The sequence below is a fragment of the Ursus maritimus genome, unplaced genomic scaffold, assembly GCF_017311325.1.
Source record: "Ursus maritimus isolate PB19 unplaced genomic scaffold, ASM1731132v1 scaffold_9, whole genome shotgun sequence".
NCBI classification, from domain to species: Eukaryota; Metazoa; Chordata; class Mammalia; order Carnivora; family Ursidae; genus Ursus; species Ursus maritimus.
The window spans coordinates 9,404,603-9,548,781 of NW_024427107.1; the positions used below are offsets into that span (position 1 = coordinate 9,404,603).

Here is a 144,179-nt window from a genome sequence, read left to right on the forward strand (position 1 = left end):
AGACGTAACAGCCTCAGACATGGACCTAGGGCTGTATGTTAGAAGGCCTCCATTCTAGACATTTCTGTGTCACAGCTGCTTCAGAGTCGGGAGGTGACCAGAAAGTTGGGAGTTTAAGAGCTGATCTTCTCATCTGCTGTTTCCAGTAAGGCGCAAGTACTTCTATGTTGGAAAATCATCAGGTTTGCTTTGCCACCCACTGCCTATGGGAGGGTCTGCAAGGGGTTAGTCCACGGCAGTGAGCCAGGGGCTGGGCTCATCTGTGTATTAGAGAAAACCTTGCATCTTCCATTCAGGTAGGTGAAAAAAACAAATTTTCAAAAATCTTGCATAAACCTCAGATGCGTACTTGAATGTGAGTTTCCTGAAGCATTATCTCCAATGGAAGGATTAGGAAATCAGGTGGAAAAGTCCCTTTTATATCTCCCAACCCCTGGATCTTTCTACCCACCAGATAAACTGTTGGCCCATGCATGCTCCTGGTACCGGAGTCCCCTCAGGGACTGTGGTTTCTGAGGTCTAGGCTAAAGAAGTAAAGTGAGAGTCCTGTTTGAACAGAAGAACCTAATCAGAACTTTTTTTTCTAATCAGGATTTTTTGACATCGTGATGCCTGCCAGCATGCATTTGGGGGGATGAAAGTCCTCAAATCCAGCTCACAAGCAAGCTTTTTCAAAATTTTATGTAATCCAAGTGTCTCTCCACAATTCAACAGATTTAAATTCCCTCTCCTACTTTGTGCCTCTCTACTAATAATCCACTTCATACAATCACAATAGAGACTATTAATAGGAAAACAGTAGGAAAGGACATTTTTGGCATATACCTTGCTGTTTAATCTGGTGAGTGTATCTTCCTCTGGGGACACTGAATATACGATGATATGTATATGCATATAATGATTATTTTATTTCTCAATATCAAGGATTCTGTGAAACCCCTATGGCCTGTAAATCAAACATTTCCTGCCCAGAAGGTCCATATCATTCATCAGATTTTTAAAAGGGTCTTTTCACCAACGTCCAAGAATCACTATTATAAGGCACATCTATACTAGTAATTTGTTTATCTCTATGTAATATTTGTGACACACGCACACACACATATACAAATCTGTGTATAACTCATTAGCACATATACACCTTCAATTTAATTATTAAGGAAAACTGTATGAGTTCAATTCTCTAATGCTGAATTAGTTCCCAGTAATTCTCTTTTTTCCTTCTGAATTTTAGATTTAAAGATCTATTTCAGGTATGTTTCTCTCTCTTTTTTTTAAGATTTTATTTATTTATTTGAGAGAGAGAGAAAGAAAGAGAGAGAGAGCAAGCACACAAGTGGGGGGAGGGGCAGAGGGAGAAGCAGTCTCACCGCTGAGCAGGGGACCAGATGCAGGGCTCAATCCCAGGACTGTGAGATCATGATCTAAGCTGAAGGCAGACGCTGACCCAACTGAGCCACCCAGGAGCCTTTCAGGTATGTTTTGGGAGCAACATGTATACCCATCCCTTCAGGAGACAATGAAGGTTAAAGCAGATGAAAACGACTGCACGTGTTTGCAATCACCTAGTTCACTGTGAAGTACCAGGCACAGAGCCTGCATTAGGGAGTTATGGAGATAACAGCAGATAGATACCCCATGCCAGGCTGAGACATAGTCAGCATTCTTATCTGGGGAAAGAGCAGAAGTGGAGGATGTCCACAGTTACTGAAGACGGAGGAGTGGGTTTGCTCAGGAAGTACAGTCCTGCTTCCTTCTCTGGCCCTCTGCAAATGTCACAGCCTTGCCTGTCCTGTTTAAAGGTACTGCCTTTCAATGAATCCACATGAACCAAATCAGACCCTAGCCTAGTGTCCTGACAAAGTAAGTTCTTTGTGGCACAGAGAGCAAGCATTCTTATACCACCTCCAAAACATGTGCTGCAGTAAAACTCATGGATGGGGTATTTTCAAAAAAAACACAAAGTATAAACTAAAGAAAAAGTATTAATTATTTTACAAATATTAATGACTTGGCACAATAATTTTTCAGTCTACAATTCCTAGTCTTAGTTGCATGTATGGGAATGAGCATTTTCTACAAAGAATTGAAGAGAAACTAAGTACATAAATATAAAATGGAATAACAGTAAAATTAACATGTAAATAAAAAATTTAAGTCCAGGTTGCGAAAGCACATGAAAATATAGAACAAGTTTGTGATGAATTTATAAAATTTTCAAAACTATGCTTAATGACTTTGGATAATCATGGTTGAAGCCAGCTCTAAATAGCGTGTATAGATATAATTAATGACATTTCAAAGAAAATACTTCAAATTTCTAGACTCCAACGGAGCAGCTATCCTTTCTAAGACATCATTTAATCTTATCTTTTAACTTGGTGAAAACGTCCTTAATTTATATATGAATTATTCATAAGTTATATTCAGAAGCATTGATCCTAAGCCCACCCTAGAAGGAGGCCTTAATGAGGAATTAATAATGTAAATGGTTTTGAGTACATCAGACATAACTTTGATGTCAATTAGTTTTACGCAGAAAGGCATTCTAGTCAAAATACCTTTGAGGAAAAAATGTTCTTGGCACAATACTAAACACGTAAGAGCTACTCTAATTATGTTTAATATTTTTGGCACAGTGTCAAATTCCTGTGGTATTGAAAATTACAGTGGAAAGGTTTTTTCCAAAGTGGTTTCTAAAGCAAATAAAGCCTATACACAACAGACAAGCACGTACTGCTCTAACTTGATGTGGAACATAAGGGCCCTCGGTCCAGGGAGGAAGACAATGAACGCTGCCCAAACTCAACTCCCCAGGACAGATTAGAGAAGAGTCAAGGAATACAACCACAGGATACCCATACCCAAAGGGTGCTGTGAAATCAGGAGTGATTTGGGTAACTGTTGGCCTGTGGAAATGAAAAATGGCACCAGTGGCAGAAAATCTTGCTCGTGGTAGCACGCAAGAATCACTTATTATTTCATTGATTGAGTCATTCAATCATTCAGCAAATGTCATTTGGAAACCTGCTGTTTGCCAGCCATCATGCTGAGTGCTGGGGAAACCACTCTGCCTTATGAAGATTTCAGTCTCGTGGGAGAGAAAAGAAGCCATTATAATACAGGGTAATAAATAGGAAGTTGGTTCAAATTTTGGCATGGAGACCAAGATAGAAGTCTTCTCATAGGCCTGGGGGAGCACAGACTGGGCACTTGACCATGAAAAGTGACCATGTGGTTACCTAGTAGTACTCAGACTCATGTCTGATTGGCAGCCAGACCATTAATAACCAGACAACTGCAAGCAGCATAGTAGCCTTGTGATCTTAACTCTTAACTCTGGGCCCTACAAGGTCATGGTCTAAAGTTAAAGAAGAATAGTGATAACCACTAGTTATGGAATGCCAACCACAATAATTTCTATTTATTAAGCACCAGTCTTGTATCAGGAATTAGGCTATATGGTCTAAAAGCATTATTAGTTTATAGCATTATATGACCAGTACTAAATTTATTTTGTACTATTTCTAAAACTTGGAACAATCATAAAATAGTTATCATTGGCCTAATTTTCCAAATGAGAAAACAAAGGATAAATATGGTTTAATAACTTGCTGTAGCTTCTACATGAGAGATCCAGGATTCACCCTGGTCTATAAATCCTAAATTAGTGCTAAATCCACTCATTAGACTGTATTGTGCTTCAAATACTTCTGTCTCAAGTATATATGGGTCAGAACTTGGGGTTAATAAAGCCAGCTGCAGGCAAATCCTGGAGAATTCAGGAGAAACAAGATGAAAGTGGACACATATATCAAGGATGTGTGATTCAGCTGATAGTAATGTTAATGACAGAACAATAATAACAACTCAAATTTGATGGACATGTATTAGGTACCAGCCATAAGTGATAGCAAACATTTAGTGTTTTCACCTGACTGGCATCTAGTCTCCTTTTTTCTGATAACAGAAACTCAGAACCCCTCCCTTACCCTGATTCTATTACTCCAGGTAGGACATTCACCCATTTGAACTCCTATCCAAAACTCTTGGGCATGAGCTCATGAGCCAGACCTAGCCACATAACACCATTCATGATGTTTTCAGGGTTGCCACATAACCCAGTTCAGGCCAACCAGGAGTTATTCCCAGAGCTTTTTTTGGCTGTTATCTACAAAAATACCTGTGCTGGCCAGATAAAATATCTAACCTGCAATTGTACTTCATCACCTTTGAGAACAGTCTGGTTGAGAAAGACATACAGAACGAAATGGAACTCAGGGATAGAAAGAGAAATTCCTGATATCAGAACCACACTTAAAGCCATCCCACTCCTAGATTTTTCAGCTGAGTCAATTATTTCTCATTTAAGTGAACCCAGCTCAGATTTTGTTTCTGACCTTTGCCACTGAAAGTTCCCTATAATACTCCATTCTAACCATGTGCATGCCTTAGTTTATTTAATTACATCTAGTTGTTGTAACAGTCCTCTACGGTTGAGTATACCTTGTATGGAGTGGAGGTAGGGTACACTCAGGCCTAGGTCAAAGTCAATGATCTGAACAAATGTCTACTACCTCCATCTCTTTTTTCTCCTTCTTACTCTAGTGTCAAAATATCGTGTAATAACTATAGTCGGCATTGCTATACTAATTGGCATATCTAATTTTTACTACTTCGGGTGTTATGCAACTTAAAAACACCAATGCTGTTGCCTGACAAATTAGCTCAAAGTCTGGTATTTCCCTGGAGCCCCAGTCCCATGATGTTAGCTCCTTGTTGCAGAACATGACTTCTTTTCTAATTTTCTCCTGCCTACCAATCCTGTTCACTGGGATTCCTGTCTGCAGCATGAGGTCTGTTGCAGTAAGACCTGAGAAGTCCTCAGAGCAATCAGAAATAAATAGAAGCATTACCAGTTGGAGTGTCCAAACTAGCAAGAAATAGAAGGGAAAAAACTATGTAGACCTGGGCCCCTTAAAAATGCATCCAGATGAGCAGATTCTTGTCCTAGACCATGAGTAAAACACTGTCAAGAAAAACCAATGGAAAAACTGATTTGAACTCAAGAGCCCTATAGGATCTTGGTAAAGATAATCATGAAAGCATAACTGTAGGCCCATTGTAGGGCAAAATTATAGGGCACCCTCCAGACTGCAGGGCAATTGCAAGACTGCCATGAAACATAACTCCTGCTGAAGATAAAGTCACAACTTCATACTACAACACATATGGAAAGAAAATCCAGAGACTTGTAACTGGGATATTTGACATTCATAGAAATAGAAATAATTAAGCAAACAGAAAAAGACTTAAAGTATGCACAAAGTATTTAAAGAGAAAACATGATTTATATATAATAGAAATAGGAGGTTATAAAATAATAATGGACCAAGTAAGGAAGCAAGGGAAAACGTATGGTAATTGAAATAGAAAGTTAATAAAAAATAGACGTGTAAATCAATAAAGGTGACAAAGTGGAAAGGGACTCAGTTAAGTGGAATAGAGATTGCAGGAATCTCCCAGACCATAACCCTAAATGAAAGTAAAATTAATGGAAATTAAAAAAGAAGTTTGGAGGGAGAGTAGAATGAGACATTTTAACTTACATCAAATAGCAGTATCCAAGAAACAATAAGTGGAAAGGTAATATTCCAAGAAATTAAGAAGAGTTAAATCTTTTCATTAATTAATCCATTAATTAACCCTTTAATTTCCCAGAAATTAGGAAAGACACCAATTTCAGATGGAAAAGACTTGTCCATTAAATATCTTTTAACATTCTACACTTAACATAGTGGAAATTTCAGATTACCAAGGACAAAGAGAACATATGGAAATTCTCCACAGAGAAAAATCAAGTTAGGAATAATTGATTAATTCAAAATTATTGAATAATTCAAATTAATAGCATAATTCTCATCTGCAAGGATAGCTTCCAGAAGGCAACCAAATAATAGCTTCAAAGTGCTAAAGGAAAATGATTGTAAGCCCTGATAAAATATTTTTTAACTTGTGAAGGCAAAATAAAGACAATTTAAAAATATAGAGGGCTTTAAAAGTTTACTGCCTATAGATACTTCCTGATAAAACTACTAATTCTGTACCTCTGTGAAAACAAAACAAAACAAAAACCAGAAGGACAATGTGAGATAAAAGAAAAACAATAAAAAATCATATATATTTTTTATTTTTATTTTTTTAAAGAAGAAGGGATGGGGCACCTTTGTGGCTCCATCTTTTGAGCATCTGACTTGATTTCGGGTCAGGTCATGATCTCTGGATCATGAGATTTAGCCCCGTGTCAGGCTCAGTGTTGAGGGTGGAGCCTATGGTAAGATTCTCTCTCTCCCTCTGCCCCTCCCCTGCTCTCTTGGTCTCTAAAAAAAAAAAAGAAAGAAAGAAAAGAAAAGAAAAGAAAGAAAGAAAGAAAGAAAGAAAGAAAGAAAGAGAGAAAGAAAGAAAGAGAAAGAAGAAAGATGAAGAAGGGAGAAAGGGAGAAAACAGGTTAGGAATCAAGATGTGGACTGTGTGTCTTTGGGCAGTTTCTTTTTGTATCTAAACCTGTTTGGTTCTCACAGCTATAAAATGCCATGATTGCCTATGAACTTCACAACTTACTTGGCAAACAAATGGCAGTATTCTGATACTGATTTTTAGTTTACTTAAATGTCATTGATATTTCATATCCTCTTTCTCCTACTCTATTTGATTGTATATTCTCTGCTTAAGATTCTTCTTGTTCCCCACAGCCTCACCAAGCAAGCATTCATCATCAGTAGACTGTTGCTTGATTGACATGACATAGTGATACACACATACTCCAAACCATACACATGCACACTGACAAGTTTGACTGTCTGTGTCCTTAACCACGTATCCAACTTTCTAGAATGTATCAATCATGGTTTGTTAGATTATGCTGGGGTAGTAATCAGCCTCCAAATCTCAGGAGCTTAAAACAAGCGATATTTATCTCTCACTTAACCCTTATGTCCTTCGCAGGCCAGCTGAGGGCTCTGCTCTGCACAGTCTCTTCTCTAGGATGTAAGTTCCTTCAGAAAGACATCTTGAAATGTATTGGTCAGAATCAAAGAAGGAAGAGTAAAGCAGATCCCACACTGGCACTTAAAGCTTGCACTTCCATTCATATTTCCTTTGTCAGACAAGTCATACGACCACACCTTACTTCACAGGGTCAGGGTCGCCCTACTATATGACTGGATGGGGAACCAGAAATGTTTGGTGACTAACTATAATAACTACCATATAGCAGTAGGGTCATTTCCCTCATCAAGTTTTGAAGAACAGTCTGGGGCAGTCTAGCTTAATTTCTTCCTGGACCTATGTTTTCTACAACAAAGGCTGTCATTCTCCACTTTTTCAGAGAGTCAACTCTGCCTAGAAACCTCTTTTTCACCCTGACACATACCAAAAGATGTCAACTCTCCTTGGCAATAAGCAAACAGATCATCTCTTCCACCAGGAGAGAGGGCGTTGTCAGGGAGAAGGATTTCATTCTTTCATGACTAACCTGTGAATTAGAAAACACAAATAGGGTCTCAGTGGAATATTCCGCCATATGAGATTCTCAATAACCTTCTACACATTGCTACAAAAAATCCATAAAATGCTTTTTGAAGGTTTACCAGTTGTTATAGTATCAGAGCATACAACTAAGTTTTGATCAAAAAATGATTATTATCTCATTAGTGAAAAAAACTGGAATTTATATCTGGATTTCATTAATTTGTCATACTTTAACTTTTTTCAATTATTAGTTACAGTGTCTATAAATATGTATTGTTTATTTGTGGTTTTGTTGCTTATGGATTTAGGGTCATATAAATCTGATTTTAAACGTTGGCACTGCCCATTGCTAGCTCAGTTATCTTTGTAAATTACTAGGTCAAGCTGACACTCATTTTCTTCAGTTAAACAACTGGGATGGTAATATTCTTCTAGGAGGTTTTGGGAGGATTAAATGAAGCAATGTTTGTAAAATGACTGGCACGGTGCCTGGCCCAATGCACAGTAAATATTAGAATTTCTCTTGCCTTCCATTTTGCTTAGGCAAGACTATGCTATCCTGTTCAGACTGCAACCTGAAATAGGATGCCTACAATGTGCATTTTTTCTTTCAACTAATCACAGAGAATAATGAGTAATTAGGGAATGTAAAAGCAGAATAAATAAAATTCTTGATGACAGTTGGTTGGCAGAATGGCAGTAATTCAATGCAAAACAGAATTCTGTAGCTTATAAATTCCCCATGATGATTGTCTCTAGAATTCTTGAATCGCATCCCCTGGAAATCCATATAAATGCAACAGGAACACCCAGGCTCAGGAATCAGGGATGCATAATCTCCTATTCAGATTTCCACTGCCCTTTATGTAGGAGAGGTAACCAAGCACCTGGGACAAGCACCTGATGTTTTCCTCCATGGGTCTATTGACTTTTCTTATGCTGAATTCCAGGTGAATTTCACACACTTTATTCACTGTTCACTTATTCTTCCTCTCTCTCTGTCAACTCTTTGTCTTTCCATCACACTCCTTCCGGCCTCCCTCCTCTTTTTACCCTGCTTCTCATTAGATATATTTCCCCAATTTTCTCTCTTGCCATTTATGATTCAGGAATTTATTCATCATTCATTCCACATCCCCACCTAATTGCCATTCTTACCTCAATTCTATTCTTTACTTATTGAGAATAGTAAGACTTGCCTTAACTTTTAGATCAATATAATCATCCCAGGATCAGAGGTCGGTCACCCTTTGTCCTCTGCATGACCTTCTTTATAGAAATCTTTGTAGATGACCGTCTCTGCCAGAGCCCACCAATGGAGAGAACACTCTTTCTTCAGAATACATTTCATGGCATTGTCAGGGAGCTCTAATATTTGGAAAGACCTTCCCTCTATTTGCACTAAATTTACCTCTGCATTATTTCTGCTAACTTGTGTCAGTGGGATATACTGGAGACCTCTTCCTCACGAGCCTTCTAAGTATTTGAAAATACCAGTTATACCTGTGTCTTCTGCTGCTGCACATTCTCAATTTTTTGCTTATTAATTTGCACATGATCAGAACCTGTGTGTATAAATTTGGTGCTCTTCTTGGGCCCTGGATCTTGGCCTATACTTCCTCCTCTGCCTCCCCAAACCATATGCTGAAAGGATGTTTAATGGGCATCTGTCACAGAGAACTCCAAATGAGTTCAGAACACAGATAACCCAAAGGATAACTTATTTCTGGCTAGTTCCCCAAATATGCAACATCCACCTACAGTTATGAGAGACTGAATACACAAATGGACAATGGCCAGACCATATACAAAAATAGAGCTCTAACCACAAATCTTTAGCAACAAGCTCAGGAAGCCAAGTCATCAACTACACTAGCAGGCCAGGAAGCCAGTTGGTTATCCACAAGTCACACATGTAGGAAGTCTGACCACACTCTCTAGTAACAACTGAGGGAGCCAAACAATAACCCCTATAACAATTGGCCCCAAATGGCCAAGACTTGATTAATAATTGATAGCTTCTTTAATTGTTGTCTCCACTTTTAACTTAAGATCAACCAGAAAAAGCCAAATATGTACCATAAACCAATCATATAGGATGCCCCACCTCTAGTTAGCTGTCTACAGCTTCCACAGGCTGACATCCTCCAACTGGGGCATACATAAAGCATTCTTCTTGTTCCTCTACGACACTTTCCCTCTCCTCCACCTACCTTTGAGTCTCTGTAAAACAAACAAGATGGTGGTTGACTCCCTTGTCGTAGAAAGCTCTGAATACATAAGCTTTGCTTGTTTCTCAGTTGGTTAGTCTTCATTTATTTCCAGAGGTAGGAGCTTAATGGAATAAAGTGGTGATTTTCCTCTGTTGGAGATCTAGTTTTTACATGGGGAAAGTGCACCAGAGAGACAGAAATCATTTCTAATTAACACTGAGGAACATATAAGGGTTCATATGGACGGGACCCTTGACTCTACAGCTCCAAGTCTAGAGGACCACACTGCTGTGATGCTAATTCCTTCTTATAGTCTTTGTGTCCAGTTTCCCTTTTCTCTCAGAGTCCTCGTCTCAATTTAAGCCACAATAAAGAGGCATACAGAGAGAATCAAACACGGGAGATATTCTTCTCTATCTTAGAAATGCATTTTGAAAATGATTCCCTCGCCCCATCTTATCCCAGAATATTACTGTTATTACATGCCAAAAAGAATCTACAACAGTTTAATTTCCAGTTAAAAGAGAAAGGACATGGTGAACTATCTGTTTAATCAGCTTTCTTCAACTTTTGGAAAGTCAGTAAAAGATCTTTTTCTTCCTGCTATTTTTTCTATATAAATGTATCATCACAATGATGACTTAACATGACAAATGAAATTTAATTTTATGCTATTGATCTAGACTTCCAGCAGGTCAAGAGAAACAGGGCAGGGGAGGTGAAGCAGGGGAATGAAGACATTGAAGAGAGAATAATTTTTAATCATTTTCAAGCCGAAAACCTTGATGCTGAGCATGTGGGAAAATAAGAGGGAGTGATGGTGGGAAGAAGTCCAGGAGAGGTTTTTTCAAAGGGTGCCGAAATACACAAGGTGGACAAGAAGACGTTTGCCTTCATTGTCACCCCCAACCCTGTGCCCCCAGGGAACTTTACTGTATACACGGTAATGGATACATGGTAATGGCCCACCCAGTGTTGGGGGCCAATAGCCCTGGAGGAGTTTGTCGTTTAAGGCAATGGTGGAAATAAATGGGAAAGGGTTTCCATCTTTCCACATTTATACTTAGCAGTTATTTAATGTCTGCCTTATGCTAAACACCGTATTATCTGCTTTTTGCACATACTCTCATTTGATTCTTATTAACACCAATTCCATGAGGTTGGTACTGTTAATGACCCCCATTTGGTGGATGGAGAAACAACAGCTCAAAGAGACTATTGAGCTTGTTCAAAGTCATGGGATTGGTTAATTAGGAGCAGAGCTGATATCTGAACCGAGGTCTGCTTGGGTCAAGCATGGAACATACCCTGGCTTCCCTGAGTTCACAGGCTGAGATCACTCTCAAGTGCAGCATTGCTTTGGGGAGGCAGGTAGCCTTGGGACCCTGCACTGGTGGAGTGGAACCCTGGCTGGCTGCAGGGACTAACAGAAAACTGGAAGGGAAAAAGCTTCACTGACACCTGTCTGAAAAACAATAAAATAAACAATAACGTGGATCCCAATGTTAACAGTATTTTAAATATCATTTACATCATTTTTCTAAAGACACGACTTACAGACAATGTACTTACATCGAGGATATCATCAACTGCTGAGTCGTTCTCTGTCTTTTGATCTTTGCCTCCCCCGCTGAGGGAAGCGTGTTCTGATGCACAGTAGATAAAGAGCATGCTATGTTTGTTGACAATAGTTATCCAACTTATTTTTCGGATGCGGAGGCAGAAAGTGGTGAAGTGACTTACCAGTTTTCATAAAATAAGTCAAAGGCAGAATAACGAAGAGAGCTCAGACACTTTCTATTGTCGGCAGGCTTCAAGTTCCCTAGGCGACAGGATCTACGTGTCAGCAGATAACAGAATCAGTCAGAAGAGAAATATTAAATGGCATCATTGGAAGTATCTTTTAAATTTAAAAAGGAATGATCACAAATGAATCTTTGTGGCAGAAACAAATTAAAATTATTAAAATAGAATACCTTTTATCCTTCCACAGAATAAAACTTTAGCTGACAGCTATGTTTTGAGAGACTTTTCTATTTGATTTTTGGTGACTTAATGGAATAAAGTCATGATTTCAGTCATAACATTATATAGAAAAGATAATTAGAGGAGATAAATACACAGCCAATTGCAAGAGTGAGAAAGTGTGGCAGAGTAAAATTTCCATGTGATGGAACAGAGAATTAGAAATACAATGAGGCCAGGGCGCCTGAGTGGCTCTGTTGGTTAAGCATCTGCCTTCAGCTCAGGCCCTGATCCCAGGGTCCTGGGATCGAGTCCTGCATTAGGCTCCCTGCTCAGTGGGGAGTCTGCTTCTCCCTCTCCCTCTGCCTGCAGCTTCCCTTGCTCCTGCTCTCTCTCTGTCAAATAGATAAATAAAATCTTAAAAACAAAATATAAAAAACCTAGTATCTTTAAAAAAAAAGAAAGAAAGAAATACAATGAGGCCATTTTTTGTTACTACCAATTGAATGTGCGCATCACATCCTACATTGGAATAAGGCAAGTCAGAAAGGGTTCAGGTTCCAGCCTCAGAGAATGCCGACAGGGAAGTCTCCTGATTTATTCCTTGACCAGCTGCATGTCCACTGATCTCTCCAAGTAACAAATGATTTATATATATAAGGAAATACACCACTGATATAAAGGTAATAATAAGTTAGGTGGACACCTGGATGGCTCAGTCGGTTAAGTGTCTGCCTTCTGCTAAGTGTCTGCCTTCGGCTCAGGTCATGATCCCAGGGTCCTGGGATCAAGCCCCGAGTGGGGCTCCCTGCTCAGCAGGGAGCCTGCTTCTCCCTCTGTCTGCTGTTCCCCCTGCTTATGCTCTCTCTCTCTGTCTGTCAAATAAAGAAATAAAAACTTTTTTAAAAAAATATAGTTAATGACAGGAAGGGACACTGGGCTCCTGTTCAGTTTTCCTCTCAGTGTCTGTACATGTGAGAAGTCCAAAGAACTCAGGAACTAGGTTGGCCTTTGACCTTTGAACTGTAAATTTCCACATAAAACAAATGTCATTAAAGACTTGTGTTTGTAAGTGCATTTCTGACAAGTTCAGGAACATCTCAGACCTCGGTGGATCCTGGATTTAACTTCTGGGAGGCAGAACTGAGATGTAATTACTAAGAAAGACACTTAATTAATCACACTGCAACCTTTCTGCAGAGATTATACAGATGGAAGGAAACTAGTTGGATGGATAGAAACTAGCCCAAAGATTCCATTCAAGCACCCCACAGGGAGAAGATGCTCTAACTTGATCATCTCCAAGAGCACTGTAGGCTGTGGAACCAGAGGCCATTCCACCTTGGAACCAGGCAACCACCAAGAAAAGGACTTGCAGTTTGCCTTCTCCTGTACTCATCAGATCAGAGCAAACATCCATTTCTCTTGATAACAATATTTCTTATTGCACATCAATGCATTACATTCTGAAGGGTTTTATTAGTATGAATTAGCACCTCTGAGTCAATTCATTGCTGAAATATTGACAGTACCAAGTTTTTCAGCCTATAGTGCTAGGGGCCAAACTTTTGATCTCACTCACTTAGAAGCTGTCTTAGTGGTCCTGATGGAGCTGGAGGCAACCTAGGGGCCCCCTCTACAATGAACATGCCACTAAGCTCTGTCAGATTCCAGCAGCAGCTGCTCTTATGTTTAGATGGAGAATTGGGAGTAAAGGCATAAAAAGGAAAGGTTGGCCCTGTTTAGGGAACATCATGAAGAAATTCATAAATAAGATATAGGGCTATTTGAAAAATTCAAATTTTCAAAGATCTCAAGCTCATTTGCATAGCAGGTCGTTTCAACTCCAAGGCATACTTTTGCCTCGCCACTACAGAATCAGAGTGATAAACAAGTGTTATTTTTCAAATAGTCATTTGCTATGCAAATATTAGTTGTCATCATTAGATTTTTTTTTAGAGAATTTCCTTACTGTTCTGCATGTTATTTTGAACTTCATACAGTTGTTAGAATATGGTTTTGTAAACTGAGGGCTTCAGATGGGATGGCGGTGGGGGACTGGGATAGGCCAGTGATGGGTATTAAGGAGGGCACGTATTTCACGGTGCACTGGGTGTTATACGCAAATAACGAATCATGGAACACTACATCAAAAGCTAAGGATATACTGTATGGTGACTAACATAACATAATAAAAAATTATTATTAAAAAAAGAATGTGGTTTTGTACTAGCATGTATCACATTAATAATTTGTTGGTTCTGTCTTTGATTGCTTTCTAAATTTTGGTTTTACAATTTTCATTATTATAACCTACAAATTATTATAGATTAATATATTTTGGCATAATACTCTTTTCCCGTCATCTAAAATGTTTATGTATTACTTTTTTACCTACTGGGTGAAAAGCATCCAGAGTATAGCTTTTAGTCTTAGGACAATAGACTGCATGTCTGTAAGAATGTCCTCATCTGGGGTACCCAGGTGGCTCAGTCATTTAAGCGTATGTCATGACCTCAGGATCCTGGGATCGAGTCCCACATTGGGCTTCCTGCTTAGTGGGGACTCTGCTTCTCCCTCTCCTGCTCCCCCTGCTTGTGCTCTCTCTCTCTCTGTCAAATAAATAAATAAAATCTTTTTTAAAAAAATTTTTAAGTCCTTATCTGTGTGGTAAATTAATTCTTACTGAGTAGTATTTTGTTTAGTGTCAACTCCAACTTTGTGAATTCTACTTCCTTATAGGTTAATCAGCTTCCTCTAGATAGTTCTTCCTTGAAAGGACAGATGAGAGGTACTTATGCCTTCTAATATGTCCTAAATAAATAAATTACTGACGTCTCTTGCTAACGTTGTGCTCAGAGCTTTATCAATCTGATAAAGATGAAAAGCCTGCAGAATTAAGGAGCAAAGTTCAAAACTGTGTTCAGCAGATTCCAGAAACTGTCAATGATGAGGTCAAAGCCAAGGTGGAGACAGATTTATGAAGAGTCAGAAAAGGATGGAAATATTTTAGTGCCTCTCCTTTGTTGAGTTCCGTTTTTGGACCAATGCCTATAATTTTTTTCTCTTCATAACTGTAGCTTGAACCAGTACCTGAAGGATGTGGATGATGAATGTAATTTCCACATTAAGATACATACCAACTCCCAAATATTTCCTGTATTTGCACCGCCTCTTCCTGTGGTCTGGGCTCAGGGACAGAATTCACCACCCACTGTTCCACTAGGTCTATGGAAAAGGTATAATGAGGGCCCTGCCTAAAAAGGCACAAGATAGAAAAAATGGGTTCATAAACAATTAGCTGTTTCAGTCAGTCAACTTTTTAGTCGATTGGTCTTTTGATTAATAAATTAAAAAAAAATTCTTTGGAAGGTACCATATCATAGCATACATCAGTGGACAAGTATTGGGTTTGGAGTAAATTACCTCTAAAAAGCCTCTAATTCACAACTGTTTTAAAAAAGTAAGTCAAATTTTATATGTAAATCATGGAACACAATGCCTGACACCAATTAGTCCTTTAATCAATGCTAGCTCTTATTATCATCCGCAGGATACGTAAATTCCCCTCATAATTAATTCCATCCATCATCACTGCCACCTTAGTTTCAATAACAAAGAATGTTCCTTTGTGACTAAGAATCTTGCCCCTGGACTGTTCCTCTTTTTTCACACTAGAGATTTACTCCCTCCATCTCTATTCTCAGACCTTACTTCACATGGGCTTCTGCAAGAGGCATCATTTTTCATTCAGTCAATTCACTGTTATTCATTCATTACTCAGCATGCACCTACTATGCACCAGGCTCTGTGCAGGGCTCTATGGCTGGTTCAAGGTTCACCAAGGGAAACCTATTCTTCAGATTGTGTTAACCAAAGTCATTATCATCATTGCCATCATCATCATAGCTTAAATACAACAGCAAAATTCCTGGATGGTATGACATATCAAATCTATTGGCAGAATTTTTTTCCAAAATATTTTCTGTGATTACAGTTGTGGCAAATGATGTTTTACCGGGGCCCCTGGGTGGCTCAGTCGTTAGGCGTCTGCCTTTGGCTCAGGGCATGATCCTGGAGTTCTGGGATCGAGCCCCACGTCAGGCTCTTCCACTGGGAGCCTGCTTCTTTCTCTCCCGCTCCTCCTGCTTGTGTTCCCTCTCTCACTGGCTGTCTCTCTCTCTGTCAAATGAATAAATAAAATCTTAAAAAAAAATGATGTTTTACCAATTGATGGATAATCCCAAAAAAACCACAATGGGAAAAGCAAGTGCTATTTTATACTGAAGCTACAGTCAGTATTGGCTAAAATTTTCTTCTTCAGACTCTCATCAAAATAGACTTCCACCATTAAGTTTATACAAAATATCAGGAAATATTAGTACTAGAGGCAAAGAACAACTAGTAGAAGCTAATTCAGAATTTGGATTTTTAAATTTAACTATGTCAGAAATTGGTTATTATGACTGCAGAAACCACAAAGAGATATTTCAATATTCAGTAAACAAATTGGTGGATGAAAATATTGAGAGGTAGGATGGGAATACTTAATGCTCTGTCATTATCAGGTTCATTCTTTCTATTGTCATTCCTTAGAATTCTCCCTTCCTTTCTCAGAGAAGATAAGAAGTTCCCCATTAGTTATGACAATCGAGGGCTCAGCTCTGCAAGTTATAGAATAAAGCAATGTGTAGAAGCATCACTATCCGTAGCCCCTTATCCTGTTTCAGAACTGTGTCCCTCGGCATGCACCATTGTGAGAATGGCATGGCCAAGGGAGGGATGCAAAGAAATTCAAATAAGTAAAACCGTATATTCTGAGTATTCAGTTGCTTCAAAACATTTCATAATAATCCAAAGCTAGGCCTACATAGCACTGCTGCTTAGGGGCAGACTGTCACAGTAGGGAATCTGAGAGGTCCTGATGGAATTCTAGGTTGATGATGTTACAAACCCTTCTTGTTCTCCTTCTAAACACAATTCTTCACTAATGATGCTCTTAAAACTTGGTGGCCAGAACTGATCACAATACTGCAGATGTGTTCTCTCCACTGTGTGGATAGCATAGGCTTTGAAGTCAGACAGAATCTAGGTTCTAAGCCAGGCTCCACTGTTAATAGTGGAGTGACTTTGGTCCAGTGTGGTGTCTGAAGCTTAGTTTCCTTATCTGTTAAAAAAAAAGGCAATAAATGCTGTAAAATATTACTGTAAAAATAAGTAGTGTGTTGATACATTAAGTGTATATACTAGCTTTTTAAGAATAACTATAGATCTTATTCTGTTGTCTACATTTTTACTTAAATTACTCACTTACCTACTGAATGATGCAGGACCAAATAGAATGCCTGTTTCAGGTTAACACTGAACATCCAATAGGCATTTTAAGTTGTTCATTTACTAGTATTCCAACCTCACTTTATTTTCAGCCACCTTACCTGTATAGATAATATGGTAAACGAAGAAATAATGTTTAAGAACTTAAGCTCTTGAGTCAGACACTCCAGGTTCAAATCCCAGGTCTCACCAGCTGCAAGATGCTGGCCACGGTGCTTAATGGCTTGAACCTTAGCTTGCTCATGTCTGAGACAGGCATACCAGTAGTATCAACTTGGGACCTACTAAATATTCAGTATGTATCAGCTATTATTCATAAGTATCTTTCAATATTAAAATATCCTTAGTCTATACCATATTGCATGTCTATAGTTAATTTGGCATGAATGCTGGCTCTTAGACTTTGTATTCTTCTAAAAATGGTCATGAGTCATTTACATGTCTGAGCAACTTCATTACCAGCCTAGCCTACCCTTCAGTAATACAACAGTATAAATCAGTTTATTAATCTCCTCCTAGGCTCTGTTGTCCTCTTGTTATAATCCTACCCTTACTGAAGCCTAGCTCACAATCTTCCCCGATGACATTCCTCCCAGTCTGTGTCTCCAGATCATTTCACAGCATCTACATGTTCCCCAACACCTATCACTGCCATGCCTTATCCTTATTTGGGTAAGACACTCTTTGCAACCTCTGAATTAGAACATAGGGTCATGGAAATCGAAATTGCCATTTGTTTTACTACCTCAGTCGTGCCCTGTTTATCATTGGGTAAACTTGAGCAAACTTGGGGAGCAACCAAAGAAATGAATGAGTCCATGTTCTAGAATTTTGTTTAATTATCTTAATCAAAATAACTGATCTAGAATTTTGGATTTCTTATCTTTCTTAGCATTTTCCAAAAGTTTCAACTCATTCTGGATTACCTACTTGTGTCTATTTTTTAAGTCTATTTATGCCACATTTTAGTTTTCATTTTTTCTTTTCACTTTTGATAATGTGATTTTTCTCCCTACGTTTGTATATGTGTTTTAAACCTAAGGTCATCTGAGAGCTTCCTATGCAACTAAATGTGAATTTCTTCGGCTGCCTATTCCTTTTTTTCACAACTGGGAACATTTATGATTGTATAGTTTCTTTTCAGAACTTTACATCCCTTTTAGATGATATTTTCTGTTGAGTCTATGCCTGAGAAGGACCTGGAACCTGTTATTATCTGTTCTTTTTAAGAGAAACCAGTTAGGTTAGACTCAAGTTAGACATCACTACATTATACTCCTGAGCAGAGAAGTCTTCCTTCCTGAGAAGGCCTCTGGACATAATGTGAGTCTTGAGAGTCTAAGAACTGAGGGTCATTTGTGAGGGTATGTTTTACTTGCTCTGGACTCCCCAGGATTTCTGCCCAGGAGAAGATTCCACACCATAAGAAGCTGGAAAGCAGGAACCACCCTCCCAGAATCTTGTGATGGACCTTTTCTCATTGTCTACTTCTCTAGCCCATCCACCCCACACGTCATTCTCTTTGTAAGTCTCTTTTGTTAGATCTCTCTTATCTCTTCATTTCTGTGTCAATCTCTGTCTGTCTCTCCTCTATTTGCCTTCCTCTCTCCATCTCTGTCTTTGCTTCTGTCCCTTTCTCTCTCAACTCTTTAATATCCATATTTTATGTCCACATTCCTTTAAATAATATTTTTCCTACCTCTTTTTGCTCTTGTATTTCCTTTCAAAGTCTCTAGCCATGGAATCATGCCAGGCTTTTTATGAACTTCTGAAAAATCTGTTTTCCTAAAGTCTAGAATGCACGTCTGACTATGCCCACTGTTTCCTTTCTTCGCTGTTATGAATTCCAAGATGACTTGATTTCTCCCAAGGTTCATATAACTTTTACTCCAACAGTAAGCTCTTTCTTGTTAGTTAGAATTAAATACAGAATAACAATTTTCTTTACTACTTCCTCTACCCACTATAAGATGAAATTGTCAATAAAGAATATCAGATATTCTGCTTTCCACATAATGTTTCCAGAGTTGAATCCCCTTCTCACTGGTACTTCTTGCCTCTGAGCTGGTCTATATTTTCAAACAAGATCCATCCCCTATATCTTCCACCTGGCCAGGAAATCTGTCCTACACATCACAATTTTATCACCTGTTTCTCTCCCTTTTGTTTTCACCTGAATGTTTTCTACCATTCCTTAAACTGACTCATGGTATTTTGTAAATTATGTGTATTTTTGGAGAAACATGATTAGCATTCTATTGGAGCTATCTCTTTTGAACAAAATTTACTCTTTAGTAGTATTTTGGTCATGAATTTCATGCCATCCATAGTTGGAGATACTTAATTTCTGGATTGTAAACTACTTGAGGTCAGAAACCATGTGATATTCATCTTTGGATTTTCAGAGGCTAGAATGGTCCTGAAACATACCCAACATGAATTCACTAAACTGACCTGATGCTTGTTTTAAAATTACAAGTTTAACCGACTCTCCCCCACACACTGTGCACAGACATAAATACTTGAGACCTTAAGTCACTTCCACATCTTCCATTTTTTCCTGAAGATAACCTAATATTTCTTTCACAAGTTCTTTCTATCTGTTGTTTTTCATGGCACATAACATGAGAATTTTGTTGGCATTTTTCTCCCTAGCTTCAAACTTTAACTTGAAGAAGAGCTTTTGATCAGCCACTTATAGGAAATTATTATTGAGAAGTGTCAATGCACCCAGAACTACATTAAGTGTTTTGTGAATATCTTTCTCAATCTTTACAACAACTTTCCCAAACAGCTATTAGTAAATTTATCTTATATATTAGAATATATATGTGTATATATATATATATATATATATATGAACATTGAGACTGGTTAAATGGCATACTCCAGCCAACATAGCTACCAAGTAAAAGAACATACCAGAATTAGATCTGAGTGGTACCAAAGCTGTATTTCTTCTTCTATTACCACACATTCAACCTGGCCGATTGGTCAGATGCTCAGCATTATTTTAGGGCACTTTCAGGTGTCATAATCAGCTTAGCTTGACTATGCAGGTGAAGCAAACTAGAATGAACACCAACTCTTGGTTCTGCAAGGGGATATTTCCATTGTGATTAAAGGTATGGTGACTCTTAAAATACTACACTATTTTAGGAAAACCATGGCTGACAGCAGTGACACCATAGTGGCTTCAAGGACAGAATGCATAGTTATACCCTTTATTTTTGCCATGGCAGACAGAGGGATAAGATAAAAGAGGGTAGGAGAGAATTATTCATCCCTCTCTTTGCTATTCTGATCTTGCCTGGACTATAGTTCCAGGGATGTTGGCATCAAGAATAGTCTCAGACCACTGCTCAAGCATGCAAGAAAGACATATTTTATTTGATATAATTCGACCTAATTATTATTTTGAACTCCTAATCTGCTGACGTGGCAAAAAATGAATTATAGTTATTTTAAGAACTCTGATCTCACTTCCACCCTTCTCTTGGGGTTGTGTCTAAGTTTCTGGGACATCAATTGTACTGAGGTTGTGTTTGGACCGCATTGTGGTCTATCTCTTCCTCCTTGTCTTTTGACCTCATCAGCCTCTGCTGACATGTCTGTCACTCATTTGGTCCTTCGTCATCAGTCCACACCAGTGATGGCACAAATACATCTTTTCAACCACTTTTACCCAACTAACATTCATTGAGTGCTTATTGCATACAAGGCATAATATGGACTCAGTCCTTCACATATGGATGTAAATGAGAGATGGGGCAGAGGAAAGCTGCCTTCTCTCCACAGCATGCCAGGCCCGCAAGTGGGGAGGAGCACTGGGGACAAAGGCCAGTGTTGCTATAAGAATGCAGAGTGAGGAAGAATGGGTCGCAGGCTGAGTCTGACATGTGTAGGGTCAGAGCAGGTAGACCATGAGAAAGTTTACCATCTTTACCCTAAAGATAATAGAAGCCACTGAATGGTTTTAACTTTAGACTAGTATGTTCTGATTTTGATTGCTAAAAATCTCACCCTGGCTGCATGCATAGCCATTGTTCAGGAAAAGATGAAGATCAGATGGGGGTCATTACAATAATCTATGCAGGAAGTGATGGTCTGTTAAAGAGAATGCAAAGAGTCACAGATACTTCCGGATGAAATATGCGGGATGGTATTGATGGATATAGAGTAAGTGGTTGAGGGAGGTGGAGGAGTCTCCTTGGGAATCACTCTTTTGTTATGTGCTTTTGTCTTCTGTAAGTCATACGCAGGGCTGCATATAACAAAACAAACAAGTACAGGAAGTTAGTGGCTTATAGTCTAGGAAGAAATATGACATATGTTAAAATAATAGCCAACATTTATTGACATTTAATAAGTTCTAAGAGCTTTGCATATATTAAGTCATTTGATTCTTAAATGATCCAAAAATGATACTAGGATAATAATACTCATTTTATAAGTAAGGAAGAGACAAAAGGAAGCGGGGTAATCTAGGCAGGTCTCACTTCAGAATTCAGACACTTCAACCATCATGAGGGAAGTATGTTCCGATTGGGGTAGCGTATAAAAGGAAAGAGTTAATTCCAGCCTGAACAAGGGACGGAGAAGCAGTGAGAAAAGCCTTCACAGGGCAAGAAACCTTGGAGTCTGCTTTTGAAAGATGAGGAGTGGGTATTCCACAGGCAAGAACAATGACATCTGAGCTAAATAAATTACCATATTAGTTCACAAAACTATTGGTCTAAGCAACATTTTTGAACAATACAACTGCAACAAATGAAGGGCAAAGTGGTCGGAGACAGAAGCTCACAATTCAATTTACCTCTGATTCCTGTGTATGTTTGGGTGAGTCACAGAGTTCTCAGTAAGTGAAAAGTTCTTGAGGATTAGTGAGGCTGACTACAGTAACAATGAACCAGGAGCTAGACGTCTAAATCATCTTCTTCATTATATTTAAATAATATCAGAGGAAAGATGAGACAAGGGAAAATATTTAAATAAATGTCACTTTTGAGATAATACCTGTCACATTGGTTTATATTAACTTACAATTCTAAGGACTGGAAAAGTCCAGAAGAGTAGGGAATAGTTTTCAAATTCCGGCATTAGACCATATTCGTTTACTATCTCCTGAACATTAGCAGACATTAGCTTTGGCTCTATAGAGCTCAATGAACACTGTAGTACCATTTGGACTGAATTCAATTATTTATTAAGTTCCAAAATTTCTCCCCTGACAATGTGAACAGCATGTAATGATGTGGAATCAACGTGCACGTAAGAAGTTAATTTGAAGGAATGAAAGACTGATTCAATCTGCCTTCCTCCCCCACTGATGATCCCATCATCCTTTTCCCAACGCTGTGGTTTTAAGGAAGACTTTTCTAGTCTTTCCTCCCATTCCCTCCAAATCCACTGCAGTCTAGTTCTGAACACACTCCTGTTATCTGTTATTGAAGGATACCAGGGACTTGCAAACCACCAGGTAGAAGGACTTCTCTCAGACAGGGCTCATTAGGTTTGACACTTGACTTCTACACATTATTCCCTAGCTTCCTGTCTCCTCAAACTCAACTCAGCTCCTCAGGGCATTGTCCTTGACCTTCCCTCTAAAGCAATCCCTAGGCTCTGTCTCTATGGCTTTATATCATGGCTTTCATGGGCCCTGGGCATGTTGGCCTTTGTGGCCTCTTCCTCCATAAAAACATATTTAAAAATTATATTTTACAACTGCATTGGTATAAAGACAAATAGTAAATATTGTCTTTGACCTCAAAGTTTATGTTTTTCTTCTGACTTTAAAATAAATGAAAGCACTAGGTGGTCAGTGCTATGATGTCAGGGAATTGGTTACCTTAGTCACTGTTCTAGTCCCTGCCCTTAGAAGAATGCCTGGTAGATTTAGTCTTTTTTCAAAATTCTTAGAATTTTTTCAAATTTTAAATTGTAGTCTTAATAAACACTTATTGGATGAATCAATGAATGAATGACTTTCTCTTTCTTTTTGAGTTTCTTCTGTTGGCTTCTGGGACTATCCTTATTCAATCTTTTCTTTTTCTTCCTGTTCATCTCTTCTTCCTCCAAGGTTTCTTTAAATATAGTCTTGATTTCTCTCCAGAGTTCCAGGCTCACACTTTTGCTGGCTATTTTCACATGGGTCTCTCCACAGTACCATCCTCTCAATACATAAAACAAACTCAGCAGCTTCTCTGGCTCTCCTTAATGTTATTACTACTATTATTATCGTTATCATTCTTCTTATTCCTGGCATCTCCATAACGGTCATACCGTCATTTTCTTTCGAGTTTTTCATGCCTCGGAGGTAGAAGTCATCTTTAGATTCCCCCCCCCCCATTATAGGAGGTCCAATCTGTACCCAGATTTTGCTAATCCTGTCCTTATCATTTCAAGCACATCCACTTCACCTTCACATTGACACTGTCTTCATTCTAGACCTTTAGTAAGCCTTACTGCTACAAGCACACTGGCCTCCCAACCAGTCTCTGCATCTCTTGTCTTTCCCTTCCCTGTTCTAGTAGTCACACTTCTTTCTAGAAAATCCTCTTGCATAAAATATTTGGTGATGCCCATTGCATACAAACTGAATTCTAAACCCCTTAATTCAATATTCAATGTCTTGGCTCCAATTTAAATGTTTAGCTTTATTTCCACCACTCAAACAGACCTTATGGTCCTGCCATACCGAGCTACTTGATTGCTCCTAAAAATGGATACTATAATTTTCTGCACTCTTTTTTCAAACTATTCATTCTGCCCAAAAGGCTAATCCCCTCCCTCAATATATGTGTATCTATCCGAATGCTCCTTGAAAGCACAGAACACTAGCAGGTAGCAATTAGATCTTATTTCTGTGCCCCTCCCTCATACTAACAAAGCACTTTATACAGAGGAAGAAATTAGTAGATGTTTATTCAGTTAAACTTAAAATGAATGAAAGGAAAGTAAAAATAAAGAGCATTAGTTTCTACCATGGTATCATATTTTATGTCAAAAGATGACAATTTTAACTTTTTAAGAAAGAGTAAAGCAAAAACTAAACAGCAATAGTCAATGCAGGTAAATCTACTTACATTAGTATCATTCTGTATCAGTATAATCTAAACTGTACAACCATTTAGCATGACAAACTCAGGCAAAGCTAATTTCAACATGGATGAATATTTCCATTTCAGAGTTTTAATCTAATCAACCTGAGTAAATTAATCAGAAACATCTGCCTTGTCTCAAGAAATGCCTCGATCACTAAACCAGCTTTAATGAGACAAGCAACTAATTATATTATACCTCTAATAAAAGACGAGGAAAGGTTAGGGTACAGGAGGAATAATGGGCTTTCGTGTAAGAAACACATATAATGTGAAATGATAATCCAACTATCTAAGGATTTGGAGATGAACTTTATAATAAAAGGTATGACGCATTCCTCTTCTTGTTAAACCTGAAGTTTTCTTATTTTATAAAAAACAAAACAAGTTTTTTTGTGAAAATTTTGGATAGCACAGGCAGGTAAAATGAAGAAAATGAGAATAATAATAGTAATCCCACTACCCAGAGAAAATCATTGTTCCTAGTTTTGTTTTGCCCTTTGTATGCATGTGTGTGCATGTGTGTTTGCATGTGTATGTGTGTGCTGTGTGTGTTGTGCATGTGTTGTGTAAGGTCATACATTCTTCTGTGTGTATAATGGAATTTAAATCATAATGTACATAATATTTTTAACTTCCTTATTTTTTGACAAGTTGCCATGCCATTAAATATTCTTCTAACATTATTTTTAACAGCTGAATAATAATCCATTTCATTATTGTGCTATTCTCAGAATGTTTTCAATCTTTCACTATTATAAACAGTGCTTTGTGAAGAATCTTATACTTTATTCTATATATACACTATTTTTTTTTATCACTTTAAGATGAATTCCCTACGCATGGTATAGCATGATAGGAGATCTAAAACATTAAGTCTTTCAAATAAAATCACTCTTCACAGATCTCATATCAAATCACAATAACATTAGCATTCTCACAATCTTTTTTTTTTTTTAAGATCTTATTTATTTTTATTTGAGAGAGACAGACAGAGAGAGCATGAGCAGGGGGAGGGGCCGTGGGAGAAGGAGAAGTAGGCTCTCCGGTGAGCAGGGAGCCAGACACAGGGCTTGATCCCAGGACCTGGGGATCATGATCTGAGGCACCCAGGCACCCCCTTTCCAAAATCCTATCAATAATGATAGTAACATGTTCTACAGACAAGACTGAGTTATTTAATATGCTTATTCATCATTTGCGTTTCTTTGTGAGCTTATTTGCCTATCATTTGAACATTTTTATTTTCCTTTTTATTTTGAACCAGTCTTCAGATACTTTTTATTATGAAATATTTCAAATAAAGTATAAAGACTAATACAAAACACATTTGAACCTACCTCTAGCTTTGTTAAGTCTCAAGAATTTTCCATACTTATTCCAGTCGTTTTTTTTAAGCTGTAACAAATTACATATAAAGTGCAAGGTCTTGTTACCCTCCATTCTGAGATAATCACCTTCTTCCCACCTGAAAGGAGTCCCATTACTTTCTTTGTTCTTGTGTACTTTTGATATTATTGCAGTTAAGTATTTATATGCTTATAAATTACAAAGTTTAAACTGATAATATATATGATCTCTGATAGATCGGACTCATTGGTATGGAGTTAAGGTTTTGCATCCATATTTGTAAAGGAAATTGATTTATACCAAGTTTGTCTTATCCTTTCTTTTTCTGGTTTTGGTATTAATCTTCTATTAATTTCATTTGGCTGTTTCCTCCCCTTTTTGTTATAAAATATTTTGTTTTAAGAATTGGATTATTTGTTCTTTGAAGTTTTGACAAAAATTTACCTACAATATTAAGTATCTATAGTTATATTTGAAATAGTATTTATTCATTCCTTTTCTCTCTTTTCCTTGATAATATTTGCTAGAAGTTCTTGCAGTTTGTTTGGGATATTACCTTTTTATCTGTCCTGTATAGTACAAATATATTTGCTAGAAGTTCTTGCAGTTTGTTTGGGATATTACCTTTTTATCTGTCCTGTATAGTACAAATATATTTTTTTTATTTGTCTCTCAAGGATCAATTTTGTTTATGGTGCATTTTCATGTAAAGGAATTTTTAAATTTATGTCTTTGTTTATATTTATTCATTTAAAAATACTTATATATCCCTTTGTAGTATTTTTTTTTAATTTAAACACTTAGCGTGGAGATTTTTAAATTTTTAGCTAACATCAGAAACTGGAGCTCTCAACTAATCTTTTTTTCTAAATACGTTGTCAGTATTCCAACATTAATTATTGAATTTTTACTTCACTAATCTGAAAAGCCAGTTTATTTTTTCCTAAATTTTATTTATGTTTGACTCTATATCATTGAATTCATAGATATGTCCTATTGCTTTGTTATTTTATATTTTATAAAATGTTTTTAAATGAACGGAAAATGATTTCCTGCCCCATTTTCTTCTTTCTTTAAAATTACATGGTCTTTTCTTTTCTTTCAGACTCACTTTAAAATCATTTTTAGGGGCGCCTGGCTGGCACAGCAGTTAAGCCTCTGCCTTCGGCTCAGGGCGTGATCCCGGCGTTATGGGATCGGGCCCCACATCTGGCTCCTCCGCTATGAGCCTGCTTCTTCCTCTCCCACTCCCCCTGCTTGTGTTCCCTCTTTCTCTGGCTGTCTCTATCTCTGTCGAATAAATAAATAAAATCTTTTAAAAAAATAAAAAATACAAAAATAAAATCATTTTTATATTTTAACCCAATTTTGTTGAGAATGTAATACAATCTGCATTAAGTATACTGATTAAGATGGACTCCAATCACATTTTTCTGGCATTAAGTTTTCACATTCAAGAAAGCAGTATGTCTCTCTTATTCATTCAAATTTCCTCCTTCGTGTTCATTAGTAAAGCTTTGTTGTTTTTTCATAAATATCATTTAAGTTCTTTGTTAATTTCATCCATATGTATTTGATATTTTTCCAACTACCGGGAATGGAACTGTTTCATTTATTTGTTTGTTTGTTTGTTTGTTTTCACCAATTTTCATTGTTCCAGTTCCATTTCAATGTTCCATTTCAGTGTTCCAGGTACTTGCTTTCTTTCTGGAAAATTTTAAACCGGTTGCAAAGAATTATTGACATACATTCTCCAGCCTGACTAAGTTACTTGAAATCGACCGTTTAGCACTCATTGCTGAAATTCAGCCATGGCAACTTTTTCATTTTCAGGTGGTTTGTGATTTTACTAAAGATCCCACTCAACTGGGTCTGGGGTCCTGAAGAGCTTGCCCCTTGCTCTGGGGAGGTTCCTATCCTTTCCCAGCCACTCATTTCAAACAGCTCCATATTCAATTTTACTTTGTTCCCAGGACAGTGCCAAAAGATTCCACTTGCCTTACCTCACCTTCTCCCACCAACAGTCCTGCTGTTGCAGGATCGCGGGGTTCTTGTCTCACAGAGTGAAGGAATGAATCTCACGGACACAAAAGGGTGAAGTGAAATGAAAGTTCATTAAGTGAAGGTGTGAACAGAAAGGAAAGGAAAGCTCTCTAGAGGGAGAGGGGTCCCAAATGGGTTGCCACTGAGGGTTCTTAGGGCTGGTCTTCTATTAAAAACATGACCAGGGAGCCTGCGGCCTTGAGATTCTTTGCCTTCTTGGTTTGAGCAAGAACTATTAATAACACCCTTAATGACTGACTGCTTTGAGGTTTGGTCATTTTCTGATTACATCGTAGCCATCAAAGAAAAATACTCCCAAACAGCCCAGGCCAGGTGGTCTGTTCTAGTCCCTTATCTCTGGTTCACTCTGGCTTAGTGCTTCAGCCTTCCAGGAAGAGTCTCAGAGCCTAGTCAGGGGCCCCCTATCTCTCCCTGCCTATACCTTAACCCTGTCCTTACTCACTGTGAGGCCAGAAACATTTTTATCACTCTGAGGAGATCAATCTGTGGTTCAGCATGCGTATCAGGGTCAGGTTGATCTTCTTGTCACATAAGATGTTTTGGCAATTTCATCCATTGCTTCAAAGAATCGGGAGGAAGTAAAAAGGATATTTTGAGTTCTTCCATGGGGTTAAGCCTAGCTTTATGAAGCTAATTTACTACCACAAGAAACTTGGGAATTAGAGAATCTAACCTTAGCGTGTGTGCTCACAGAAAATATGCAGCATAAATATTGCCACTACACATGGCATGTTGCTCCATCCAGCCCATATGAGGAGGTCTCTTAGTCCATTCTGAACAACTGGTATTCTGTTCCCAATTATACTATTTGCTTATTGAATAAATAAGCGTTAAAGTCTGTTATCTTCAATTAAGAACTATTCTTATTTTCCTAATTGGCCAAGTATACTAGTATATTCTCTTTTTTTTTTCTCCAAAGCTAATTGCTGAGTGAATGTGATTTGAATGTGATTTTTTTAAAGAACTCTGTTTTATGTGCATCATATTTTAATGAGAATCACCAGGGCCTGACCTTTAAGGACTTGAAGAAGTAATTATTAGTTGAGAAATAGAAAAGATTAAAATGACATAAATCCATGAATATATAACAGAAGAAATTGAGGAAGGGTTGGTTTGGGTTTTTTTTTAAGCAATATTTTCATCTGAAGATATTATTAATGAAAATTTGAAATTCTTTTAAAAAAACTGGACAACCTAGAAGAATAGGGTGAGCCTATATGATTTATTTTCAGTGGGAGGGAGATAACTTTTCAGTTTTAAAAAGAAAATGTTACTACTCAACTGTTAATACCTGTCATTTCTGTCACTATGATGAAGTAAAATAATATAACTGAACATCTCTGTGTACCAGATGTTTCCAACATTAATTTCCTCACCAAAACTTCAGGATCTAAGCCTCACATATTCTGCTTTTGGGAGCGGAGAGGAAGAAAGGAAGGGATTCCTCTCTGGCCTTGACAACAAATCAGTCTCAAATAGAAAATGGTACAGTACATGGGGAGAAATTATACTCTCTGTCCAGGAGTCAGGTCCCTCTCCCAGACCCCTTTGGAACTGTGTAACCCTTTTGTTTGAACCCTAGAAATGTTGGAAACGACACAGAGAAACCAAGCCCTGAAAGATAAATTTTGAAATTTAAGAGAGGGTCAGGCTGTGCTCACATCGGGAGCTTAAGAGCCTGCCCCTCAGAAAGCTCTAAGTCAAGGTATGGGGACTCGTATGCTCACCCGAGGCCAGAAACTCCCAAGGCCTGGGCCTTTCCTGGCAGGTCATTCTCTAACCACTCTGAAGAAGTCTTTTTGAAGGAGAGAAGGTGAAAGGGGAAGGATTGGGAGTAAGGGGAGGTAGAGCCTGAGAGAACGATTCATACCTCCCTGGGTTTTCCTGGGCTCCCCTGGGATGAGGGGATGTTCTAAATGTCACGCACAAGCCTAGGTCAACAGGGAAGATGGCTAAGAAGTGAAAGCTAGAGAACTCACCAAAAGAAAATTTAAATATAAGCCAAAGATCCCTGAAGCAGAAGCTACAGAGTTGGGAGTTCCAGTCAGGGTCCAGAGAGAGGACAAGGCTGAGCCTTAGAAAATCAACACACATTGCATGCTGAGATAACACCAAGTCCTGAGAGAGATCAGCAAGCTCCCTGGAGAGGTCCCCACAGTTGCCTACATGGAGAGAATGCAAGGGTTTACTTTCCCTTCAGGAGCTAGACTAACCCAGAAGCCAGGGATCCCTCCCTCAACCCTGGGGCCACACACAAAGGGGTGGGGGAGAGAGGTGAGAGAGAGCCTGTGGATTTAACTGAGAATTTACCCCAAAGAGACCTTTAAACCAGAAGTGATTGTTATCTCAAGGTGGCAAGATTACAAGTTTTGCCATGAAAGAAAATGGAAGCTTCTAAGCTAAATTAAGTTCAGTGACAAAGAAATAACAAATGTTAGACATTTGTCCTGACAAGTCCATGAAATCATACAGAATGTACCAGATAAGATAGCTCTTTCTTTAGTAAAAAGTTTTATGGTCTTTCTAGCTCATCAAAACCACATGGCAAGCCTCAAATATTTCTTCCATTTCCTTTTTTAAAAAATATTTATTGAGCAGCTAATACAGATGATAGTTTGTGTCCTCAAGAAGATTAGTGAAATGAGATTGGCAGAGAAATAAATAGTGGATTGTGATAGGTCCTTTAGAAGAGAGCGCTATTTGAGCACAAAAGAAAGGGTAAACTCTAAGGGAAGAGGTCTTATGCAGGGAAGCCATCCAAAAAGGTGTGACATCACTTAAGCTGGGAAAAAGAAAAAGAAGGAGAAGAAGGGGAAGAGGAAGAAGAAGCAGAAGTAGCAGAAGAAGCAAAAGAACAAGAAGAACAAGAACAAGAAGAAGAAGAGGAAGAAGCAGGAGGAGAAGGAGGAGGAGGAGGGGGAAAAGGAGGGAGAGGGGGAAGTGAGGGGTGGGGCGGAAGAAGAGAAGAAAGGAAGAAGAAGGGGAAGAAAAGAAGAAGAAGAAGAAGAAGAAGAAGAAGAAGAAGAAGAAGAAGAAGACGACTGCATGGGAGGGGGGAAAAGGAGAAGAGGAGGAAGAGGAAGAGGGTTAGTGGTTAGCGAGCCAAGTTGAAGAGCAGTGGGGACTCATTCCAAAAAGAAGAAATAGCACATACAAGCAATGGGAGGCAGGCAAAGGAGAAGCAGAGGCTGAGCTGGAGGTGGGAGGTGGGTGATGGAGACTAGGGACAGAGCCAACAATCAAAGGCTGAGTGTGGTGCCCACAGAGAAGACACGGCTGTGGACTGTGAGAGGGGCAGGGAGAAAGCTGTAAGAAGATGGAAAGGTAAGCACAGCCCAGATCATACGTATAAGCCAGACTTGGGAGACTGGGACTTAAATGGGGGAATGATGAGAACAAGAGCAAATATCAGGCATTGCAGAGTGGGTCGTGGCAGGTACGCTATGCTCCATCTGGTATTCTTTCTTTTTTTTCTCTAAAGATTTTATTCATTTATTTGAGAGAGAGAGCAAGCACAAGTGGGCAGAGGGGGCAAAGCTAGAAGCAGGCTCTCCACTGAGCAGGGAGCCCTACGTGGGGTCGATCCCAGGACCTATGATGACCGAAGGCAGATGCTTAACCAACTGAGCCACCCAGTTGTCCCTCCATATGGTATTCTTGCTACTGGGCCAAAGGCATCACCATTGCAACAAATGCACGTCTCTCTCAATATGCTTTCACAGTTCACTTGGCCCTTCACTGATTTTGACATGAGTCTTCCGCAGACAGACCTTACGTTTTTCTGAAAATGGTCTTTTTAGGGAATGTGTAGCTAATTACAATTTAAATTGAACAGGGTTTTGTGTATGTGTTTTATTTTGTTTTTGTATTTTTTTTCCCTAGTGTTCAACTTTAAGAGATTTCAACCTACTTCTTAGCCTTTGAGTGGTTTTTGAGACTCTTAAGTTTTGGCTTCCTATTTTCTACAGAGTAAGGAAAAGATCCCCCAAATTAAGAACACAGTGGATAGAAAGGTCTAGTTTCTAAAAGAGAGACCATTTGGAAAATTATCAAAAATGCTAGTGGAAAGTTTGTTCTGTTCTCATATCTCAGAAACAAACATTTACTAACTGCAGTATGTGTGTTACAAGGTGCTTAGAGACTCTTAGAATGTTTGGAGTTTTCTTCTTCACATCTCGTTTCCTTGAGAAATGCATAATCTTAGCTAAAGGGAAGGCAGACTAGAACAGATGAAGGTTAAATAGAAAAACAAATGTTCTCAATGCCTCCAAAGGAGGGAGGGAGTGGTTGAGAGTGACAAAGACGTGGTCTTTCTTGTCTGGTGTGGTACAAATCCAAATAAAAGTGCAACTTGGTTTCTCTTAAGTACGGCAGAAAACTTCATTTGTTTTTGAGACTTCTAAATCAGAATTTGAAAGAGCTCTGGCTAACAGGCCTAACATGTACCTTTGTACTTTCTGTGGAATAAGAGCTTACAAAGCAATCTAAAACTGTAAGCAAAGGAAATGTTAAAAGCTTAAAAGTATTTTAGGGCAATTTAGAAAACCACTTTATATGTAAATTTTGTTACGAAACACTGAATATACTCATAAATTATCCATTTTTCTAAGTATTTACTTACATTGGGGGTTCTCTTTCCTACCCATCAGAATTTGCATTGTACTTAATGTATTTCAAAGAAATTAAATAAAATGTCTTACTGTTTTAAAGTCAAAACTTTTACCTTGTCATATTGATGGTTACCAAACTTTGCTCTGCAAAGAATTTGCAGACTAGGCAGTAGAAAGATAAGCGAAATCCGGTATGTGAAAAGCCCACCAAAGGATTCCCCAGCATGTATGGGTCACAGACATACCAACCACAGTAAAGCATGTGATAGTCTGGAGAAAAGTTAATGCAACCCCTATATAAGCTATTCTTGTTGAAAATACATTCTCCTTTAGTCTGTCAATTATTTTGAACTTGTGCTAAATAATAGTAGAGTTTCCTACGTTATCAGTCTATTTGTGAATCATTAAATTTCAGCACATTTGACCTGAGTGTCTACCGGTTTTTTGGTCATGAGTTGAAAGGCAGTCCCCCAAAAAGATATGCCCTCGTCCTCAGAAACTGTGAATATGGTTTTTAAAAAGGTGAATATTAACTCATGTGTTCCAAAAATGTGCTTTAACCTGGATTTTCAGGGTGGTCCTTAAATCCAATGACCAGTCCTCATTGGAGTGAGGTAGAGGAATATTACACAGACAGAAGAAAAGAAGGCAGTGGGACCCCATGGCAGGGATTGGAGTGATGCAGACACAAGCCAAGGAATGCCAGCAGCTGCCAGAAGCTGGAAGAGGCAAAAACAGATTCTCCTCTAGAGCTTCCGGAAGGTGGAAGCCCAGGCAGCACCTTCATCTTGGACTTCTGGCCTCTAGAACTGGGAAAGAGTAAATCCGCGTTGCTTTAAGCCACAGTTTGTGGTAATTTGTTATAGTAACCCTAGGAAACAAATGCAGGGTCTCACTTTACAGGTGAGAAAACCAAGACCCATGGAGGTCTCTGCCTCCAGTCACGCAACTACTTGTGATGGAGGCAGAGCTGCAAAGCCGGCCACCTCTTCCCGTAGCGCTCAGGTCAGCACCGGAAGCCGCCCCGCACTACCCGACCTTTCTACCACATTGAACACGGTTGGTCTTTTGATTCCATGATACCAAGCTCTCCAGACTGCCTCCTTTCTCTGACCTCATTTTGTCTCTCTTTGTTTCTTTCTGCTTCTGTCTCTGGTTGTTTCCACATCCACCTTGTATGGCTCACCCCAAAGATTGCGCCCTCTACTTCCCACGGTAAGTGTCTCCCCAAGCACCCTCACTCCATGCCAAGGTGGCAGGGGACACCTGTAACACTGTCATGCTACAGCCTTGATTTCCCTGAGCTCTTAGTCCATGTTTGCAACTGGTTACCACATGGCTGGCTCGACTTGGATGGCCCCTGGCATCTTGACTGCAACATCCGAACTGGAACCTGTTCTTTCCACACACTGCTCTTCCTCCTCCCTTCCTTGCTCAGTTACCTGCAACAACTGGCAATCCTGCAACTATTCACATGCCTCTGTCTCCCTGGGTATCTGTAGGCGCCATCTGCATCTCTTCCCGCCATTTGCATCTCTTCCTGCTAAGCGCTGCTCTAACAGAAGATCTCACTAACTGATTCACACAATGGAAGACTAAAGAGTAGCTGGAGAATAACGACGAACTAGTTTTCCCTTCAAGTCCGCCTTTGTATGTCTCCCACATAAATTCCTTGTATGAATTAACAGATTGCTGCTGTAACAAATTACCACAAACCTGATGGCTTAAACGACCCATGTGTGTTATCTCACAGTTCCAGAGGGCAGAATTCTGACAAGTCTCACTGGGCTAAAATCCAGGTGACATTAGGGCCGTGCTCCTTTCTGAAGGTTGCAGGGGAGAAGCTGCTTCCCTGGCTTGTCTGGCTTCTAGAGGTCGTCTGAGCTCTGGGGTTCCTGGCCCCCTTCCTCCGTCTCCAAAGCCAGCAGGAACATTAGGCTGAGTCCTTCTCCTGCTGCCATCTCTCTGGGTCTCTCTCTTCTGCTCCTCCCCTGATCTTTCTGTCTTTAAGGATGCTTGGGATTGCATTGGTCCCCCCTCCCCCACCAATAACCCAGGAAAACCTCCCCATCTCAAAGCCAACAGGTGAGAAACCTTAATTCCATCTGCAAGCTTAGTTCTCCTTTGATATGTGAGGTAACTCACAGGTTCTGGGATTCTGGACACGGACCTCTTTGGGGGTCATGATTCTGCCTACCACACCCATCATCTTCACGCTCACTGCCCTGCCGGAGTTTCAGCCCTCATTGGTTGTCTTCTTCTAAAGGCCTTTTAACTGGCTTCACTGCCTTCAGGCTCTTCCTTATCCTCAATTCTCTAGTGGCCACCAGTTATCTTTGTGAATCACAGAGTTAATTAAGCTGTTGTCTTTCATCTCTGCCCACCTCCCATTGCTATAGTTACCCTGCCCAGCCTTCCCAGTTCCTTCCCCAGGCCCTGCTCCTAAAGCCCCTCATACCACACAGGTGTATTTGCTGTTGCTCAGGCCTGCTGTTGACTGAACTTTCTCTCACGTTGTGACCTGTCCTGGCTTACCCAGTCCTCTTTCCCACCTGGTACACAAACCCTTTCATCCCCAAATTCACTAAACTGTTACCTTCTCTTTGTGGATTTCCCAAAACCTCCACCAAATCCAGCACAACTAATTGCTTCTCTGTATAACACTTACTTCATAGTAAGTGGCTGTTGGGTTATGTGTTTTTCTCTCTAAGCTTGACAGTGAGTGCAATGTTCACCCATTCGTCCATCCATTCTACATGTTTGTTGAACACCCACCATAGGAACCATGTGAATGGATATAATGGATCTTGGCCTTCAAGGAGAATATACTCTTGGAGGGGACAGACAAGTGATCAGACAAAATTCATGGTTCCTGTCTTAAAATATGAAAATACATTGTTGGTAGCACAGAATACAGAGCAAGTAGTTCTGTGAGGAGACTTAAGGAAGACTTCATAAACAGTGCTATTTAATCTGGTTTCTAGGTTAAAAAAAAAGAAAAGAAAAGTACTAGACATAACTGAAGTAAAAGGATATGTCTTTCGCCTTTGGATCCCCAATAACTAGGATGTATTTGTTAAATTGAATGTTGAATGGAGAGAGTTTGGAGACTCGAATGGTAGGCTGGGGGTGGGGGTTGGGGGGTGGCTATTAAGTGGGAAATAAGCCTGGAATGGAGTAGCCGGTGAAGAAGGGAGCTTTTCAAAAGGCAGGACTCAGCACCACTCAAAATGCAGCCTGCAGACCGCGCCCATGGTGTGTGTGTGGTGAGGGGCAGCGGAAGCACAGGACCGTGGGCTCAGCTGCTTACCCACAGATCAGAATCTCTGCAGGTGGGGCTCTTGAATGGGGCTGTGCCCTAAGCTTCAGCATGTTTCAGTTCTACAGCCCCTGAACTAAGCTGAGAAGACAAGGTTGAGAATGCAGAGTGAAATGAAAAGGAGGTTTAATTAGGCCTAACGGAAAGATACCTGAGGTGCTCATGTAAAAATTCCTTCAGCAAATATTTACTGAGCAAGCATTATGTCTTGGGCACTATTCCAGGTGAATAAAGAACAAAAAGCCTCTAATCTCAAGAAGAGTGCCTTCCAAGGCGGCATTGCATAAAACAGGCATGTAGAGAGTAAAATCAGCTTATGGGCAGGGGTTCCGTGAAGGACCATGGAGATGACAAAGACAGCATGTGAAGTATGGGGGAGAAGAGTCACACAAGAAAGAGCAGGGACAACAGCCTGAGGTCAAGAAAAGCTCAGTCTACCGAAGGGGCAACGTGGAAGTCAGTGTAGCTCAAACCTAGAAAGTACGCAGCAAAAAGAAGTGGGATACACCTGGAGAAGTAGGGAGATGAAGTCATCAGAGTTTTGGGTGACTGACCGTCCTGGTCTGTGAGGATAAGGGGTGTCCTGGGACACAGGATTTCCCTCAAACCAAGAAAGTTCCAGGCAAACCAGGACAGGGCCTAGGGACTTTCAGGAGAGACTACTGTAAGATGTTTGCGTTACAAGAGCAATGGGCTTAAATTAAAGGGTTTTAAGTAGGTCCAGCATAGGCTATGATTTACATTTCCAAGGACCTCTCAGAGTTTTGGGTAGATGGACTGGGGAGGGAGCAGCCAGAGAGGACAGTCTTCCTGGATTTGCACTCAATTGTTATGGGACTTGGTGGTAGTAACAGAGATGAAGAGAGGTGAACAGGTTCAACGTGCATATTGAAAGTAGAAAGAAAAAGTTGCAGTTCACTTACAGGGGTGAATGAAGGGAAGAATCCAGAACGTCTATGGTGCTGGAGTGGGGAGCCCTCAGGAAGTCACAGGGTTAAGGGGAAGATACACCTTCCAGGGGGTGTCTCAGATAGGCAGCTGCGTTTATGGGTCCGCAGCTCAGAAGCTAAGTCTGGGCTGGTCTGATGAAATGTAACAGAGTTGAATTCACTGGAGTTACCTGCTGGCAATCCCCCACTCCAGCACCCTCTGGCTGCACATCACCTCTGACCCTTGTTGCTGTGAGAGCTCTGGTGAACTGTAGCCACGTGTTCACCCACATGACAGGCCGAGGCTGACACAGCACCTTGCCCAGCCCCACACACTGCAGGCAGGTCAGCTGGCAGGGTGACTCCGATCTTGAGTGAATGAACAAAGCACTGAGGAAGGACGCCATCACACAGCCATTCAGCGACCAGCATCTGCTTTAAAAACCCTCCTTCGTGTTCCACCTTCCAACCTGGAAGGAGAGGAAGGGGATGCAACAAGAATTCCTGCCTTCCTGCAAAATGAAGCCTTTTCAGCGTGACGTGAGGCCACAGCCGAATGAACATGGACCCTGCATCCATGTGTGTTTTATGGACCCTCAAAGCATCACTCTTCTGCCCAATTTTCCATCTAAGAACACAGAGGAGTAAGATTTGGTCAATTTGCATAGACACAAAAGAGAAGTGCGTCCAAAACTCTATGCCTTCAAAGGCCAGCCTTGTAATACCCAATAAAAAAATAAAAATAAACCTTATCCTCTTCTGGAACAGCTGACATTGTTGATAGCAGTTCAAACAATCCAGATGTTTCCAAGATGATTCTTGCAGGTGAAGTGGTTTTTCTGTTTAAAGTCATTCTTTAAGATTGCCTTCTGCTTTTGCTCCTTAGACACGGCAGTCTTCCAAATCGGTCTTCTTTCCTCAAAGTCTTCTTGTCTCTTTTTTCCACCCCCTCCTGAATTGAGATATCCTGCTGAATTTTGCTAGAAGCTGTGGGCATCCTGATATCCTGGGCTGGACTGAAATGAATCCATGCCCCGCTCCTGCGGCCCATCTCTGCCCTCCTAACCCCCCATCACAGGACAGGTAAGGCCGGACACAGTCACAAAGAGACACCAGCTGCTCCCTCTAAACACAGAGTTTACCACAAACATGATTATTCAAGTACACTCTTCACGTAGAAAGTTATACCTGGGGAGCTCAACCGGCCCAGAGGGTTATGACTAGTGAGATAATTTCTGTTGTTTTCAATTCTGACTTCAAGATTTTGAAATTCAGACCCAGACTGGAAACAGGGCTTTTTTTGCTCGTTGGTGTAGAAAGAGTGATGCTCTGCTTCCCCTGTGTGGTAGAGCTTGATACTTCACTCTCTAGAAAGCCGACTGAGCGCCAAGACAAAAGGAGGAAGCAGGCGCTGTCAGGAGGTTTATTTATTTTTATTTTAAATTACCCCTATCACGATTTCCTTTTTTGAACAAAAGAAGCCAAGAGCGATTTCATAATATCCTTAGAGGAATTTCCTTCTTACTTTTCTTCTCAATTTTGAAAGTCAGCCAGTAGCCCTCTATAATTGTAAAGATGGAGGATGTTATTTAAGATTTTTTTTAGCGCATGCGACACTCGGGGGTGGGAGGGAAGCCAATAAGTTCATATAGCTCTCCAGATCCTCTACTTTGTAAAATAATAACAATAATAATATCTATATAAATAAAGTCAGGTTCGTATTCATCAGAAAATGACATATATGGCATGCAGAAAATCGAAGCTGAGATGCCCTGGGAATTGGGACAGTACCACGCGCTTCGGGAATTTCTCTCTAGAGCCCCTGAAGCTGCGGGCAGGCAGCAGGGTCTCTCGGGTGATGTAACCTAAGATACAGGCTCTGTAGCAGTAGCAACACCTACTGTGGGGGATCCAGGGAGAACCACACAGAGATAAACCATTTTCTTGAGCCTCACGTCTCTTGGGTGTGCTTCCTGTATGGATAGCACAGCGGTCCCCTGGGAGCATTTTGGAAATGCGGCCTCTCCACCCACCCCAGACCCCACGGATCCAGAGTCTGCACTTTCGAGAGATTCCCAGGTGATTCACATGGACTTTAATGGGTGAGAACCACTGGGCTAGAACAACTGGAACAACCAAGACCCATCAACTGGGAAAGAGGGTGGTGGGAGAAAACATCCATGGACAGAATGTGAGCCCCAGACTAAAAAGGGACCTTTGGGTAGGCATCCAAACTGCAGGGGGTGGTTTGCCATCAGTCTCCCAGGGCCAGTGTGGAAACTTCCAGGGGGACTAGAAGCAGGAATTTGTTTATTTAGTGGTGATGATGACTTCTGAACTATCCCACCCAACTCAATGCAGTAGAAGTCATCATTAAGAACAGGTGTGGTCGTGATAAGGATGATGGTAGAATTAACAGTGATAAATACCTAGTGAGCACTCAGCATTGCAGAGCTCTGTGCTGAGGGCTTAACGTGTATTGTTTAGTGGGAGACTCACAACAACGTTTGAGGTAGTGAAACCGGGGTACATATTGGTACTGTGCGCAGATCAAGGAACTATGAAGTAGACCAAGTAGGATTTGAACTCAAATTCTTAGTTTAACATGGATTAAGCCAAATTTGTGCCAGAACATACATTAAGCTAAAGAAAGAAGCAACTCTTAAACTTCAGTGCATATATGAAAAATCCTCAGTTGTGTGTTCAAATGCAGATTCCTAGGCCCCGAAGCTAAACCATGGAATCAGGCAGTGTACCGCAGGCCCATGAATCTACCACTTCGAGCATCTCTAGGTGATGCTGAGGTGAGTGATACAAAGACAAAATTCAACAAAACACTGTTCCGGTGATAATGGAGAATGTTGGCTGCAATCCTTTTTATAGACTAACTTTACATGTAAGATATTATTTTCACACAAAGGTATCTTCTACAAGATATTTGAAAATCTGTCTTAGCTAAGCATTCAAAGTCCTTCACAATCCACCTCCCAGACCCAGCTTCTGCCATGCTCAGCCTAAGCCGTGGCATTCTGCAGCCTGTCTCTTGTCTTTACTGAGAGGCTGGGGAACGGGCAGACATTTGTGAGTTTCAGAATACCCCATGTGAGATTCTTTGCTGCAGCCTCCTACTAAGAGATTCCCAAGTATCTGCTCAACTCTCTTTCCTGGAGAGGAAAGCTCACTACTATTTTTCTAATATTCGATTTCTAATTTGAGATTAAATATTCATCTAATATGCTCATACTACTTACGTAAAAAAATACACCAAGGTCTATGAATTTAATAAATTGAGTATCTCAAACATTTAAACACTAATTGAAGCTTAAACTTTTCAAAAGCCGAATATGTCAGATGCTTTGAAATACTTTTAATTCTTTAAAAAACAAACAAAAACCTCATAAAGGATTAAGATCATGGAAAACTCTTTCTGGCACTAGAAATGCTACTCCCATGGCTTTAGACTCCTTCTACATAACCTCTATCTCATTTTTACCCTTATCCTAGTTCTTCCTAGGTTATTATTAGGAGGTTCATTGCCTCCCCACCAAAATTCCTACTATCTCATAATGTTGACCTTATTTGGAAATAAGGTCTTCGCAGGTGTAATTAGTTATGATGAGGTGATCTTAGAGCAGGGTGGCCCCTAATCCAACATGGCTGGTGTCCTTATAGAAGCAAGAACTTCGGGCACACACAAGGAGAACAACATGTGAAGAAGAAGGTGGAGATCAGAAGAGTGATGTTCTACAAGCTAAGGAACGCCAAAGATGGCCAGCAAACACCGGACACTAGGGGATGGCTAAGGAACAGACTTCCCCTCACATCTCTCAGGAGCGACCAACCCTGCTGACACATTGATTTTGGACTTCTGGCTTTCAGGACTGTGAGACAATGCATTTCTGTTGTTGAAGACACCCAGTCTGTGGAACTTTGTCATGGCAAACTAATGCAGTTGTAATTTTATTCCCTGTAACCAGAAGAGTCAGGGCAAAGACTCCAACTATTCAGGGCTGTGGGTTCAGATTGGTATAAAACAACTGAGTTCATGGAACTGAACAAAATATTTATTTCTAAGGATAAGGAATACCTCCCTGGAATTTTTACAATCTCAGAAATTCCTAACACAGAAGTCAAGAATATTAAATGAACAAATTTATAACCAAGTTTTTATTATTTTTTTTAAAAGATTTTATTTATTTATTTATTTGACACACAGAGAGAAAGAAAGAGAGAGTACAAGCAGGGGGAGCAGCAGGCAGATGGAGAGGGAGAAGCAGGCTCCCCACTGAGTAGGGAGCCTGATGTGGGACTCGATCCCAGGACCCTGGGATCATGATCTGAGCTGAAGGCAGCCACTTAACTGACTGAGCCACCCAGGCACCCCATAACCAAGTTTTTAAAAAATGCCTTTTTATTTGCCCGTTATAATAAAGAATTCTTAGGATGTAAGTCATTTTTAAAAAATTACTTCTCAATGTTAGTGCTTTGAAAGCACAGAATCTTTGAATGTCTTAACCCCTAAGGGAGTGTTTTCTGGTTCCCTCTTAACTCTTGTGGTTGGCTCTTATCAGAAATATCATCTCTATTTCTACAGTGCTTCACCATGGACTCAAGTTCTCCCAAAGGAGGGCTGATGTTGACTCCAGGGCATTCCTGTCCTCGTCTATTACCCATTTCACAGGCCTCTTTCATGCTTACTCTTTGCCTGTTAGATTAAGAATTATTAGATTTGACAAATCTGTAGTATTTCATTTTTTTTACAACCTCCATATTTCCTAAGACTTTATCTGAATTCATCCACCATATTGAAAGCCCACAAGAGAACTTGGGACCTCACATTCTCCTTTTGCCAGAATGAGGCCAACCCTTCATGCCAACACTAGGGATAAGCATGAAAAACAGGGACTCTGGCCTCTGGGCACCCAGTACTCAGCACACTCAAACCTGCAGTGTTCACGGTTTCCCACTTGCATTCTGCCTTGTCCATTGATCTCTGCCAGGTTTCTATATACCAGCAGGGGACACAACCACTCAGACCATGGTAGTAATGACATTTTACCTCGACTCCTGGAAATCTACAGAAGAAGAAGGATCAGAGATCTTGAAAGGGATGTAAATTCTGAGCATAAACACAGGGGTGCAGGCCAATCTGTGTATCTTCTGCCTCTCCCCAGGCCAATCCCTCACAGAAGAACAAGGTGCCAAGGAATTGGCCTGTACAGCCTTAAGCAATGGAGGGCACAGCCTGCTGTGGGAGAGCTGAGGTGTTGTTGAGACCTGGGCCTCCAATTAGTAAAGAACAAGTGAGAAATCTGAGGGGCCAACAGTTGTCAGCTGCTCTTCAAAGTTGGGCACTGGCTGATAAGTGAAGTTCCTTCACCTCATCCCCACAGATAAATCCTAGATTAGATTTTAGTAGCCACTGTTTCCTCTGTCCAACTTTCTTCCTTTTCTTAACAGACCCTGGCTTGTCCCTTGGACAGATGGTTTAGGACAGGCAAGGGCATGTGTCCCAACCAAACCCATCACCGTCCTTTCCAGGATTTTCCTATAAAGTTAGTATAGGATGTAGGGACTGCTGGAATGCATGTGGGGACTGCTGGAATAATGTGGATCTGGGCTCACTGACAGCCATGTTCCCCATTTTGTGGAGCGAGACACTCTATAGGAGTGGATGGCACAACACACTAGCAGATAGAGAGATGAGGGAGAAAAATGACCATATCATCGAAACGGTCCATCTTATCATCCCTGACTTCGTCTTTTTCAGACACTTGAGCCAATAATTCGTTTTCTGCTTAGGTTAATTTGAGTTAGTTTTTGTTTCTAGAGAGCAAGAGAGTCCTGCCAAATAAATACAGCACGGAGCAGAACCCTTCAAATCAGACAACCATAAAAAAAACTCAGGGGGCTGAGCTGGGACAGTGTGCATCCTTTAGGGCTTGCATAACTATTCTCAGATTGTTCTGTATTTTGCCTCATTTCATCTCACAGCACCCCTGTGGGTGGTACTGCTGTTATGGCTCCTTCACATCTGAGTGCCTTGCTCAAGACCCTTAGAGCTAACGAGAGACAGAAGGGCGTTCAAATGGAGGCGCTGCTGCAACAGACAGGAGTCCCAGCGGTGACCTTTCCTACTCAATGCTCTCGTCTCTGGCGGTTCCCAACTCCTGTCTCTCACACTGCTTGATAACCCAACTGTCATAGGAAACGTGGGTCACAAGTTTTGCAGAACTACCCGGTCACTTTCCAGGGGTCCAGGGCTGAGGGTGACCTATCACTACTGGAAATTCAGCTCTTACTGTTAGTTGCAGTATCATTTTGTTGTCTGACATACTTTACAATTTTAAATGTTTCCTTTTGTTGAGATATTTAATTCCCTGAGGTTTCCAGGACCTTTGGCTTGCAGTCCAAAACAACCGCTTGACACACCGAGGAATGTTTTATCACTTCTCCAGAGAATAAAAAGTGTATTCGAGAAAGATCGTTTTCCTCCCGCCCCGTGACACTCTGCTGCTTACCTACTAACAGCTGCTTAGGCAAAATTACATCCACTTTTAAAAGTATTTTCCATGACAATGTTCTCTTTGAAAAATTAGGTCTGGTCTTCTGCCAACTGGAGATTTGATGTAACCAAAGATCTTAATCCAGCTAGAGAACTAAATTCACTGAAAACAGAAAGAAAAACTTTCACAAATGTGCTGTTTGCATTCCTACTGTGAAATAAGATCTGACCCAGTACTTATCTGGGAAGAACTCCCACCAGAGCTGTGGAAATCTTGTTTCATGATCAGAAATCTTGTTTGGGAAAGAAACCACTCTGCTCTCTGTCCAACAAGATGGACTCCTTTGTTTCCTGATGTTCTCATGTTAATCCCCAAAGCACGATTGGCTGGTAAACAGCACTGGCTGGGAGGAAGGGATAGAAGTTCTAGAGAGTAAATGGAGACCATGTGAGGTGCTGGACTCCATCAGTGAATTCAATGTGAATCATGTTTTTTTGTTGTTTTTTTTCCCCCTCCATGATCTGAGCTCCAAACTGAGCAAGACAAGTTAAAATTCTCAGAAATTGCAAAAAAATAAAAAACCATATATAATCTCTGAAATATCAGGTGGTACTTGGCACTCACAGGGTCACCCCTCTTCTGGGAAAAGTTGAATCTATGTTGAAGTACTTTGGGAACTCTGAAATGATATTCCTAATAAGAGCCTCCCAAAGGGGCACCTGGTGGCTCAGTTGGTTAAGTGTCTGCCTTCAGCTCAGGTCATGATCTCAGGGTCCTGGGATCCAGCCCTGCTTCGGGCTTCTTGCTCAGTGGGGAGTCTGCTTCTCCCTCTCCCTCTACCCCTGCACCTGCTTGTGTGCTCTCTCTCTTTCTCAAATAAATAAAATCTTTAAAAAAAAAAAAACCCTGAAAGAGTTAAAAGGGAGAAAGAAAATAATCCTTGAAGTTATTAAAGAAAACATTTAAAAATGTTTCTGTGCTAATCTCAGATTTTAAGATATACTACAAAGCTATAATAATCAAAACGGTATGGTGCTGTCACAAAAACAGAAACAAAATCAATGGAACAGTATAGAGTCCAGAAAGAAACCCACACTATATGGTCAATTAATCTACTACAAAGGAGGCAAGAATATACAATGGGGAAATGCAGTCTCTTCAACAAAAGGTGCTGGGTAAACTATAGACAGCCACATGCAAAAGAATGAAACCAGACTTTCTTACACCACACACAAAAACAAACTCAGAATGGACAAAAGACCTAAATGTGAGACCTGAAATCGTACAACTCCTAGAAAAAAACATAGGCAGTAATATCTCAGACTTTGGCTTTAATAACATTTTTCTACATATGTCTCCTCAGGTAAGGGAAACAAAAGCAAAAATGATCTGTTGGGACTACATCAAACTAAAAAGCTTTTGCACGAAGAAAGAAACCAACAAAACAAAAAGGCAACCTGCTGAATGGAAGAAGAAATTTGCAAATGGCATATCCAATAAGGGGTTAATATCTAAAATATATAAAGAAATCATACAACTCAATGCTTAAAAAACAAATAATCTGATTAAAAATGGCCAGAAGACATGAACAGACATTTCTCCAAAGAGGACATCCAGTTGGCCAACAGACACATGAAAAGATGCTCAACATCACTTCTCATGAGGGAAATGCAAATCAAAACTACAATGAGATATCACCTTACACATGTCAGAATGGAAAATTCAAAAACCCAAGAAACAAGTGTTGGTGAGGATGTGGAGAAAAAGGAATCCTCTTGCACTGTTAGTAGGAATGCAAATTGGGGTAGCCATTATGGAAAACAGTATGGAGCTTTCTCAAAAAGTTAAAAGTAGAACTACCCTATGATCCCGTAATTGCACTATGGGTATTTACCCTCAAAACACAAAAACACTAATTCAAAGGGATACATGCACCCCTTTGTTTATAGCAGCATTATTTACAATGGCCAAATTACGGAAGCAGCCCAAGTGTCCATCGATAGATGAATGAATAAAGAAGAAGAGCTATATATTTACAATGGAATATTACTCAGCTATAAAAAAGAATGAAATCTTGCCATTTGCAATGACATGGATGGAGCTAGAGAGTATAATTCTAAGCGAAATATGTCAGTCAGAGAAAGACAAATACCATGTGATTTCACTCATATGTGGAATTTAAGAAAAGACAAATGAACAAAGAAAAGACACAAACCAAGAAACAGACTTTTAACTATAGAGAACAAACAGATGGTTACCAGAAGGGAGGTGGGTGGGAGATGGGTGAAATAGGTGATGGCAATTAAGGAGGGCACTTGTGATGAGCACTGGGTGATGTATGGAAGTGTTGAATCACTACATTGCACACCTGAAACTGATATAATACTGTCTGTTAACTATACTGGAATTTAAAATTAAAAAAGGATCCTTCCAGCTCTAATGTTCAGTGTTTCTTAAAAAAAAAAAAAAGTGGGCACAGAAACTGAAAAAACATTGTTACAAAGAAGACATACAGATGGCCAACAGACACATGAAAAGCTGCTCAACATCACTAATGATCAGGGAAATGCAAATCAAAACAAGGAGATATCACTTCATACCTGTCAGAATGGCTACTATCAAAAGGACAAGAAATAACAAGCTGTTTGTGAAGCTATGGAGAAAAAGGAACCCTCATGCACTGTTGATGGGAATGCAAATTGGTGCACCAATTGTGGAAAAAGCAAGAAGTTTCCTCAGAAATTTAAGAATAGAAATACCACAGGGGTGCCTGCGTGGCTCAGTTGGTTAAGCATCTGCCTTGGGCTCAGGTCATTATCTCAGGGTTCTGGGCTCAAGCCCTGCATGGGGCTCTCTGTTCAGTGGGGAGTCTGCTTCTCCCTCTCCCTCTGCCTCTTCTTCTTCCCTCCACTTGTGCTCTTTCTCTCTCTCAAATAAATAAAAACTTATTTTTTTAAAAAATTAGAAATACACATAAGCCAGTAATTTCACTACTGGGTATTTACCCAAAGAAAAAGAACACACTAATTTAAAAAGGTATACGAAACCCTGTGTTACTGCAGGATTATTTACAATAGGCAATATATGGAAGTAATGCAAGTGTGCATTGATAGATGAACGGATAAAGAAGATGTGGTGTATATACACCGTGGAATATTACACAGCCATAAAAAAGGAATGAGATCTTGCCATTTGTGACAACATGGATGGGTCTAGAGTGTATTATGCTAAGTCAGACAGTGAAAGACAAATACGATATGATTTAACTTATAGGTGATATAAAAAAAACAAATGAACAAACAAAAAGCAGAAACAGACCCATCCCAAAGGTAGAGCATAGAGAATGTAGTCATTGGTATGATAATAGCACATGGTGATAGTAGACGGTAGCTACCCTTGTGGAGAGCATAACACAATATGTAGGGTTGTAGAATCAGGGTTGTACACCTGAAAATAACGTAATATTGTGTCAACTATATTTCAAAGTAAAGTTTCTGTGCTTTCAAAATACTCAGATTTTAGAAACAATTTTTAAAATAATGGTCTATATCCTAATTTTTATTAGGATGCAGAATAGAATTCTCTATTATTTATTTATATGAACAAATAATATACATCTGCTGATGCAGAAGTCAAGGATATGAAATGATCAAATTCATAATGTGGGGCTGATGACGTCTTTTTATCACGTATAAGAGTTGAGGAAAACAAAAGCCTTGAGCTCTTTCTCACTATACTATTACCTTTCTATAAATTTGTCCTTGTCTTTGCTTCTTTTGCTCTTTTTCTATCCTCCCTCCATCTTAAACAAATCTAATAAAGAATGCAAGATGTAATTTTGTAATGACTGTTTGCCTTGTACACCCCTTCTCAAACAGATGCCTTTTCTGTACATGGTGAGAGAATCTCAGAAAATTTGTTCAAAAGCAGATGCATTTTCAGAGAGAAAACAGAATAGTTCCAGGCACTGAGGTGAAGCGGGTATGGAGAGGGACTCAATGGGTAGAGTTTGTGTCTGGGTTCTTCAAAAGCATGGGGGTGACGGCTGTACAACACTGTGAATGTATTTAATGCCACTGAATTGTGCACTTACACATGGTTAAAATGGCAAATTCATGTATGTGTATGTTACCCTAGTTAAAAAAAGAAAGAAAAAGCGTGGGGAAAAAGCAGATGCAGCACACCATCTCTTTCCGACATGACCAATTTATTCAGAAAATTCAAATTTCAGTTTGGCAAAGTATATCCAGGGGCAGAGAGTTTGGGATAGTTATTTCATTGGAAGCAATCACATTTCCTAGAGCTAAATGTCCAGGGGTAGTATCTAAAGGAAAGAAAACCAAACTTTTAAAAATAATTTAGTGTGCATGGGGTGATAATCATAAATATTTGCAGAGTCAACAAAACAATCAGCTTACACAACCGAGGCATGAAAAATGCTTATGCTAGTAGTACTCCTTTATTCAATTTAGTTCAACATATATTAAGCACCTATTTATTCAAGACACTGGGCTAGCTGCTGGGGTTGAGGTGGAAATACAAAAATCACCAAGACACAATCCCTGTCCTTAAGAAGTTTACAACAGCACATATAAAAATGAGTGCTAGAGGTGAGGTACAAAATAACTGCTCTAAAAACATGGAGGAGAGTTTACTTTTCAGTGGAGGTTAAAGTCAGGACCCCCTTAAATTTGGTGCTATGAGTAAGGGAGGCAGGATATAGCATGCCAAGAGAAAAGTCTGGTGTCTAAACATGGCTTGGCAACAGGAAATGGACTAGCTCCTCTACAGCTTTTAATGTGTGAATGGGGCAGGAGTATTCAAAGGTATTTATTTTTATTTGAATTCCTCTCATCAATGTTAGCCCATTACAAGAAAGAGATCAACAGGAAGTGAGGTCTATTAAGAAAACAAAGTTTGAAGAGGCAGGGACATGAACAGGAAACGCCATTTCATAGTTTAGTGTAAACTCAACCCCGCTACATCTAGTAGCTTAAGTAACATCATCAAGTGGGGGAAAAAAATCCATCGGGAGCACCACAGTTCATCATGGCGGAACACGGTCTCTCTTGTTAGATTTAAGACTAGCTTTGGCTCCTGCCAGTGGAGGATGTAATGCTACAGGAAAACTGGAAGTCGTATTTTTACACATGAATTAAAGTCCTTAAATGTTAACTCCTCAACTCAGCATAAATGATCAAGAGAGCTTAGAAGAGATAATTTGGGGAGAAAGATTAAGTCTTTCTAGGCTAACTGATCTAATGATGACTTGGCATGCTGTATTTCCTATTTAAAAAAATACAGGATGAGCAAGTCTTTCCTGAATAATAACTTACTATGTGTAGAACATATCTCAAGAGGAATTTTAATGGAACAATACTATTAATCAAACATCACAGTTTCTGCTTTTGCAATTTACACAAATTACCTTAATTATAATACTTTAGGGAACACTTACAAACATGTAACGTTGCTTTAATATTATTCATCAGCCTTAACTTCTAAGTTTGGCTTATATTATTTTATCTAAAAAAAAAAGCTACTTATAAATCTTGTTCTCCCACAGAATTAATTCACCATCCAACTTTAAAAATAACTTTTAAAAACAGAAACCAACAGTAAATTGGAATGCTAATACCTGCCAGGCTTTGATAAATAAAAATAAACAACTTACATAAACAGCACCTCATAAAACCAAAACCTTCTTTTGATATACAAAGTTCAATTCTTCTTGCCCTCTTAGTAACTGCTAATCAAAACCCCCAATCCCCTCCCTCCCCTCTTCAATCCAGGAACTGTTCTGGTTTGTTAAGTTACATTACACACAGTATTTTTTAGCATTAATAAATTATTGATATGGTACCATGAATAGCTATCTTTAGAAACCGAAGCAACTCAGAGGACTAGAACTGATACATCACACTAAAATGATTTAAAAGAAAAAATTTTTAAAAATGTACCCTATCCTGTCTTGTATTAATTCAAATTAAAAACCAAAGGATGAAGTATCATTTCAGACCTATATACATCAAGATGCCAGTTCTTATAAAAATGTACTTTAGTCGTAAATGCTAGGTTATGCAAAAATAAGTTTATATCAATTGTATTTAACTTTATTGAATTTTCCCCAACTCTAATATTAAAAATGTTAAAAGAACTTAAATTTTAATGGCAAAAAGTTCCTATTTTCCCCTTCTATTAAAAAAAGATTTTATTTTCCCTTATTAACATACAATGCCCTATTGTTAAGGCACAACTTTTTTTTAGGATAAAAATGAAACCATAGATTAGGTTTATTTTATACAACAGTTACGAGACAGACTTTTTGTAGGCATATACTGAAAATAATATACCACAAATTCAACCGAGATCAAAAATGAAAAATCAGGTTCTATCCAGGACCAGTCAACACATAGCCAAGATAAATAGTTGTGGCTAGAATAACCCAAGTAGTTTCTATTTTTAACCTGCCAAAGATTGTCTCCATAAGGCCATTTTCAAGGTGTTATCAAGAAGCAAGCTGGATAGCTTCTGAGAACAGGGGGTGGTGGCACCCCAGCTTTCTTTACTTATGCTTTGCTATCAGAGATGGTTGTCACCTTTGAAGCCTGAGATCCAATTTTTAAACATCTGGGACAAGGGCAGAGTTCTGATCCTAGGGCTCAAGGCAGATGTTTGCTCTGCATCCTCCCTCTGCTACCCTTCCCTGGAGCTTTCCTCCTTCCCACCCTCTTCTTAGCCACTGCCCCTCCCCTACTTCCTCTCACCCATTTGCACAATATTCAAAGGGAGCACCCAGCAAACAGAATTTGCACAATTGTTACTTAAAACACATGAACCAAAACACTTGTTAGCTTCATCATACAGCCATAAACAATTCATTTGAATGTTGATTTAAAATCAAGAAAAAAACACTAAAATTAGAGGAAAGAGGACAACTGAGTACCAAATATGATTCATCTTGTAGGCCCTTTGTAATCTCAACTGAAATAGGGACATAAGTATGAAAGCTAACAGAAAAAGCAAGTTTTCTTAAGCAGGCTTATATACCTAATTCTTGTATTTTCTGCATTTTCATTCTGTGAAGAAAGGATCTAAGAAATGTTTTGTAAAGACACTGGATTAGACTTGACTGTATAAATCATTGTGGTTTTGAAGGTGATTTTCCTTTACCTTTTGAGAACAGTCTTTGAGAAGCAATGGTCAACCAGAACTCTTGCCCAGCTTCACTCCCTGACCAGGAACTTAACTCAGTTCTACCATAAGATTTCAGCAGTCATTCTGGAGAGAAGTAGGTCTAGCAGAGAATTCAGGGACTAAGTTTTGGAGGAGAGTACTGGTCCAGAAAGAGAGGCAGATACAGAAGAACATCAGCAGGCTGGGGGGCCGGGGAATGAGGTAGAGATGAAGGGCAGAGCAAGGGGACAGCTAAAGTGAAGTTATTGATGCCACCACTATCACTAAATGTGATGTGTAAAACCCAAAAGTTTAAGGGAACATTGTGTTCTAAATAAGGGCAAAGATAATGGAAAGGGAAGACCAGGAGTTGGGGAGGTGAGGCTCGCTAAAAGTTCAACTCTAGTTATTTTGCTACATTTTAGAAGTAATTTTATTTACGTAATTCTGGGAGATAGTACATGCCTTTATTTATTCATGGTGTTTTACTGGTATGTTCTGGCACAATAATGTCTCACATAAATAAATATAAATACTGTCCTTTGTACTTATATTAGTTCTGTAATGTATACTGACTTTCAGAAACAAAAAAATTAAAAATGAATTTTCTATAAAAGCACTTAAAAACCATTAGTAACTAGACAATATCCAACAAATTATAAAAATAATGCATTTAACTATCAGCCAATATCTCAATTTTTGCACACAACACAAGCCCTTCACAGTCATTATCTACATGCAGATTAATGGAATTAAAAATAAAACCAAAGCAATCATGCTTGCTAGTATGATCTAGTTTCATTTCCATTAAATTAGAAAGTTTCCGTGTAATATTGAAAAAAAAACTTCCAACTAAATGCCATTTCTTAATACACCAGTCTTCTTGCCCCATGTTTGACACATTACAATTAAAATAAATACTTATACCACAGACTCTAGAAACAGTATATGCCTCTGCCATCTCTCCTGAGGAAAAAAGTATGCTCGTTTCATTGAAAAGTAAAAAAGATGAGGTCTCCTCCAATATCCTGTTCTGACTCCCTAAGTCCTGTCTAAATATCAAGTGTTCCAAATACCAAAACTTTCTATGAATTTTCACTGAACCAAATCCTACCTATTGAGGCCCACTACTCTTATCAGGTTTGTGACCAGTTGCTAGAGACTGGGTGGAAACATGTGCTTTGTACTAGATTCAATTCCCTAAAAAGGAATGAAAGGCCCGTGTAAAACGCAGACCTCAAGTCGTATGCACCTTCCACCAGGTGAGGATGTCCATTCTTTGGTCAATTTTACCTCCAAGATAAGAAAAGAAATGGGAAGTCGTTTTAAAGAAAGAAACAAAGAAAACAATGAACAATCCCCTCCCCCTCTAACCAGTATGTAATAAAATACAAGGACATCAAAGTCACATGAAATAACGGTATTGTTTACACGAAGTTTCCAGATAACACACTGAGAGAAATTCAACATCCCAATGAAAGTCATAAAGCAAGGTTCTAATTACAGTGACACGGTGAATATGCCACCACCTTTCTTCCAATCAGATTCTGTCTACTAAATTAAAACAAAAATTAACCAAAAAGTAAGATTAACCTTTGTTGTTTCAGTCTGAACGGAAACTTTAAAGTATCTTAAAAGTTACTACTTTGAGATTAGGTTAGATCCATTTATTAATGGTAAAAGTAACCATAAATCATTCTTGATAAGGAGAGAATCTCTACATACAAACCTGGCAAAGTTTTTAAAAAGCACTAAAACAAAACTTCTGAATATAACAAAAGCTAGCTCCATTTGTGTAATATCAAATGACTCAATTAACAGAATAATTTATATTCTTATAGTGCATAATTTATCCCTAAGGAGAAAATGTACCAAAATCCTAGTGCTAACCCTGAAACCTTAATCCAAACTTTACGTGTTAAAGACTAAATGTTGGTCAGGAGGGAAAGGATGGGACCATGCATTGTCCACAGAGCAAATGAAAATCAACAGTAAGATGGCAGAAAGGTTGAACCCATGGGTACAAATACACTTTTCTGTACCAAAACAAAAAACAAACAAAAACACACACACAGAAACTACAATTACAACGCAATCATCATATAGCTATATTCTCAACTAGCTGGTGAATCTGTTATTAAAATTTCAAAGAAAAAAAAACAATTTAAGCTTTTTCTATTTTAATCCATAAGAAATATTCAGTAACAACAGATAAATAGAGCATTTGTTGCATATTAATGAATGTGTGGCTTCTTGTGCTTTCCATCTGAATTAGGGGTAAAAACCCCCAATTACTTTATTTTCAATGAAATACAATTGTAAAGTAGTATTAAATCTACACAAAATCAATCCTTTCTTCAGCCCAATTCTGTATGAAAGTACTAACAAATAGTGAAGATTCATGATGTTGTGTGAAAATGGTGACTCATAACAATGTAGACTCAGCTATAGATTTTAATTCACAAATATATATATACATATATATGTATACATATATATATATGTATATATATATGAGCCTTGTGTATGACAACCGTACGAAAATAGTCTCAAAAATAAAGACAATACTTGAGACACGAAGCAACCCACTTTCCCTGATCTTGCATCCTATTACAGGGAAAATAAGTCTCTGATGCTTCATAAATACTTTAAAAAGTTCGGATGGCCGTAACCATGCAGAGTCTCCACCGATGCTTTGAAGCCCCCAGCGTTTCAGGCTGACTGTTCTCAGGAAGAGCTGTGACCTGTGATCACCTTTGCTTATTTATGTCCTGTCTTCTCTAGATCTGGGAGTTTTCTGACCAGAGCTTGGTGGTTCATTCTGATGCTAGCAAGGAGCCCTCCTTCAATGCCGTCGGAACCAGTGTAACTGATTTCTTCACCATTCAGGGTAGTCATATGCCCCCCAAGGGCTTTTAAGATGGCATTGCCGGCACATATATCCCATTTTTTGATGTATGTCACATGGATATATAGATCAGCTTTTTCTTGACTCTTATCAGGCACATCCAAGAGTGCTAAAACTTTATAACCTAAAAGATAAACATAGAACTTAAGTTACTATTCAAAAGCTTTAAAGAAAGTAGCTTACTTTTTAAGAGTACATTGTGAAAAATAACAGCAAAGGATAGGCAGGAGTTCTCTATACTATCTTTGCAACTGTGCAATCTAAAACTATTTAAAAATAGTTTTGTTCTTTTTTCAAGAAAGTTAATAATGCAGACATTAAACCCAAATGAGCAAAAAAAATATACTGTAAAGGAAATTATGAGGAGATTCTCAAGTGTAACCAAATATACTTCTATAATCTTTTAAATTTAAATCTACTTTGTGGTTGTTTTCTATGAAATGATACATTCACTGTGTCTCATTTCCTATGGAATACTATACTGAAGCTAAATACCCCACGGGTTTCATGAATATCTAGGAACACTGGATTTGAAAGAAGACAAAATAACAAAAACTTAAGCCTTTTTTGTAATGAGGCAGACTTTTTAAAAAATAATAAAATAAAACAAACGGAAGAAACCAGATCTAGAATCTGGTTTATCCAGATGCATACTGGGTTTTCTGAACATTACCTTTCCTAACCAACACTAACAGAGGGCTTATAGGAAAATAATAAAGTCATATTAAGTAAGGTACATATATATAATCACTAAATTAAAACTCTTAGGCTTAAAAGTTAATAAGCATTACTTTTCCCTTTATTACTGTGGTGAAAAGGGTTTCACACACATTTCTGACCATAATTTGTTATTTATTTGAATTAAAAAATACTCTGTCGCATTAAATAGCACTCAAAACAAGAGTGGGCAAATGGCCTGTGAGCCAAATCCAGGCCATGCACTGTTTTTGTACAACCCTCAAGCTATGAATGGTTTCCTGTATTTTTAAAGGGTGGTGACAAAACAAAAATCCAAGAATAGTGGGCAAGAGAGTCGACACGTGGCTCATAAAGCCAAAAATATTTACTATCTGGCCTTTCAGAAGAAGTAAGCTGACCCCTGATCATCAACATAGGTAATAAAATAGTGCAGAATATTCAGTAAGCTGGGTGGCTACCAGACTCTGGCTCATCCAGACATGCAAGCTGAAGAGTTCAGAGGTGTTGAAAGTACCCAGGATTTGCCATCCTAGTTAACACTTATGAAGATTCATGGCATCTTTCTGAAGCATCATTAATGTGCTTGAATGATCTTCCCTTCTCTCCCTGATCTTCCTCTGTTAAGCTAACAGCACGATTACTTTGAAATTAGATCATATATAAAACCACTATTGATGGTACATCACTGACATGAAGATGCTTTTGTGGTATTCGAGGAACAGCAGTCACTGTTGTGAGACTATTGTCCCTACTATGAGGTTGTTTTCCTTCCTTCCTTCCTTCCTTCCTTCCTTCCTTCCTTCCTCCCTCCCTCCCTCCCTTTTTTTTTAAGATTTTATTTATTTGACTGAGACAGAGAGCACAAGCAGGGGGTGTGGCAGGCAGAGGGAGAGGGAAAAGCAGGCTCCCCACGGAGCAGGGAGCCGGATGCGGGGCTCGACCCCAGGACCCTGGGATCACGACCCCAGCAGAAGGCAGATGCTCACCTGATGAGCCACCCGGGTGCCCCTGTGAGGCCATTTCTAACGAGAAGGCACGTGTGACTGAAATCCCACCCTAGAGATAACCAATTAGGAGACCACCTGTCTGCAAAGAACACTGTCTATTCTCACTTTTCTCCACAAGCACAGGACAACCAAACTTTCTCCTGACATAAGCCTTGACCATGCTGGGGACACTGTCCCCAGGCATTACAGGGAAGTAGGAACGTACCAGCACCACCAGCTGGGATAATTGTAGTCTGGTTTCCAAAAGTCTGAAGAGCAACCTGTTTGACCATTCCCGAATGGGAGCGTGACACAACTATCCTTGGGGTCTTCTCATTGTAGGAAGTTCGGGCTTTCACATTGGACCCACCGTCTACCATTGCCCAAGCTGAAAAGCAAATATGATATCCGTTAACAGCACTGAAGCTTTCTGAAGCGGGAACTCAAAGTATCAAGTGCTGACTGACAAAATATCCTTTTCTGCAGAATTACTTGTATGTTTTTCCCCAAAATGCTTATTTTTTCCTGAGGAAGAAAAATATTTAACATTTTTTTTACATTAAAATAGGCAAATATTAAGACAAAGCTAAAAAAGGCCACGTAATCCTGCCTAACCAGAGATAATGACTACTAAAAACTTGGCTTGAGAACTCCCAGGCTCCAGATCTCCCAGTGAGGTGCTGAGTTTTCACTGGGATTACACTGCAACTCAACATCTTTCTGTACCTAATATGGATGGCTTCTTTCCCTCTCTTACACAACTTTGATCCCAAGGGCACTCTTTCTTAAAGATCCTGCATGCTAATCCCCATCTCAAAAGTCTGGTTCCTGGGGAACTCAACCTGTGACAACCTAGGACATAAAATACAACTAGTTACCCTGGATAATTCAAAATTTAAAATTTTCTCTTCCCATTTTCTCCTCCTTACTATTTCTCCTCCTACTATTTCCTCCTATCTATTTCTGATATATTCATGGTTTCAATGATAAACATAAAATAGTTAGAGGTGAGTTAGATTTACGCATCTGCTTTACCAGAGAATATAAAAAGAAAATGCTCTAGATTTCAAAACAGAACAGAAATTTATAAGAAGACAAGGAGACCCTAGAAATGGCTTGAAATGTTTTTCTTGGCTTGGAAGTTTTTTTCACTGCCTACCAAGCTGTAAAAGAAAATACACTTACTCAGAATTATCCCAATTAGACCGTTGTTCTAGCAGTCACTCACTATGGAGTAAAACACAGTCCACTATGAGGTAAAATGAAAGCAGCTGCATTACCACTTATTCCTGGCTGCAGGAAAAAAATTTTAAAAAATGAACAGAGTGTCTGGGTTTCTGAGCTGCCCAAGGACGATGGCAGTCTCTTGGACTCCTCTCACACTTCTTTCTAAAAACCATACATTACAACAAGGAGAGAAAATAGCTAAATAAGAAGGAGATGAAGAATAGTCACGAACACAAATTTATGAGAAAGAAGGGAAGTAAATACTGAAGATCAGCAGAATAAGTGCCACAGCTGACCCCAGCGTGGGGAATGTGGCAGGAGCTTCACAGAAGTGCAAAGAAGCTGGAGGCCTCTTGTGGTGGTAGAACTCAGAGAACAACAGCCAGGATTTCTCCCCAGAAGGAAAGAGTACCATCTAAAATGAGAACTACTGAAAGTAGGCCTGAGATGTGGCAACAGAGCAGTGACAAGAGGAGGCCTAGAGAAGACACAGAGCCCAAGTGAAGTCCTGACAACAGACTAGATGACATACAACATCTTTTAGAAAGTTTCCCCATGACAGACAATTGGAAGACAGCAAACAGAAGTGAAGAAAAAGAAGGCGTTGAAGATAAGGGCCTTACTGAAACAAGACAGGATCCAACAAGACAGAATAAAAGTGAAAACAAAAAAAGATGCCTGATAATAAAGATAATGCCCTCCTCGCTCTAACAGTAAAGAAAGTTCCTGAACTGAGAACCAAACTTCTTTTCTGCCACCACCTTCCCACCAAATGCATGGTGGCTGGCCCAAATATGAATAAGAAATATATACAACTGCAATGTCCACTGAAAAGTATAAGAAGAAAACACAATGAATGAAGGTTAAAACATTTCAGGCTACTTGAAAATTTCTATAGTGGAGTAAAACTGTAACACAACATTGGAAGACGATTAAAAATAAATAAGCAACAACAACAAAAGAACATTATGGAATAAAAAAAGAAAAATATTGAATAAAAAAACAACTGAGGAAAAATAGGAGGATATGAAATGGGAACTCACATAATACAGGAAAGAAACTGCAAACAACAACAACAACAAGACAAAATCACTTAAGACTTAGCACTAGATCACAGGATACACACAAAGGCAACAGATTTGTCGAAAAGCACAGCAAGCACGCGAAAAGCAAAAAATAAGTGAAACAAGCAAACAGATAAAAGGGACCAGAGAGAAGGTAAAAGATACGCTGACTTCTCACTGACTTCTAAGAGTCAATATACATATATTAGGAGTCTCTGAAAAAGAAAAACAAAATAAGTAGAAATTGAACTACTCTTTAAAACTCTGATTCAAAAAAATGTTCCTAAATTAAAAGTGAACTTGAATATCCACACTCAGCGACATACTATGTAGATATCTGCCCAGAATCCCAACTCTGAATCTGAGATACATTATAGTTGTAGCATTAGACTTTCAAGATAAATCTCTTCAGCATTCCAGGCAAAAATACCGAGTTACTTATAAAGGAAAGAAAATCGTATTATCAGCTTTTCTGCCAACAAGATTCAACATGCATCCACACAGATGTTACATCAGTTCAACAGTTTCTACCAGTTAACTAAGAAAAAAAGAGTGTACAGTGAGTGAAATAGTGTCGTACTAATATTCCTGTCTATTGGGAACCTTCAGAATATGACCTCATTTGGATATAGGGTCTTTGCAGATGTAATTCAAGTTGAGGTCATACTGGATTAGAGTGGGCCCTAAATTCAATGATTGGTATCCTTATAAAAACAGGAGACAGAGATATACAGACCAAGAGAATGTGAAGTAGAGGCACGAACTGGAGTGATGTGTCTACAAACCAAGGCATGTCAATGAATGCCTGGAACCACCAGAAAGAGGCAAGGCAAGATTCTTCCCTTGAGTTTTTAGAGGGAGCATGACACTGCCAACAACATGATATCGGACTTCTGGCCCTCAGAACTGTGAGAAAATCAATTTCTGTTGTTTTACGCCCTCTAGTTTATGGTAATTTATTAGAGCAGCCCAAGGACAGAGGGCTAAACCAAAGAGTCTGTAAGTAGTTGAAAGTCTTTTAAGAATCAAAGCTACAGAAAAAGCTTTTAACATGTAAGAACTCAGGTAATATGGCCTGGATGAGCTAGCTGTCCTGAAGTAATCTATTAGAGGACAAGCTTTATCCAACAAAGGATGACTGGAGAACTTTGAGCAAAAGCACTGTTGGTCAACACTGAATAAATTTAACTGTGGATTTAAGAGGAAACCAAAGATAAGAATACAGGTGGGGGACTAAAGTGTGTGTAAATGTTATCTCACAGTTGACTGGTGAGAGTCAAAGGATACCATTTAAATCTGAAGAGCGGAAGAGCAGAAAGACACATATCAAAAAAGGTATGACTGACTAAAATGGGATGGTAGTCAAGGAGGCTAAAATAAGCTGATTTCATTGTTACTCGTAGGGGAGAACCAACAGACGAGACCTAAAGCAAAAAACCATGTAATGGTATTTAAAAAGGCATATATAAAGGTGTTAGTAAAAGCGGGCAATGAAGAGAACAGATTTAACTTAAAGAATAATACCTGTAGTTTGAATAGCACAGAATATACAAAAATCCATGAGACCTTAAGGATATCAAAAAAAAAAAAAAAAAAAAAAGGCAAAAGCCTGCTCTTCCCTGAAAAAATAACATTTATTCCCCCTGGAGGTAGTTTTTACCCAAAGTCATTACTTAGAAATTGGTGAAGAAAAAAAGTTAAACATATTTTGTCTTTATAATAGGAACTACTTTTCAGGATAAACAAGTAACTCCAGTTGATGAAGAAATTTTTCAGGAGAAGAATTCTAGCTAATACATGTAGCAAATACAACAGAATTAGAAAATCCCATTTCACATCTTTAATAGATCTTGAAACTATTATGTGAAATGTTTAACAGAATCCTGATCTCAAATGGTACCAAAATATTTCTCCAGACTACTTGCTGGTAGCAAGAGAATTAAACTAATTGAAAAAGGAGATCTTTATGACCACTTTAACCACCTTATAGCATCATTAATGAGACTAGATATTTATATGTCACATAACATGATGCAGCAGGAAGTACGTCAAGAATATCTAACGTATTTTTGACAAAAATCCTTAACCTTAATCCAATCAAGGCTTCAGATCTAATTTCCACTTTATAAGAAAAAGAAGATGAAAAATAAACAAGTTAAATGACACTGTGAGGAAATAATCAGAAGAGTCCAAAAAGTAGGACATTATGTAACAACTAATTTGATCTCAACAAGTCAATGTCATGGGGAAGAACAGGACTGGAAGTTAGTTGTTCTAGATTAAGAGAACTTAACAGAACAACCAAAAAAATGCATGTCACTTAACCAGATCTTGGTTTGAAGTAACCAGTTGCAAAATCCACTTTAGAAACAACTGGGGGTTGGGCGCCTGGGTGGCTCAGTCGTTAAGCGTCTGTCTTCAGCTCAGGGTGTGATCCCAGAGTCCTGGGATTGAGCCCCACATGAGGCTCCTCTGCTGGGAGCCTGCTTCCTCCTCTCCTACTCCCCCTGCTTGTGTTCCCTCACTCACTGGCTGTTTCTCTCTCTCTGTCAAATATATAAATAGAATCTTAAAAAAAAAAAAAAGAGAGAAGAAACAACTGGGGGAAATGTGAAAATGGGACCAATTAGGGAATAAATGTTAATTTTATTATTATATTCATAATAATAGTACAAAATAATGGTAATAATAGCATATTAAGAGACACATAGTGAAGTGTATAGGGGTAAAATGTAATGATCCTTGTAATTTTCTTTGAAGTACATGAGAAAAAAGGAAGCAAATATACAGAAATGTTCAACTGTTAAATCTTGATGAAAGAGAACATGAAAATTCTATACAATTTTATGTTTGAAATTATTCACAATAAAAGTTAAAAAATGAGAAAAAGAAGAAAAAAACCCCTCAATTCTTTTTAGAAATGATCAGAAAAAACATGGTTTTACTAAGAAGTGAACTTACAGGGCTACATCTCTAGAGGTCAGTATTGTGTAAGAGAATAAAGACAGCATAGCTCATTGATAGTACCAGAATAATTTTAGGTAAGAATTAGTAACTTAGTATTTTAAAAATATATTTCATGTTACAGAATTTCAATAAATTCTGTCCTAAAATGTACATGGACAAATTATTTCAAGCACTTTAAAAAAAATTCAGTAGGTGCTTAAATAAATGACGATGATGAGGTAATTATGAAAAGGTAAAATAGCAGCTAACAAAATGTGTTTATTCTATTTGAGGATATACTAAAAAAAAGTCCAGTGGGAAATAAAAACCTGTACTTTGCTACACACTTAAGACTATAACTTAGCTACAAATTTCTACTGCATGAACATATTACACTTAAACATTTATACATTACTTTGTTAAAAATACTATGTGAGTACCTGTTGCTTCTTAGAATTTCAAACTCAGTGAATTACTTCTAATTAAGTCTGAAAAGGATTTTGATCAGTTTTTCTCTACCTGCTGCCAACAACAATACTATCTAGTCCCATTATAGTTAAGTGTAGCTAAATTCTGGTAGGCACATAATACTTGATAGCTGGTACTCTGCCAACATCAATATACAGTCTGGATCTGAAAAAAACAGTCCATAAAGAGGACACGAGCCAAACAAACCTTCGATCCAGGAACAGAAGGTCAACTTACACCTAATTAAGGACTTACTGATTCTTTTGGAATGTTTGCTGACTAGCAAGCACCTTCATTCCAGCATACTGGGCAACTCAGCTGCATCACAGAAGAACAGGGCATTTTTTATTACAATTTAGAGAAACCATTTTGGAACACAACCTGTTCCTAAGTTAGAAACTTTTGGCTTTTTTATTTTAGAGGAGGTAAGACACTAGGGGGAGAGGATACATAGTCTTATGGATAAAGTTGGTTTTTTTTTTTAAATGGGCATTTTATGATCCTTATTTTCCCACCCCTAAAATGAACAGATGTGGAAATTAGGGCCCAAAGAATGTGAATCTCTTTGCCTATCCAGTATCAACTTTCTCCTCATTTCCTTTATTAGGATTCTAATTGTCTCTGGAGTAGCAGGCTATTTATAGCTGAGGGGGCCATTTGACATTTGGCCAATGAGATGGAGCAGAGAGCTTCAAGTTACTATTTCCTAATACAAAGACTATCTGGGATAAATCTTTTGTCCCTCTTCTTTCCCCTTTCTTCCAGCCTGGAAGAGAGCCATGGAAACTGGAAGCATCCATCTTTGGAAGTATGTAAGCAAAAAGCTACCTTCTAAGACAAAAAGCAAAGAAGAGGAGTCAGGTGCTTAACAGTATCATAAACTGAACCCCCCTGCCCTTTGCCCATCTTACTAGGTGAGAAAAATAAAACCTACACTTGTCTAACTACTGTAATCAGATTTATTTTATATACAGATAAATGCAACCCTAACTGATATGAGGCAATGAGGAACACTGTCAAAGAATGAGTCAACTATACTTCAATTAAAAAAAAAAGAAAAAAGAAAGTGAGAGAAGACTTCAAAGACTTCAGCCCTGTACTTAACCTTTATATGCCTGTTTTCTTTTTCTTTAATTGAAAGTCACTATAATTCCTCCTTTATATTCCTTCCAGAGTTATTTTGAGGCTGAAATGAATTTATGACAATGCATTTCATAAACTGTGAAAATACTAAACAAATGTGAGATATTAATAAGGAGTGGTTAGTTCTTGCTATAACATTTTGAACTATGTGGCTTTCATAAGAACTTTTGCTAAGCCTCTTTTCTCATCTGTAAAAAACAAAAATAACAAACATTTATCTTTGTCTCACAGAGTTATCACAAGGTTCAAATGAGATACCTTAGTTTACTACAAATAGTTAACCACCATACAAATGTTGGGAATTGTGGAGTTATTATGAAAGTGGTGTGAATACTGATTTGCATAAAATTCCTGAGGTTGCTTCCTCCTCTAATTTAGCTGGATGACCTTGAGAAATATATCAAACTTCTGAGTCTCATTTTCTCTTCTGTAAGTGGGAGTATTAGTAAATGTACCCCTCCCTCATGTGTTATACTAAGTGTACCAATACTAAGTTAAATTATACTCCAATATCCACTTGCCCTATTTTCCCTAAATGACAGAATCCCTGAACTGGATGCTTGGATGGCTACTGAAAATAAAGACCACATTTCTTAGCCTCCCCTGCGGCTGGGTCCAAGCTACGTTTTGGTCAATGGGATGTGAGCTGAGGTGATGTGTGCAACTTATAGGTCAAAACCCTCAGTGGAAAATGTCCTCCATGTCTCCCCTTTGATCCTCTTCACTGGTGAAATGTGGATGAAGCAGAGAGCCATCCTCAGTCATGCAGAAGGGGGCACCAAAATTTAGCACAGCGAAGCAACAAGAGAGAACAGCCTGCATGCCTGGTCTGTTTGCACACAGGCTGTTAGAGAGGAGAGAAATCAACTATCTTGTTCAACCTCTGGTATTTTGATGCAATGTATTACAGCAGCCTAAATTAGTAGCCTAACCTATACCCTCACTTATTCAGTAAGGATTAAAGGAAACATGTGAAAGCAATCCCCAAACCATAAAGCAATTATGTAATTAATTTTGAGACACACTGTCCGAATAATGACATAAATCTTCTATAGTTCATCAAATTGTCAACTGTAAAAACTATCTGAATTATGAAAAGAAGATATAGGGTCAGATTAACACAAAACAGATCTGGTCTTGACATACAGAGCCAACACTCAAGTGTATGTTCGGCCCATCTCAGAGGAGCTGGAATTTGGGACACAAAGTATTCTAGAAAGCAAATAAGTTTTAAGAATAATCAAAAATTAACATTGTCTCCATTTCTGTCCACTTGACAGCCAGCCTTTTTATGCAGTGTCAGCCACACCACTGAGACACAGTGCGAAGGGTGGGGTAGAAGACAGAGCTGTATGGATGCTGGGTGTATTCGTTTCCTAGGGCTGTCATGACAAATTACCATAAACACGATGACTTAATAGTAGAGAAATTTATTTTCTCAGTCTTAAAGGCTCACACATTTCACAGTTTATGAAATGTACTGGCAGTCCAAAATCCAGATACTGGTATTGGTAGGATTTCCTTCTGGAAACCATTGGTATTGGTATTCCTTCTGGAAACGCTAAGGGAGAATTTATTCCATGCCTCTCTTCTAGCTTCCAGCAGCTGCCAGCGATCTTTGGTGTTCCCTGGCTTATATGCATCACTCTAATCTGTGCCTCTACCATCCCATCCTCTTATCCCGTGTGTCTCTGTAATCTCGGTTTCTTATAAGGACACTCTCGTTGACTTAAGGACCTACCCTAATCCAGGATGAACTCATTGTGATACTTACCTTAATTATATCTGTAAAGACCTGACTTTCAAATAAGGTCACATTCTGAAGTTCTGATTGTTATGGGTTTATAGTCCCCCAAAAGATATGTTGAACACCTAATCCCCAGCATAGCAGAATCTGACCTTATTTGAAAATGAGATTACTGTAGATGTAATTAGCTAAATGAGGCCATGGCAGAGCAGGGTGGGCTCTTAATGCAGTATGACTGGTGCCTTTATAAGAAGAGAAGTGACACAGAGACACAGATACATAGGCAGAATGCCATGAGGTGCTGAAGGCAGAGAGTGGAGCGATGTGTTCACAAGACAAGGAACAGACAGACTGCTTTCAAACTATTAGAAACTAAAAGAAAAACATGGAAAAATTCTCCCGTATAGGTTTCAGAGAGATCATGTCTCTGTCAACACCTTGATTTTGGACTTCTAGCCTCCAAAACTGTATTAAGACTACATATCTGTTGTTTAAAGACACACAGTTTGTAGGGTTTTTTTTGTTGTTGTTTTTATGGCAACCCTAAGAAATGAATACAGGGGTGAACACGAATTTGAGAGGGACATTATTTAACCCACAACACCTTGTCATTAGGGCTGCTTTCAACGCTGGCACTGGCAAAATGGATACTGTCAACATCAAGAACCTCAGAGAACAGTGGAGCCAAAAGGCCATAATCCTTGCCCCGTGTTCTTGATGGGAATGACTAATTAAAAGTATGATGAGTCACTTCAGACTGTCAGTGATACTGCTTAAACCACTAACTCTTTCCCTCAACTTCTCCACCCTGACAAATCATGGCATCATTCTGGACCTGTAACCACAGGCCACAATATCACTGCTATTCAGAAGACCATGGCTAGCCTCTCTGGCAAACTACAGCATAATGGCTGTGGTGATACCAAAATGTCCTGCCAGTATCCACTAGTACTGGCAAGGCTCTGGGCGAAGTCATCCTGAGCTGCATGGGAAGCTCTCTGACATGGTCTTCAACACTCCCAACGTGACGATCAAAGATCTGACCTGCCATTTGCACAAAGCTAATAAACATGACTACATCAAGAAGGTGGGGTAGGCAAGGGTCAAATGGATCTCTGAAGAGTGTCCAGGGCTACACTAGGATTAGCCTGATTAGTAAGACTTCCAATGTAACACCATCCAATTTTGATGCTGAGGTTGCCAAGTTGCCATTGCCCCTAACCACCACAATATCGAGCTTACTTCCTGACATGACAACAGATTTGGCTAAGGCTCCTTGATGGTGGATCTCAAACCCACATGGAATCCAACGTGTAAGTAAGAGCCCTGGACCTTATCCCCAGCAACAGCACAAGAGAAACAGAGAGGAACTCAGCTGCTGGTAAGTCTGTGCCCAACTGTGTTCCTCAATACTATCTCTCATTGTCAGTCAGTTTCTATCCTCTAAAGAAAGTTTAGAAAGCTCTGCTTCATCATATATTATCATTACCAATGACAAAATCCTCACTGTATCCAATGAAAGGGTGAGGTATGGTAGGGGATTGACTTTAATAATTACTGAGCTACAGCTGAGACTCTGATAGGATGGTTAAGTACTACTGACAAATGATTTAACATCATTAACTCTCAAAAGCTCTAGTGCATTTCTTACCTGTATATTCAGAAAATGGCTTATGTATCACTCCTAGCACAGGTTTACCATTCACAGCCACACATACCATAGTAGTGACATACTTTCGAAGATCCTCTATGAAGAAAAATACAAAAAACCAATAACAAAAATTATTCAAATAAATAATTTAAAATTTTAAATTAAAAAATCAAGTCAAATACTTAGAACAGTCCCTGCACAAGGGATGCACTCACTAAATATTATCACTATTACATGATCAGGGCAATTCTGGTTTAGGAAAAATTTTTATTTATAAGGCCCACATTCCAAGAACTTACCAACTAGAAGGAGGGCACACAGATAAGCAATTAACTTTACCATATACACCAACAGGACAGAGAAGAAGGAAGAACTGAATACGTCTAAGTAAGACACAGTGCATGACAGAGGAGCTACAGAAATGAAATCTGAGCTAGGGCTAGGTACAAAAAACAAAAGAAAATGGAGATGAGGGCAGTAATTCTGTTTTGCTATTTAATTATCCCTGGGTGCCTAGGATTTACTATTCTGAATTCCAAAGATAGATGTATACGCAATAAAACCTAAATTCCCCAAATCACAAGTAAATATTGTATTCTGGCTATATAAATAAATACCCGAACTCACACCTCAATATGTAACTCAATATGTAAACAAACACTTCAATAAATAGGTCTCCAAAAGGAACCATTTTGTTGTTGTGACTGCTAAAAATACCCCTTCACTGAAGATTCAGTGATACAGTGAATCCCTGTCACCAATAGGAGTATGCTACAATGTACTTGGTTTTGGGATTAGGGGGAAAGGTTGAGAATAACTGATCCAGTCCAAAGGTTTCATATCGCACTGTGTTAATCCAGTCGTCTATCTTAAAATCTAATTGGAAAAATTGTGTAAGATCAGTAAAGTATTTACCACCAAGTATATACTACCTGCCTTTCTTCTGGTTATTCAATATATAATGGCAATCTAAAGTTTGAGATGAATTCTAATGTAAAGTTACCTGTATATTCCTGTGTAGCATCAAGTGGATCGATCCAGACAGTAACACTTTCTGCCGGTACCTCTTTAGGGGTGGCTATTTCCTTCAGGATGTCCTCAGGAATCTTATGATCCCATAAGATAACCTCTTGATCAGCTGCATCCACATGTTCCTCAGTATTTATCTGCACCAAAAATAGATGACAATTAAAAAATTTAGGAAGAAAAAAACACCACCTGAGAAAACACAAAAGAGAAAAACATTTCAGACTAAATCGCACAAACTGAAAGTAGGTAAATCAGTATTTTTATTTTGAAGCATTTCACTGTAAAATGGAAACATACTATTTAAAGAAATTCCAGCAACATCTTATCTTCAAGTACTTTCCAATCTAATATTCAAGCGGTTTGTTGCCTAAGACAGAGAATCCAAATATAGAGAAATATAAAGAAACTAAGAAACAAACTATTTAGAGCTTAATGATATTTATAAAAAATAGTAGATCTACAGTGTGAAAATAAACCGACACCATTACAGAACACTGAATTGAACACAATCAACTATAAGAAGAGGAGAAAAGTGACAATGGACTTAAATATGCCTTAAAAGAGAGAACTGATGAATGCTAAGAGACACGATGTCCTAGAAAAATAATCATCTAAAATATACCTTTGATCAATAATAAAAAAGAAACCTGGAAATAATGATAGATCATAAGCTAGTAATTATAAAATGTAAACAATGCTGAGATGAGTAATCCAAAAGGACAAAAAAAGATCACTCTTCTCTTCATTATAAACCAAAGCTATGTCACAGGATAAAATGCTAAGGTCAAATTTTCTAATTTTACTTACTAGGAAACAAAATTAAAATATAAAATAAATCTGATTCATCATACAGGTATGTAAAGGTGCAGGTGAGTAGAAAACCACTGCTTTCAACAGTGAGCTTCTTAATACTTAAAACATATTCTGGTTTATAAAACAATGATTTAAATTAATGTGTTAGAATTGCATTTACTTCTGTAAATAAAGGACATTCCAATGAGGCAAATCTAAGAACTGACTGCATTTTAAGAATGACATTAATAGGGGCACCTGGGTGGTGCAGTCGTTAAGCGTCTGCCTTCAGCTCAGGGCATGATCCCAGCATTCTGGGATCGAGCCCCACATCAGGCTCCTCCGCTATGAGCCTGCTTCTTCCTCTCCCACTCCCCCTGCTTGTGTTCCCTCTCTCGCTGGCTGTCTCTGTCAAATAAATAAAATAAAATCTTAAAAAAAAAAAAAAGAATGACATTAATAATAGACTGTCAACCTTATTCAAATACTACCTCATCAAAAGACTCCCTTTATCAAATCATAACATACGCATGCAAGAAAAATGTCCCCAAGATGTGAATTTCCAGTAGGAACAAAGACTTAAGCAGGACAGACTTTGGGTACTGTGCTGACAAGCTCCCTTTCCACAGCAGATCACTGTGTTTATACTGCACGTGACTCCATACCCAGACCCCATACTACAGTGTCAGAGGGATTCTAACACTGACACCTATGTAAGTAAAAAGTCATACATGGTGAAAACCCTACAAATACCAGCAATCTCTGGAAAAGTGCCTTGACATATTCCAAACTGTCACAGAGAAAGTTAAAAATAGTAATATTCTAGAAACATCAAGCCACTTAAATAAAAAAAATATTTTTAGTACAGTGTACAGTAAACATCCAATCCATCCATTCACTTATTCCTTTATTGATTCCACAAATGTTTACTGATTACCTACTATATGCCAGTTACAGGGTCTGATGTATAACAGTGATCAATTTGAGACAAAAATCTCTGCCCTTGTGGAGCTTAGTAGAAATTCTAGAGGAGGAGATAAACAATAAACAAGATACATAAGTAAAATGTGATATCCTGAATAGTGACAATAAGGAGACATAAAATGTAGCAGGGAAGAAGTGTGCTGTAGGACAGCAGAAGAAAGATTATTCTTTAAGATAGGGTACCTGAGATTAGTCATACTAGCCAAAAATTAGAAACTACCAAATGTCCATCACCTGATGAATGGATAGACAAAATGTGGTATATCCATACAATGAAATGTTATTCAGCCAAAAAAGAAATGAAGTACTATTCATACTATAGCACTGATGAACCCCCAAAACGTTATGCTAAGTGAAATAAGCAATAAACAAGAAATCACATACTGCATGATTCCATTTATGGTGAAATGTCTTAACAGGCAAATCTATGGAATCAGTGTATCAGTGGTTGCCTGGGGTAAGGCTGGGAACAGAGATTAGCAGTAAATAGGCACAGGTATATTATTAGGGTGATGAAAATGTTCTAAAACTGATTAATGACAAATGTTGCACACCTTGGCAAATCTAAAAACTACTAAACTGTAAATTTGCAATGGGCAAATTATATAATATGCAAAATATGCTGCAATAAAGTTGCTGTGTGTTTTCAAAGATAGGGTAGCTAAGCAAAAAGTGGTATTAGAATGACAATTTAAATTAAGTGAGCTTAGCAGGCATCTAAAGGAAGCACCTTCCAGCCCATGCAGTAAAAATGCAAAGGCCCTGATCTAGGAGTGTGCCTAGTATATTCAGAGCAAGCAAGGAGGCAAGTATGGCTAGAACAGAGTAAGCCAAGAAGAAAGGAGCTGGATGGAGGCGAGGTTTGGTTTGACAATAATGGAAACCCCATGGTGAAGGACTCTGCAGGCATGACATGGAGGAAGCTGTCCTCCATCGTAATCTGTTAACAATGTGCAAAGCATCCTAGCCATTGCAGAAAGCTAAAGGAGGGTAGCCTATGTAGGGAGGTACAGAGATAGAAAGGAAGAAGTGAAATCGTAACATGCAACCTGGACTTATTACTGAGAAAATCCAAAAGAACTTGTAGATAAATCACAGAATAACAGAATGCAGCAAAATCTCTAGATACAAGATCAATATTTAACAATCATTTGCATTTTTTATATACCAGCGACAAATATTAAAAGTCCTTAATATAAAAATGGAAGCCATTTAAGCTAACAAAAGAAGTAAATTATCCGGACATAAAAGTACCCAAGATGTGCAAAAGCATTATGGAGAAAATTAAGCTGTAAAAAAAAACATTAATGAGTTAAAAATGATAAAGATGTCAATTCTCCCATCAGTAAATCTATAGATTTAATGAAAACTCCAATCAAAATCCCTACAGGTTTTTGTTTTTGTTTTTTTAACCGCTTCTTGGAAAAAGAGCAAGCCATTCTGGTGAAAGAAAGGGGAAAAAAAAAGAATTATCACAGTGGGATGACTTTCCTGACCAGATTATCAAGACTTACTTTAATGTTAGAATAATTAAGACTGTGACACTAGTGACATATTTGGCTTTTCCCCCCAGCTTCACTGAGAAAGCTATACATACATATACACATATAGATATATATGCAATGTGTACAGAGTGAGGATTATTGATATAAGTATATACTGTAAAATGATTACCACGATCAAGTTAATTAATGCATCTATCACTTATTTACTTTCTTCCTTTGTGGTAAGAACATTTAAGATCTACTCTTGAAGCAAATTTCAAGTATACAATACAGTATTACTAGCCATAACAATCTGACTATATATTTGATGCTCAGAACTTACTCATCTTAGTTGTAACTACAAATTTATACCCTTAGACCAACATCTCCTCTATTCCCTCATTCCCTAGACTCTGGCAATCACCATTCTAATCACTGTTTCTATGAGCTCAACTTTTTTTTCTTTTTTTTTAAAGATTCCACTATTAGTAATACCATGCAATACTTTCTCTCTGTGGCTTATTTCACCTAGTATAATGCCTGCCAGTTTCATCCATGTTGTCCCAAATGGCAGGATTTCCTTCTTTTTAATAGCAGAATAACATTCCTCTGTGTGTGTCTGTGTGTGTGTGTGTACATACATATATACCCTTTTTTCTTTATCCATTAACCCACTGACAGACATTTAACTATCATTTCCATATTTTGGCTATTGTGACTATTGCCACAACGAACATAGGAGTGCAAATATCTCCAGATACTAATTTCATTTAGAGATATATCCAGAAGTGGGACTGCTGGATCACATGATAGTTCTATTTTAAGTTTTTTGAGAAACCTCCATTCTGCTTTCTATAATGGCTATACCCATTTACATTCCCACCAATGGCGTAAAAGTTCTCTTTTCTCCGTATGCTTGCCAACATTTACCTCTTGTCTAATAACAGCCACCCTAACAGGTGAGGTAATATCTCAAATGTAGTTTTGATTTATATTTCCCTGATGATTAGTGATGTTGAACACCTTTTCATATAACTGACAGTCATTTGTAGTCTTTGGAAAAATGTATATTCAGGTCCTTTGCCCATTTTTAATTGGATTACTTACTTATTCTTTTGCTATTGAATTGAATGAATTCCTTATATAATTTAGATATTAGCCCCTCATCAGATATATGGTTTACAAATATCTTGTCATTCCATAGTTGCCTTTTCCTTTAGTTGTTTTCTCTGTTGTGCAGAAGCTTAACTTGACATTGTTTTGTTTACTTTTACTTTTGCTTTTTTTTTTTTTTTTAAGAGGGTGGGGAAACAGAGAAAGAAAATGTTAAGCAGGTACCATGCTAGGTGGGGCTCAATCTCACAACCCTGAGATCATGACCTGAACTGAAATCAAGAGCCACCCAGGTGGCTGTATTTTTGCTTTTGATTTCTGTACTTTTAGTGTCTTTTCCAAAAAATCATCGTTAAGACCAGTATTAAAGAGCTTTATGGTTTCAGGTGGTATATTTAAATCTTTTGTGCATTTTGAGTTAGTTTCTGTTGAGTGGTGTAAGATGGGGATCCAGTTTTATTCTTTTGCATATAGATAACCAGTTTTCCCAGCACCTTTATTGAGGAAACTATATTTTCCCTGTGGTATGTTCTTGATGCCTTGTCAAAAATTAGTTAAATGTGTATGTGTGACTTTATTTCTATATTCTACTCCTTTTGTCCATGTGTATGTTTTATGCCACTACCATACTGTTGCGATTACTATAGCTTTGTAATATAATTTTAAATCAGGAAATGTGATGCCTCCAGCTTTGTCCTTCTTGTTTAAAATTGCTTCAGCTACTTGGGTCTTTTGTGGTTCCCTGTGAATTTTGGATTATTTATTCTATTTCACTGAAAACTGCCATTGGAATTTTGATAGCGATTGCACTAAATGTGTAGACTGCTTTGAGCAGCATGGACAATTTAACAATACTAATTCTTCTAATCCAAGAAATGCAACACCTGTCCATTTATTTGTGTCTTCTTCAATTACTTCTATCAATGACTTATGACTTAAAGTTTTTAGTATACAGATCTTTCACCTGCTTGGTTAAATTTATTCCTAAGTATTTTATTGTTTTTGATCCTATTGTAAATGGAATTGTTTTAATTCCTCTTTCAAATAGTTCATTGTTGCTAATACAAAGAAATAATGATTTTTGTTTGATTTTGTATCCTCACAACTTTACAGAATTATTATTAGTTCCAACAGTATTTTGCTAAAAATTTTAGTTTTCTGTATGTAAAATCATATCATCTGCACACAATTTTACTTCTTCCTTTCTGATTTGGATGCATTTTATTTCTTTTACTTACCTAACTGCTCCAACTAGGACCTCCAATACTATATTGAATGTAAGTGCTAAGAGTGGGCATCCTTGTCTTCCTGATGTTAGGAGAGAAGCTTTTAGATTTTCATGAATGGTATCATGTTAGCTGTGGGCTTGTCATATATGGCCTTTATTATGTTGAGGTATATTTCTTCTATACCTAATTTGTTGAGTTTTTATCCTGAAAAAATGTTGAATTTTGTCAAATGCTTTTCATATTTACGTTTTTATTTTTATATTGAGATAATCATATGATTTTTAGCTTTCATTCTGTTAATGTGGTATATCACATTGATCGATTGATTTGCATATATGGAAACCATCCTTCAGCACAAGGATAAATCCCACTTGATCATGGTATTTGATCCTTTTAATGTCTGTTGAATTCAATTTGTTATATTTTGTTGAGGATTTTTGCATGTTATGTTCATGAGGAATAGTGGCCCATGATTTTCTTTTCTTGTAGTGTCCCTGCATACCTTTGGTATCAGGGTAATGCTGGCTTCATAAAGTGAGTTTGGAAGTGTTCCATCCTCTTCAATTTGGGGGAAGAATTTGAAAACGACTAGTATTTTTCCTGTAAACGTTTGGTAGACCAGTGAAGAAGACATCTAGTTCTGGGATTTTCTTTATTGGAAGTTTGATTAATGATTCAATCTCCTTACAGGTCGGTTCAGGTATTCTATTTCCTCATGATTCAGTCTTAGTAGGTTGTATGTTTCTAGGAATTGATCCATTTCTTCTAGGTTATCCAATTTGTTGACCTGTAATTGTTCACAGTCTCTGATGATCATTTGTACTTTGCAGTATCAGGTGTAATGTTTATATTTTCATTTCTGAACTTATATATTTGAATCCTTTTATCTTTCACTAGCTAAAGGTTTTCAACCTAATCTTTTCAAAAAAACCAGCTCTTAGTTGGTATTTTCTATTGCTTTTCTAGTCTCTATTTCTGCTCTAACCTTTGTTATTTCCTTCCTTCTGCTAACTTTGAACTTAGTTTGTTCTTTTTCTAGTTCCTTAAGGTACAAATGAGGTTGTTTATCTGAGATCTTTTTTTTTTTAATGTAAGCATTTATCATTATAAATTTCCCTTTCAGAACTGCTTTTGCTGCATCCCATAAGTTTTGGTATGCTGTACTTCCATTTTTGTTAATTAATTAATTTTTAGAGAGGGAGAAGGGGGGGGTGCAGCAGAGGGAGAGAATCTTAAGCTGGCTCTGAACTGAGTGCAGGACTCGATATCACAACTCTGAGATCATGACATAAGCCAAAATCAAGAGGTGGACACTTAACCAACCAAGCCACCCAGGCACCCATTTTTGTTAATTTCAAGATTTTTTTTCATTTCTCTTTTTACGTCTTCTTGAACCCGTTGGTTGTTCAAGGGTACGCTGTTTAATTTTCATAGATCTCTGCATCTTCCAGCTTTTGTCCTGTCACTGACTTCTAGTTTTACACCACTGTGGTCAAAAATGACCTATGATTATGATTTTAATCTTCAATTTGTTAGGACTTGTTTTCTGGCCTTACATTGCTATCTACCCTGGAGAGTATTCTATATGAGCTTGAGAAGAATGTATATTCTGCTACTGTTGGATGAAATGGTCTGTATATATCTGACACTGCCTGTATCAGTTTGAAGTATAGTGCAAGTTCATTATTTCCTTATTGATGATTTGTCTAGATGATTTATCCACTGGTTAAAGTGAGATATTGAAGTCTTTATTATTGCACTGCTGTCTGTTTCTGTCCTCAGATCTATAATATTTGCTCAATATATTTAGTGCTCTGATGTTGGGTGCATATGTATTTACAACTGTTTTATCTTCTTGATAAACTGACCCTTCTATCATTACATAATTTGTTCTTTGTCCCTTGTTAGAGTGTTTTACTTAAAGTCTATTTTGTCTGATAGCAGTATAGCTATCCTGTTCTCTTAGGGTTTCCATTTGCATGGGATATTTTTTTCCCATCCCTTCACTCTGATCCTATGTGTGTCTTTAAAGTTGAAGTGTTTCTCTTGTAGGTAGCAGAGAGTTGGGTCTTTTTTTTTTTTTTTAATCCATTCACCTGCTCTGTTTTTTGATTGGCGAATTTCTACATTTCAAATAATTATTAGTAAGTAGGTACTTACTAATGCCATGTTGTTAACTGCTTCCTGGTTTTTTGTAGCTTCTTTGTTCCTTTCTTCATTCCTTTTCTCTAGCTGTCTTCCTTTGTGATTTGATGATTTTTCATGGTGGTATCCTTTGTCTATCAGAGGTTTTGCCTTGTGGTTATCATGAGACCTACATAAAATATCTTGTAGTTATAACAGTCTATTTTAAGTTGATAACTTTGATTGCATATGAACTCTTTCCTCTTTTACTCCCTCTGCAACATGGTTTTCATATGTTACATCTTTTTATATTCTATATCCATTAACAAATTTTTGTAACTATAGTTTTAAAAAATACTCATCTTTTAACTTTTATATTAGAGTTAAATGATTTACACACCACTATTACATTAGAATATTCTGAATTTCACTATATACTTACCAGTGAATTTTATACTTCGTTTTCATATTACTATTTAGCATCCTTTCATTTCAGCTTGAAGAATTCCCTTTAACATTTCTTGTTAAGCTCTAGTGGTGATGCATTTATTTGTCTGAGAATCTTTATCTAATCTGTATTTCTGAAGGAGAATGCTACAAGGTAAAGTATTCTTGGTTGGCCGGTTTTTTTTTTTTCTTTCAGCACTCTGAATATATCATCCTACTCTCTCCTGGCCTGTAGGGTTTTGGATGAAATATTTGCTGACAGCTTAATGGGGGTTCCCTTGTATCAGATGAGTTTCTTTTCTACTGCTTTCAAAATTCTTTGATTTTTAACAGTTTTATTATAATGTATCTCAGTAAAGTCCTCTTTGAGTTGAATTTGTGGACCTATGAGCTTCACATAGCTAGATGTCCCTATTTCTCCCCTGATTTGCAAAGTTTTCATCTACCATTCCTTTAAATAAGCTTTCTGCCCTTTTTTTTCTCTCCTTCTCTGGCACTCCCAAAAGGTAAATAGTTATACTTGCTGGTGCCCCATAATGCACATAGGCTTTCTTCATCTGTTTATTTTCTTTTTTCTCTGTTGACTGGATGACTTCATATGATGTTTCAGAGTTCGTGGATTCTTTCTTCCGCTTGATCGAGTCTTCTGCTGATTCTCTCTACTGCATTTTCATTTCCTGTATTCTTCAGCTCTAAAATTTCTAGTGGCTTTTTTTAACTTCTCTTTGTTGTATCTCTCCTTTTGTTCATGTATTGTTTCCTGATTTCTTTGAGTTGTCTGTGTTCTCTTAAACTTAAAACAATTACTTTGAATTCTTTGACAATTTGTAGATCTCTATGGGGGGGGCAGTTAAATAGGAAATTATGTTCCTTTGGCAATGTTCTATTTCCTTATTTTTTTTGTATTTCTTGAAGTCTTGCATTGCTGCCTTCACATCTGAAGAAGGAGTTCTCTCCTCCAGTCTTTACAGACTGGCTTTGGGAGAGAGCTATCTCACCTTGAGTCTGATGTGGGATTCTGAGGCTTTCTCTGACCTCTTCTATGGATGTGCCTTCTCCACACATTTTGGTCCCTCCTGAAGGGCATTCGTAAGATTTTATGTTTTGTCTCAATCCCACAAAGCCAGGCCAGTGCTGAGAGCCTCCCATTTGTTTTCTCTAGGGTGGTACCCTGAAATACTGAAGTTTGTGAGCCTTTTCCCAATTCCATAGTTATGCTGGCTTTCTCCACTTGTTTGCTAGCCATTTGCAAAGGCTCAGTCTCACCGTCTATAAGAGCACACGCTAAAATCAGGCCAATGTGGGTGAGTGGGTTGGGTTTGGGCAAGGCATATAGAGTGTTGAGGGTGACTGTGAGCCAGTTGAGGGGATCTGAGAGTGAGCAGTCCCCAGTGGCTTGTGGGAAGCCTTCCTGATGGGTATCTATAAACAGATTCATAGCATCCCTTTGGAGTTCTGAGCCCTGGTTTATGTGTTCCCACAGCCTCTCCCAACCCCTCAGCCTTACAGATCACTTTAGTAATGTAGGTGACAAGGGACAGAAGTGAGTTTCTTGGGCAGTGTCCTGCTTGGCTGGAAAAGCCAGGTACTCACACACTTCTGTGGATGAAATTGCAGGCTGCAGGGGTCTCTCCTGGCACCAACCTTGATGGAGGGGTGACGCAAGCAAAGTGAAAATGTTCCTCTTACTCTCATCAATGCATCTATTCTTAAGACTTTTTTTTTGGCCCCAATGGTGTGCTGGAACTTCTCTGCTGGACTCCCAGGCTCCTACAAAGGAACTCTTGTCTGTGAATGACTACCAAAATCAATATCCTGAGAGGGAATGACAGTAGAGAACTCCTATTCTACTATCTTGCAGACATCAATTTGAAGTATTTTGGATTTAGAGCCCAGATACTTAATAATAATACAATGCTAGGCTATGTCAGATGAATGAATGTAAGAGTAACACCATACAAACACCACAGAATAAACTTAAACAAACAACAAATGTGACTCCCAGAAACTACAAAGTAGTTCACAAACTACAAACCCCTGTAGTTTACAAAAATAGCAATGCTAAGTCTAGGGAAGCAACTACAGTGCCTTATGATTAAGATTTTTGCCTAAAGTTCAGGTCAGCTTCTCCATATCCTTTCAATGTAGTATGACCTAACAAATTATAGAACTGTATACGAAAACATCTTTCCTGAGAGTCAAGTCAGGAAGAAACAAATGGAACAAGAGAACAAAAACACCAGCACAGTGTCCTCATCTGCTTTTGCACAACTGCTATTTGTAAACCTGCCACACCTACAAATTGAATAAATCCACTTTCCACCAATGTGAACAGCTTAGAAACAGCTGGTAAGATCAAGATCAGTAAGTCTATCTCAATTCTTTTCCACATTTCACCAGCCAGTAAGTCCTGGAAATTCTACCTCCCAATTCTAAATATATGAAATTATGTATACCAACCAAATCTTGATTTAAACCACCATCTATCTCTCACTTGGATTTCTAATATAGCCTTCGATTGCTCTGGTCTCCTATAATGCATTCACCGATTCATTCATTCATTCATTTAACAACTATTAATGACCATATATTCTAAACTTTTTTGGACACTACGATAAAATAATGAACAAAATGGAAAAAACCATTGCCTTTATGGAGCTTCCCTTTGCAACCCAGCAACCGGCCATCTTCCTAAATCAGAGTATTGTCACTCCCTGCTTAAAACCTGCCAATGATTTCTCATTACACAAAATAAAATTCAGACTCCTTATCTTCATCTACAAAGTAAGGACTGGATGATTTGGCTCCAGTAACCTTTCTCTATTTGCACCCTTATTTATACACTCCAGACTTGTCTTTTCTGGTCCCTTGGCCTTAGGGCCTTTGTACTTGTACTCTTCTGCTCACACACTCCTCCCAAATCTCTTCATGATAGTCTGCTACTTATTCAGATCTCAGTTCAAGTGACAGAGCTTTACAATGGCCTGCTCTGACTACCATGGCCAAAGCAGAAGCCCCCACTCACTCTTCTGACATGATCTTATTTCTCTTCTTCAAAACCCTTATCAGTATCTGAAATCAGTTTATTTGTTCACATGTGTATCATCTATGCTGACCCACCAAAACTTAAGTTTTATGAGTTCTAGGACACAATTTCCTTCATACTATAGCCACATCCCACTTAAGCTAATGTCTGGCACAGTAGGTGTTGAATAAATACTTCTGCATCGACATTATTCTTTGCCAATGTACTTTCATTTCTTCCCCATAACCATTTCCATTCAATCTACTCTCCTTCCGTCACTGCTACTGCCTATCTGTCTCAGTCCTCAACAGGGACTGAAGAATAGGAAACCAAGACTTCAAAATACAATTAATGCTATTCATATGAAAGTTCAGTTTCTTTGGGGTTGAAGAGGCTTTTGATTAATTCCTTAGGAAGGTACCAACTACCGCATTTCTCCATAAATCATAGTATCATAAAAAGTTTTCAGATACAGTGCTTTGCACTGTGCCTGTCACACAGCAGCCATTTGATAACCATTTTCTAAATGGATGTCCTCTTCCATCTTTTTAGAAGCTTTTTACTATCAATACCATCTTTCACAGATATACCTATAAATAATTAATCATGTTCTAGAGTCTCACATCTTTAAAACACCAAAAAAAAAAAAAAAAAAACATTGAAACTTCTTAGTCCCATTATAAGACCCCAGCCAAGCTCCTTAGAAGTCCAATTTCTTAAAAGCTTTGTCTTTACTATCTCCATCTTTCCTGTCCCATCTTTGCTTCCTTTCCATCAACCCACCAAGCAAGCTCTCACAAAGTTCACCAATGACCATTCACCATACAGAACAAGAGTATGTTCTGGGTGCCTGAGTGGCTCAGTTGTTAAGTGTCTGCCTTTGGCTCAGGTCATGATCCCAGGGTCCTGGGATCAAGCCCCACATCAGGCTCCCTGCTCAGTGGGATGCCTGCTTCTCCCTCTCCCACTCCCCCTGCTTGTATTCCCTCTCTCTCTGGCTGTCAAATAAATAAATAAAATCTCAAAAAAAAAAAAAAAGAGTATGTTCTATCATTGCCAGCTCCTCAATTTATTGGGAATGTGACTTACTAGGTTAGTCACCTAATCTTTCTGAGCTGCTAAAAGTGGCTGATAAATATAGCTTCCTACTGGGTTCTCTGTGAACTAATGAAATAGAATAGGTATAACAAACAAGCTTAGCATAATGCTTAACACAGAGTAAGCATTTAATAAAAGCTGGCTACTATTATTATTAAATGATTATTTTCAATCTTTGTTACCCTTGGCGTTAGGCCCTTGATCTTCCCCTTTCACTCTATATTCTTTCCATAAGCAATCCTGTCCACAATGAGTTTCAATTAATATCACAACAAAGATGACTCACAAATTCATATTTCAAATTCAGATGTCTCTTCAGAGCTTCAGACCCATATATTCAAATACCTCCTTAGCATGCCCCCTTGGCCGTATCAAAGACAACTTTAACTTCCTAAGTCTAAGATGGCACTCATAATCTGCCCCCTTAGACATGTCATGCTTCACTCTTCATCTCCAGCAAAACACCAATTGTGAAAGCCAGACATAGAAGGGTATCCTCTGTTATCATCCTTAGAAATTCTCTCATCTCTTTCCAATTCTACCTTCTCTACAGGCATACCCCCAATTTAAAATGTATCATCTTTCTCTTGAAAAAACCTCCTAACTGGTTTACTCCCTCCAAACTATTCTCCAAGCATCAACCCTGAGGCCTTCTAATCATTCAAAATACTATAGGTTAGTTAAAAGTACACTGTAATTATACCTCCTATACTGCCTTATATACAGAATTAAACAGACCTGAGATGATTCTCAGGCCATTAAGTAAATCTCTTGCAGGCCTAAATTATTTTCTAGTAAATTATTTAGCCTCTGCAAGCCTCAATTTCTGTATCTGCAGAATGGAAGCAATAGTACTTTACTTCCTATATTGTCGTTAAGAGTACATTAATAATGGGAATAAAAAGCTTAAAAGCTTAATTCAGTGCTTGCTACTTACTGAGAACTAAATGTTAGCTAGTAAACCAAGCTGAGTATAACTTTCCCATTGCCCAAGTTCTGGATCTCATCTCTTGCACAGCCTATTTTAACACACCCCTAAACTGGTCTCACCCACCTCCAAATGCACACAAGCCCAAACAAAGCATATTGCAGGCTTCAAGAAAGTCAGGTAAACCTGGTCTTTAGTACTTTAGGATTAAGTTAAAGATCAAGTCCAAACCTCTTTGAGCTTGGCATACGATCCAGCGCATCTACCTTCCTAATTTCTTCCAAAGTCATTTCCCCCGATATGCATTGGATTCATACCCATCAGGATACTTGAATTTACTATACTACCACCTCTACTGGGCCAGCTCCTTTCAACTTGTTTTTTTTTTTTTTTCTGTCTGCAATGCATATGTCTGCACTAATTATCAAATTACTAATTATCTAGATTTTACAGAAGTGGAAACTGCAGCTCAAATAAGTGAAATGACCGGCCAGGATCACATAGGTAGGTGATTAGACAAGATGTCAAGGCAAGTGTTCCTTTTTTTTGATTTTACTGACTTGAGAGAGAGAGAGAGAGAGAGAGAGGGAGAGCACGAGCGCGCACAAGCAGGGTGAATGGCAGGCAGAGGGAGAGAAGCAGACTCCCCGCTGCGCAGAGAGCCCTATGCGGGGCTGGATGTGGGGCTCAATCCCAGGACCCTGGGATCGTGACCTGATGATGTTTAACTGACTGAGCCACCCTGGCGCCCCTCAAGGCAAGTGTTCTTAGCACTATATTAGCACTTCTCAGACTTTTCCAATGAGCAGTCTGGTTGAGAGAAGAGTTTAACTCCCATCCCAGAGGTCAAGCAAGGCATAGACCCAAGACTCCGACCAGCTTGGAGTACCATGCTTTAACTTCAAATAAAATGAATCATTTTCAAAATCAAAAACTTTGAACAAGTAAAGTGGAGGACATAAAGCCTCTCACATTGAGAGTTCTCTGTGTATTAAACTGAAACTATAAATCCAAGTGTATCTGTTTTGCAGCTATAAATCCACTACAAAACCTATCTTCAGCTTTCATTTTCATCACTATTCAGAAGGATATCATTAAAGACAGTATCATGCAAATGGCTGCAGTTACTATTACTTTCTCACAATAAAATCAAGCATAGCCAGAGTGTTTAGGAAGAGAAGGACTGCCCTGAGGACTCTCCCAAGATCCCTAAAATAAATAAAGGCTGAAGACAAAAGGAAATCCACTGATCCTAGGCCAAACTTGAGTCTTCTTAGGATAACAGTCATTTCTGCAGAGTAAGTCTTCTCAACCGGGGCACCAACTGAAAACTTAGGCTATATCATTCTTTGTTATGGAGAGCTGTCCTGTGCGTTGTGGGCCATTTACGGTCTACCTAGCAGATGCCAATAGCATTCCACCCCCAGTTGTAACAAGCAAGTATCTCCAGACTTTGCCAAATGTCCCTCGAGGGCAAAACCACTCCCACTTGAGTACTCTAGAGTGTCTTGAGATATACACCTGGTATATCCCTGAACGGACAAGTGAACATCAGGAGAGCTCAAGCCTCTAATTCTAGACAGGAAAATCGTGGGAGAAAATAAGAGACCTCTCCCTGTTTGCACAGGGCGCTAGGATAAAAGAAGAAAGTATTTGTGGCTTCTCAATGCTAATTTTCCATAAGGAAGTAAACTGAGTGGGATTTGACTTAAATTCCTTAACAAAAAATTCCAGGTGAGGCTTCAAAAACAATCAGACATTTAAGACTGCATTCGGGGTGCTGCAGGACGAGAGGGAAGAAAAGCATCCAGGACTGAGTTTCTACTTAGACGACAGTATTTGGCCTCTAGTCTAACAACACAGTGATAAAAGGAGGCAGCTCAACATGACACCACTTTGACATCGTATAAATGAACACAATCTCCTCTACTCCATCAAAAGCCCAACACATAAAGATATACATGTGAACATTCAGACAGTCACAAGAAAACAAGAAGCTATTTTACGTAGAACCTTCAACATCTGCAATTCTGAAAGCCTAGCTTTTATGTTTAATAAAATGCAGCTCACCACCCTTGGCAGCTATTCCCTTAGCATTTGCTAATAAGTGAGAAAACAAATGCAGAATTCTGTGGAAGTTACCCAAAGCAAAAGATTTGGTAGGGATGGGGTGTAGTTCACATGTGAACACACATGCACACACTTCCACGTTTTTGGTATTTAGGAATACTTTTGTCTTTACCTTTAAAAAAGAAATTCAACTCTGCTTGATATATTTTATTATTATTGCTTTTACTCTTCCACAATTTAATGGTTTCCCCCAGGAAATTATACTACAAATTTTAAGTAGCCTCCTAAAGATCTAGCTAAAATGAAGAATTAGATCATATAAACTACCGAGTGTCTTGAGCCTCAGATTTCCCATCTGTAAACTGGCATAAATAAAATTTACTTCTTAAAGTTGCTGTGGCAATCATATGAATGAAGTCTTGTGTGGCCAAGACTGGGTGCCTAAAATACACTCAAGAAATGGTTACCATTTCTACTGTTGTAACTATTCTACATCAACTTCTCTGAAACTCCAGTTTCTTTCACAAACTCCGAAAAGAAAATGTGTTTTGGAGAAAGAAAATATTTTAGAAGCACATCTTACATCTATGTAAACACAAGGTAAGTATCATTTGTGATGAGAAAGTAGGGTAAGGGCAAAAGAAAAAATAAATGTTTGGTGTTTTGTTTGGGAATTCTCCTGTCAATGACATCTGATTGCCAGCAGCTCATGATATGAAGACAATGTTCCTTCCTCTGCAAAAAAAAAAAAATTTTAAGGAAAGGGAAAAAAAAGTAAGAAAAAATGACAGAAATAAGACAGAAGAGAAACAAAGCAATAATATGACAGACTGGAGGGAGGGTTACACAAGATAAGTAAATTCTACAATGACAATATTCTCCTAACTCTTCCAAGAACAACAGCAAAAGGTCAGATACTTTCCAAAGAAGCTGGGGTTTAGATTTCACTGTTTATCTAATTAATATAATTCCACTGGAAACAATTTTTCTTCCCAGTAGCCAAAATCTACTTTTAGGTGTGTTAACAAATACTTACAAAGTATTGCTACGCTATGCTAAGCTCTTCCTCTGGAATTATGTCTTTTAAAATTTATTCATTCAACAAGAGCTCCATTAAAATGAATTTTGAAAGTATTAATAACAAATTCAAAATTCTGGATTTATCTAAGAAAATGTCAATTATTTCCCCCAGAAACCTACCCAAATAAAACGCAAAGGTTCTTCAATTCTTATGCTCTGGAGAAAATACCAGGTAGATGGCTGAAATGAAGTTGCTGGTAAATATACTTCCAAACACTTCTTTAAAAAGCCCCCAAAATACATGCCATCGAGAGATCACTCTACAGCTAAAGGTAATCATGAGCATACCCCCCACAAATGCCCTACATATTAACAGCTCCCCAACAAGGCTTCTACAGTTCTTGGCCCTCAATTAGCTCCTGGTAGGTCCGGCAGAAAACGTGTTTTCTATAGTCACAACCCTTCCAGCAATTACATCAAAGAGGGCTAGAAGTCCATGGGGGTTCTAATCCAACCCCTTCATTTTACAGAAGAGCCTGCAGTAGGGAATGAAGTTAACTTTCACAGCCTTTTGATATCAAGGCCCACCCAGAACAGAGAGCTCCAGTTCCCAGGTACAAAGCACGTACACATAGCCTGGGAGGGGCCAGAAGGGCAAGGGTTCTTGAGTCAGACTACTTGCAACCTCACCCATCTCACCCAACAACTGTCTGTACGACCTTGAGCACCTAAACTTCGCGTCTCAATTTCCACATCTGCAAAATGGGAGTGAGGACCCCACGACCTGGGGGTGTCGGAGGAGTCAAGGCGCTGGGACTGGCTTCGAGGCTTCCCCCGCTCCCGGACCCGGGCTGGCGCCGCCGCCCATCCGCTCCCAGGGCGCCCGGCACTCGTGGCACCCACCTGCACGTTAGGGAAGCTGGTCTTGAGCAGGTAGAACATCTTGCGGTTGGACAGCACGTCCCCGCTGGTCATCTTGTCCTCGGCTCCCTCGCGCGTCTTCCCCTTGGACTTCTCGTGGAGGACGTTGCTCTCGCGGACGCGCCTCACTTCGTCGCCGCCGCGAACAGCAGCCAGCACCGACACGGCCAGCATCTCGCGGAGGTCCACGGTGCCTCCATCGGCCGCGGCCGCGGGCCCCGCCGCCCCGCCGCCGCCCGGCTCGCCGCCCAGGCCGAAGAGGCTGAACCGGCCGGCCAGAAAGCCCGAGTACAGGTGGTAGAGCACGCCGAGCCCCAGCAGGCAGAACACGGCCACCCCCAGCGGGGACAGGCGGATGCCCATAGGGGCCATGGCGCGGGAGGCCGGGGCTCGGGGCGGCGGCCCTCACAGGCCTCCCCGCGCCCGCCGCCGCGCTCCCGGGCCGGGCGCCGCGCGTCCTACACCGGCGTCCGCTCGCCGGCGCCCGCGCGCCCCATCGCTCCCTCCCGGGAAAGGCCGATCCACGCCAAGAAGCCCACCGTCGCCGTGCCGCGCGCCCAACTGCCCCGGGCAGCGCGATCCCGGCTCCTCAACTGGCCACTGGGTCTCACTTCCACGTTAGCCAACGGCTGCAAGGTGAAAGGGGAGCGTGGGTGTGTATCCGGGTTACGCGAGGGGGCGGGGCGGGGTGGAGCGATATAGGTTCCGCCCCAGGGGCGGGGTGACCCTGGGGGCGGGGCTATGGGCTAAGAGCTCGGGGAGCCGCCGGATTGCTCCTCCTCGTTTAGTCAGGATGGAGCAGTGTTTGGGTTTTCGAATCTTGCGAGTGATGGGGCAATTTTCCACGCAGGGAAGGCTCTGAGTGCCTTGTGCAAATTTAAATTCAGTCTCTCTTCGAACGAAGATGTATGGCTGATAAAAGGTCTAGCCTTTATTTTACAGTCTAGACTTGCCATCACTCTCAGATTATTGATAAACGGAAGAAATTACAAGCCATTTTCAGAGAGATCGGTATGCTTTTTTCTCAGGCGCTTGTGTAGACAGAGCCTGTAGCTTTAAATCGCTTCTCTGACCTGGGAGAGGTGGGCAGTGACCGGTACTGGAGAATTTTACTTGCTCTTTAATGTATTGGTCTCTCTGTGGTTATCAAATGTGTATGCATTTACATCTGTATGTTTATATAGATTTTTCCCTATACTTACATCTGCCAGAAAAAAACCCATCCTTTATGCAGCTGAAAAACATGGCTTGATTCTGGACTTTCATAATGAAAGAAAGCGCTCCAGGCTTCTCTCATTTCCAAGGAATCTTTACACGTACTTTTCTCCCAGTGGTTAAGATGGAAGAGGAAAGGTCTGAGAAAGCCCACTTGATATAAAGATTATCACAGGATGGTCAGTCAATTTAGAATATGTAATCTTTGTGTCAATATAGGCCCCCCAAATGTACTTGCAGAAGTCTTTAACAGATATAACTGCCTTGTATGCCACTTACCTTAGCAGTCATGGTTAATACTAAATTGTAATAAGTATTATAATAAGCATGAATAAGTTTATCTTCCATCTCACAAGTGAATATTAAGATGTGCAGTATCATCCTCAGGTATAAGAATATTTATATAAAATCAACTTAAAATGCAGCCTATTTTACAGTTGATAACCAAAAGTCACTGGTTTTAAATGGGCTTTAATAAACATTAATGCAAGTATACAGAATGGATTCTGAACATCCTTTGCTAAGGAAATCCTTAGAGACAGGCTGACCTTCATCACTTCCTTAGAGTTCAGAACATCTGTAGAATTTGCATATGGTTATATAGATACAATAAACAAAGACTATTGATTGCTTGGTTTCCCTGGCAGCAGTCTGTAACTAGCTTAAAAATAATCACAGCACAAAATCAAGTACAAATACAAATCAATGAAAGAACAGTCTCTAGGGTGTTGATAGCACCACATCTAAAGGAACTGGCACTGTTCTTGTCAGCTTTTGGGAACAAATTCACAATTAAGCAAAGCTGCTTTCAACAGAAATCTGAAAGCGAAGGTCACAGGGTAATTATGGCTCCCAAATCCAGAGATAAACACAAAGATCAGGGTTGAAGTAGAAAGGCTTAAGTTCAGCAGAACCACCTCAAACTATACCATGAGATCAGCGAAAGATATGGGGTGGGGAATAGTTGTGAATATAGTAAAGCATTGTTAGAAAGTATGGATGAGGTCTACAAAAATAAACTGAATAATATTTTCCAAGGATATTGGAAAGGACTATCAGGCCCCATTCACTGTGGCATTATAAAAGCACGAGTGGGACACCCAGAGAGATACTGAAAACTCCGGCCATTTACACTGCAGGGAAGGGATTAAAGAATTGAAGGAGAAGATGCCCTATAACAAATGAGTGAGTTTAAAGACCATAGTTCCGATAGATAGATAGATAGATAGATAGATAGATAGATAGATAGATATCATAGTTCCAAAAGGGGCTCTAGGACCCAGGTGACCACAGGGAGTAGGTAATAGATATTGATAAAATATAACATGTAATCATTAAGAGAAACTGTGTGATTAAGAGAAAATGTAATTAATTACATGTGGGACAGTGATATCTTAGAAACTTCACAGGAATTTGATTGTAAGAAACTTGCTTTTTCAGTAACAAGTGGTCAGAGGCTCCAAAGAATGCATACATACTCAGGGGCCTGGGTGGTGCCATTGGTTAAGCATCTGACTCTGGGTTTCAGCTCAGGTCATGATCTCACAGTAATGAGTTCAAGCCCAGCACCGTGTTGGACTCCCCCGCGCAGTATAGAGTCGGCTTGAGATTCTCTCTCCCTCTGCTCCTCCTGCTCACCTCTCTTTCTCTCTCTCTCTCTCAAAAAAAAAAAAAAAAAGTTACATACCAATGAAAACTTTATGAAAGTAAATGTAAACTAATAAGTTTGTGAACTGAGGCAAACTGGACTTTAAAAAGTAACCTTTTTGGGGGCGCCTGGGTGGCACAGTCGTTAAGCGTCTGCCTTCGGCTCAGGGCATGATCCCGGCGTTCCGGGATGGAGCCCCACATCAGGCTCCTCTGCTCCTCTCCCACTCCGCCTGCTGTGTTCCCTCTCTCGCTGACTGTCTTTCTCTGTCAAATAAATAAATAAAATCTTTAAAAAAAATAAAAAGTAATCTTTTTTTCTAGGTAGTGAAGAAGATGAGGACCGCATATATTCTGTATAAATACTAATAGCAGCAGGAATTGATACACAGTAGAAACTTCTTTAACTTTCCACTTCACTGGCTTGGCAGACTCTGCTTGCCACCGTCTGCGTGTTTACACCTGGCAAATGCCACCTTTTAGAGCACTGCCCCCTTTCACTTCCACTACTAGAACTTTAAGTACTTCTTAAGAGTTCTGTTTATTTCAACCCCATTTTGCCATTGTGGTTATTATTATAAATACATGTAAGTTAAATGTTATGTAAAACAGTCAAATAAAAGTATAAATATAAAGCTGAAAGCTTTGAATGACTTGATATGGGTATGTTGTTAAAACAAAAATTACTATCAAATTAAGTGTTGGAGCAAAACTGTATTCGATTGTGAAGAAAAAGGATCATAAAAGCTCAAACAAATACTGAAATCAGGTTGCTTGACTTTAAAGAAACCAAGCTGGTCATCTTAGATAATGCATTACTCATGTGGTTGAAAGTGCAACTTCATGAATATACTCAAAGAAAACCCTTTGCCTTATATTAAAAGATAGACAAGTGATTATATATTTACATTTTACATCTACAACCCACTCCTATCTTGATTATATCAGACAAAGGACCTCCCCTTAAAGTCTGGATGTTGCTACCTTCCTACCACCTTTCTTTATGCTCTCCATTATGTGTGAAATAAATAATATCCATTTATAGAACATTGTTAAGATCTTAAATAATGAGGATATTTTGATTTGTCTGAATGACTCCTGACCCCAGAGTTTATCTTGGAGAAACGATGTGTGTGTGTGTGTGTGTGTGTGTGTGTGTGTGCGCGTGTGTGCGTGCGTGTGTGTGAAATCTCTGCCAGCTAGCTTTCCTGTATGATTTTTTCTTTTGAAAGGGTATTTAAGGGGAAAAATGAAATTAATTAAGCGTTCAGGCTAGTTGATCCCTAGGGAAAAGTAGTTTTACTACTTTTCTGAGAAAGCAAGAAAAAACAATGAATTGATGGCATTTCTTCCTGTTTAAAATATTCCAAGAAGAATATTATTTGTATATCCTTCCTTTAAATGATATGAGCCTATAAAAACAATAGTTCTATTTTGTAATAGACCCAGTGATATGGTGCTTGGTTCTGCCGTTAAAGTTCTCTCTTTAGCAGATCAAACAATTCTTGGGACAATGGCTTTCATATGTTAAGATTCCATATGCTTGTTTCTAAAACATGATCTACATCCGTTCTTAAAATTGATTTTCCCAAAGATTTAGAAATACTCAATTTAAATGGGTAACTTTTTCAATTAACATAAAATAATGTGTTAACACTGTAACCTTGTACTATGGCTCTGATCTTAGCAATAATAACAGTGAATACTTATTTTAAATAGAGGCAACACGGCATGTATATAAAATAGAAAATTGAGTTTGATTTCTACCCTTTGAAATTGTAATCACTCTAAGCCATATGATCCACATAGGTATTTTGCATATCTTTCTATCCCCTGATCTTTTGCATATATGAACTGAGTAGATATTTATGAAAGTGGACTTTTAAAAACTAGTTTCAATGAAATGTTGTCTATTGTGTAAAGTGTTTTTAAAAATCTTGAATTTAACAAATACATTAAGGACCCAACATTCATTTTGTCCATCCAGAACTTTCATTTCATAGACATACAAGTCAGATGAAATAAATATTTGCTTTGGAACTGTTAAGATGTCAAATGTTTGTTAATTTTTGTGTGTGCTCCTTATTAAATCCAATGCTTGGCAAAGCATCAATTCAGTTAGTAATGTAAATTTTCCCACCTATATTTTATTCTGTGAGTGGTCCGAACTCATACTGCACGTTTTGCCCTCTATCTACCTGCAACTGGAGGTAAAATTTATCTTCTTAAAACTCCATTTAGTTAAAAAAAAAAAAAAAGCCCACAATATAGTATCTAAAATTTCCTAGTCTCCAAAAATAGCAATGTGTTTATCAATCATGATTAGAATATGTAGTTTATGGCATTGTCTTTATGATTGATATTACAGAAGAACCCCAACATAATACATGTTGCTATTGCACATGCAATAGCAAGCCAAGTCATGTCACACAGAATGTAAGAACTTAGTGTGTTTAATAATATCTTAGCCAAACTTACTTAGTCTCAAACTTACTGTCAACGAGAAAAGGTGAAAAAAATATTTTTAAAGGAAAGTTTCCCTTAACAATGCTTCCCTACTACATGAAATATTCTTCTGTGTGTTTAAACCCTCTATATTGATTTCATGATGCTATTAATGACTCACTGTTTGGAAACAGTTGTCTGTGAGTCTCTATTTCTCTTTGTCTTTCCAGCAGAGGTACTGACTTCCTTTTCAAGAATGCTATCCTTTCAAGGATGTTTGTACAGCAAACAGCTTTGAAAGACAGAGATGGTGTCTTCCTTCAGAGAAAAAGACAAGTTTTTTTCCTGCACATTAAAATAAAGATAATTGCAGGCAGGGTTACTGCCAGTTATAAAAGTTTCAGGGTCCCTAAGCTCAAAGTTCTGCTCCTCTGGACCCTCTTAGTGTCACTCTGTGGGAAGTGAGGTCTGAGAAACAGGGACCAGTGCTGACTCTGAAAGGCACAATTGCCTTGTCTGTGAGCCAGGAGTCTTGTGTCTTCTGCCATGAAACCGGTAGGCTAACTGATTAGCTGCAGGTAGGGTGAAATCTCAAGACAATGTTCCATTATCAATTTAGCCATAAAGTCAGTTTTGCCAGTTTATTTCTTCACCTTAGTCCCGAAGCAAATAGAAAATGTATTTTTCTGCAGCATCAACTTACTAATACTGCATTATGCTACAAAGTGTCTTCCAGAAGCACCTCTTCTTTTAGCAGAATGAAATCTCTTACTCATCTGTCTTCAACCAGGAGCCTCACTTAGAGCTTCCTGCCTGTCCTTGGGATTGTCATAGTTAGTGAGATGAGACACACCCAGATTGCTCTAGATGAGAAGGGTTTCTGTAAGAATATCTGCAGTAATGGGAAACCCCAGGAACATTCTTAGCAACTTAGATTCATTCTTTGTCTCAGTGCTTCTACAACTATGATATTCCGCAGATCCTGAAGTGCTTCAAGATTGACTCATAGTCAAGTAGAATGCAAAAGCAGCTCCGGTAACCCATATTTCTTCCATGCATCATGTTTACACCAGCAACAAAAGCTTAGATTAGGTCACTCATACTGGCAGGGTTTCATGCCAAGTTACTTGTTGTGTGGTACTACTCACATACATCTTGCTGGGTGCCTTTGGCTCTGGTCCAGTCATTCCAGCCAGGAAAAGCAGGGTTACTTCCTTTGGACATCCACACACATAGCAAAAGCCATAGCCACTTGAAGAATTGCCTGATGTTGATTTCCTTTGGAGAAGGCCATGGGCAGATATAGTCATCATTGCCCATCTATTAGTGCCTCAAGTAACATCTTAACGTCCTTATGCCTCACTACAAAGTTACAAACACCTGCCAGGTAAACATCGAATCAGAAAAGTCTAGAGGTTAACACACTAGAGAGATCATTTTGTTCCATCTCTTGATTTTGTAGGTGAGTAAGTTGAGTTCCCTGAGAGCTAAGCCAGATCAGAACCCCGGTCTTCCACTCTTATTCAGCAGGATTTCCACACAACGCCCACATGTGGGTGACATATCTCTTCTTCGGAAGACAGCAAGAGTATTAGTCCCTCAAATGCAGAGCCCTCGTTTTCAGGTCCTGCCACAGTGAGTGCCCCATGGAGTGGCATGTTCTCTCTGTCTCTCTGTCTCTCTCTCTCTCTATTTTTCTCTCTCTCTTTTCCCCTCCATCCCTCTGTCCCCTTCTCTCTTTTCAAATTCAATCGAATCACCTTAGATTTGCATATAATCTGATTTGGATTACATTTTTTTCTCACTTCTTGCATGCTTCTTTCTGCATGATACCACTTAATTTTAAATAGTCTCCAGTTTCTACTTTATGAATTGCTTATTACCATGAACAACCCAATAAAACAAATTCTTAGGTTTTGTACTCTTCATGATTTTCAAGCCTGGATACCACAGTCTCCATGAGGCTTCCCTGATGGCAGAATGGACCCCATGCTCTTTATATGTGTTCCAGTAGCCAAGACCATTGCCTGTCATTGCCTGATCCCATCATCTCATCACTGCCTGATCACCTGGCTGCCTTCCCTACTGAACTGTGAGCTCTTGGTGAACAAGACCCATACCTCATTCTGGGTCGGTATCCCAGCACTTGGAATTCTCGATGCATGCCTAACAAGTGGTTTATAATGCATTTTGTTCACCCCACCACATTTACATCACCATTATCCCTTCCAGTATTCCTCACTTAGCTTTGTTCATTACTTCTTATCTCTTTCTATTCCCATAGGGCAATAGAATAAGGGTAACAATCTCTCAGACACAAAATCTTACTAAAATCTAACCAAAAGGTAATAGGAAGAGCGTTAGGAGGGAGAGTTTATTACATTTAATTTTACTGTGCATCTCTTTGTCTTTAAGCTCAGATGGCTCTCTTTCAGCCACAGACAGATGTCAATTACAGTGCCACCTCTTTGGAAACATGCACCAAATTTATCTATGATATTCATGGAGCAACTCAGCACAGACAATGAGTCCAGCTCCTAATAAGTGACAAAAAATGGACAGATTTTAACGATTCCTGATTCTTTGGGATGCCGATTAGGAAATGACCAGCAAAATGCAATTTCTGTAGATTAAGAACAAGAAGCCTCCGGGGATATTTATGCGACCACACTCTTTTTAGGCTGCTCTCATCCCTCTTCATATAAGAAGGGACCAAGTGTGCCAGGGGCAGGGCTAGGAGGAGGGAGTTGATGACAAAAAGCCCTGAAGGAACATCTGGGATGACAGAAATACTCTATATTATTACTGTACGGATGGTTCCCTGACTCTATACATTTGTCAAAATTCAGCAAATCGACAAATACTTAAAATTGGCAAATGTTATTGTATATAAATTATACCTCAAAAAATTGATTTTTTAGAAGGAAGGAAGGACAAACAAATCAAGTCAAGAAACAGACCCTGCATGTGATAGTAGTGTACCTCTTTGGAGACAAAATAGGGGAGGGGTGGGGCTGACATCTGCATTTCTACCCTATCATACTATAACTGCATGTTCCAATAAAATTGTCTTGATGTAATGTCTTAAGAGAATAAGAAATCTCTTTCATTCCTGTCTAGCATGATCTGCAAGCTCATTCTCCCCACTGACTTGTGCAGGTAGAAATAAACACAGAGTAATCAAGGGAGAAAAGCTAGCCCTTTGGCTAGTCAAACTAGAATGCAGATGACTGGGGAGGGGGAAAACTGATATTTCTCTCCAAGGGGCATGCAGCACATGAATGTAAGTCATGAGGGTGAATGAAGTTCCCTGTCTGGCTGGATTTGTGACCTAAGGTCCTTCAAAGATTGACCCGGATAAGAAAAACTAGGGCAACATTTGAAAGTGAAGTCACATGTCTACATCAATCACAGCAAAGCTCCAGCCAAATAGAAGGAGGAGACAAATGAATGCTGAAGAATCTGGAAGGGCACTCTGCTTGCATCCTAACTAGAGCACTTGGGGCAGACTTCAGCCAAAGCTTCGATGTCCAGGACAGGGCTCCTGAGGCTGAGACTACAGAAGGAACAAAGATGCAAAGCCCTTTGCTTTCCCTTACTGACCATGTGCGCTTTATAACAACGGGTGTTTCTGTCTTGGAAGCTGTTTCCCCTTCTTCTGTGCATTCTTTTGCCCTTCTGGGCCTTGCCAGATCTCTGCCACCTCTGAGCCCCATGCAGTCATCACTCCTTCCTCCCCAGTGTCCTCCCAGCAGCTCAGTCTCTGAATTTCTTCGTGCTCCTAACCTTTCCTGTTCAGCTTAGCACTGCACAGCCTTCCTCATTATTTCTGCATAATATTCCTCAACGCTCTACCAACATGGTCTAGTCTCTTATGCTTGACGAAACAACCCAGCAACCAAAGGACCATTTCCCTCAAATTCTCATTCTTGTCTTGCACTTCTCATACACTGCAAAGGCCATGCTTTGCTCGCTTTCCTCAGATGCTGGGCACACATTGGCTCTCCTAGGCTACCTCTGGCTGGGGCAGGCCCTTCCCTGAGGACAAGGAACTCTGTTGGTTGTGGGACCCTGGAGTGGCTGAGACAAGGAGGCTTCCTGTATTTGCACACGTCAGGTTATCCTGTAGGGTGGGACAGGCTAGCCCCTGCTTCCCCTCCTTGTGCCCTCTCCCTTCCCAAGACTTTTGCCTCTGGTCTCTGGGCCACTGTTCTGTGGTTGTTGAGGAAATCTCAATGACCACAGAGGGCATCACTTTCCTCCACCACTCCTCCAGGTGCTGTGGCCTCGGAGGCATGTCCCCCATCCCTGGTCTCACCAGCCTAACCCGGCTATTCCAGCTGGCACAGATCTGCTGTTGACTCAATGGGTTGTGTTTTAAATGGACACCATTTGTTTTATTTATTGGGATGATTAATTCTCAAAGGCTTGTAATCTAGTTTTTTTTTTTTTTTTTTTTTTTTTTTTATATATAACTTCCTTCGTACCTGGCAGAGACTTGGCCAGGTATGGTAGTTGATTGATTACATGATGCCTTGTGCATGGGGGAAAAAAGAGGGGGAGAGGTGGTACCCAATTGCATCAACCCTATGCAACGGGAGGCTAGATGTAAGTTTTCTCATTGTCTTGCAGTTTTCACTGAGATTCAAACGCTGAGAACAGTGAAACTATACATTCTCAAGAGAGGCGCTTGCCAGCTCATCTCCCCAGAACTGCTGTCAGGATCCCCAAGGAACAGGACCAATCCCTCCCTTCCACCACCACATAGACCAGGAGCATGATCAGAGAGGAAAGATGAGTGAGGATCCATTTAATGCTAGTTGCTGAAGGCTGTTCTTCCCTTGACTGTGCCCCGTCTCTGCTTCAGACAGAATGAGAGGGATTTGGGTGGAACTGTTTAGCAAAAAACCCAGTGTGCCCTAGATTGTGAAGGCATGGGGGGGTAGAAAAGTCTAAAGGTAAGAGGTATTCCTGAATGGAGTGGCTTGGGCTCAGAATCGGGCAAGACAAAGAGCTGGGTTTGCGGTCTTCGCCAAAGTAGTTGTCCAGCAAGTAGCCAGGCTGGGGCTCTCTTGAGGTGATACTGTCCATGAGGACTGCCTACTGGCCACTGTGGCAGAAGGCCTCTGGCAGATGAAGTTTCCAAGGCAGGCTGGAGAGTGTGTCACTCACCCCAGGGAATCCCCAGGAAATAGCTTGAAGGTACCTAGTAGGGGATTGGTGATAGAAGGCTTCAGAGAAACCACAAAAGAGCCCCCGGAGAGAAAAATCCCCCAAAAGTACCTCTGGAGAGAAAAAGCCAAAATTTGGACTTCCACCATCCAGAGGGCAGCAGTACCAGATCATGGCAGCACCATATAAAGTCTTCTGTGTGCCACAGCTTTTCCTCCCTGAGCCTCAAGAGAGTGGTCAGAGAATGAAAACCACCTGAGACCCCCCCTTCTCCCTGTAGGTTTCTGGGTCTGAGGCCAGCCTGAACAATCTGGGGGTAGCAAAGTTAACCTAAGGGTGCCTGGGTGCCTCAGTTGGTTAAGCTCAGGTCATGATCCCAGGTCCTGGGATCAAGCCCCACAACCGGCTCCCTGCTCAGCAGGGAGTCTGCTTCTTCCTCTCCCTCTATTCCTTCCCTGCTTGTGTGCACTCTCTGTCTCTTCCTCTCAAATAAATGAATAAAATCTTAAAAAAAAAAAAAAAGGTTAACTTAAATCCTAGAAGTGCTTCTTTCGACATGCATTTTGTTTGTCCACATACCAAGTCAACAGCAGGGATGTGTTTCAAACATATAGATTTACATGTATATTATATTTTATTTATATTTATATACACTATATGGAGAAAAGAACGGAAAGCAAAACTGAGCAAGAGAGAGAAAGAATGGGAAATTGAAATGGGCAAGAAGGTTAGAGTTTGTCTCATGGTTGTGGATTCAGCTAATGGCTTAGTCTCACTATATATTACAGTGATACAGGGTATCCCCCACCTTTGAAAAGTTCATGTGAGGCCACTTCACTTTTATGAAAGACTTACTCCGTTAATACCTGTTTCTGCTAACCAAGGAAATCCGAAGAGGACTTTTGCTTTTACGAGAAAAGGTGAAAAGCAAAATTAGCCTCCGGCATTCATTTTGCAGCCACTTGAGCCTTTCTGGGTACCACGTGCAGCTGGAGCAGTGAGGCTGGCCCCCCCAAGCTCCTGCCCTGGGAACCCCACTCAGCATCTCAGCATCCAGCCGCCATAGCTCTGAACTGTATCTATGAGCATCTGTGCTTCACCTTGATTTATTTCGTTCATCTGTTAGCAAGATGTGTCCTAAGGTATCAGCAACGCCTAAGCGAGGTTAAGTTTCTGAGTCTGGGAGCGTTCAAAAGAATTTTCCATATACATGAATGGCAGTTTGGCTTATGAAAGGTTTCATAGGAATGTTCGACTTTTGGATAGTGGGGGGTGGGGTGGGGGCCATCTGTACTTCCCAGCAAGCTGATTGAACATGGTTAACACTGAAGTGGGCAGGATCTAACTGTAATCTTTACCAAAGTCAGTGATGACTTTGTGCGCGTGGTTTTGCAATTTTTAAACATAACCTCTTTTTGTTAGGCAGGAAGCTAGGTATGAGCGACAGGAGGATGGACATCCTGCTGCTGGAGAGCTCTGATCAATGCAGGACTGCAGAGGGACCACCCCATTCCCCCGTCTAGCAGTCAGTTTGCAGTTACAACATTCCAGCAGAGGAAGAGTTAAGTGTGCTGTGTTTGTTGCACTTGGGCAGAAAGCAGCTGCTTGTTCTTATAATGTGACCTGTGTCCCTAGAATGGAAATAATGTTTCAATTTCCAATCCCATGCACGTATTTAAATACATTTTAGGAAAAGACATGCAGAGTTGGCTAATTATTATATAATCCAGGCATGTCATTCTAATGTTGGGACCCTAGGACCCACGCAAAAGAAAAAATAAGCCCACACCCGAGAGTTTCTGGGACCTTGTCTCTCTTGACTGGCCCGTTCCTCCCTTGGAATGTACTTTATTTCTTTTAAGATTTTATTTATTTGAGAGAGAGTGAGCGAGAGAGCATGAGCAGGGGCAGAGGGAGAGGGAGAAGCAGACTTCCCGCTTGATCAGGGAGTCTGAGGTGGGGCTCGATCCCAGGGCTCTGGGATCATGACCTGAGCCAAAGGCACCCGTTTGGAGTGGACTTTAAGAAAACTTTCCTCTGCCTCACTTTCGTTTCCCCTTCCCGTAATTCTTTACTGTGGCAGCGAAAAGAACCAAGGCTTCTTTCCTTTCCCATCTCACTCTCTGTAACACTTTGATGAATCTAAATATTTCATTCACCTCAATATTGGAAGGTATTTTGAGAGGCATACTAAGTCTTAATCTACAAAGCCAGAACTCCATGAAAGAAATATGATATCCCACAGCTGTGAAATGCAGGGGCAAAGCAGGAAAAAGGCTGGGTGAGCATGATAGGTCCAGGTCATCAGGGAAAAGTAAAAATATTTTGAATTTTTAAATAATGCAAAATGTTCAGGGCCTTTAGCTTTTTCTTCTGGATGGTCCAGTATTAATCATAAGATTAATCAACATGAAAGAAAAATGGTGAGAAGATGATAATGCATAAAGTAAAACACCCTCTTTTTACTTATTAACCTTTAAAATAAAACAGCCAGTTATTTTACCAGCAAAATGGGTTTATTCAGAACTAGCAGAGAATTGCAATTCAGGACATGGAAGTTACAGTAAAACCACATGCAAGTCCAACAAACAAAGGAGAAAAATGTTAGTGTATGGAGAAGAAGGAGGAAGTTGGGAGGGGTTGTTTTGAATAAAAGTCAACCGGAGAAAAGTGAAGGTTCAGGGTGAAGACTATTCCGCATTGACTGAATTGCAGGGGTAGTCCATTTCTTGTAAAAGATGCAATGTACATCTTTTCCTGTTGAGGATTCTTCTGTTGGAGTCTGTAACTGACAATTCTTCCTGTAATTGACATTGAGCGGTAGGGCTCCCCCGCCAGCCCCCTGACTCTATCTTACTGAGGTTTTCCTTTATTAACTCACATACTTATTGGGGTATTTACGGATTTCTCATAAATAAACTTTTAAAGTTTTCAGGAGACTATTCTTAAAATGTATTTATTCCTAATATAGGGACATTGTCTTTTTTTTTTTCTTTTTAAAGAGAGAGAGAGAGAGCACAAGCAGGAGGAGTGGCAGGCAGAAGGAGAAACAGGCTTCCTGCGGAGCGGGCAGCCTGACATGGGGCTGGATCCCAGGACCCTGAGATCATGACCTGTGCTGAAGGCAGATGCTTAACCGACTCAGCCACGGTGGCACCCCAGGACATTGTCTTGATGCCGTATTTGTTCTGGCACGTTGGCTTCTGGTAACGTTAGTAGCTGTCTGGCTTTATGTGAGAAGGACAGTCCTTAGAGGATGACACTAATGAAACGGAGCCCAGAGATCAGGAGCTCCTGAAGCCAAAGAATTACAGGTGACCCTTGAACAATGAGGGGATCAGGGGCACCAACCCCCTGCATAGTCAACAACCTGAGTGTAACTTTCAACTCCCCCAAAACTTAACTAAGAGCCTACTGCGGGCCAGAAGCCTTACCAATAATATAAACAATTAATACATATTTTTTATATTATATATTATACTCTTAAAGTAAGCTAAAGAAAAGAAAATGTTATTAAGAACATCATAAAAGGGAGAGAAAATACATTTACAATACTGTACTGTAAAAAGTCTGGGCATATGTGGACACACGGAGTTCCAACTTGTTTTGTTTAAGGGTCAACGGCATTTCTTTAGAGTCACTGATGCAGAAAGCGAAGCTGGTTTAAGTCCAGGTAGTGTTCTTTAAACAGAACACATTGTCTGACAGCATGTGACTGTTAGTTTAGGTGACCAAGGTTGGTTCATGCAGATGCCTTCATGTTATCTGTGGGGGAAGCTACTCTTATGTTATCTTCTTGGCTACAATAGCCGGCCTTGGAAAGGTCTGTGGTCTTACAGTTGGGACTCTCAGATTGTAACATGCCCTGTAGACTTCATGGCCTTCATCTTGGTCGCTGTCCTGGAGATAGTTTAACTTCACCTCTGTGCCAACAGTAGGTTTTTTTACTTGAAATACAACTTCTTGACTTTTGCTTAAGAGCATTGTAATCTAGACCACCAATTCTGGGATTCAGAATTCTTTTTTGTGTTGTTATATAAATTAACCCATTTATTACAGGCTAGCAGTGTTTCAAATGGTGGAGCTTCCACTGGTCTTTCAACTCCTCTGGTGTTCTGAGGGCAGACTTTACTGACAACAGAAGTGGTGTTACAGGTCCAGACGCCACCGACTACTGTTTTCATGCGGGAACCATGATGCCAGATCCCCACAGCTCGTTTTCATCTTGGTTTTGCCATAGAAAGAACAAGTGTACTTGGCGTGCTGGCTTATTTCAATCATCTGCAGCATTTTCCTGGGGGATGCACCATAACCAGTCCCATATTCACCAATGATTTCAACCTTCTTGGTGCACGTAGCCATGTCGCCGAAAACTAGGTCTGAACCTGGAGAGTGGGATTCGGAACTCTTAACTCTCAATATTCACTCATATTTTTTTCAGAAAGTGTCCTCTAATTTGCATATTATCTACTAAAGGAAATTTATATTCTAAAATATTTTATTAAATTCTTCGTCCACTTAATAAGACCTCAAGACCCCCACAATCACACAATGTAAATTTAAGAAATGAAAGGGATGTCTCAGAAATAAAAAGCTTTTTAAAAAAACATCTATCCAGGAAGAGACAGTTTTCCCAAGGCAGGCAAGAGGACAGACACTGGAGGCAGAGAGAATTAGGCACTTATTCCAGCTCTGCCACTTAGTAAATCTAAGAACTTGGACAAATTACTCAGGCTATCGGAATCTCAGCGTTCCCGTCCAGAATCATAAGGTAATAGTTGAGTTTTCTCTAGGATTAAGAGAGATCATTTATATAAAGCACTTAGCACAGTGCTTGCCTGATAGATGTTAGCTGCTGTTGCAAAATGAATCCCAGGTATTATGGCCTTATCTTGGATTCAGTAAAACCAGTCTCTAGAGGAGTCCTTAAGAGCCTGGCTCTGTTGCTGCTGTGTTGAGTGGGAATCCAGATTCTTCCACATACCGGCTGTATGCTCTTAGGCAAGACACTTGACCTCTCTTGTCAGCTGGCTGCACATGCACACACACAGGCACATGCACACACACTCACACACACATGCACATACAGAGGACACTCAAGAATCTTCAGAGAATGCTTCAGAGAGATAAACACAATCCAACTCATAAGAGTGGTAGGGATTAGAAATCAAATCTGTCATTCGGTTAACTTGCCCCATGAATGCTCTACAAGTGTATTTTTCCCCTTCTGGTGCCCCCCAGAAAGCATTCATCTGAGGTCTTCCCCACCCCCTTACCTTCTGTGGCCAGTGCTTTAATTTACTTCTCTCCAGTACATTCTCTCCTTCTTCCTTGCTAAACAGACACTACTTTTTGTGGGAGAGGACAGATAAACGCCTAGCCCCAAGGAATGGTTCATGATTCATCTAAATAATTGTGGTAATGTCGCTCTTTATTGCCTCCAGCTTCCTTAAAGCTAGAGTGTGGCCATATAACGCAATTCTAGCCGAGGATACTGAAGAGATGGCTACTGGAAAAAATAAAAGCACGCTGACTGCTTAATCTTGGCAGAAAGAAAGAGCCGGGTGCTTTATTACTACTAACACTGGGAATAATGAACACCGTTTCAGATTTCTTTGCACTTTTTTATGTGTTGTTGTTGCTCTTAGAATATTTCCCGCTAGGACTGTATTTGTCAAATACTGTGCTTGGAAGTCAAATTATATAATTTTTCTGTGTCATTAAACCACCAATTTGATATACAGTTAGGGTCATTTGTTTATTTTTGTTTTCAATTTTTAGGGATCCCCCTCCATTTTGATTTCTATTTACATTTACAGTGTCAAAGTCAAAAGCATAAAACAAGGGGCAGTGTAAGCAGCCCAAGTTCCACCTTTAACTCAATCACTCTGTTCTATCCCTCCAAACAAGGAACAATTTTTATTAGCTTATAAGAATTGCTTTTTAAAAAACCACAAGCCAGAATGTATTCCATTTCTTAGATATAAAGAAACATACTATCCATACTGTGGTGTGACTTGCCTTTTCATTTAGCAGTGCGTATTGGAGATGACTCCACGGCACAGTCTTCCTCATTCCTTTGAGGAATAATACTTCATTTTGTGACTATTCGATAGTGCTCTGTCGTGTGGACCATAATGTCTTCACTCAGTTCTCTGAGGATGGATATTAGGATTCTTTCCAGTATTTTACAAATAACCTCCTACAAGAACAACAAAAAAACCCACACAGTACATACATCTTTTCATATTTTTGTTTAAGTATCTCTTATTTGTTTGTTTCAAGTTTTTATTTAAATTCCATTTAGTTAAAATATAGTGTAATAGTTTTGGGAGTAGAATTTGGTGATTTCTCACTTACTTGTAACACCCAGGTCTCATCACAACAAGTGCCCTCCTTAATACCCATCACCCATTTAATCCCACCTCCCCTCCAGAACCCTCAGTTTGTTCTCTATAGTTAAGAGTCTATTTTATGGTTTGCCTCTCTTTTTTCTCCCCCTATGTTCATCTGTTTTGTTTTTGAAATTCCACATATAAGTGAAATCATATGGTATTTGTCTTTGTCTGACTGACATATTTTGCTTAGCATAATACACTATATGTACACATAGTGACATTACATCCATGTCATTGCAAACGGCAAGATTTCATTCTTTTTGAGGGCTGAGTAATATTCCACTGTATATATAAATACCACATCTTCTTTATCCATTCATCTAATGGTGGGCATTTGGGCTCTTTTCATGGTTTGGCTATTGTTGACAATGCTGCTTATAAATATCGGGGTGCATGTACCTCTTTAAATCTGCGTTTTTGTATCCTTTGGGTAAATACTTAGTAGTGCAATTACTAGGTTGTCAAGCAGTTCTATTTTTAACTTTCTGAGGAACGTCCGTACTGTTTTCCAGAGTGGCTGCACCAGTTTTCATTCCTATCAAGTGTAAGAGGATTCCGTTTTCTCCACATCCTTGCCAACTTTTGTTGTTTCCTGACGTTAATTTTAGCCATTCTGACTCGTGTGAGTTGGTTTCTCACTGTGGTTTTGATTTGTGTTTCCCTGATGATGACTGATGTTGAGCATTTTTTCATGCATCTGTTAGCCACCTGGATGTCTTCTTTGGGAAAGTGTCTATTTATGTCTTCTGCCCATTTCTTGACCAGATTCTTTATTTTGGGGGTGTTGAGTTTGACAAGTTCTTTATAGATTTTGGATACTAACCCTTTATCAGGTATGTCATTTGCAAATATCTTCCTCATTCCATAAATTGCCTTTTAGTTTTGTTGATTCTTTCCTTCCCTGTGCAGAAGCTTTTTATCTTGATGAAGTCCCAATATTTATTTTTGCTTTTGTTTCCCTCACCTCCGAAGACGTAGCTAAGAAGTTGTTATGGCTGATGTCAAAGAGGTTACTGCCTGTATTCTCTTCTAGGATTTTGATGGTTTCCTGTCTCACATTTAAGTCTTTCATCCATTTTGAATTTATTTTTTGTGTGTGGTGTAAGAAAGTGGCCCAGTTCCATTCTTTTGCATGTTGCTGTCTGTTTTTCCCAAAACTATTTGTTGATGAGACTATCTTTTTTCCATTGGTAGTCTTTCCTGCTTTTTTGAAGATTAGTTGACCATAGAGTTGTGGGTCCATTTTGGGGTTTTCTATTCTGTTCCATTGATCTATGTGTCTGTTTCTGTGACAGCAGGATACTATCTTGATCACTACAGCTTTGTAATAGAACTTGAAGTCCAGAATTGTGATGCCTTCAGCTTTGGTTTTCTTTTTCAAGGTTGCTTTGGCTATTCAGGGTCTTTTGTGGTTCCATACAAGTTTTAGGATTGTTTGTTCTAGCTCTGTGATAAATGCTGGTAGTATCTCGATAGAGATTCCATTAAATGTATAGATTGCTTTGGGTAGTATAGACATTTTAACAATATTTATTCTTCCAATCCATGAGCATGGAATGTTTTTCCATTTCTTTGTGTCTTCCTCAATTTCTTTCGTGAGTGTTCTATAGTTTTCTGAGTACAGATCCTTTGCCTCTTTGGTTTGTTTTATTCCTATCTTACGGTTTTTGGTGCAGTTGTAAATGGGATCAACTCCTTAATTTCTTTTTCTTCTGTCTCATTGTTAGTGTATAGAAATGCAACTGATTTCTGTGCATAGATTTTATATCCTGCCATGTTGCTGAATTGCCGTATGACTTCTAGCAATTTTGGGGTGAGTCTTTTGGGTTTTCAACATAGAGTATCATGTCATCAGTGAACAATGAAAAGTTTGACTTCTGTGCTGGTTCAGATACCTTTTATTTCTTTTTGTTGTCTGATTGCTGAGGCTGGGACTTCTAGTACTATGTTGAACAGCAGTGGTGAGAGTGGATATCCCTGCCGTGTTCCTGACCTTAGGGGAAAAGCTCTCCATTTTTCCCCATTGAGAATGATCACATGCTTTAATGTAGTATGTTTTAGTACTAGATTGTCTCTTTCATGAGATGGAGTGATTTCTAGACATATGGCTAACTTCCCGATCACCTCTCATTCTCTTCAAGATTTCCTTTTTGGTTTGTATTGCTTGTTATAATCAACTTATCCTGCTTTAGAAAATATAAGGATATTTTTGTGGTGAATGCATTATATTTATAGATTAATTTAGAAAGAATTGACATATTTGTAATGTTGAGCTTTCCTGTCTCAAACAAGGTATGTATCATTTCATTTGCTCAAGTCAATTTTTGTGTATTTCAGGATTTTTTTAGAGTTTTCCTCATATAGGTATTAGACATGTCCTGTTAAGTTATGCCTAGGTATTCTGTTATTATTACTATTATTATTTTTACTACTGTAAATGAAGTCTTTGCTTTCATTTTGTTGTTAAAAAATTATTGTACGTATGCATAAAGACTCATATTTTTCTATGTTCATTGAATTCTATTATTTTTGTAGTTCTTTCACATGATTTGTTTTTTAGGTTTTCCATATATGTAATAACTTCATTTTCTGTAAATACAGATAGTGGTATTTCTTCCTTTCCAATTCTTATGCCTATCACTACTTCATATTGACTAATTATGTTGATAAGTACCTTCACAACAATTGTAGAGAATAGTGGAGATCTTTGCTTGTTTTTTACTTCAGAGGGAAATCTTTTTATAGTTCCCCATTAAGAAAGGTGGAACATAGCTATTGTTATTCTTAACCACACTAAAAGAGTACCCACCCTTCCCAGCCTGAAATTATTAACAAGCCCCTTTTCTTATCTTAGCCCTGAGGGTGGTTCATCTCCAGGCTTTAGGAAGGTGGGTGTGGAGAGAATTGTCCACCCCACTGTCTATACTGCTAGGGGTTGTAACTGAGAGCTGCAAACCTGGCTGTCTGCCAACACCATCCACTGGGGAGAAATAGCACCGCCCCCTTCATTCTTTAGTGGAGGCACATTCACTTAACTGTCCCTTTATTCCCAACCCTTCCCTCACTGCCAGTCGGAAACCAAACTTTTCAAAAGAACAGGTTATCTTGATCTGTTCTAGTACTCTTCTGCTTTGCTTTTCTAAAATTGAATTAGGCCTGGTCACACAAAAGATTGATGTCTTAAATTCTTAACATTCCTCTCTCAGTGCATTCTGTCCTATCCTTTCAATCTGACCAGTAAGCAAGGGACACAGGAAACACACAAAACAATGAAAATAAGCCTCTGACCTCAGTTTTCCCAGGAAGAGAAATACCTCAGTGGGAAGAAACCCCAAATTTCAATGATGAGTAATACATAATTGGATTGCAATAGTAGCATGAAATCTAAAAGTAAATAAATATGCTTTAGATGACTTGTTATTGCAGCTTATTGCAGAGTTTTTAATTATGCAGCAGAAAGTTATTTTCTTCTTTGTTAAAAAGAGATTAGATTAGGAAAATGGTTCAGTAACCTAAATCAGAATAAATACCTAACACTTATCTCAGGGATAAATGACTGACACTCTACAGATATTTGTTGATTGACCAAATGCATGAGTGCACATATGTAAGTATTTCTAAGTGAGGGGTTTAAATTCAATGACAGTATTTCAAATAGAATTTTCATTTGTATGCCAGTTTTCAAACAATCCCCATAAGGTCTCTCAGCTATTAATTCCCTGATTTCCAATACAGGGTCTTTTCTACCATGTTGGTTTCTGCCAAAGTATGTTTTGTGGTTTGATTAATTTGCTCTACTCTGTGAACTAATCTGAGCTGCTTTGGTGGGTATGTTTTATTCTGTTATTGTTTATTGTACTGTGATTATTATTTTTAATGAAGTACAATTTAAGTTGTTGCTATTATATAATTTATCCAGATAAGATTTTTTTTAATTGCATAAAATAAAGCATTAATGAAATGAATGAATATTCATTAATGAAATGAAAAAAAAATGTTTAGGATCTATGTGTAGAAGTTTGGATCCAAGAGAGAAATTAGTCAATTAGGTTGGAGGAATCTCTTTTTACATGAAGTAGCAACTTCCATCAAAGAAATTCTTTTAGATTGAAGTTCAAAGAAAAGGATTCAGGGTGTTCCTGGGCCAGTTCACCACCAGCCTGGTTTCTTAGTGGTGGGGAAGTCGTTAAACTGGTCCATATTCCTTATGTGACCTTAAATTCCAAAAATTAGGACATTTTTCTTGACTTTGCAGAATCTTTGTTCATAAGCTGCTTGGGCATGAGGGGAGATTTTAAAACCACTTGTGAGGAGCATATTGAGATTTAATTACAGAAGTGTTTGCCCTGCCATTAGCATTAGTTGGACCCGCTTGTGCATTATGGAAGCTCAGGCGTGACATGTCTGTGGCCATTACATTTCACCCACAGCAGTTGCTGCACAAAGTATAGGAGCTGGTGACCTAGCAGGTTAGAGGCTGAGCTCAGATGGACATGAGATGTGGATAATGTAGTTTGAGGACATGTCCGAGGCCGTTATGAAGGAGGTAAAGGAACTTGGGTGTTCAAATAGTCAATGCATTCGGATTCCATGGACTTTCATTTCTACTTTGGACTTTACTGGCCTTGAATGTATAGCTTCAATCTGCCTGATGAGTGCTCCCAACTCCAAGAAAGGTGGTGAGGACTATGACTGCAGCCTTGAACTCAAGAATGAAGTACGGGGAGTCTGCAATTCCATGGAAATAAAGGTAATGAAAACACAATGATTTGAAATAGTCCATCTGTGTGGCTAGGAATTTAAGACAGAATCATTTAAACCCCTCTTGCCAAATAATTGTACTATTATCCTATTGCACAAGAGCACCTTGTATTTATCTACACAATTATATGGTAACATACCATTTGAGAGGCATGGAGACTTGGCAAAGTACTTAACCTCCCTATGTTAACATTTTTGGTAAGAGTACTATCCACATAGCACTTCTTGTGGGAATTAAATGACGAAATACACTTTAAAAGGGCCAGCACTACACCAGAGTGGTGATTTGTGTGTGTGTGTGTGTGTGTGTGTGTGTCTGTGTGTGTGTGTCTGTGAGAGAGAGAGAGAGAGAGAGAGAGTCCAGGAAGTATGCAGCATGTGTTTGGGAGAGTGGAGTGGGAGAGGCACTAAGTAGCAGAATGAGAAGGTGGAGATCAAAAGTCAGGGACATTTGTATTTTTATTATTAATAAGAAACCATGAGTATTTACAGGTTTGTAAAGCCCGAGAAAACTCCTTAGTGATAGCTGTATTATTACAGGTAGGAAATGACTAATACGAGAGATAATAGCTTCATTATATTTTGTAATGCTCAAACCATGTCTGGAGTTCTGTATTAAAATCTCGATATCATGTTAGACTAGTCTCTTAACAAGTTTCAATGTACATTTTAAGTAAATCTTTTTCCACAAATCCATCAATTAGGGAGACTCACTCAGTAGTCATTCCCAGTCTGGAGAAAGGGCATTTTTCTTCAGGAAGCATCGGAAGAATCCTGACTCCCCCCCCCCCCCCCCCCCCCTCCAAGGGCAGAATCTCAGTGGGAGGGGACCATGTGGGGAAAACCCTATTCTCCTCTCAGGTAAATCCCAGGTCTCCAAATGAGAATCATTAATTCAGAGGATAACCAATTTAGTGGGGAGTCTCCAGACCATCTCACTATTAATGGTTGGAGTATTTAATTGTATTTTGGCTTCAGATGAGATGAAGATTAAAGGCAGACATCATAGCTATCTGGGGACAAAGAAATTACACAACTAAAGAACATTATGTATTAGTATTATGTATAATATATATTATTATATTATAGGGTAATTAAGATCAATTGGGAAGAAGTTATGTAAAGAGAAGTTTTTGTTCAAAAGAAGGTGAGCTTCCATCCAGCAACTAACTTTAACAGTGCAATAGCTTGGAGACACTGAGGACCACTGTCTGTTAAAAGGATCCCAGGGGAAGCCAATATCACCACCAGGTAATATATAACACAGTGAGTTGGAGAGTCAACTAAATGATCTTTAATGACCCTGTGATTTGTAACTGGGCTAAATATATGAAATCTTACTTTTCTCATAGATACCAAAATATAATGTAATACTTCATAACTATCTTCAGATGAGTAGCTCAAAGTGTTCTTATTCTTGAAGAATTTAAATCCTGTCTTAAATTTGAGTGAACGAAAAGCTGCTCAAGTACAGATGAGAAAAGTTTCTTTAAAAAGGCAAGTAATAGTTAATTTTATCATTTACTTGACATCATATTGATTTACCATTATGTCATCTTGGTCTTGTTTCAGGGTCATTGCCTTATATTCATAATTTGGCCTGAAAGTGATCCAAATAACCTTTACTGAAAGCTCATCACCTACTTTATGAACCACATACAGTCTTCTAAAATTATAAAGATCTGATTAAATATGAATTGATTAATGAGCTCCATGAATCATCTCTCTGAACTCTTAAGTACTAAATAATAAAAAAAGCATCATGTTATGATGGGTCAATGATGCCATCTAGAGAGATGCATTCATTGCTCATGTAGTGTAGAGCTTTTGAAATATTGTATCAGTAAGACTATGGCTATGGTTCAAATGGATTTTTATTAAACCTAACAGGGAAAACAAGGATGCTGGATGGAAGAAACAACCAATTAATAATGAGATTCATTATAGAAATATCATAAGCCCTCACTTCAATCTTAAATTGGATTGAAAACATTAACAAGTACATTTATAATCAGTCTCGATGCCTGTTAAACCTCTCTACATAGAATAAAGGAGATTAGGGAAACCAGTAACATTTATCATTTATAATAGGAGATATAAATGGATGTAACTGAGTTTAGAAAGCAGTTGTAAAAAGGCTAGACTTTCAGCTACTGATATGTGAACCGCTCCATCTTCTTTTTTCTTGTATCTCGGATTAATCAGGTATTACACAGAATATGGATATTATATACCCAAGTCTAATGTTACTAAATGTGACTCTTATAGGAGAGTTTTCCTTCTAGCTTCCTCTAACTTATAAAAGTTTTACAGCAGAGACATTTAATGCTTATCACGTACCCAGGAACAGCCCTCCATAACCTGGTCTCCTTTGCAGTTGGTTGGTACCACGTGACTGGTTGTGGCCAATGGAATATGGGAGGAAATGAGCTATGCTACGTCCTGGCCATAAAAGTGCCATAAACCCCCTGTGCAACCTCCAGCTCCCACTTCCCTTCCATGTTGATTGGGTTGGCCACCATGAGAAGATAAAAGCTGGGTCCCTTTGTCATTGCACAAAAAGGCGGCTAACCTAAAGGATTCATGGTCTCCCTGTGGACTTTGAATGAGCAAAAATTATGTGTTAAAGCCCTGAGATTTCTGTAGATTTGTTATTATTGATTCTTAGAGAAGGAGCCTCTGATTGGGAATGTGAACCTGATTCCCTAAAACCCTTAATAAAAAAGTGAGGCATATTTTATTGGTCAGTCTAGAAAATTCTTTCTGCAACTGAGGGTCCTGCATTCACCACCTCCTATTGCTTAATATGGAGTCTCATTCAACTTCATTAATGTAAACACTTCATCATTCAAATGAACTCTCTTTAGTTCCTCTAGCCATAAGATATAATTAGGATATAATACACCCAGAGGAGTGAAATTATCTTTCTGTATATCATCACACTTTTACCCATACTCGTTTCTCCCCCAAAAGTTCCTTGAGTGTTATGCTGCATAATGGAAGGCTCCTATCTAAGTGGTTAGGCTGCTCCAGCTACTCCAAAGACTGCCTAGGGACGATATAGGAATTCCTTTTTCTCTTCCTTTTTATCTTTAGGGCTCAGAAGGATTTACAGACTCTGAAGTAGAGTCAAGAGATAGAATTTCAGGGAACTTTGTGTCCCTTATTAGGGTTTCCATAGTCTATGGGCATAAACCATGTAAATCCCATGGTTGTCAACAGTTCAAACCCAACCAGATGACTTTCTCCATCCTCAGTGGAGATGTCTGCCACCTCCTCAACCTCTGTGGGGGGTGCTCTACAACCAAGACAAATTGTGCTTGCTTCATAGTGGGTACTAGTTAGGGAGTGTGAGTGGAACAAAACAGCATAATATCATATTACAAGAGAGCTCTATTGGGGAAATGTATAAGCATATACACAGCCCTGTAAAGTACTCAACAAGCTGTAGAGAGGTTACAAAGACTTGGGCACCGCTAGATGCACCCTGGGCCATAAGAACCTGACAACAGGACCTGGGAAACGACTAGCACAGTCCCTTAATGGCAGAAGTCCTTATTCCACACCCTCCAAATTTGTCACCCCACTTTAGCTGAATACCTTCATTGAGAGAGTGCTGCCTTAATCAAGGCTACATAAATTAGAAGAGTGTAAAGGTGGGGGGAAAAAAGCATTACAAATAATCATATCTGGACAACAGGCATAAATCAAGACTGTCGTGGGCTAACTGATACACATGGTCATCGCACCTTTAACCACAAGGTGGTCCATTTCATATTCTGGTAGTTTTAACTTTGGTTGATGTTCATCCTGTCACACCTAAAGGTCATTGTCAGTTTTTCTATGGCTGGGCATCCACTTGGATGTTCAGAGAACATGCCATATGGGTTGTTAAATATTTCGATTTCATCACCATTTAGAATGTGTTTTCTTTTATGAAACCAAAATCTATAACTTAACCCATTGATTCTAATGCTCTCTCTTGTCACCATGCAAAGCCAATTTAATTCTCCAACCCACATTCCTCACACACAGCATCCATTTAAATATTTGAAGATAGCTATTTGAGAAATCAATGTCAAACTTGAAATAAAGCTTTAGACAATCTGGGACTTCCAAAATACTGTTATAAGGAATTAAATGTAAAAAAAAAAAAAAAAAAAAAGCAACTCTAGAAAAGGTATAAGAAAATATCCATGTATATTTATTTATTCACCCTCTAAACTGGAAAGAAATTTCTTATATTTAACCACATTAAAGAAAAATAGAAAAGGTTAAAATTTTTGAATACATTAAGGTTTACAACTACTATAGACAAACTGATGATAATAAGTCAAAGAAACTAAAAAAATATACTTAACAGATGTGCTAAAAGATCAATATCGTGGTATCATACAAGTCAACAAAGAAAACACTAGTTGGCCAAATTAGGTTTAAAAAAAAAGAATTCATGGGGTGCCTGCGTGACGCAGTCATTAAGCGTCTGTCTTCGGCTCAGGGCATGATCCTGGCGTTATGGGATCGAGCCCCACATTGGGCTCCTCCGCTATGAGCCTGCTTCTTCCTCTCCCACTCCCCCTGCTTGTGTTCCCTCTCTCGCTGGCTGTCTCTATCCTGTCAAATAAATAAATAAAATCTTTAAAAAAAAAATAATTCACAAATGCAGAAATTCAAATGATTAATAAACTTGGACACTGTGTAATCTCACTAATAACCAAAGAAATGCAGATTAAAATAACAAGTTATGAATTTCCTCTCTTAATAGGAAATATTTTTCAGTAATACCAAACACCAGAGAAGGGTGGATGAAACATGGATTCTTAGCCATTTACCAGTGGGAGAAAAATATTGAAAAACAATTTAGCATACATATGAAGAGATTTTGTGCAAGTAGACAGTGCTTTGATGAAATGAATAGGAAAAAGGCTTCTGCACACAAACGTGCATCCCAATCATATTTATAATAGTGAAAATTTAGAAGCAATCTAAATCTTGAGCAGTGAGTGGCTGTGATTTATCTTCCCAGTGAAACAGTATGTGTTTTTAGGAAATGGTGTTTTTGAAGACTAAAAACATAAAGCAAATACTTACTCTCCTAAATGACAAAAACAGGCAAAAATGAGAAAAATAGATAAAATGCAAGAGTATCTTAAAAGATTATGCAGGGAAAACAGTCTGGAAGGAACTATATAAAAGTTATGTTAACAGGGTTTGTCTCTGGGTGGTGGAAATATGGATAATATTTTCCACCCCCTGGCGATTTTGTTGTCAGAAAAAGCTTATTTAAAAAAAAATATTCATGTAAAGACAATTATGGCTTCTCCACTGATCCTTCTTTGCTCTTCTATCTGAATAACTCCAGTTCTTTCAGCTTCTCTTCCTTTGGCTTTGTTCTGTGACCCACCTTATCCTTCTGCATGTGTGATGGAAACTGAATGAAATACTTCATGTTTGAGATAAGCAGTGAAGAGCAATGAAGAGCAGTGAAGAACATCTCTCTCATTCTGGACACTATTGATATCACTGAACTTTATTGCTTCTTTGCTGTCATTTCCAGTATTGATTTGTACTGAATAAAACTCTCTAAGTGAGTGGATCTGAACAGTTTTTTTTTTTCTCTGCACCTCACCTGAGTAATGTAACCTCATGCACATTAATGGTGGTGGGTCACTCAAGGCAAGAGGTCAGGCAGGGAAAGGAGTGGGTCCATCAGAAGATTAGGATGAGAATGAATGGTGGGCAGGTGTGCATACATGTGAGATGCTGGAGTGAAAAAGGCTGAGCCCTTGCCATATTCTCTTGTTCCTTTCTTCCTAACACATAGAGTTCCCAGCCTTCCTTAAAGTTAGATGGTCCTGTAACTGAGTTCTAACCCATGGAATAAGAGAAAGGGAGTGATGTCTGCCATTTCAAAGCTACACGATTATCTCCTATACAAAATCCTTCATGGTCCTTCTCCCTCTGATCAGCTGAAATAGAGAAGGGATATTGGATTGAATTGGATTTTGGAAGCTGGGGATGTTGGCAGCTACATACTGAAAATGGCAGGGCTCTGTCAACCTGGATACCTGAAGGATTGTATGGATGAGGGCCACTCTGTCACATCTGCTCACCTTCCCTGCATTGTTAAGTAAATAATAAATATTCTTTGCGTGTTAATAATTCCATAATTTGGGATCTACTTATTAGAGCACGTAGCCAACATTAACTAATATAATATTCAGTGTGGCCCTCCAGGTGATCTTGGTATTTCCTTGTTTTTCTTTTTTCTTTTTTCCATCTTCTCTGCACCAAAGCAGAGAATTTTTCCAAAATGTTTATCCTCAAATGCTTCAGACAAGACAGAAGAAGCCATGCTATATGTATGCTGTAGATATTATGGACTATGATGTCAGACTCCATATTTAATATATTAATGAATTTCAACTTGTGGAATGTATCTTATCATTTTGGCTTTTGAAACACCTATTTCATCTTAATTGTAATCATTCTTAATTTCCTGCCCTCTTCACATTTAATAAGCATCCCTTCTATATTATCAGAAAAGTTCATTACTAAAAATTATGAACTGGCTACATTAGTGAGAAGTTAAGTAGTTTACTAAGAATATAATTTAGAATATGGCTGTATATTTACTTTCAAACATTTTACCTGGAGAAAATGCTATTGTTTTTATCAATTAGCTTTTGTTGTATTACAAGCCATGCCAAAATTTAGTGGCATAAAACAAAACACTTATTATTACCCATTGTTCTCTCTCCTGGCTGCTCGGCTGCAGCTGGAGAATCCAGAATGGCCTCACTTCCAGATCTGGGACCTCACCTGAATGGTGGGAAAATCTAGAAGGCTGGAATCTCTCCCTCCACCAGGAGGCTAGCTCAGGCTTGTTTGCATTGTAGAAGAGGGTTCTCAGGAATAAAAGAAATGGAAAGCTCCTTAGCATCAGTGTGGGAGGTCCTACCCATAGACCTGTCCACAGAGGGAAATCATGGTGGGTGCTTTGCAAACAATAACCACAGTGTTCTTATTTGTTTATTTAAATGTATTTGCAATTTATATCTACACCCCAAATTATGGAATTATAGCATGTAAAAGAAGTACAGATCCAATATAAGACTCAAGTAATGAAGTATTGGGATTCAAAGGACCCCTACACTAACACACCTGGGCTAATGGACACTACTACAACTGAACACGAAGTGTAGCTTTGAGTTTGTTATTAGGCAGGTGAGGAGGAGGTAGAGTTCCTGATGAATTCCAGCTTCACAATTCAAGCCTGTTACATGACGGCACGCAGCATCTGCAGTAGTACGTCATATCTCAAGTCTTCCCTTCCCATTTTCTCGACTTTCCTTCCTGTTTGCTTTCCCTGATCCTCTCTCCTTGTGCTCATAGTGGATGGTAGCAAGGTAGGAAACTGGCAAGAGAAGGCAGTGAGAGAAACAGAGAAGGGGACTGGGAAGAAGATAAAGCAACATAGAGGGGTAACAGGGAAAGAGGCAATGAATAGGGTAGGCATGGGGCCCTTGAGAAAATTCATATAGAAAATTAATTTTCAGAAGAAACTCAAGCTTGTGGCAGGGTCTTTATCTATTCATGCTGTTCCCTCTTCCTGGAATGCTGTTCCTGAAAACCTTTGCCTGGTTCTGTTTTTCATGTCCCTGAGACCTCTGCTCTGACCTCACCTTGTCGTAGAGGCCTTCCTGGCCTCTCTTCCCCCAGACTCTTCTCATTCTTTATTCGCTTATGCTCAGGCTTCTTTTCTTCCTGGCTGTACTCAGCCTCCGAATTCATTAACTTGCTCACGTGTTTATCTTGTGACTCATGCACTAGTATCTGCATAATGGTTAAGATCTTGAGCTGGAGCACCTAGGTTCCAAATCTGAGATCTACATCTTACCGTTTTTAACTTTTTCTTAGTCGCTTCATCTGAAAAGCAATAATGCTGCTACTATTGAGTCGTGAGTTTGAAATGCATCATTGCATATCCTGTACTTGGCACAGTGCCTGGCAGATGGTCAAACCTCGGTAACTCTTAGCAATTATTGACTCATTCATCACGGTGTCTTTTTTTTTTTTTAAGATTTTATTTATATATTTACTTATTTGAGAGAGCGAGAGAGAGTGTGTGAGAGAGAGAGAGAGAAAAGAGAGAGCACAAGCAGGGGGGAGGGGCAGAGGGAGAGGGAGAAGCAGACTCCCTGCTGAGCAGCGGGCCAGACACTGGATCCTGTGACCTTGGGATCCTGACCTGAGCCGAAGGCAGATGCTTAACCAACTGAGCCACCCAGGTGTCCCCATCACTGTCTTTAGCCCCTGGAAGAGTGGCTGCCAAGTAAACAAGATGCTCAGTCAATATTTTTTATTTTTTTATTTTTTTAAAGATTTTATTTATTTGACAGAGATAGCCAGCGAGAGAGGGAACACAAGCAGGGGGAGTGGGAGAGGAAGAAGCAGGCTCATAGCAGAGGAGCCTGATGTGGGGTTCGATCCCATAACACCGGGATCACGCCCTGAGCCAAAGGCAGACGCTTAACCGCTGTGCCACCCAGGCGCCCCCAGTCAATATTTTTAAGATAAATAAATGTTAGTTAAATATCAGATAAATATAATAATCACCATTAACTCTTACTGAGTGCTGCTACTCTTTGCTGGGCATCACACTGTGCAACAAAACTATGAAAAAGTGATTCTTCTCCTTCCTCTTTTACATCTGAGGAATCCGAGCCTTGGATTAATGATCCAAGGTCATAAAGCTGGTGTATAACAAAGCCAGGGCACAACAAACCCAGGTTTCATGTGATGCAAAACACATATTCCTTACCATTTTTCTATGCTGCTTCTTAATTTACCACATTTTAATGAACACTACATTATAGCTATTTTATCTTAATTCTTGAAAGACTATAATTCAAAAATACCTTCTTGATATATCCTATTATTTGTTAAACACAATATCTTTTTGGTCTGACATTTTAACCTGAACTTCAATGAAAGCAAGACAAAAATAGTAGACCTGGAAGTGTAAGCTAATTTCTTTGACAGGATATTTTGGTCCAGTATAGCCCTTTATCCTTAGCGAGAGCTCCCTGACCAGTGCTGCCCACTGGCGTATATCACGTCTCCATATCACAGTCTATAGTAGCTAGGTTAGTATGGCGATAGTTGTGGTTACTCAACATTTCACAGCAGTGAAATAACTAGTCTTTTTGTAGAGGCAACAAAGAACCTGTTGAATGATTCTTTCTCTAGGATAAAGACCAAAATATTCAAATTTCTGCTCTGTTGTAGTTTTTGTTGTAGTTCTCTGCCTCGTTCCTGTCAGTTAAAACAAAACTGGGATACTTGCACAAAGAGAAGTGTAGGGAAAAAATTCAATGAAGTATGCCTGAAATAAGACAGCGGTGCGGCAGCTAAGCCAACTTTATTTGAAATGTGCTTCTGGGTTGGTGTTTTTGTTTTGTTTTGGTTTGGTTTGGTTTTTTGTTTGTTTTGCCATCAGTGAATGGCAAAGGTAATTTACAAGTTCTCTAGGCACAGTTAGTAAAATGGTCAATTGGTAGAGTTGTGGCCGACAGGAAAAGGAGATTTGAGGTGTTCTTTTCCCATTGCCAGGACATGAAGAAAGTCTAAGCAACGTTACATGCTCAGTAAAGCCCAACAGCAATGCTTGAGCACCACAAACACAACCCTTACTCAGACCTTCACAGAAAGAGGTATGTAATGTTGACCAGGGTGGGCTTTGCCATAAAGTGAGACCTTTAAAATCATAGCATTCTGGAATATACTGTCCAAATTTGTAAGGAATTGCTAGTCTTCAAAGATATTAATATTTCCTTAAAAATAACCAAAGATCCTCTACTAGTAACGAAATGTTTTGGTACTTCAGTCTTGGGTAGGGAATTAATGACCCAGAGTTGAGATTGTTCCAGTCCTTATTTCCAGAGGGCTTACAATTAATAAAAATGCAGAATTTTAGCAGCACTCTTCATGTATTCATTCCTAGCACATACTTACGGCATTGCTGTTTATTGGACTATGTTGACTCTTGGAGGTGTAGATAATATTGTTGCTATTGGGATGGTGTCCAGAAATTAATTTTCAAACATTAAGCATGATCTGTGACAGTTGTCTTAATAGTTGAGATGATGATGATGATTTTACTGTGTATCATTTGCCCACTATAGGGAAAATGATTCTTATTCTTGATTTTGGCCAAGTGATAAATGATTTCTCTCTATGTAGAGATTAAAAGGAGCAGAAGAGCTATGGGAAAACTTGGAGGTCCCCCTATATGTAGAGTTACAACCACTAATCAGGCTACTACCACAAGTTGCACACAGACACACACACACATACACACACACACACGTTCATACACATACACTCACACGCACACCTATGAACACAGGCACACACACACACACATACACCTATGAACACACACACCATATGCATCTTTTAATGAGTACCTTTTTAGAATCAAATAATCTGTTGGTAAAGTAAATACTGCTTCTCTCATTTGGTTATCGCAAGTGCTTTACTCAGCAAGACTAATCACTCACTAAGACTAAGTAAGAGTCAATCAAGAATAAACACTAGGAGATAAAAAAAGAATAAACACTAAAAACATGACCATGCTGCCCCTAAAAATTTTTTTCGTTAACAGCGTATTTTTTAATGAAGTGATTAACTGGTCAGGACAAAATGCCAAGTGATTCAGTGACAATGAAATTTTTCCATGAAATCTAATTACTAACAGCAAGTAGGATGAATTTTTTCTTATAATATATAAAAACCAATTTATCATTTTTAAGCAAATTAGAAGAGATATCTATATGATTACTGAGAATTCATTATTATTCCCCATTTTTGTATTTTGTATGCTCTGTTTTCTTTAGGAAAATGTGAAGACTGGAATTCTAAGAAGTTCGGCAGTTATTATAGCTCTTCATCACAGGGAAGCATAATCTACTGTTCACTTGTCTTCACAGTCATTCGAAAGCTATTTGGAGCAGTCTTTGATGAAGAGGCTAGATTAGTTGCCTATTCCCCTCCCTCGCTCCTGGGTCTGCATTTGGGTGAAAATGTAGCTACTGTTTCCTCAGAGGGCTATAAATGAAATGACCTCTGGTAGGTCATGGAGCTAAAAGGTCAGGAGAAGAAAAATGGTCTATTGGAAATGTCCCTGGTTTCACAATTTTAGAAGACATACTTCCATTTTTAAAGCTTGACATTTAGTTCCCATTTACATATTAAGAACATTGTTTCTCCTCCAGGAAAAATCCCATATATTTCTCTTTTTTTTTAATCCCATGTATTTCAGAATCACTGGTTGGGGGCATATGAGATGGAAGGTGAAGGGGAGGGAGAAATGGTAATTTAAAATATCACAATGGTAAATTGGAGGAGCACCCCAAATTAGCAACCATATACCACCTGTGAAAGACATTGAAGGAAGCTGATCAGTCACTTACAAGACCACTGAGTCTGAAGTAGTTGTTGGTTTGGTTGAGATATCACTGATGTGTGTAGCTAGATATTGAAAGCCCCCAGGTACTCTTTTTAAGCAGATTGGCATGCAACAACACAACAGAGTTCGTGTGGGTTTGTCTTTCTTTCTTCTTTAATGGCCTTCGCCTGCTTTGCCAATGTAAATAATAAAGCAATTAAAATTTATTAATATTGCATCAGTCTTGACTGTTCCCTAACTACCAGGTTTGCATGCTTATCTTTATTTTGGAAAGCAAACAGGATTTATAGTCTTTAAAAATTAACCCACTTGGCCACAGGTTTGATGAACGCTACTATAAATTACAGTCAGTGAGTTCACCATTCTGATGAGTACCCTTTAAAACCTTCAGAGGGAATACAGTTGGGGAAAGGTGTATGATCCTAGGGGTCAGAGATCTTCCGTTCTGCCTCCTCACTGACATTGCCCATGACCTGGAAGGGTCATTTTTTGGTCTTTGAAAATGTCAATGTCCCTGCCTAGATGAAAGTATGAAGTTAATGTGAATTTCAATTTCCTTTCACTCAACTCTCTATGGGGCAAAGGAATAGGGAGGAGGCTGAGGGAAGAAAGCCTGCGTCTGCCCAAGGCTGGAAGTCCTCAGTATTGCTGCCTTGCCACCTTCCTTCACTCCTCACTCCCCCTTCCTCCTGAGTCCCTCTGAGCCAGGATGCCAGGGCTCTGAGCACCTTCTCCTCTTCACTTGCAGGCACCCACCCTCATTTACAGATGTGTCCTCTCCACCATACCAGAGTAGCACTGATTCTTGGCCTGTGTGAAGTGGTTTGGTAGAAAAAACATGGACTTTTGGAGTCAGACAGACCTAGGTCTCCTCTGCTTTACCTCCCACCATCTTGGCTTGGGTCAAGTCCCCAGGACCCAGAGGTTGGGGCTCCCCTTCATGATACCAGGTTGATAATGACTACCATACAGGGTTGTTGCCAATATTAGAAAAGGCTATGCAGTGGGGCCTCTGACCCAACTCAGCTGTAATTCCCTCCTTTCCTTTCCCCTGTGTGTTATCTTTTACTTCACATTAGACTTTGCTGTCCTGTATTTCACCTCCTTGATTTCAGACACTTCATATACATAGCCTCATTTAATCTTCCCCAAGCTCTTTTAAGTCATGATATGACTATGAAAGATAATTTTCAAGACATGGATCGAAGATTTTATGTAAGTCATTAATTAAGAAGGGAATTGCTAGAAGTTCAAATTCAGTTTTAATGTATAGAGACATATATTCTTAACCAGACAGAATTGATTTGTGTTGCCCTTAATAAGACTAATACATGTGTCTGCAAGCAACTTATCAATTTTTTGTAAACTTGCTTCTATCTCTACCAAATTGTAAAACAGCTTCATTGGAGACTATCAATCTGATAACCCCTGAATGTCCATGGAGCAATGCTCAACAAGCCATTGAAAGGACACTCATGGATCTCTTAGGCCCATTTCAAAGTCTTTCACAATTTCCCTGGGCTTAAGCATTCCCACTTGACAGACAAGTAAACTAAAGATCGAACTGTTAGATAATGTGCCCGATGTCTTTACGTAGTAGGTCTGGATGAGGCTCCAGGTCAGCCTGGCTCCTTACCCTTGGTGACTCTCCCCCTGGGCCACACGAAGCCTGCTTTGTTCTCCATGTTGGTGTCTCCTCCAACTCTGGCAGGGGATGTGGACAAAGAAAGAGAAGGAATTCTCAAAGAGCGTCTGGCAGAGGGGCCAAGCTCTGTGCTCAGCTTCCTGAGGAGCCATGTTCCTCAAGTCCTTGGGCCCCTGGAGTAGGGGACTCCCATTTCGCCCTTCAGTCTCTCTAGCATGAGGTTCTAGAGAAAGTGGGCATGGGGATCCCTGTTCCCGCATGCAGGGGCTTGTGCCCAGATGTCCCTGAGATTGCCTGAAGGCAGGTAACTTGTCTCATCTGGCCTCTGGAGAATGATAGGGTTGAGAATGAGAATAGTCCCAGGCCATTGTATTTTTGGAGTATTAGAATCTGTCCTTTCCTTTCTCCCACTGTACTTTCTGTAGGTAGTAGACCCTCCTTCTCCCAGGCTCCCAGCATCAGACTGAGCCTGCGGCCTCCCAGCTCATACTTGCCTGGAAGTGAAATCTGGGGAAGCTGTGATGAGGGCAAACATAGGGTGAGGCCCAGAAGGGGAGAGAACAAATATATCTCAATCTGGTGTATTTCCAAATGGGTTACCAGGTCTCACGGATACCTTCAGGGATGCTGAGACTACTGCTTCTTCAAGCAATCTGTGATGGGGGATGGGGACAGGAAAAGGGAAGAATTTATCCATAGGCTTCCATCTGCTACTGGCCTCATTTACTGGCTCCCAGTCTCGTGGCAGTCACCAGAAAGCTGGATCATAAAGCCACAGCAGTGACAGCCAAGGCTTGGCCACAGTGGGGTGTGACAGGGGCACAATCTGCCGAGAGCCAATCCAGGTGAGGGCCTCAGTGAGAAGGGAGAGCTGTGGTGTAGGAAGTGAAGACACAGGAAAGGTGCTGACAGGATGTGCTTGCCAGCCCAGAAGGGGCAGGGACTGAAGCCATAGCAGGCTGACAGGAGGAGGGTATGGTGGTCTTCCACTGGCCATGGGGCTCAGCAGCCCCATGATAATCTGGAGTTCACAGAATGCCCACAGGAATGGGGTTGGCACCAAACCATCTTTCTAGCATCTGGAGGGTCATCTCTGACATGGAGCAGAAAACTGGGTCTGAGAGAATCCAGGGAGGCCCATAGCCCATGGCCGGCACTCCAGGCACTGAAGCTGCTGGTGGTGTCTTTGCTGGCACCCCTCCTTCAGGCTAGTTCTAGACGGAGAACCTGTGTCCATTCCACTCACCTCAGAATGCCAAGGTATTTACATTTGTTGTTTCTAAATTCTCTGACTTTCTGATGGGTGGGATTTCAGGCAGGGTAAGAGAGATACTTTGTTGGCCATGAGACCTTCCAACTTAACGTACCTTTTTTTACCTCAAGGACTTTATTGTAAGGGCTTATCTGTGATGGGAAAAGTCAAATGACAGGAAGGGAGGCCACTGGCAGCCTTTCCCTGCAAGGAAGTTGTGGGCTGGTTCTGCCTCCTTCTTCCCAGTCACTTTCCCCTCTGACTGGAACAGTTGCTTCTTCCAGCCCCCCAGCTCTAAGGGGTCTGATCTTCAGTGACTAGGGGCTGGTTGGGTGAGAGCTGGATCCCTGCCTCCTCTGGTTACAGATCTGGAATTCTCATTTCCTTCCTTACTTTCCTTCTCCCAGTGGGTCCTGGAAATACAGACTAGTTCTTCTAGAATTAGTCTCAGCGTCTACTTTGTGCTTTGTTCTTCTGGGAATCTGGTGGGAATGGGGGTCAAAGTGAGCCTCTTAAGCAGCAGGTCAGCCATCCAACATTTGTCAAGTATGGATTTTACAGCAAACATTGGAGCAGGGGCTGAGGAATCTGACAGCAAAGCAAGGTCCTTGTCTTTTAAGGACTGGAGTTTACTAGAAGAAATTCCACATGCAAATGAAAGGATGCACCAATCTCAAAGACAGATTTTTATATATAGGGTGCCTGAGCACTCAAAGGAGAGAGTGGCCAATTCTACCTGGGCAGTGTTGTTTGGTGGGAGGGATTCCTGAACTGAGCATGGGAACATGAGTAGGTGTTTTGCAAGAAGAAGAAAAGGAAGAAGCAGTGGGCTGGAGAGGATCTTCCTGATAGAAGGCACCGCACATGGAAAAAATGGCGGGTCCTGGATGCCACCCTAGGGTAACTGCAACTCCTTCATGGATCACTGTTCGCTGGTCCCCTCTCAGCCTTCTGCCAAAGAGAGAGGTGCCCAGCTCTGAGATGTGTGGCATTCTTCACGTCAGACCTAAAATATTCTATTAATTTCTATTGCCTCTCAAAAACTGTATATTTTATATAAGTTAATATTTTACTGTCAGATTCTTCAAACTCATGTGAAGTTCTTCCTTTCTAGTGCACAGCACTGACTCCTAACTCTCTCCTGGCCTCAATGAGGGCTCTGAAGTACTTGTTGGTAGTAGCTCATCTTCAAGACTTCCAAGGTGGAGGCCCTTCACCAGCTCAAGCATGGCTGCTCTGCTCCACCCCTCAAATAAGACTCAGCTCTTAGGAGTTTCAACATCTGGTTGATTAAACACTGTTATCTCAATTTATGAATTTTAGAAGCTCCACTGAGGCTGACCACAGCTGACACTGTCTGCAACGTGCACTCCAGCACTATGCAACCGCCCCAAAAACGGGACAGCAGCTCTCCATTACTGCAACCTCCCTGTGCCTTTGAGGTGACAGTGTAAGGATTTCCACGGCTCCTCCAATCTAAGTCTACTTCCCTGTACTGATGGACAACACATTGACAGTCATGAGGATACCTGGCTGGGGACCAGAACGATGATGTGATCTAGGGTGTGATCCAAGGCTCCCAGACAAGATCTTCATTGCATGACCAGATGTTGGCTTTCCCCTCTGCGGCCACTGTTCTCAGTCATATTACGCTCAAAGCATGCAGCATTAGAGACAAATGTATATTTTATCAGGGAAATTAACTCTATGTGTGCTGGAGCACTCTCCAACCTCCACACTGAGAGCTCTCCTCCACATCCCTCTTATGGAACACACTCTATTAGACATACCTCCATACCTGACAATCTCCTGGCTCCTACCATTACACCTGGAAACAAAGACCCCTCCAGTTATCAGGACCCAGAATTACAAAGAATGACTGCATGATGCTTGTTATGGCCACACAGGCTCCTCCCATTGCCCGGGACTCGCTGGCCAGGCCGACTACACTCAGGCGGCCCAATGTCTGTGCTCACTCAAAGCCCTGCTCCATAGGCCCCTTCTGACCCCTGAGGACTTCCTTGATTTCTCCTTCCTTTGATCCCTCTTCTATTCTGCTTCTCCCTGAAGTGTGTTTCTGATTTTGATTGGAGTCTGTGTTCTTCTCAGGCTGTACACTCACCTTGAGGCGAGTCACCTCCATCTCTGGTGGCAACTACATCCATATTCTGGGTCGGCTTGCCATCTCAGTCTGAACACCTGAACGATAAATTGGGCTTGTCCCAAATGGGATCAATCCCCTTTTCCCAAGGCCTGCTCCTCCTCCTGATTTTACTTAGCTTGGCCAGTGATGTAACAAGCACACTCGCCCCCTGTCCAGACACCGGAGTTCATCATAGACACCCCTTTCTCCTTAAACCTCCAACTTTCAAATAGTCACTCATCTCAGTAATTCTATCATAACTTTTCTGTGCCCTCCCCTCCATTTCTTCTGCCCCTGGTTGGTTCAAGCGGGCATCACTTCTTGCTGGTGTTATAGTGATTGCTTCTGAGCTGGTCTCCTTATCAAAAGTACCCCCTCCCTTTCATCAAGTGAATGTCCATGAGCGAGTATCCCTCTTAGTAGATTGCAAGCTTTGCAGAAACAGGGATTGTCCCTGCTTTTTTGTCTCGCTCTTTATCGAGGTAGGGAGTACAGTGCTCAGAGTAAGCCTGCAGGCTCCGTGGGCACTGCCTGAGCACCGGGACCAATTCTTAGCTGTGTGTCTGTGGATAAGACACTTTACAGGTTTTGCCTTTATTTTCGCATTTGTAAGATAGGGATATTAGGATTTACTTCATATGCTTGTTTTAACTCTGTGTAAAGGGCTTAGATTAGCACCTGTTATATAATCAACACTTAGTAAATGTTAGTGTTTCTGTTAAGCATTTAATATTAATTTGTGGGAATGAATGAATTATTCCTGATTTAACTTTAGCTTATCTTATATTCTTTCCTAGAATATTCATCCTTGTTGTGGGTCAAATAGTCCTTGATCAATTCTAAGTTCCTTGAATCTAGAGACCATGGGCTTTTCACCCCCAACAGTACCTAGGCAAGTGCTGAGCACACAGTGTTCATTCAATAGTTAGTTACTAAACAGCTTAATGTTCTGGAGAAATTAAGTACTCCCCCAAGAAAATCCTATGATGTACTGGGAGACCATTCTCCATGGGTCTCTTGTGCTTTGCATGTCTTATGAGCAGAGGCATGGACAGTTTTTGTTCTAGATTCCCCTTTCAAGGATGATTGTATAATGAATGGCCATGGAAAATATACATAGTGACCCCACTGGAGTGGAGGGCAGGTTTGTTTGCTTCCCAGTGTAATAAGGATTATGTCTCCCTCCGGGTGAAAGTTGGGTAAACTTGCTTGCAGCCCATTATGAAAGATTGGGTGATTTTTGAGCTCCGGGGTTCTCAGCTGTGCTGTACACCTGCTGAGTCCTCAGCATCCACACGTGCCAGTCCACCCTATCCTGGTGGGACATGAGGGGCAGGTGGAAACCACGGGAACATGCTTGCTGTGCCTGGGGTAATAAGCTCCTTTGTCTCTGACCTAGGCATCTCATGGCATCTGGCAGCGTCCTTGACACTGCAGGCAGGCTCACTTGCTAGCGTGTGAGTAGGGTAAAACTTTAGCCTCTTTGCCATGCTCAACATCATGTTGAAATGAGTGTTGAAGCACATTCATTTAGTGGCTTGGTTCTGTATTGTTCAGACTTCATTTAATGTATGGAGAGCTAAGTCAACGGGACACCCAGGTTTAAATTCTCCAGGCACTGCACCCTAAGGTTCTGGTTTCTCACGCTGCCTTTCAGTATGGTTGGTACGTGATTCTAATGTGCAGAACGGAACCCCGGGAAGAGATCAAATAATTTTGCTTTGAAATGTGCTCTCACAGGCACCTGAGTGGCTCAGTCAGTTGGGCATCTGCCTTTGGCTCAGGTCATGATCTCAGGGTCCTAGGATTGAGTTCCACATTGGACTCCCTGCTCAGCGTGGAGTCTGCTTCTCCCTCTCCCTCTGCTGTTCTCTCTCTCTCAAATAAATAAATAAATAAATAAAATCTTAAAAAAAAAAAGGAAGAAATGTGCTCTCAAACATAGAAGTGGGCTGGAGAATATATTTAGAATACTTCCATCTAGCTACACAGCCTGGTGAATTTATGTGGTTGTACACTTCTCAGAGGGAAGAGTCCATGGTAGGTGAGCTATTTTACAAAGAAAAGGGCTGTGGGGTACTTGAAGCACAATAGGATATGTGGCCAGGATAGTGAAGACCTCACCAATCCTGTGGTGTGGCAAACAGTGGAAGGGACTGGAGAAGTTAATGCAGGAGCAGTGTAGACAATCTCATCAAATATTCAAAGATTGGTCAAAGGTGAGAGGTATCAGATTTGGCTCTAGAGTGTGGAACTTGGTCCAAAGAATGTAGGCACCAAAGAAATCCTTTTCACTTCAGTCAAAGAAATAGTCTCAGATTGAAATGGGTTGCCTCAAAGGACGGTGCTTTCCTTACCATGGGGAGGGGCAGAATGCCTTAATGAGCCAGGAGGTTGAACTGGATAAATCCTTAGATTTCTTAGAAGTTTAAGAGAGCTTAATGGAAAACGATTGTTTTCGTGGACTTAAGTTAATACTTATGATATTTCTGTCCATATAATTGGTATATTTTAGCCACTGCCTTGATAAACAGAAGAGGCTCTTTCTGTTTGAATGTGCCGAATCCACTGACAGATGGTTTTGTTGACGATAATGTTATTTGTCTCTGGCCCTATTTCTACAAGTTATAACCATGCAGCTGTTGTGTTTGCTACAGTAACAAAACAGAAGACTTTTCATTGCTCCGTCCATTCCCCAGTGAGACAACAAGAATCCTTAATCATAGACAATATTATTGACCATTTTCTAAATGCCAGGCACTGTGCTAAGGACTTTCCAGGCTGTGTCCCATTTAATTCCCAAAATATCCTGTGGAGTGGATGTTGTATGAGCCCCATCAGGTGGTTGACTCAGAGTCACACAACGAAAGTACCAGAGGCAAATTTGGGTCCTGCACCATATGAGTTCCAAGCCAGGGCTCTTACCAACTGCACATTTAGGAAAGCAAAATCAGATGTGGAGAACAAAAATCTTGCAAGTTGTTAAAAAGGAATGAAATATGGTAGTTTTCCTAAGGTGTTAGTGGAAAAGATTCACGTGCTTTTCCCTGGCTATCAAAATAACCCAAGCGTTACTTGTTCATTTCTGTAAATTGTGATCTTAATGCTGAATCTTTGCAAGCTATTTTAAAAAAGGAAGTATTTCAGAACACAGACAGTATGGGAATATTTTTTTTTTGTAAAGAAAAGTTTGTTTTCTGCTGACGCTCTTTTGAACTTGGCTGCTCAATGGGGGAACAAGTAAGTTTGGAAAAGCTGAAGATTTCTAAATATAGTTAAAAACTTGTACACTTTATGCCTGGGGAAAATCTTTTTCATGGTACTTAAGGGTTTCCAGTCATATAACACAATTATGCTACAGTTATGTAATATTTTAGTACTCTTCAAAGCTGGATGTATTGGAGTTCTTTTTCCAGACCAGGGACTCCGGGGTCAATGCTGATGGATTTCAGGGACAATACCATTATCCCTTCAGGCTCAGGAATGGGATTGTTAATTCTCAGATGACTGCTCTGGTGACAAGTAGCTGAAAACGGTCTATTAAAAGTGGATCTTTAGAAAAACAGCAATGCTACTTTTCCAATGTGAAAAAGCCATTAAATAAAGTTGGCTTTAAAAGGGGCATAGCCTTCCATGAACTTAACAATATTTTCAAAACCGTTGAAAATTATTAGGCCCAGATGGTTTATACTTGGGGTTGGCAAACTGGGGCCAGATAGTGAATAATTCTGGCTTTGTCTTTAGGCAGACAGCCTTTGTTGTAACCATTTAACTCTGTCGTTGTAGTGTGAAAGCAGCCACGGATAATGCATAAACAAATGAGTATGGTTGTGTTCTGACCAAACTTTATTTATGGACAATGAAACTGAATTTCGTACATTTTCCAGTGTCACAAAATATCATTCTTTCCTCTGATTTTTCTTCAACCCTTTAAACATAAAACTCATCCTTAGCACCCAGGCCCATACAAAAATAGGCAGAGGGTTGGGTATGATCTACAGGCTGAGGTTTGCTGATCCCGCTTCACCTGGCGTCAGCCCGGCTATAGCACATAGAAAGAGAATGGCCCTTGAGAGCCAGCAGGTGAGGTTGGTCTTGGCGTATTTCCACCTCTTCCTTCTGTATCCCCTCTCCATTCCTATACCTCCCAAAGATTACTTGCTTTCAGTCAAGAGACTTTAATACATGCAGCATGCATCAACTGCTTTAATGATTATAACTACCAATAAACCCTTTTTGGTACCACTACAAGTGTCATTACCTTTTCTTTAACTCTGTCAGTTGTCTTCATAGCAAGTGATTAGAGGATTGCTACTGAGTTTTCCTCAAGCCAGACTTAGTTCAACCTCCAAGGCTTTGATAGCAAAAACAAAATGTTCTATTTTTCTATCTGTTCACAGATGCTGTTTACTAGTGACACAAAGCCTAGGGAGATAGAGGCTCCATTACCTTTTCCTGGAAGATCGAATTTCCTAATCTCTCTTACAGTTAGGTAGAGCTTATGTCACTGGTATTAGCCGATGGAATGTAGACAAAAGTGATGTATGCTGTATGCACATGCGACCTCTAAAACATCCAGAGCTATCTTTCATGTCCTCTCCTTCCCTCTTCTGACCACCCAGCTGAAAGCAAAGATGGCAGAGATGTTGGAACCCCACAGTACAAGGAGTCACAAGCTAGAGAGGAAACCACCCAGAAGAGCTGCCCAACCTACACTGTATACTGACTAAGAAAACAACTCTTACTGTTTTTGATTGTGGGGTGTTTGTTAGAGCAGGTATTGTTAATTTTCCTGACCAATATAATTTTCAATATTACTCAAAGATTTTATTCAAATTCTTTTTGTCTTTGATGGAGTTTATTGATAATCTCTTATATTGCGACCATTGCACTTTTGTGTCTCATAATTATAACAGTAGAAATTGTTATAAAAGTTCACAAAACACAACAATAATACTCCTGGGAATTTACTTCAGAAAAATAAACACTTATATTCAGACAAACACCTGTATAGGGTTGTTCATGAATAGCTTTATTTGTAATAGCTGCAAATTGGAAATATCCCTCAATACATAAGTGGTTAAAAAAAGTGGTATTTCCATATCATGGAATGATATTCAGGAATAAAAGGAAACAAACTATTTGATTAAAGACCTAAATGTGAGACCCAAAACCCAGAACTCCTAAAAGGAAATAAGCAGTTATCGCTTAGAAATCAGCCTTAGTGGGATGCCTGGGTGGCTCAGTCAGTTAAACTTCTGCCTTCGGCTAATGTCATGATCCCAGAGTCCTGGGATTGAGTCCCACATTGGGCTCCTTGCTCAGCAGGGAGTCTGCATCTCCCTCTGTCTGCCTCTCTCTCTTTCACTCTCTTTCTCTCTGACAAATAAATAAATAAAATCTTAAAAAAAAAGAAAGGAAATTGGCCTTAGCGACATATTTATGGGTATGTCTCTTCAGGCAAGGAAAACAAAAGCACAAATAAATTATTAGGACTACACCAAAATAAAAAGCTTTTACACAGAGAAGGAAACCATCAACAAAATGAAGAGGCAACCTACTGAATGGGAGAGGGTATTTGCAAATGATATATCCAATAAGGGATTAAAATCCAAAATATATAAAGAACTTGTACAACTCAATACCAAAACACCCCCCGAATAATCAAATTTAAAAATGGACAGAGAATCTGAATAGACATTTTTCCAAAGTCATCCAAATGGCCAACAGACATATGAAAAATTGTTCAACATCACTCATCATCAAGGAAATGCAAATCAAAAGCAGGTGATCTCATCTCACACCTGCCAGAATAGTTAGAATCAAAAAGACAAGGAATAACAAGTGTTGGTGTGGATGTGGAGAACAGGAAACCCTCATGCACTGTTGGTGGGAATGTAAATTGGTGCAATCACTGTGGAACACAGTATGGAGGTTCCTCAAAAAATTAAATATAGAAATACCATAAAATCCAGTAATTCCACTACAGTGTATTTACTCAAGGAAAATAAAAACACTAATCTGAAAAGATATATGCACCCCTTATGTTCACTGAAGCTTTATTTATAATAGCCAAAATATGGAAGAAGCCCAAGTGTCCATCGATAGATGACTGGATAAAGAAGATGTGAGATATAGGTATATGGCTATTACTCAGCCATTAAAAAAATGAGATCTTTCCATTTGCAAAAAAAAAAAAAAAAAAAAAAAAAAAGGATGGACCTAGAGGATATTATACTAAGTGAAATAAGTCAGAAAAGACAAATACTTTGTGATTTCACTTATACATGGAACCTAAGAAACAAAACAAATGAGCAAACAAACAAAAAGAACAGAAACAGACTCAAATACAGAAACAAACTGTGCTTGCCAGAGGGGAGCAGTGGGGGAATGGGCAAAATATGTGAAGGGGATTAAGAGGTACAAACTATTAGTTATAAGTAATTAAGTCATGGAGATGAAAGGTACAACATAAAGAATACAGTCAATAATATTGTAATAATGTTGTATGGTGACAGGTGGTAACTACACTTATCATGGCGAGCATTGCATGATGTATTAAAAAAACCCAACCTTACTGATACATGCAATGACTTAGATAGATCTCAAAGGCATTATGCATAGTGAAAAAAAAGTCCATTTCAGAAGGTCACATACTGTGTTATTCTATTTATATAAAACATTTCCGTAATGACAAAATTACAGAGATGGAAAACAGATCAGTAGTGGTTGACAGAGGATAGAGATGGTGACGGCTGGGGTGACAGGGTGTGTGACTTCCTGAGTAGCATGTAGGAGCCCTTTGGAGTGATGGGATAGTTCTGTATCTTGGTCATGGTGGAGATTATATGAATCCACCCAGGTGATAAAATCCACAGATCTACACACATACATTGTACTGATGTCAATTCCCTATCAAATTATGTAAGATGAAGCCAATGAAGGAAAACAGGTGACCTTGCCATACTTTTACCACAACTTTCTGTGAATCTGTAATTATTACAAAGCTACCATTGATGAAGCCCTTACTCTATGTTGGGGTCCCTGTGTTATCTCAGTCCTCACAGCATTACGAAGTGGGTATTTTCATCCTTGTTTTACAGATGTGGAAATCAAAGAATGAAAAGTTGAAATAACACAGTGAAGCCCACACAATCAGTCAGTAATGGAACCAGGAGGCCAGTTAGTTTAACTGCATCTGCAAACCCCGTTCCTCACACCTACCTGTATATATATTCTGTATTTTCTCAAGAACAATGCCCTATCACTTTAGTGCCACTTGGTAAATAGCCATTATTTTGATAAGAAAGCAAAAGCAAGATACTGGAACTTGAAATATTTTTATGGCAGGTAGCAGGGCTGGATGACATTTCAGTCCATAAAGATGAGTGGCTAAACAGTGTTGGATCCAGAATGTCTCCATGGCTGCTAAACGTTCCAAAATAAAAACCTAACACAACTGCTTATCCAGCTCTAACAATGTTTGTTAATTAATTATGGCCCAACTTTCCTTACCGGTAAAACAGAAAGATTCTGGGACTTCCAAACAATTCCCCCTATATTTTTTTTCTTTTTAAATTCAGAGGAATGCACTTTAAAAAAAAAAAAAGATTTTATTTATTTATTTGACAGAGAGAGACAGCCAGCGAGAGAGGGAACACAAGCAGGGGGAGTGGGAGAGGAAGAAGCAGGCTCCTAGTGGAGGAGCCTGATGTGGGGCTCGATCCCAGGACTTTGGGATCATGCCCTGAGCCAAAGGCAGAGGAATGCACTTGAAAATATAAAATGGGCTATGGGAATTACATGTTTGTGGACATCTGAGGAATGCTCCCCTCTGGCCCACTAGATTATCTAGACTGGACTGGGGCTTTGTAATGGCTCGTGAACATGGCATTAGCCACTTCATGCTGGGTTCCAGCACTACCATTTAGAGACCCCTGTAGGTTGTGGGGACAGTGAATTGGACTTGTGGCCAAGAGCCCCACAGGGCTAGTGATGCTGATTTTGACTGTTTGCATGGAGCAGCTATGCTGCCTGTGACAACAATGAATAGTTAGAAGGCACTGAGTGAAAATCTGTGATAACCAAGAAGTGGTGGGGTTTAATTGTAGAAGAGAGTGGATGAAAAAAATATCTCAACAATAAAATCCAAACACCTAACCAGTGCCTGTGAGGCCCTTCAACATCTGCCCACTGCTTCTCCAAACTCCTCACCTGCCAGCCTTACCTTGCTTTCTTGGCTTTCAGCACGCTGACCTTGCAATTTCTCAAGCAGGCCATACTCAGTACTGCCACAGGACCTTTCCACTTTCGGTTCTCTCTGCAGCACTCTTCCATAGGATCATCACATAGCAATATCCCTGGCTTTAATGGGGTCCCTCCTCAATTTTTTTCTTCCCAGAGAAGCTGTTCCTCAAATACAATAAACGTATTAAAAGTGGTCTCCTTTCTATTATCCCCATTCCCTGGTTCTTACTCAGTTTTTTTTTTCTTTTTTATTTTTTTTAGCACTTAGCTCTGCTTGAAATTATGCTCTATAGTATTTGTCACTTGTCTATTATCTCCCTCAATAGCATGTAAATTCCTCATAGGCAGAGGATCGTCTGCTTTCATTCACTGCAGTATCCTCAGCACCTAGAATATTGCCTGGCACATCATAAGTTCTGTGTTTTACCTGAATGAAAAAAATGAACAAATAAGTGTTGTGCGCACCAGAATTGTCTCTTGATCCCAGCCAGGAGATTACACTTGACCTTACCTGCCAGCCCCAGGCTCACTGTGTTCCAGATTTGGTTATTGTCTTTACAAGAAGCTTGTGTAGACCTCTGAGCTAGACATGGTTTGTTTTCAAGGTCTTCTTTTTTGTTAGTGTCCTGTATATTTTCTGAGTCATCCCTATGGGTTCTTGTAATCTTGTTTCATTCTGGTCTTTTCTGCTTATTCTGTTTCTCCAGGTTCTAGGCCCCTTGCTGCTAATTCTGACACTTCAAGCCTGGCTGATGACTGGTGTCTGGACCCCGGGCTGACAGTGACCTTTAAGACCAGAAGAGGCCCCTACTCTACACTGTGTACCTGTTGACACTCCATTGTGGTCCTGTCCACTGCTCTTGCTTATTAGTCATCCTGAACCCTTAGCTTTCATTCAAATATTTGGTCCAGGTTTTCTTTCTTTCTTTTTCTTTTTAAATATTTTATTTATTTATTTGTCAGAGAAAGAAAGCACAAGCAGGGGGAGTGGCAGGCAGAGGGAGAAGAAGGCTCCCCGCTAAGCAAGGAGCCCGATGTAGGGAACGATCCCAGCACCAAGCTGAAGGCAGATGCTTATCCAACTGAGCCACGTAGGCATCCCTCAGTCCAGCGTTTTCTTCCATGTCTATGCCCCCTCCCCTAGGAATACTCTACCTCCCATCTTGACACAGCCCCTTCCTGGAGAAAAACATTCAGAGAGGCTTTATTGAGATTTAATTTGGGCTGTAAGCCAGAAAACCTAGTATCAGAGCAGTAGAAATACTGCACTCTGAAATATGACTTTATCATATTCTATCAAACTTCCTTTTGCTCTCTGAAAATGATCCTGTTGCTCTAGGCCTGTAGAGATACTTAGCTGATGTAGGTTGTCAAATTTCACGGTTAAAAGTACCGGAGGGGAGGAAAAGTACCTGAGGGATACTTAGATGACAATATCCAGATCTGAACATCAGCCCCACCCTTCAGACTTACTCTGCTCACCAGCCTTCACAATTCATTGCCTTGAAACCAAAAATCTTGAGCTTTCCAAGCCCAGATTTGTTACATTGGAATTTTCCTTGAAAAGCTTCCAGTATTCTGAGGCTTCCTTCTCAGGATGCACCTGTGAATATAAGCACCATGACAGACTGGAGGACTGAGGTATTATCTGTACCTCAGACAACCCTAAAGAATTATAATGATGGGAAATATAAAAAAATATATGAAAATAAAATAGGGGTGCCTTAACCCTAGTCGGTTAAGCATCTGCCTTTAGCTCAGGTCTTGGGATAGAGTCCTGCATGGGGCTCCCTGCTCAGCAGGGACTCTGCTTCTCCCTCTGCCCCTCCCCCACTCATACGTGTGCCCTCTCTTTCTCCCTCTCTCAAATAAATAAATAAAATCTTTTTTAAAATTTTGAAAATAAAATAAAAATACAGTGACAGCAATATGAACTAGCCTCTTTTCATTATACAAGAGAAGAAAGTGCAAAAGCTGCCTGACACACCTTTTCCACAGCTTTCCAGAGCTCTTTTCGGGGTTTGCCAGGCCTCCTCACTGACCAACTCTGTTTGATAAAACACTTCAGATCTTGATAACAAAGGTAAACCACAATGTGGTTATTCTTCCTGTTGGAATGTACTGCCAGTGGTCTGCCTGGAAAGTATAACAGTTGAAGCTGTCAGAGTGAAATAAAGAAACAAAAAAATGACTATGCGGAATTATTGTGGAAGAGGCAGTTTGGGAACTGCCTGAATGTCAGCTTGTTTCACAGGAGTTGGGCTTTTAAAATTTGAAGTGGTGGCAGCTTAACATGCTTCCACCTGTTAATTAGGTAATTAAAAGTTAGGTAATATCGTCTGCTTATGAACCTTCAGTCATAAATTGCTATGAACTTTTAGAATTTTGAGTCTCAGCTCTTATTTCTATGTTTAGACAGGATTAGATCAGTGATATCTCAGCAAATAAGTATCTGCTTATTAAGAAAAATGAGGAAAAACTTACTATTTTTGCCACTTTTCTTTACATCTACTAGAGGAGTTTATCTGACATTCCAGTGCCTGGTATCAATGGGAAATTCACAAGAAAATCACAACTCACTTTGTAATTATATTTTGAAAGGTAATTTTCATTTCATGTTGCAATACATTTATTTATTTAGTTAGTTAGTTACCTTAATCTGTTTGGTGAATATGGAGAAATGAGTAAGTAAAAGATATAAGAAGTAGAAGTCCATATGTCATAAATTAGGTGCTTATGAGGCATAACAGATGAATCAAAATACAAGTTTTTATTAAGTAGTAGTGAATGGCCAAAGGAACAGAAAGTGAAGAAGGAAAAAAAAAAGTGTAACTTCCACTATCCGGAAAATGGAATAGATGTATTTTTCCCTGTTCTCCCTCTAATAATAACTAACCCCCCTGGACATCAGATATAAAACAAGCAAGCTCAGATTATGAAATGTGGAAAGCAGACAGCAGATTGGGTAGGGTCCTCAGGACTGAGGAACCACATGGAGTTGAGTCCCTGTGTTTGCTTTGTGGTGTTATATATCTCTGACTAAGAACAGAAGATGGAACCTGGTGTCACCAACAGGCAAACTTCTCTAGCCAAAGGAGGAAGAAAGGAGTACCCTAGAAAGACAAAACTTTTAGAAGATAACAAGACCACTTAAGCCAACTCCGCCCCCCCAACGAAGACTGAGCATGGAGTATAAACTTCCACCCTGTGGAGGGCACATAGCCCCTCCTCCATCAGTTGATGTCAGAGAAGGAGCCAGGTGACAAGGAGCTCTCCCGCTGTGGTCTCAGTGAGCCCTCCTCCCTCAGGAACCTGGTCTTTCAACCCCTACTGCAGGAATAAGGCCAAGAAGACCACATTTCACCCCTGCACCCCACACACAGTGTCAGTGGGTCTGCTCCTCCTCCTTTCAACAAGGGGAAATTAGTAGGACCCCAAGTGGGGTGACTAAACTTCCTCTCAGCTCAGCACTAACTGTGATCTGCTCCCACCACCACAATGGAGGCCCAGTGGGGAACCTGGATTTTCACCTGTACTTAGCTTTAATGAGGGGTGCGGAGGAGGCCTGATAGAACACAAAATCTAAATGAGATCTGGAGCCTTATAACATAATATCCAAAATGACAATGTTTCAATCAAAAAAAATCATTTGTTATACCAAGAACCAAATGATGATGTCAATGCAAATAAGACAAGACAATCAACAAATGCCAACACAGAGATGACACAGAATGGCTGAACAAAGTTCTCCAAACCAAAAGGAATTTCTCTTCCGAGCAATACCCAGGACAGAAAGGTACATGATATGATAAATGATCAATCCACCAGAAAGATATGGTAATTGTAATTTGCACAACTAAGAACAGAGCTGCAAATTATATGAAGGAAAATCTCATAGAACTGAAAAAAGAAACACAATCTACAATTATAGTTGGGGATCTCAACAGCCCTCTCTCAACAACTGACAAACAATCAGACAGAAAATCATGAAGGATATGGAAGAATTTAGCAACACCATCAAAGAACAAGATCTAATAAATATTTATACAATACTCCACCAAAAACAGTAGAACACACATTCTTTTCAAGAGTGCAGGGACCATATACAAAGATAATCTATATCCTGGGCCATAAAGCAAACCTCAACAAATTTAAAAGCACTGAAGTCATACAGAGTATATTCTCTGTCAACATTGAAATCAAACTAGAAATTAATAATAGAAATGTAATAGAGACATCTCTAAACACTTGAAAACCAGACAGTACATCTCTAAATGTCCATGGGTCAAAGATAGTGTATCAAGAGAAAACAAAGAAACAAACATGTACACCGACATTGAAGTAAATAAGATGAAAATAGAACATTAAAAACTTGAGGGATGCAGCTAAAGTATTACAAAGGAAAATTTATAATACTAAATGCTTGTATTAGAAAAGAGGAAAAGTCTCAAATCAATAATATAAGCTCCCACCTCCAAGAAACTAGAAAAGAGGGGCAAAATTTATTCAAAGGTGAAGGAAAGAAATAATAAGCACAAGAGCAAATATCAACTAAATTGAAAAGAGAAAAACTGTGAAGAAAAAAGTTGGTTCTTTGAAAAGTTTGATAAAATTGGCTAAGTTCTAACAAAACTGACCAAAGACAAAGAAGAAATAAATCATTAATCTCAGTGGGATCATGAATGAAATAGGAGATATCACTATAAACCCCACAGAAATGAAGGTATGTAAGGAATAATCCTATAAGCAATTCTACAACCATAAAATTTACAACCTGGATAAAATTGGGTCAATTCCTCAAAATGTATCATCTATAACAAACCTAATATGAAACAGATCATTTGATTATTCTAACTATTAAGGAAGTTGAATTTATAATTGAAAATCTTCCAAAAAAGAATTCTTCAGGACCATGTAGTTTCACTGGAGAGTTCTTCCAAATGTTTAAAGAGCTTATATCAATCTTACACAATCTCTTGCAGAAAACGGAAGAGGACAAAACACTTCCCCTCATTCTCTGATTTACAAAAAAACAAAAACAAAAAACAGACAGTATAAAGCAAGAAAAACAAAAACAAAAACTATGAACTGTATCACTCATAAATACAGATGCAAAAATTCTTAACAAATTATTAACAAACAAAATTAAGCAATACATAAAAGGAATTATGCACCATGACCTAGTGGAGTTTATTACATGGGTGCAAGATTGGCTCAATTTTGAAAAATCAGTATTACCCACCTTTTATCAGGCTAAAGAAGAAAGATCATTTAAGTCTATTTGGTGAAGCAGAAAAAGCATTTGATAAAATTCAACATCAATTATTGATTACAGTTCTCAGAAAAATAAGAATAGAGGGAGCATTCTCAACTCGATAAAGAACATTTATTTAAAAACTTACAGCTAACATCATACTTAATGGTGAAAGACTAAATGTTTTCCATCTGAGATAGGAAAGAAGACAAGGATGTTTGCTCTCACCATTGCTATTCAACATTGTAACAGAAGTTTGAGCAAGCATCATAAGACAAGAAAAAAAAATTAAAAGTCCTATAGGTTTGAAAGGAAGAAATAAAGCTGTAGCTATTTGCAGATGAGATGATAATTTATGTAGGAAATCTCAAGGAATCTTTAAGAAGACTCGAAATAATAAGTTAATTTGGCAAAGTCACAGACTATAAGGTCAACATACAAAAATTCACCATACTTCTATATACTAGCAATAAGCATTGGAAACTGAAATGAATAATACAATACCATTTATAATTGCTCAACGAAATGAAAAGCTTGCGTGTAAATTAGCAAAACATGTATAGGACTTGTATGCTGAAAGCTACAAAATGCTGGTGAGAGAAATCAAAGATCTAAATAAATGGAAAGATAGTCTGTGTTCATGGATTAGAACACTCAACATAGGGAAATATGTTAATTCTCCCCAAAATGGTATACATATTGCAATTCCTATAAAAATATCAGCAAGCATTTTTTTAGTAAAAATTCCTTTTTTTTGGTTGATATAGATAAGATTACTCCAAAATATATATAGAAAAGCAAAGGAACTAGAATAGCTAAAAGAACTTTGAAAAAAAAAAAAAAAGAAGTGGGAAGAATCATTCTATCTGATTTCAAGATGTGCAGTAATCAGAACTATATGGTATTGGTGAAGACAGACTTAGATCCATGGAACAGGACAGAGAACCCAGAAATAGCCACACACAAGTATAATCAACTGTTGTTTTTGGTATTTGTTTTTTACAATGGTGCAAAAGCTATTCAGTGGAAGAATAGTCTTTGCAACAAATTGTATGGGAGAAATCATACATGCATATCCAAAAATAAATCCATAACTAAAAGGTTTTTTTTAATTAAAAAAATTAACCTCAATCTAAATTTCACATGTCATACAAAGAGTAACCTCAATTTGATCATAGATTCTTGCTGCCACACCCACGGGCATGCTGGGAGCACTTAAAGGAGGAGCCTTTTCTCAAACAATAAGATGCCCCTTCAGACTTACCTCCTTTTCTCCTTTCAAATCCTGTTTGATGTCTTCCAAAAAGCTGTACTTAAGCCAGCAGGAACATAAGGTTATATAATAATACCTTATTAGCTGAGTGTTGCTAGGAGAGAGCTGCTGTAACTATGGATGATATATGATCTGATACACCAAAAGAATCAAAGGACTTATAACTGATGCCCCAATGAGGAGGGGAACTTTGTCCATGTCCTACTCCCTGCTAAGGAATATCTCCTGCCAAATGGCAGGGTGGGGTATGACCCAGCACAGCATGGGGAAAGCCAGACCCTTGTCAAATACAGAGACCCTATTCTTGAGGGACAGGTGGCTCATATAGTTCATACAACATTGAAGAAGCACACCTTCTGAAGTCCTAGCCCTTCATAATTTGGACAGTATTTTGAGATATAAAAATTTAGTTGAAAAGCCCAGTCCTTAAAGTCTGAATTCTGAGTAATTATAAATTGAAAGACAAAAAAATTACTTGAACTTAGTTACAGAAATAGATCATGATTAGAACCAACGTTTACTGAGAATACCAAAAACATGATGGAATTGGTACAAGTATTATTGTTATTTTATGGATAAAACTGAGCCACATGTCCTAGGTCAGAGGGCGAGTAAGTGGAGAAGCAGAATTTGAACTTAGGGCCACTCCTGTTCCTCATCACTGATGGGTACTGTCAGAAGCCACCTTTCCCTATGTAGCACTATGTGATAAGTGAATGAGGAGGGACGCGGAAACACTTAGAACTATATTTCCCAGATTTTGCATCTCATACATCAACATTACTTTAAAAAAATAGATAAAAAGAAGAGGAAACCAATATAGAGTTGCCAGTATTTATTGTGCCAAGAAAAAGCATTTTTAAAAACTGCCATTTATTTTCATCATTATTTCATAAAAGAAAGGATATTTTAACATCAAAATGTGTTAGAAGGATTTAACTTTAGAGTAAAAGAGTCCTTTAAATTGAATAAATTTAGTTTTATGAAAACCTAGCTGCAGCAATTTTAATTTTTTTTCTCTCTCTCTCTCTCTTTTTTTTTATTTGACTACAAATCAGTAAAAACATTGTCACGGCTCAGCCCAGGTCTACTGATTGGCATTCAGAAAACAGTAGTTCAAAGATGACAGAGAAATTCACATGAAAGATAAAGAGAATCTGATCAAGACAAGGTCAGAAATAATTCAGCAGTTTCATCTGGTAAAGAGTTGGCCCAGTTGCTTTGTTTGGAGTCATAGAAATTAATATCTCTCCAGCCCTGTAGAACCTTTTTACATGAGCCCTTGAAGCATATTTTCTGTGGCCGTCGGAAATGCTCTGGGAACAGAAAACCAAGAAATGTTTCATCTTATTCTTACTCATGGGTTTAATTCTGAACTGGATGCTCTAACTTTTTCAAACCAAATTCATCTTGCTCTTTATTTTCACAGTCTATAATTCCTGCTCATTTTCGTGTTTCATGTTGTTCTTCAGAATTCAATGGCCAGGTCTTCCCATCTAGAACATTGGCCCCCCTCCATCATAATTCAGATTGCCCTAAAGGCTCAAATGTTGTAGATTGCTTTGGGTAAACCATCCCTCCCAGCTCTACCATTCTAAGACTTCTTACCCTAGGACCACACCCCTGACAGGCAGCTTGTCCGCCTGCTTCACTTGTTTTTCACAGGAAGGAAATACACAATAACAGAAAATTATCTACATCTTATACAAATACTAGGTAATTTATAGTTTATCACAACAATTTGTGTAGAGGACATCTACTGTCTTTACTCCTTCTTTTAATAGCAGCACTCCAATTTTACTTTGAGGGATAATCCACATTCCCTTGAAAATATTCTTTTTTAAAAAAAATTTTTTTTAAAAATTTATTTGAGAGAAAGAGCGAGCACAAGTGGGGTGAGGGGCAGAGGGGGAAGCAGGCTTTCCACTGAGCAGGAGTCCGATGTGGGGTTCAATCCTGGGACCCTGGGATCATGACCTGAGCCAAAGGCAGATGCTTAATGGACTGAGCCACCCAGGTCCCCCCCTTGAAAATATTCTTGGAGGAACTGTCAGTCAAGATGTTGCCGTCCTGCTACCCCCATCCCACATAGCAAGGGGCTGGCACAAAACCCATGTTAAGCTAGTCAGATTGTCTACCAGGAACTTAGAATTCAAATACCTAACCTAGTAGCACAGGGCAGAAAAATCATTACAGCTGAATCATTCTAATCTTGGCACCTTGAAGAGATTGTATTTTATTTACAAAATGTTGGTTCTCAAAGTTGCCCTGCTTCCTGTTTTTCTTGATTTAGTTTTTTTTTTCTGTTCTTTGCTGTTTTATAATCTTCCAATTATGCCATCCCCTTCTCCTCTGACCCCTTCTCTTTCCAAGTTAATCGAATCTTACAATCAGATGCTAATAATCAAATACTCTAACAGATACATTTTGTTTGTTATTCATAATATTCATAATATAAATTGCTAAGGTTTATTGAGATCTTACCATCCCAGCATTGTGTTAAATGTTCTGTATGCTTCCTGATCTCTACAATAACCTCGGGAGACAACAATATCCTAAAATCCTTGACATTTTACTGGTGAGCAAATTAAGGTTTAGAGAGAGAAAGTAGTCTACCTGAAATTACAACACTATCAGGTAGAGGAGACAGAATTGAACCCCAGGTCTATCTGACCTTTCACACTACCTCTAGTTATGAAAAGTTAAGTGTGGTTTGTTTTGATTCTATGGTACAAGCGAGATCTTCTCAATAAAATGTATAAAGCTTGGAATTAATAACACCTTTTTTCTGATAGCATTCTGAATATTTGAACTCTTAACGTTTAAGACTCATCCTGAGAAAATAAAATATGGAGAATCTCTTTCAGCACTGCCTTATTAACAAAGCCATTTCCCCCTCTTTTTGCTAGATATGACATACACTGCATAAAGAACGCATCTAGGCATCTAGAGCATGTTGCTATACTGCACGTTAGGCCAGAGGAGGGTGTAGGAGGGAAAAGGTACATGGCAGTTTCCTGATTCTACTCAGTCAACAAATGTTAATTTAGCACTTATTCTATACTGTATACACTATTAGGCACTAGAAGTACAGAGCAGAAAAATACCTACCTCTTCGCAGCCCAAAGAACTCATGGTCAAGTGGGTTAAGATAAGTAAACTAGAAAAATGATTCAATTATATGACAATCAAAATAATAAATATTTCAATTTAATCACAAATTTTGATTTATATAGGTATACTGAAACTTATGCTCCACATATAAAATATTCAAATAAACACATTACAATGTTCTATCAGTGGCTAGGAAAAAAAATTGCTTAAACTGAAATAATCCTTTGATGATGGCTAGAATGGACAATATGCCCATTATTATACCATAATAATGGTGTCTTATGTGTTGCAATGGTTGTAAAAATAGCTTGACAAAAACAATGAAGTTATATTAAAGGAAAAAGTATTTAACACAGTATCTAACATCACTTTTAAAATATAAATTAACTCCAATTAACTAAAATTAAAAATTCATTTCCTCAGTTGCATTAACCGTATTTCAAGTGTACAGTAACCCAAAAGAATGCTTACTATATATTCAAACAATATTTCATCATGATTAACATTTTCTCACTGATATCACACTGTGCGTGAATGAGCTAAATTTGAAGCAACAAGGAAGAAAATGCTTATTCATGACCTACCTATGCAGATATGAGAATTTATGTTGAAACGGAAACTTCCTATAATATAAATAAAAATAATGATTTTACAAAATTTTTTGTCATGACTCAATATGCAGAAGATTTTAATTATAATTCACAGTTCTATAATTTGACTACAAGAACTACAGAGAAAATTTGAAGATTGCTTTGTTGATATTGGTAAATATAGAGCTACTTTTTAAATTTATGTAATTGTCTTTAGAATTTGCTATTATTACTAGGTTGACATAGGAAGGAATTTACTAAACTTGGAGAGCTGTTATGCTTTTGCTTCAAAGTCAAATCCATTCTGTAAACATCATGAACCTGTTTTGTCAATGTGGGTGGAAATATGAAACAATGATTTTTGTTAATCATTCAATTTTATTGGAAAACTTAGCTATGTTTCAAACATCTTGAATATCTAAATCCACTTTCTTAACTGCAAATTTTATTAAATATAAAGACAAAATATTTTAATGAAATTTAGCATGTGAATTGAGATATGTTGTGTAAAAGATCATGATATTGATTTATAATATGGAATCTGTATTTGATTTTCCTCCTTGGTTCCTGGCACATGCTCCTAAAAGCTTTGCTATGTCCTAGGTGATGAGAACTATCGGGACATCTTTTGTTTCTAGTAGCTGAAATAGCTCTAGAAGGGAAAAAGGTGAAATCGTTACACATAAGAAGGTCTTTTCCACCACACCTGAGTTTATGTTAAATGCAGTGACTTTTGGAAAGCCCTGAAGAATGGGAGCTGGTTGTCAAAGAAACCAATCATGACTAGAGGGCTTGGATTTTCAGTCCTACTGAGGTCTGGGAGAGGGACTGGAGGGTGACTGATGACCAATGGCCAGTGATGTAATCAATCATGTCTGCATAACGAAGACTCCATAAAAACTCAAAAGGACAGGTTTCAGAGGCATTCCAGATTGATAAACACATGGAGGTGCTGGAAGAGTGGCACACCTGGAGAACACAGAAGCTCTACACCCCTTCCTACATCTCTTGCCCTATGTATCTCTTCCATCCAAGTATCCCTGAGTTATATCCTTTTATAATACACTGGTAATCTAGTAACTAAATGTTTTCACGAGTTCTGAGAGCTGCTCTAACAAATTAATCAAACCCAAGGAGGGGATTGTGAGAACCTCTGGTTTATTGCTAGTCAGAAGCACAGGTGACAATCTGGACTTGGGATAGGCATCTGAAGTGGGGAGGGGCAGTCCTGTGGGACTGAGCCCTTAAGCTATGGAATCTGACTCCATCTCCAGGTAGATAGTGTCAGAATGGAGTTAAATTATAGGGCACCCAGATGGTGTAGCAGAATTATTGGAGGTGTGGGAAACTCAGACATCTGGTGTCAGAAGTGAAATAGTTTTGTAGCAGAGTATTGAGAGTAGACAGGAGGAGTGTTTTTTTTTTTCCTTTACAAATACACACTAGATTTTGAAGATTTTATTTAGAAAACCTAAAATATAATCACTAATAACTTTCATTTTGATTATGTGATGAATGATAATACTTTGTATATAGAAGATTAAATAATATGTATTAATAAAATTAATATCAACTGTCTAATTTTACTTTCTATAATGTGGCTACAGAAAATTTAAAATTACACATGTGGTTTGTATTATATTTCTGTTGGAAAAAGCTGCTCTAGAGCATGGGGCAAGGTTAGAAACAACTTTTTAAAAGATGTGCCAAGCAATAAGAGCTTACAAAATGGAAAAACAGATAAGGAAAGAGGATGGAAATAAGAAGGGAGAGGGATCAGTGATGAAAACATTTCAGAAAGGAAGTATTGAAAATATCAAATGCCATGGAAAAGTTAATTAAGATGTAATGGAGGGGGAAAAAAGAATATTCCCAATTACTTTAGAAAGAGGACTTGATTTTGCTAAATGGACATCTGCTGGTTCTTCTCTGCTTGCTAAGCTTAATTAGGTGGGCCCGGTGTAGTGTTTGGGAGAAGGACTGGAGAGGGGTTAATTACTTCGCCTAAAGAAAGAATTTGGTGTCTCTGTGGGGGAGGAAGGCAGGGCCAGGAGAAATGTAGGAACGTGGTCGCTCAGAGGGGAAGGAAGAGAGAAGAGCCAGTGAGATATCTTGACACTAACTACCAGTGGGATGGAGGAGTGGTGCACTAGCTCAATGATGGGGAGGCCGAAGTTCTCCTTAAAAGAAGGATGACTAATGTTATATTTGAAGTTGTTTGCTTTGGCTCAGGGTAGTCTATCTCCTGTGATTTGCCAAACTATCAGCACATTCTACTGCCCACATACAGACCTGTATGAGTGCATTTTGTATAAATAATAGAAAAGGGCTAAGTTGCAAACATGGATTGTTCTAATGTAAAACAACATACATGGGTTGTAAAATGCTCCACAGAACTAGTTGAGTGAGGCCATGAATCCAAGATCACAGTGAGCCTGAAGAGATGGGGAGTGCTTTCTGTCATTGAGGTGGAAATACTCAACTCCAGCCTGTTCTAGCCATCTGTCCCACCTAAGGGAGGTTGGGGGGCAGGGGACAACTGAGAAACATTTGTGAACTTCATAGTCTAGAGACATAGGTACTCTTTGAAACCCAGTCATAGGACTATAAATTTCTTCCCCAACTCCACACCTTAGCACCAAATTACTAAAAAAAAAAAAAAAAAACCTATTTATAGAAATACCTTTTATCCAGAACATGACATCTGGCTGTCAAGAAAAAATATATATACTTACCAAAAGGCCCAAAACACAATTCGAAAAGGCAGACAAGCATTAGAACCAGACATGGCAGGGATGTTGAAATTATCAGACGGGGAATTTGAAACAACTATGATTAATATGCTAAGGGATCTAATGGATAAGGTAGACAGCATGCAGGAACAAACAGGCAGTATATGCAGAAAGATGGAAATCCTAAGAAAGAAGCAAAAAGAAATACACAAGATAAAAACACTTGAACAAGAAATGATGAATGTCTTTGATGGGCTCATTAGTAGACTGAACACGCTGAGGAAAGAATCTCTGAGCCAGAGGATATATCAATAGAATTCCCGAAGCTAAAAAGTCAAGAGAACAAAGACTTAAACAAAAACAAAAAACAAAACAAAAAAAACCCCAGAAAGAACTGAACATCCAAGGACTGTGGGACAGCTACAAAAGATGTAGCACACGTGAAATGGGATGGCAGAAGGCAAAAATATGAGAAAGGAACAGAAATATTTGAGACAATAATGACTAACAATTTCCCCAAATTAATGTCAGACAAGTTCAAAAAACACCAAGCATGATAGATATAGATAGATGATAGATAATAGATAGATAGATAGATAGATGATGATAGATAGATAGATGATAGATAGATAGATGATAGATAGATGATGATTATGATGATGATAGATAGATGATAGATAGATAGATAGATAGATAGATAGAAAAAACCTCCCAAACTATAGGTTTTCGAATTATAGAAAATCAAAGATAATAACACGATAAAAATGCTATAACAGAAATGATAAAAGAAGCATAAAAAAATCAGAGGAGCAAAACACCTTACCCACAGAAGAACATCTGATTTCTCCCTAAAAACCATGCAAGTAGAAGAGAGTGGAGTGCAATATTGAAAATGCTGAGAGGAAAACCTCACCAACCTAGAATCCCTGTACCGTACAAAATGATCTTTCAAAAGTGAAGGAGAAATAAAAACTTTCCCGGACAAATAAAAACTGAGGGACTTTCCTGCCAGTAGGTCTGCCTTGCAAGAAATATTGTTAAGGAAGTTCTTTAGAGAAAAGAAAAATAGCATAGGTCAGAATCTCAGAATCTCAACTCTGTATAAACTAAGGAAGACCATAAAAGAAGGAATTAGAGAAGGAAAATAAAAACCTATTTTTCTTATTTTAATTGAGCTAACAGATAGCAGTCTGTGCAAAATAATAATGTCAACAATGTGTTCGATTATGGATGCACTTATATATATGTGCTTGTATATGCATGCTTATATATATATGGAATGAATGACTGCCCGGATACAAGGGATGGGAAAGAAGAATTAGGATTATTTGGTTATTATAAGGTACTCACACTATCTGAGAAGCAGTATAGTGTTACTTCAAAGTGAAATTGGACTATTTGTAAATCTATATTACAAACTCTAGAGCAGCAACTAAAAACAGTAAAAAAAAAAAAAAAGGAATATAACCAATCAATATACTAAGACAGGAGAGAAAATAGAATGCTCAGTTAAAACCATAAAAGGCAGAAAAATGATGGAAGACAAAAACAGAAACAAAGAACAAGACCAACAAATAGAAATCAGTAACAAATAGGGCAGATATTTAGCCACCGGTATC

At 39.1% G+C, this 144,179-nt stretch overlaps 1 protein-coding gene and 1 pseudogene across 1 annotated transcript; both read right to left on the minus strand.

Moving 5' to 3' along the window:
- Positions 1-47,114: 47,114 nt before the first annotated feature.
- On the minus strand, positions 47,115-83,595 carry BPNT2 (3'(2'), 5'-bisphosphate nucleotidase 2). Its single transcript, XM_008706759.2, has 5 exons — positions 83,182-83,595; positions 65,939-66,101; positions 64,936-65,031; positions 54,916-55,077; positions 47,115-53,128 (listed from the first exon to the last, which is right to left on the minus strand). The coding sequence occupies exons 1-5, from the start codon at positions 83,569-83,571 to the stop codon at positions 52,857-52,859; spliced, it is 1,083 nt and encodes a 360-aa protein (XP_008704981.2). The 5' UTR covers positions 83,572-83,595; the 3' UTR covers positions 47,115-52,856.
- A 14,143-nt stretch (positions 83,596-97,738) lies between these two features.
- Positions 97,739-98,040, minus strand: LOC121101729 (annotated as a pseudogene).
- Positions 98,041-144,179: the final 46,139 nt, after the last annotated feature.

Coding starts and splice junctions, on each gene's coding strand:
- BPNT2 (XM_008706759.2), bottom strand. CDS start 83,571: ATGGCCCCTATGGGCATCCGCCTGTCCCCGCTGGGGGTGGCCGTGTTC. Junction 65,032..65,938: donor TGCTACACAGGAATATACAG/GTAACTTTACAT, acceptor TTTTCTTCATAG/AGGATCTTCGAAAGTATGTC. Junction 53,129..54,915: donor TATCCCAGCTGGTGGTGCTG/GTACGTTCCTAC, acceptor TTTATCTTTTAG/GTTATAAAGTTTTAGCACTC.